At 30.6% G+C, this 144,179-nt stretch overlaps 5 protein-coding genes across 7 annotated transcripts in view; all 5 read left to right on the top strand.

Moving 5' to 3' along the window:
- LOC145306224 (uncharacterized) overlaps nucleotides 1-6,377 on the top strand; it is a 23,608-nt gene extending 17,231 nt beyond the window's left edge. The window contains exons 9-10 of the mRNA XM_080148612.1: nucleotides 4,577-4,746; nucleotides 5,709-6,377. Coding sequence (XP_080004738.1) covers nucleotides 4,577-4,746; nucleotides 5,709-5,839 — 301 coding nt within the window. The 3' untranslated portion in view covers nucleotides 5,840-6,377. The remainder of the gene's footprint in view (nucleotides 1-4,576; nucleotides 4,747-5,708) is intronic.
- A 37,857-nt stretch (nucleotides 6,378-44,234) lies between these two features.
- Nucleotides 44,235-53,761, top strand: LOC145305507 (facilitated trehalose transporter Tret1-like). Its single transcript, XM_080147517.1, has 14 exons — nucleotides 44,235-44,373; nucleotides 46,104-46,168; nucleotides 46,693-46,756; nucleotides 46,974-47,132; nucleotides 47,439-47,564; nucleotides 48,781-48,881; nucleotides 49,201-49,305; nucleotides 49,543-49,633; nucleotides 50,200-50,241; nucleotides 50,639-50,743; nucleotides 51,182-51,242; nucleotides 51,670-51,803; nucleotides 52,548-52,631; nucleotides 53,082-53,761. Exons 1-14 carry the CDS (start codon nucleotides 44,310-44,312, stop codon nucleotides 53,300-53,302), a joined length of 1,422 nt encoding a protein of 473 aa, XP_080003643.1. The 5' UTR covers nucleotides 44,235-44,309; the 3' UTR covers nucleotides 53,303-53,761.
- An 8,584-nt stretch (nucleotides 53,762-62,345) lies between these two features.
- LOC145322146 (cell adhesion molecule 3-like) lies at nucleotides 62,346-75,605 on the top strand. Its single transcript, XM_080163958.1, has 8 exons — nucleotides 62,346-62,590; nucleotides 63,546-63,624; nucleotides 64,272-64,347; nucleotides 66,633-66,687; nucleotides 67,425-67,532; nucleotides 72,663-72,797; nucleotides 73,431-73,513; nucleotides 74,007-75,605. Exons 1-8 carry the CDS (start codon nucleotides 62,479-62,481, stop codon nucleotides 74,103-74,105), a joined length of 747 nt encoding a protein of 248 aa, XP_080020084.1. The 5' UTR covers nucleotides 62,346-62,478; the 3' UTR covers nucleotides 74,106-75,605.
- Nucleotides 75,606-80,818: 5,213 nt separating this feature from the next.
- On the top strand, nucleotides 80,819-83,390 carry LOC145322142 (uncharacterized). Its single transcript, XM_080163942.1, has 3 exons — nucleotides 80,819-80,886; nucleotides 81,503-81,679; nucleotides 82,035-83,390. Exons 1-3 carry the CDS (start codon nucleotides 80,881-80,883, stop codon nucleotides 83,088-83,090), a joined length of 1,239 nt encoding a protein of 412 aa, XP_080020068.1. The 5' UTR covers nucleotides 80,819-80,880; the 3' UTR covers nucleotides 83,091-83,390.
- Nucleotides 83,391-85,282: 1,892 nt separating this feature from the next.
- On the top strand, nucleotides 85,283-131,592 carry LOC145322123 (prolyl endopeptidase FAP-like). 3 transcript variants are annotated; one of them, XM_080163923.1, is made up of 23 exons: nucleotides 85,283-85,552; nucleotides 112,024-112,093; nucleotides 112,351-112,444; nucleotides 113,041-113,081; nucleotides 113,954-114,078; nucleotides 114,498-114,687; nucleotides 116,597-116,702; nucleotides 116,911-117,049; nucleotides 117,366-117,479; nucleotides 117,805-117,980; nucleotides 118,558-118,700; nucleotides 120,161-120,284; nucleotides 120,578-120,711; nucleotides 121,120-121,222; nucleotides 122,005-122,106; nucleotides 123,542-123,684; nucleotides 124,086-124,246; nucleotides 125,416-125,607; nucleotides 126,068-126,185; nucleotides 126,966-127,068; nucleotides 127,406-127,513; nucleotides 127,871-127,997; nucleotides 130,807-131,592. In XM_080163923.1, the coding sequence occupies exons 3-23, from the start codon at nucleotides 112,380-112,382 to the stop codon at nucleotides 130,909-130,911; spliced, it is 2,619 nt and encodes an 872-aa protein (XP_080020049.1). In that variant the 5' UTR covers nucleotides 85,283-85,552; nucleotides 112,024-112,093; nucleotides 112,351-112,379; the 3' UTR covers nucleotides 130,912-131,592. The 3 variants fall into 3 exon arrangements, with proteins under 3 accessions (XP_080020049.1, XP_080020041.1, XP_080020057.1); XM_080163915.1 differs by having other exon boundaries at nucleotides 113,038-113,081; XM_080163931.1 differs by lacking the exons at nucleotides 126,966-127,068; nucleotides 127,406-127,513; nucleotides 127,871-127,997; nucleotides 130,807-131,592 and adding an exon at nucleotides 126,735-126,826 and having other exon boundaries at nucleotides 113,038-113,081.
- Nucleotides 131,593-144,179: the final 12,587 nt, after the last annotated feature.

Raw genomic sequence — 144,179 nt, 5'->3', positions numbered from 1 at the left:
TTTATGTCTACTACAAAGCATTTACTAAAAGTTCTTATAGCTGCCATACAATCACCATTACATCTACTTTGCCTGATATTTACGTCAAATTTATAAATTATTATATACTTTTCCCGATATGATGATTTTAAGATGTTTACATTACATAATATTATAAAAGTTGCTAAAAAAGTAAACAAGGATGACAACATCCTTAAGTAGCGAAGCACAAAAATATGTATAAGAATTTAAAGATTAGTTGACAAAAGCATGTATTGTATATTAGGAAATAAATCACGAAACCTTTTCAACATTTGTTTTTAATTTCATAATATTTATATTTCAGTACTACCGTACTACGACTAACAGACCGACGGTCAAAGTAAATTACATACTAGATGCTAAAACAACGGGAAATTAATTTTGATATTTTAAACTAAAAAAATTTTAAAAATCGGCCCATAAACACCAAAGATATGAGGAAAAATGTGAAAAAACTAGCCAAAAACCTACAAAAAGGCAGTATGACCACCATTGATGTTTTCTTGAAACGACAGGAAATTTAATTTTGATATCTATAACTGAAATTTTTTTTGAAATCGGACCATAAACACCAAAGATATGGAGAAAAATGTGAAAAATACAAAAATAGCCTAAAACCTGCTAGAAAGCGGTCCTATCGCCATTGATGTTATAGTTAGTTGTGCTCCTTAAAAATGGGAAGGTTGTCAAAAAATGTCAGCCTTTTATCTTTTATAGGTGCCGAGAAAATCACGTTTCCCCTAAACTAAGACATACGGACATACGGACATACGGACAGACGGACATTTCAATTTATAGAGTAGATCGCTACTAAAAACAATCAGCATGTTTTAAGTGGACGTACAGACTTTCCTGTTACGATTATAGAGTTGCTACGCTTCCTAAATTGTACCTAAATGTTTCAGGAATCATTATGCAAAGTTTGAAATTGATAGGACAATTCTAATATGTCTAAATTAACGGAAAGACGAAAGGACCAATCCTAACTATAGAAAAGTTTCGCTTCGCATTAAACTAGACAAGGATGCAATATATTTCCCAGGGATCTAAAGGGATAAGACAATGACCAATAGATTTATGCACATCCCAAATGATGATACACAAAATTACCCCTTCTGTAGATGAAAATTAGTGGTTGAAACGATTGAACACTCATTTTATTGAATCAACTATTAAAATTCAAAGTCCTCAAAGTTGTTAAGCCAACGAAAAAGGAAACGTTATTAAAAATTTTGGGGACTAGTACAATAAACAACCCATTAACCCCTCTCACTCTGATATTTCCAAATCTGTGTATATTATACCTATGTATGTACGTATGTATAAATGATGTAAAGAAGAGATGTAAGTACATCAATAACTAACCCAAGAAATCAATATATCTTTTTCTTTCCGACTTACAACATGTTTGCAAAATATCTATGTAGATAGGATACACTTTAATGATGGGTATAGATATTATCAAATAAAATGAAGAATAATTTTAAATGTTGTCATCCTTGTTTTATTGAAAAGCTACTATATAGTTTACGATCGAGTCTTAAGTATTCGTTGAATGATTTTCGAAACAAGTAGATACCACAACCCAAATAGTTTACATTTGTAAACAAAAGGAAAACAAGGATGACAACATCCATAAAAGCGAAGCACTGAAACGGTGGTACAAACGGACATTAACACCTATATAGTGTCAGAACTGAATAATCAGAAAATGTATTATAAGAATCGAAGCAAAATTGTAAGTAAATTTGTTGAAAAACTGCTTGATACAGGATAATGTTTATAGACATACTTAAATTTTTAGGACTTGATTATAAAGTTGCTTTGCTTATAACATTATACTTTGTTGTCCCAGGAATTAACATACCAAAAATCAGATCAATCGGATGATTAAATCACATAAAAAATTGTTGTTAAAAAAGTAAAAAAATCAACATGTTTAAAATGGACGTACGGACACTCTTGTTATGATTATAGAGTAGCTACGCTTTCTAAATCGTACCTAACTACTAAAGGAATCCCCATGCAAAGTTTGAAATCAATAGGACAATTCTAACATGCCTAAATTAACGAAAAAAGCTATCCGTTTGTGACGGACGGACGGACAGACGTACGGACCTACCCTAATTATAGAAAAGCTTCGCTTTTAAAATATTAAAAAGGTAAAAAATTGTGATTACTATCTATACATTAGTCAAGAAAAAAAGAAAAATAACAAGAAAAAGTGTGAATAAAATCAACACACAAAATCACGTGCATGTTTTATCCCTAGAACTGTATTATTTTGTCCTTAATCTTAAAAACAGTGCATAATGTCTTTTATATCTATTTTGCATTTGATAAAAATAAAGTGAAAGTAATACTTTTTTAAGTTACTGACTATGCTATTAAGCTATAAAGTATAGAATTAACTTTTATAAATAAAAGATAAATAGTTATTTTGTAATTCATCATGTTGCTTTAAGTACACTTTTACCCAATAAATATATTATTTTTTACATATTAAAATACAAATGCAGCTGATACTAGATCGAATTAAGAATAATGCAATTCCCTAAAAATATAAAAGTATCTTCTTTTCTTATAAAAATGATTCTAATCTTTTAATAATAACTAATGATCTTCAATAATCCTTGATTCCATTTATAACAAAGTCGACTTTTTCCAAAATTTAGCAGAGCTTAGGTATTAATTTATCTTGTCCATTAGTTTTTACAATTTAGTTAACACCATTAATGTACATTTTTAAAGTTAAATTTCTCTTTTAAACATTTTTATTGGATCGAAAATACCTAACCCACAAAATTTGGAAGATAGGGGTGGGTGGGGGATATAGAGAGATGTCAGGATGATATTAGCCTTCTTGCTTTCCCCACTTCTTCGACCCATCAGGTTTACACCACTCTGGCAAAACAATGTGCACCCCACTGATCTAAACACAACCCTCGTTTTCATGAATTATAGAGAAGCTTGGCTACCAAATGTTACATAAATTTCAAAGGTTGCTAAGATATATAAATATGATTAAAAGTATAGCTCCCTGCTCCATGTTTTCAATATCAGTTTCACTTCAATCAAGATTTACAAAGCCAGGACTAATCTTTATTTTCCACACTTCGGGTTGTTGGGAGGTCAAAGAGATTCTTCTCTTTAAAGATTTTTAGAAATTTGAAAAGAAAATTATAAAATGATATTTCATTATTTGGTTGAAGGTGGTTGGGTAGTGTAGCTCAAGGATAAAGGAATCAACATTTTTATTTGCAAAGCTACTCTTTGAGTTATTGATTCTTTCTTTCTGTTTTCTGTAAGTAAATATACAATTGCGAGATTCTTATTACTTTCTTTTCCGTTTTCTTTGCTTAAATTTTAAACAGCTTCACTACTATAGGACGTGATCAACCTTGTTTTTTTTTTCAAACAATGAAAGTCTAATGACATATATTATTTTTTTTTAAACCATAAATGTGAATAAGTTACTTATAACACTTAAAGCAGAGACAAACTTGTATATTCTGGCTACTTTTAGAGTTAAGGATCAGTAAATTTATTTTTATGAGATTTAATTAACTATATTCAAAATTTAAAAAAGGTATAGAAAATTTATATAATTTACATATTTTAAGATTGCTAGTGGATGCACCCCTAGTTTCTATGAGGGCTGTATTCAAAGGGGTATATAGTGGGCATAAAAATAGCCTAAACCCATACCAAGAAACAAATTTAAATGCAAAATATTCTGCGACCTAAGTAAAGTTACCTCAAAAAGAAGAACTCAATCAGTTTAGTAATCATTGAGATTTTAAACTTTAGACAAAAAAACCTTACTACTTTATATACTTTGAAAATTATTAAAATATCCCTTAATTCTTGACAAATGTATCTCTATATTAGAAATGATTGGTGAACAAAGCTACTAAATTTATCCTCGGCTTTCTCTTCCCAATGAAAGGATTTTAAATTGAATAGAAAACTAAAATCTTGCTGGACCTTTAACCAACCAGCTGAATAGCATTGGTGCAGCTTGCAAATTATAAATAATTAAGTGTTTTGAAGCAGTCTATAGGGCCTTATAAAAATTACATCATACATTACAAATTACCAATGGTAGGCAAACATTGTAATTGACTAATAGTAAAATGTATAGTAGCTCATCATTGGTCATTTGTATTGTATGCAGTCATTTTTTTAACATGCACTATAAGCGGCTTCATTGTTTTTAGAACATTTTTTTAAAAATTGGGAGGGGGGAGATTTTTTTTTTTGGGGGGGGGGTTAGGGTGTCCCACTTCCCAAGAAAATAGCCTAAAACTACCACAGGACCTGTTTCAGTAATAGAATATCGATTAAAATGCAACAAGAAAATACTTTGTTGAATTATTCAAAACATGTGTTATAGAGCAAATAATTAATTTAGTAATTAAACACGTTTATAAAGTCTAAAGTACAAAAATATTTTACATATAGCTTTTTCCACTGCATACTAAATTAAAGGTTTTCATCATCAATGATAAATAGATATGTTATAAATTGTTATAAACGTTTTTTTTTATTTTAGGAAAGACTTTGTAGAAGAGGACAACAGGCTGACCTTGCGGCTAAGGTGCGTAGCCTCTCTGTATGACGTCTACTACAAGGCCAAGGAGGTGGAGGTGAGCCTCAGGACCAATGAGAAGCAAGGACTGGGCAGGATTAATCACAAACCAACGGTGACTGAAAATAAAACAGGTTGATTTTCCAGATATATAGAGAGATGTCGCACATCTGTTTTTGGGTATTGTGGGTTTCGTGACATCGCCTCTTAGGGGGGGCGTTTTGTCGTATTTTCACAGTAGATTTATCATATTTCTAGCACCTGTAGGGAAGCTCTAACCCTGCGGTGCAATCATTAACATTTACCTAACCTAAAAAAAACCTGTTAATAGATACTGTGTAAATACGACGAAACGCCTTGTAAGAGGCGATGCCACGAAACGGACAATAAGCTTGTTTTTTTAAAAATGCTTATTACTTCTTTATTATTTGAGCTACTATAGTAAAAGAAAGGATTTGTCAATCTACTACTGACCGTTTTATGGGATAAAAAATCCACAAAATAAATAGGATAAAATCTACGAGGTAATACATAACAGGAACATATAGTTTGCTCTTTTCATTGAAATAAATAAGAAAACTGCTCAACATCTAGTAAAAAAAATATTCAATGATTTAACTGTCTCATTTTTTTGTTCAGTCTTTAGATGCCAAATGGTTAGATATACAAGATAAATAGATAAAAAAAATAGATAGAGTGGGAGACCTTGGCAAATAAAAGTCATAAAATGTGCCATGCTAAAACCGCCACAAATTGTACGACAATGACCTCAATGGAAACGCAATTTGTATGACAATAGTCCCTTTTATTTGCAAATTTATTCATGAAAAATGCTGTCTATTTTTTGGGGTAGCAAATCTTCTCTACATACACGTTTTATTTGTTTGTTGGTCGGATGAGGAAAAAAAATGAGGAAACATTTAGATTATAAAGGTATGAAAAAAATTATCAGGGAATAAGAAAGTTAGAAATTAGAATATATTTAAAGATTAATTCGAATTACTTACATCATATTATATCAGATTCAGCACCCCTAACTAGTTTATAAAAAAGGTGGTCTTGCTATTGATTATAATCACTCTTGTTTTTTTTTCAGAGAGCATGGATTCTAGTCTGAAATATTCAAGTTTTACAAGTGGTTCTCTCTCCATCTATTCACATTATGTACATTCTAAATATTTGTTTTCTATTTTAACCATGACCACGTTAACATACTATTTACAATAATAAGATTAAATCTGAATTTTTAAAGATGAAACTGACAGTTTTATAAATATTATAAAGGCTGTATGATTAATTTGTTACATATATGTAAATGGATATATTATTACTTGGATCTTAAACCAGATTTTAATATTCTCTAATTAAATAAAACACGCAGCAGGAAGAACTAACGATTTCCCCCTGTACCCCATCAAAACAACTGCTACTTGTTGAACGAACTGACAAATAAACGAGTTCCATGTTAGCAAGCTAAACTGACGACAATTTTCCCCACTCTTAATATCCGCGTATATTCTATATCCAGTTATATGTATTAAAAGTTAGGGCTAAGGCTTTCTATAATGGTGGGTAAAATATTGTACCTCTTTTGTTTGCAGAAATATTTATAAAATTGTAAGTCTCCTTTTTTATATTCAGATTTAACTTTTTTTTAATTAAAGAAAGCTCTATGATTGTTGTTTTTGACGTGATAAGGAAGAGAGGAATGAAATGAGATATTTCATCGAACGAATATTTTTTCATAAGGTTTTAAAGATAACACTAACTTAGCAGAGTAATTTGAAAAAAAAGATTTTTTATAATTAAAAATCGGAATTAAAATTAAAAGTAGAGCTTTCTAAAAGTAGGATATAGCAGAAATTTTTAAATATAGCTAGTCTAATTTCATATAAAAATGTTCCTGTATTTTTATTAAAAGTGTTTACAAATTTGTTTGTTCATAATAAAAATTTCAACAAAACTTTAAAAGGTAAATTTTCCTCAAATTCCTTTGAAACTTTTTAATATCCACAAAAAGCTTTTAAAGCAGAAATATGATGAATCTAGTGATTAAAAATAATTTTTAAAATTATACATTGCATTTCTGGACCAGTTTTATATACAAGAGTTATATTGTTTAAGAAAATATATTGGGAGAATTCATTATTTGAAAGTTGGCCATCCTATACTCCCCTAAACCCATTTTTCTTCATACATTTTTTTTATTCCAGAGGTAAAATGAACCAGAACCAATTCAATTTTTTTATCTATTTTTTCTGTCCTATTCCTTGCCCATTCACCACAAAAATGACTAAAAATTAATATAATTTGCAAGGGTTGAAGTTGCCCATTAATGCTTGTATTGGCGAATCCGTAAGGGCTATCATATTTTCAATAAACATGGGAATGTTTTTAATTTGCAATAGGGGCATATTTTTGACCATTTTAAAAATAATGGATTTTGGTGGCTATATATTGTTGAGCTTGTATGTATGTAAATAGCTTGACTGCTTATAAAACAGTTTTATATTCAAGCACAAGTATTATCCAAACATAAATTTTTATATATGTACCAAAACTACAATTTTTGTTCAAATAAATTATAAAACATGTTAAAATCTCATTGTTATTTTTAAATTCATAACTTTTACAGTGTGTTCTACAAAGCTTAAGTACTATAATTTTTATTTGAAGCGTAACCATAAAGTGGTTTAAATGGAAAATTTCAAAAACGTATTAATATTCAAGTGAATTTTGTTTTGTCATATTTCCTCCTTAACGTATTTTACATAGCTCTTGGTAGTTGATCGTAAGTTGCAGGTAAATCAAAGCTAGATTTCTAATTCCCCCCCTCCCCTCTTTTTTTGTGTCAAGGCAGTTTAAGTACTAAACAGGTTTTAATTGGTGGTTTGGACTTTACTGTGAAGGACTTACCTGAACTTCTTTTGTATTTTAAGTATCAAAGCTATAATTTACTTTGTCTGTCTGTCCGCCAGTAAGTACATAGCGCTATAGGAGATTATAGTTTTGTTGTGTAAGATAGGGTGCAAATTTTTTGTTGAAGACATCCCTTAACAAAGAACATCCTCTTTTTATCCACGAAAACTCTTTTTGTAATTCCATGATTTGAGAGCTTTGCTTTTATGGATGTTTTCATCCTTGTTTTTTCATATACGCGGATTAAGTTAATGAACGTAACGCTACAGTTCAACAACCAACAACTTATAATTCCGTAAGCTTTACTACAAAATTACTCCAGCTAAGTTTTTCTTTTTACAGATTATAAAGTATTTTTTTAACGTTCTTTATATTTCTTCTATAATTTTCATAAAATAATTTGAAATGCATCAAAAAAGGAAAGAAGGTGCAGTAATGTGCCAGCATACCAACCTAACTATTAACTTTTAAATCAAACATTTTCAACATTTTATGCATTAAAAAGTTTATCATTGCCTCAGTTCAAAAGATGTTAAAAAGAAAATATTTAATGTATATGAATTTAGCCAACTTTGAAGTAGAAATATATGAAAAGAGAAAACCATATTTTCTTTTGCCTAATTCTATTCTAACAATTTTTACAACGATTTTATTTAAATTTAAGATTATTAGATTTGAAAGTCATTCTGATTTTAGATTATTAAGCTTACACGTCTTGCTAGTGGGATTCGATGCGACGTACAAACAAGGGGGGGGGGGATATTGGGCTACTTATTACACTAGTCCCTAAAGTTATATAATAACGTTTACATTCATTGACCTATCAACTTTTATTGTACTTTGATGGGTTGGTTCATTAAGATGGATGTTCAAACGCTTAAACCATTAGTTGTAATCTACAGAAGGGATACAATTGTCACTGGGGATGTACATCAGTTTATCAGCCATTGCCTTATCCTTAAGATATCTGTGTTCAAACCCTAAATGAAGGAAAGAATCACTTCTAACAAGGAAAGTTCTGCTCAGAAAAGGCAGAGCAAAAAAATATATTTGTTTGAAATAAACAACAGTAAACCGTTATAAAGACCAGATTATCAATGGCGTTAACACAATCTTTTGCATTTTGCATATTATCAGCTTTTGACAGCATAAAATTGCTTTTTTATCAATAGTCGTGAAAAAAGAACAAAAATCTTATAAGAGAAAATATAATAAATTAGATATTATTATTATTTGCTTAATCCGGGAAACTTGACATCAACTTTTGTTTTGGAAAATTACCTGGGAAATTATTTTGGCACAATTCAGCATTTTTTCTTTATAAACAAAACAGTATATTTATTTTTATTTGACCCTGAAGAGAATTTTTGTTTGTATACATAAAAATCACTGTACCGACTGACGAATTTTATCAAATAGAACGGTATTTTAAACGGCAAATAAGGGTCACTTTAAAAAACTTTAATTCTTAATTTCCGTTCGCAGCTAATACATGTATGCATGTACGTATAAAAATCATAAGAAAAATTACATTGAATTGTATATTTCACTGTAAAACAAAGTTTATAAACATGATGTCTTATTTGTTGGCTTGATTTTTTTTTACTTTTATCAAATCTTAATTTGGCTATGCAAACATTCATTATCTATCCAAATTTTTCCATAAACAGGTTTTATATACAGAAGGGTAATTTTGTTCATCGTAATTATGGATTTCATCTATTTATTGTGTTGTCTAAGAATTTTTTTTCCATTTTGACATTTGAAATGGCTTAGATCTCTGTAAGATTTTTTTATTGTTTAATTTTGTTACCGTTCAACTAACCTATGAACAGTTCTTATAGAATATCTTTGCTACTATAAATGATAATCATTAAGATCAAAACAATTAATTATCGCTTTATTAACAAACACATATAAAGCTAAAAAAGAAACCAAAAAAGGTAATATTTAATCCTGTAATTACACATTAATCTACATATAATCTAGATCCATCTTTATCTATAAGAATATGAATGTGGATATATGCACAAAGGGAAGAAGGGATAGGTAGATAGGTCAAAATAACGAATGTACGAAATGTAATTAACTGGTTAGTTTTACAAAAAAAATATTTCAAAAGTTGTTTAAAATTGTTTCAAAATTGTGCTTGATAAAACAAATTTCGGTAACAAAATTTTTTGGGAATAGTCCTTTTCATGACATCGCTTCTTATGGGGCGATTTGTCGTATTTTTGAAATGGCTTTTTATAGGTTATTTTAGGTAAGGTTAGGTTATATTGGGTTAGGTGATTGCCCCACAGGGTTAGGTAATTGGCCCCGCAGGGTTAGAGCCCCCCCGCAGGGGCTAGAAATAGGATAAAATCGCCCCATAAGAAGCGATGTCACAAAAGGGACTATACCCAATTTTTTTTAGTAGAAAACATTTTCTTTTAAAATTCTTTTCAAATTTACTTTATTCGGAATTTTCTCTATTGCAATTATAAAATAGATTTGATTTCTTTTCAAAATATCCTATTATATAAAGTAGTAAACTTTTTTTTTTCTGTAGCGAAGGATATAGCTAACCACACAATAGATATTGATCTCCTTTACACGAAAGCTACTTATAGGTCCATGGAAGGTTTTAAACTTTTTTGGATAAGGTACCTCGACCACCCAAAGAGAAATTGCCCTTTGAAAAAACATTTCTTAGAAATTGAAAATGAGGGGCCGTTGTGTATCCCACTTGCCCCTTGAGTCATCAGAGGGCGTACCCGCTAGTAGATGTATGTATAATGAACAATTTTTTAGATTAAGAAAAAGTAATATATTTGTCTTTTGATTCCAATAAACACACCAAAAAACCCAAATTCCTTGGAGAGAAATGTATCTCAATACAAATATGCTTAGATTCTCCAGATACAATTATTTATCTTAATTAATTAATAAATGATCAGATAATTTGATATATATAGATTAATGATTAGAGATATTTTTCTATAAATAATAAAAGCGAAGAAAGTTGCAAAAATATTTGCATTGCATTGGTGGAGTTTAATTTATCTTTTTGTAAATACAAAAAATTATCAATAATAATAATAATGAATTAATTTAAAAGTTTTTAATTATATTTGATCACCTATTTTAGATAATAAAAAAGGTTTAATTTCGTAGCATACCTATAAAGAATGACTATTAGAATTAGGTATCTGTAACCTGTTACTGGCAATGCTGAAGTCATGATGACCTCTAGGAGCTTGGTGTTACTTAGGGTTCTAGACCTCTCCATGCACCTTGAAACATACTCTGTGTCTTATAATTGCGGTGTAAATGGTTTATTCGCCCGATGGATAATCAACCCTTGTTTGAACGACCTTTATCTCTAGTACTAGTATGACGCGATGTTGTCCAGGCTTGAAGCCGACAGCAAGCCGAAACATTACAAATTACGCTAATACCGTGGGTATGCTGAAATAATTCTCATGTCTCATATGTATAAAAATGTAGATTTCAAGTCAACCAAAGAGATTAGACATATTTTACATACAATTAAAATAAGACATAAAAAACACGTGTTAAGAAGGAAAATAAAAAGCTAGCAACTACATAGTATTGACAATGAAAATAATAAAATTTCAACAATAATTATTTTGCACCACAAACAAAACACAGAAAAAATGTTTGTTGAAGAAAATGTTGAACAACACAAGGATTGCAAAATACAAATATAAATGTTGAACATTAGTTTTGAAAGGCAATATGCATTACATATTTACACAGGGTGGGCAAGTACAGATATAAATGTAAAATAGAGAGGCTTATTTCATTTTAAAACGTTATAATAAGTGTACTAATTGACCTTTTATAATGTTTTGTTGTATTTATTTCATTTATATAAAAGGTCATACAGAAGACATAAAAATAATACATACCTGCTTTGTTAAGTATTAAAGTAGGGAGAATGCTTTGGCACTGAGACCAGGGGCGTCCAAGCTTTTTTTATTTGGGGGGGGGGGGGTAAAATTTTTTAAGAAGGGTGGGTAAAATGGCGCACGAAGCGCGCCGCAAATTTTTTTACCCCCCCCCCAAAAAAATTTTTTACCCTGGGGGTAAAATTTGCTTGGTGGGGGTAATTACCCCCCCTGAAATCTGTTGGCAGGAGGGTTATTTAGTACCTAAAAGGTAGGGGTAAATTTTAAATAAGGGGGGGGGGGGGTTTAAATAAAAAAAATTTGGGGGTCACCCCAAAATTCGTTTGGATGGGGGTAATCCTCACTTTACCTACCCCCTTGGACGTCCTTGACTGAGACATGTTCAACTTGTTAAAAAAAATACTGTTTCTCAAATATATTTACTTCATTATTACCAAGCATGAATGTCTAAAATATGTATAAGTTTGAGCAAGTTTGTGAATAAGAAAGATTAGAATGATATTTACTTAAAAATTGTGTTATTACCCACACTGTAACAGGGGAAAACATCCCACCTGAAAATATTTAAATTCGCTGTTGACATTTCATACTTGCAAATTGCAAAAATATTTCATTTCCAATTTGTATGGTGCGGGACACACATGCCTCAAACAAGCTGCAGGTAATACTAAATTTGTATGGTGCGGGACACACATGCATCAAACAAGCTGCAGGTAATAATAAATTTATATGGTGCGGGACACACATGCCTCAAACAAGCTGCAGGTAATAATAAATTTATATGGTGCGGGACACACATGCCTCAAACAAGCTGCAGGTGATAATAAATTTGTATGGTGCGGGACACACTTGCCTCAAACAAGCTGCAGGTAATGATAGATTTGTATAGTGCAGGACACACATGCCTCAAACAAGCTGCAGGTAATAATAAATTTGTATAGTGCGGGACACACATGCCTCAAACAAGCTGCAGGTAATGATAGATTTGTATAGTGCAGGACACACATGCCTCAAACAAGCTGCAGGTAATAATAAATTTGTATGGTGCGGGACACACATGCCTCTAACAAGCTGCAGGTAATAATAAATTTGTATGGTGCGGGACACACATGCCTCAAACAAGCTGCATGTAATAATAATTTGTATGGTGCGGGACACACATGCCTCAAACAAGCTGCAGGTAATAATAAACTTGTATGTTGCAGGACACACTAGCCTCTAACAAGCTTCAGGTAATAATAAATATGTATGCTGCGGGACACACATGCCTCAAACAAGCTTCAGGTAATAATAAATTTGTATGGTGCGGGACACACATGCCTCAAACAAGCTGCAGGTAATAATAAACTTGTATGTTGCAGGACACACTAGCCTCTAACAAGCTTCAGGTAATAATAAATATGTATGCTGCGGGACACACATGCCTCAAACAAGCTGCAGGTAATAATAAATTTGTATGCTGCGGGACACAATTGCCTTAAATAAACAGCAGGTAATAATAAATTTCAATGGTGAGGGACATACGTACCTCACACAAACTGCAGGTAATAATAAATCTGTATGGTACCGGACACACATGCCTCAAACAAGCTGCAGGTAATAATAAATTTGTATTGTATTCTGTCAATTATAAGTGGGTTAACTAAAGCAATACTTTTGTCCTATTCAATAAAAACACCCTGTATAAGCCTTACTGTAATATACACTAGGATACATATAATCTGTTTCCTAAATATCTAAACTATGGTTGAAGACAAATGTGTTTATTTGGCGGCTGTTCTAGAGTGAGTGTGGGGTGGGTGGCGGGAGTGGAGGTAATTCTATTTTTCACAAAATGTTGCCCACAGAATTTATATTTTACAATGACAAAATGTATCAAGATTTGAACTAAAAGTTTAGATTTTAAATTCTGAATTATAATTTTCTATTATTAGTTAGATTATAGTTACTCCAGTTTTGTAATTTTGTGTCGCAAAAATCAGCCATGTGACGTCATAAAAATGAAGGAGATAATAGGAGAAGTGAAAAAGAGAACCCATTAAAAAGAGATGTATAATCCCTCATTTTTATGACGTCCATGGCTGATTTTTTTATACACTTTGTAAAGTCACCCATTTTTCGTGGCAAAATTCTAGGTGGCAGCAGTTTACAGTATACTCATAAAGAGTGATACGCAGCTGAATATTATTAACGTACTATACAAAAGCTGAAAATGGCAGCTACAAGCCGCTGGCTGCTAATGAAATATCAGTCAAAAAGAATTATATCTGAAATAAATATTGAGAGTCTAAATTGTAAATCTCTTGATTGGACTAATAAGAGCAAATTGAAAAACAATTCGACAAAATTCTTAGTTAAGAAGTTTACATATTTTGGTACGAAAGGGCAAAAAAAATGTAATGAGTATGCTATAAATAGTATATAATAATATTTTGCTTTGTAAAATTTTATCGTCCAAAAATTAAGTTACTAATTTTATAAGATTGAATCATAAATAAACAAAATGACAAAAACATCTACGTTTGCTATAGATTCAATATAAGATAACTAATTATTTGTCTGTTAACCATCTAGTTTTATAAATCTATTATATCTAAAGAGTATTTTCAAAATCACAACATTAAAAACTTCCCCTACTCAAAAACCTTGTGTATAGATGTAAATATCAAATTTAATGGTTTGAAAGTTATTTGAAAGTGTTGGGGGGAAATAAAACGCACAAAAGAAACAAACCTCGAAAAGTACTTTAATACGCACTTTTTTACAGTTGTAATGCGTTGAAATAAACAATGTCTTGTCTTCATTTTCCAGTGTGGCTTCGAAACCGCCGAATATCTGCTGGATTAGAACCAGTTCTCAGTTATACTTAAAAATCCTGTATTGGTAATTTTTTATGCATATAACAATATAAAAAAGACCTTCGGCCCTTTAGGACTGACAAAACTGATATTTTAATTTTTTATTTTAATATCTACGGAAAGCTGTCTATTATACGATGCGATGAAAAACTATTATTTAAATTTTCTCCACAGGTACAAAACTATTCATAGATATGCAGCTTGTTACAATCTAACCTATTAAAAGCCATTTAATACGACGAATCGCCCCTTAAGGAGCGTTACCACGAAAGGGACTATTCCCCGAATTTCTTTTTTTTTTAAGTGAATGTTTGTGTATTATTAGTTCAGCAATCTATTAAGACGTATCTTATGACTAAAAATCATCATTTAAGTAAAAAAAATAAAAATTGCCAAAGAGGAAAATCTTAATATTTTGTTTAGATTGAGTGTTTGTTTTGAAAAAAATGGAGATTGTAGGAAAAGGAGAAGAAATTGGGTAGGCTAGGGTATGGGGACTGTGTTTAGAAAATATGATCAATCCAGGTTCACTCAATGCTGCTAATCCAATTACATGGTTTACAGAACACAGCCACATACAAAAACTCTGCCCACAAACAATCACACACACAAACACACACACACACACACACTCACAAGTCAACTGTGTATATTATCCACAAGAAAAACTAACATCGTCCAGTTAAATACTTTTAGAAAGAGTACCCCCTCCCAGTAATTGCTTGCAAAAAAGTAATGGCAGTTATAACACTAATAAAAGCCCTAACAAATAAAGTAGGGCTTCTAATACACCATTCCATCCAAACTTACTTATAAAACATCGTAAGCAAAAAAAAGTGGTTTAAATTTTTTGCTAGATAGTGACAGCTAAAATTGAACAAAAAATGCCAATTTTTTCTTTATAACCAGCTAAGGATTTGTTAAACAAAATAATATTAGGTAGGGGATGGTTACTTAGTCTATGGGATATTATTTATGTGGAAAATCCCCAAAAACCTTATTTGTCAGATCTAATATATATTTACTTTCACCAAAATGTTTTTAAATCAAGATCTGATTTTTAAATAAACTTATCATATTCAAATATTGTTTAAATCGGCATCAATATGTATTCCAGATGGGGGGGGGGGGGCAGTGGACATGTCATCTTATTCGTTGCCTTAAAAACTTTGGACTCTTTTGCCAAATCTGGATTGTTGTTTAAAAAAGTAGAGTTTAAACTTTTGAATAATAATTTCATTACACCAATGATTTTTTGTTTATCATCATTGGAGATGTATATCAATTTATCGTCCATTTTCTTACCCAGCTATTATTCGCAATAAATTATTTTTATAAAAAGTGAAAGTTTATCAATAAACTTTTATAGAGATAAAATTAATTCTTTTTTAGCAAAAACATTAAAATTTTCTTACTCTTTGGTGTCAGTCATAATTCTTTCTTTTTATTATTACAGGAAAATAAATTTAGCATTCTAGCTCAAATAAGAAATAAAAGTCTGGACTATACTTGCTTGTTATTTTCTTTTATTTGATATCATACAAGCATTGAGATTGAGAATAAAGCTTTTTGAAAAAAAATAAAAACCTTTAATGTGAAGTGTTTGTTAAAAATCTGATTTTACGTCTTTACTTTTGAGTAATTACATTAAGTAATAAATATTACTGATGCAATTAAGCATGCAAGTTGTAATAATATTCCCCTCTACAATGTCAGATGCTTTACAGATGATTAGACTGGTCCAACATGACACTGTTTGCTCAACATTTAAGATAATCTTAACCAACATCAGTTTTTAAGAAAATACATTCTCTTTATCTTATTTCTTCAATGCAAACTTGAAATAAGTGCAATCTTCTAAAGAATTTTTTTGCTATCATAAAGCTTTATTTTTTTCTATTTAGAACCCTCTTTTCTGTAATAATGAGTGTTTGTCTGCTGTATCTGTACCTTAAGATCTTACTAACTGTTTGACCGATTTAATATTCTTTTACTTTGAAGCTTTCTTTTTGGTCCAGGGAAGGTTTATATCTATTTTAAGAAGGATATTTTATCCCTTCCAGTAAAAATCACCCCTGTAAAAAAACAACCATCCCCTTCATTTTTTCCTTTTTCTTTTTAAAACTCAAATTAAAAGTGGAGGGCAATTTTCCTCCCCCCCTCTCCCCTCAAGTGCTCCCAGAGGCCTAGCCGCAAGTTGTATATAAAAGATATGATATTTATGTTTAAAGACTCTGGTTGAAATGTTTACCAGATCATGTTCCAAGTAAAGAGTAGTATACAATACAATACTCAAAGAACAATGGATAAGTAAATTTAATCAGAGAGAGAGAGAGGAAATTGGCTTTTTTACACTAGTCCCAAAAGTTTTATAATAACGTTTATTATGCGTTGGCTTAACGACTTTGGGGAAATTCAGTGAATTTTGAATGTTTAAACGTTTTAACCACTAATTTTAATCTACTGAAGGGGAAATTATGTATATAATCATTTGGGATATACATAAAATTATCGGCCATGGTCTTATTAGATCCCTGAAATTTGATACAAATTCTTCAATAAGATGATATTAAAATTTTATAATAATGATTAATATTCTTATGACAAAGATTTAAGTTGGGAAGGAAGTTTTAGGTCATAACTTCAACTTATAAAGTTTACATTTATTTAGTAAGCAAAATAGTATAATACTGTTGTTCGAAAGTGGGACTATTGGACGGTTCAAAAACCAACTGCAGCAATAGATTTGATAATACTTGGATCTTGCACTAGATTATCATGTAGCTTGCTATGATAAAGATTTCCCCATCCACCCCCTTTACCATATCCATGATGTCCATGTTAGCAACCTAAATAGACGACAATTTTCCCCTGTCATTTTATCCACTTATATTCTTCATCCATTACTCCTCGTCCTCCAGTCCTCTTGCATATTTGTTAACCCTAAATTTCTATCAGTTTTTTTTGTGGTTATACTTATCTTCTTTACTTAAAAAAAAAATTATGACATGGCAGTCCAATGTTTAAAAATCATAATTGATATAAAAAAAAATACAAATTGTTTGATTATTTATTCAAAGTTTTTTTTAACTAATTTATATTCCTCTTTATGACTGAAAATAATACATCCTTTTACATGAAAACTGCTTTACAACACATTTACACACTTAAATTTATATTTACACTTAATATTAAGTAGCAACATTTTTGTTGGTGAAATTTTACTCCTGTTTAAAGGTGAAAGTTACAAGACACTAAAAAGGCAATTTAGATAAAAATAATTTATTAAGTATGAATCCTCTTATTGAGGTTTTAGGTAATAAAGGAATTGACGTAAAAAGACGGTTGGATTTAAGTACGCCCAAGCCTTTTTGAACGGGGGGGGGGGGGAGTTAATTACCGAATTAATCCTTCCCCTCTCCATAAACCTAAAATACCCTTGAGGGAATTATGTTTTAGATAAATTAACGTTCTTTTGACTTTAAAAACATGTTTAATATAAATATTTATAAGCCATTATATATAAATGTCCCTTATAAAATAACTTTTAAAAATTAAATAATCAAAGTTTTAAATGTAAAGAACGGATTGTTATTATCTTTTTATAATTGTTAATTATACTGATGATCTATATGATTCTTTCCATGATACGAACAAATCTTATTAATATCAATCCATTTAAAATATATAGAAACAAAAAATAAAATACAATATCTTATTTCAGGTATAACCAGAGATCAATTAAAAATCAATTTACACACACAATGATGATAAACTACATTTCTCTCCTGTTGATTATATTCATTGGTTGAAAAGTTTGAGTATCCTCGTAGTTTACAGTCCAATGTCCCCTCCCTCCCTTCCTGGGTATACCTTACATGGTTTGACAAAATTTAAAGTTTTGTCAAATATCTTTTTCTCAGTCAAAATTCTTTTCCCGACATTTGAAAATGAAATTGAATGAAAATCCTGCCCAAACTTTCATATCTAAAGGGACACTTTGCAAAAATTAATTTTGTCATTTTTTATTATTTTCAGCTTTTACACATGCTTTTTACTTGATTCTTAAAATCATATGTTTTTTTACTCCCTAATTTTCATATACTTAAATAATTTATTCAGAACAGTCGAATAACAAACAATATACAAAATTGCTGTACAGAAAAAGTAAAACGATTATTTGTTTTAAACATACTTAGCTAATTATCAAAGGATTCAACATACAAAGTTAAAATGATTCCTTGTTGAAAATTTATTTTGAAAAATCGAAATCTTTTTTATAGACTTTGTTTAACCCTTAGAGATCGGGCCCCAATTCTCACCTTATCAGATCGGGGGAGGAGGGGGAGGTCTAAGAGCCATCACCTCTATCTCGGCTCCTGTTACAGATAAAGACTTAAAATTTTTTTCTGGTGGTTCATGTGTATTTTCAGAGAAAATTACTTTTTCTAGTCATAGCGGTCAGACCGCTCCTTAGCCGCTTTTTAGCGGCCAGCCGCTAAATTTTAAAACAGCTGTAGAGCGGACAATTTTGCAGCTTCGGCTGTTACGGCGGTAAAACGGCGGTTTGCGGCGCCAATTAATATTTTTATCTTTTTATTGTTGCTCAATGATTTACCAAAAAAAAATTATAGCTGTAATAGAAGCCATGATATTCATGATATATGTCTGTAGTAAAAGCTGGACAAGAATCGGTCATAAAGTCGGCCAGGGAGCGGTCTCAGAAGGTCATTTATATCTAAGTATTCACCAAAAAAAATTTTAGGTTTCTACCTTATTAACAAAAGTCATAATGTAGAAATTAAGATTTATTTAGAATTTTTTCAAATTTTGTTGCTACCCAACCGACTTTGACCGGACACCACGACCGACACAGACCATATATCCTAATAAAATCAACTCTTGTTGACGTATAATTACTAAACTTAACAAGTCATGAAGTCACAGCTCTCCATCTTACCTACAAAAAAATGAGATTAAAAAAAGTAGAAGGGGATGGGGCTCTTGGAGCCCCCCCCCCTCCCCGATCTGTAAGGGTTAATAATTGTCGAGTTATCCCAATAGCGTGCACAGGATATTTCCAGAGGGGTCTAAAACTGCAAAGGTTGTAAAAAGAGAAAGGAAGTTCTTTGTAATAACTTGTTTTAGGGGGTAGTAATTACACCCTACAATTATTGATTAATTTCAAAACTTTACATTTTTGTTCCAGGAATCAACATCGTAAGTTTGCAATCGACGAGACAATTCTAACTTGCATGAAATTACTATCTAAGCGTTACTCATAAACTCCAAATGTAGAAAAGCTTTACTTTTTGAAATAATAAAATAGGTATGATAATGTTAGCATAAATATGAAGCCATGTACTTTCCTTTTAAAATTAGAATTGTGTCCCAGTCCGGTTTAGATATTTTCTGGTTAGAGTCTACCACAACAATATAAGCAAATATATAATATTAAATCTTTTGCAATAAATCAAAATAATTTTTAAAATGTTTGCATTATTACTTGCATTTTATTAGTGCAAACGTCTTTCTCATTTATTTTTTTTGTAGTTCAAAGCGTTTCTGTATAATTTTTATTCAATTTAAAAAAATGCACAAAATATGAAATATAGTAGCTATTTGCTTGTACCTTTCATAAACAATCCGTATTCTTCAAAATTATCTAATTAAGCTAAAGTATTAATTGTTATCAATAATAATTTTAATGCTTTCTTATTTAGTTCGAATCAACAAAACCAAAATATTGTTCTGCTATACTAGGGGTCATTGTGAATTAAGTCAGGTAGTTGTATGTAATATTCTATCCAGGGATCTAAAGGGATAAGACAATAGTCGAAAAATGATTTACATCCCCAATGAAGATACACAAAATCAATTAAAATATGTAAAAAATTAGTAGTTGAAACGTTTGAACACTCGTGTTAAAAAACCACCCTATCAAAATTCAATAAAGTCCCTTAAGTTGTTAAGCCAACGAACAAGCAAACGGAATTATAAAACTTTGGGGACTAGTATAATAAACAGCCCATTGTCCCCTCTCTCTCTGTATTCTATCACATTTATTGTGAATATTAAAAAGAAATTCCAATTCATTGAAGAAAAATCAAATTTGAAAGTGTGTATCACAGTGAAATAACAGACATTGAGGTTATCCTAAAGTCTTTTTCGATAATTCCAATTTTAAAGGATTTCTTTCTTATTTAAGTCTAGTGAGTATAATATAGAAAATGAATAAATCAACTTCACATAAATTTCATACACTCTTTTTAGGAGCGAAGCTATTGTACAAATGTTCCTGTCTGTCTGTACTTATATAATGTTAGGGGTGTTTATTTTTAGATATTTCCCTTTCCTTTACTCCCCCATCACTTCTCTTTCCTTAACTTTCCCATTACTTAACTTTCACTCCTTTCCCTTACTTTTATATTTGTTTATCATATTTCAAATAGCTTCCCGGCTATTCGACAGAATCGTCCTTGTTTCTTTTACGAGACACTATTGCATTCTTTTTTACATTTCGTTTTTGTTACTTTGACATTACTTTAACTACGGTTAAGCTATTATAGGAGTAGGGTGGCTGCGGCTGAGATTGCTGGTTCTCCGTCCAACCCGGCAATCTTTCTAAAATCCAAGCTATTAGTTGCGGCTTTATTATAATCTGTTTCATTGCAGCTGCTAAAGATGTTAGACACAGCTGCTGGTGTTGGCTGAAATTAGGTGGATTAGGCTGAGACTTGGTTGGCGGTTAGTAATCCGCACTGTTGACTGTATGCTTATTGGATTGCACACAAAGCCGCAAAGCTTACAGTGAAGACTCTGATGGTGGCTATGTCTATTAGGCCCTGGTTTAAAGGTCTTTCGGATAATAAGAAGTTAAAATGTATATTCAAGGAGGAAAAAAAGAGTTCAATTTAATCCGTAAAAAAAATATTACTACTATCCTATTATATAAAGTAATAAGCTTTTTTTTTGTCCGAAGTTTAAGATTTCGAATATTGCTTGTCTGAATAGGTTGTACTTTTCATCGAAGCTTTAGGGGTTTTGGTGTATTTTCCTATCCTTCTTAAACCTACACCAAGTATGATATAAGGTAGCAAGTTTTTTTTTTAGGTGAGCTTATTAGTATCTTGTGTTGGTTTTTGCTATTTTCCTGAAATCTTCCAACCTCCCCTAGAGGCTAGGGATAAAACAACTAGTACATCATTAATAAAATATGTTAAGCATTATTAGAATTCAAGATGCAAAATAAGGAGGAAAAAGGAAGAAAAATAGAATAGACTTTCCTCCATTTTCTACAGTGAAATTTGATTGATTTTCTAAAAGAAACGATTACACCAAGCTTCATATTTATGTATGTCAATATTCTGTACTTTCTTAAAATTGGCAAATTTTGATCACATAAATTTATTTCCAAGTTTATATTGGTGGAGGATGATCTTATTTTCCAGAGATTAGGTAATGAATGAGAGTAAGCGCTTATTACAGGGTTTCCAAAATTTAAAAATAATTCCACTTATAATTAAATAACTTATTTCTGTTTCTTCTAAATAGTTTTAGCTACAAGAAGTATGTTATTTAGCGTCTTGATAAAATAACCTATTTTACCTAGAATTGAATTACTACTAAAAGCGATAAAACTGTGTAACCTTAATTACGAGGTACATTTATTTTTCAAGACTGAATAAAACCTTTTTTTTTACAAATGGAACCTTTAACTTTAGTTTTAAAAAGATGCTCCAAAAATACTCTTTCTTCATCTTTTTTATTTTGTTTTGTTTTGTATTATAACTTGATACTGACATAAAATCTAAAATTACTAAGCAAGGGTTGTGTGAGCCATTTCAGGAAAGAATTATCTTTTCCATGAAAATAACTTCTTCTTATCTATTTTGAATGTTATATGTTTGAAAAATTAGAATGGCAACTCTGGCAAGAATATCGCCAAGTGCAACCATTTTACACAAACCTTCCTCAAAGAAATAAACTTATATCACTAGCAAAATTATACCTGGCCCATCCAGGATTTTCTTTCTTATGGTTGTGGAAATATTAGTTGCGACGCAAATTTTTATCTTGCGCAAACTGTCCAAAAATTGTTGAAAGTATGTTTTTTTAGACATACATTTTTTTTTGTGCTTTCTCTCAAAGACCCCTTCGAGAACAGACACCTACCCCCTCCCCCATATTAAACAAATCGTAAATAAGGGAGAAGGAAAAGTATTTTTCCTATGCCTGGCCACTGTGGGTTCTATAACTCCAGTTCCCCTACACTGCGGGGTAACCAATACAACCCAAATTTAAATCAATCTGAACTTAAGTAATAAACAAACAATTGCACCCACCCTATCCTTATATAAATCAATTTCTAATAAGAGGGAGGAGGTTATGTGCTAGACAAGGCACTTTAGGGGAAACTAATAATCTTTTCATAAAAAGTCTCACATATTATGAACAGCAGTCATCTTATAAGTTTTATTTTATTTCTCCAACTTTAAGAATCTCCACCTTGGATGCAATAGAATTTTCCTAGTTTGCTGGCGGCCAATTTTATTGATAGTTTTATGAATCTATGAAAATAAATGTAGACCAGAAAAGAGACATACACTTTATATATTGTATAGTAATATCATAGAAAATAGATAAAATAAGAATATACAAAATTTTATCTCATAACTAGGATATTTACTTTTTCATATACTTTTTAAACCACAGCTTTCTCTTTAAACGGTTTTATGCTATATTACAGAAAATATAGAGTAAATAAAAATGATATTTTTCCTTTACGTATTAAGAACAATGTAGAATTCAATGATTACATTGCAATTTTTTCTCTTTTTTATATGAATATGCTAGATCTTATCATTTAAGGGTTTGCAAAAATGTTGTTGCAATTCTACTCTGCACGTCCTCTCAATAATTTTGTCGGTCAGACAATGTCATAAGCGCTCTAGAATAAATAACAGAGAAGAACAAACTATAAAGAATCCTTTTTAAATCATGACACACGAAAACACAACATAGGAATAACATAATCCAATAATTCTATGGGAAAATAGGGTCCCAGAAGGAGGGAAAAAGAAAAAAGAAATTGCGTAATCAAAGGATCCCAAAAAACGCTTCGCTACAAGAGGACGATCTCGTTTTTGGTGGTAGTAATTTTATCTTGCATTTTGTAAAACCAATTTAAGTATTCATATTAAGTATATGCACTGTTTCAATGTCAAAATTGTACTTTAAGGCAGGGACTGGCACATGTAAAAATGATGTTAAAAGCTTTAAAATATAAAAAGAAAAGTAAAATGGGGGGGGGGGGGTGGGGCTCCAGGGTCGATTGTCTTGGGAGGTTTGATATATCCTCCACCAAAATAGTTAAAAACTTTCTTGCACTATAAAAACTATAAAATTGAATCATGTCAGTCCAGCAGTTAGCATTATATGATAAAATCTGGATTTATTAGCTAACAAATCAAAAAATCTTACCTTGAATAAATATTCCAGTATGGCTTCGAAACCGATTAATATCCTCTGGATTAAAACTGGTTCTCTGGCATACTGAAAAATCATTTTTAGCATAGTATGAAAGCTTTCCAAGAATATTGAAATAAAAATCATAAATTAGTGCCAGTTTTGTTAGATTGTGCTTTCGGTCCCTAGGGGTTCACCAAAATGGTTTTAATCTTATAATTTTTTATTTTATAGTACGATGCGATAAATAATTATTAAGTTAGAAACATACTATGTACGGAATTGAAATAACTTTATCTTTTCCACCTTTACATCAAATCTTTAATAAAAGTTTGTCATGTTTTTGTTACGACACTTGTGACAGATTAGACAGATAACTTGATATAATATACATACACTTTATTCTATTACTTATATTATAAATTTTTATGGAATATTATTATTGTGTTTACAATTTACAAAACAAATATTATGTGGGCAAAATTGCGCGCAAAGTAAATCGATTTCTTTTAACATGTTTCCCTTACCAAAATGTTCCCAATGCAAGGGTCGAATGGGTAATAATTATCACCTTTAATTTTGGAGAGGAAGGGGCCAAGAACCATATGTTTGTTAGTGATGTCTAAGGTCTTCAGGCAAAGGCGCAAGACAGTAATTATTTGTAGAGTAAGATCGATAAACAATTATTATTTTTTAACTTTTATGTAGGTAGTAAGATTTTATTTGTTTATTTGTGTGTTAAAATCTCGCAAATCAGTGAAACGATTGAGTTCCCCTTTTTAGGGAATCTTCACATAGGGCCTGGAATAGCTTTAGGCTATTTTATTTCAAAGCAAAGTCCTGGGATAGTTTTTTACTCCTCAACCTCACCTAGATCCTAGTGACGCAGCCGCTAACATAAATTAAAAGTTAAGAAAGGTCGAAGAATAAGTTTTTACATTGATTTGAAACACAAAGAAGGTAGTAAAATATTTGTAAGGGAGGTTTAAAGTCAACACAGTGCCAACTTTTCTTATTTGGATATTGCTGAAAGAAATTTTCAGGTGTAAAAGAGAATGATTTGAAGAACAAAAAATATTTTGCCTGAGGAAAATTCTTAAAAATCGAAAAATTGGCAGTAGAATGAGACTAAAAGATCACCAATATGATTTATTCATAGGGTTATTTCATCAGAGCTGGATCTTTAAATCATTTAGTGGTGAGCCTGATCAAGGTGAGCCGAACCGATCTGGCTTACCCCTACGGCTCACCCCGATCTGGCTCACCACTGAAATGATTTAAAGATCCAGCTCAGGCAAAAAATTGGGTGCTTTACAAACTTTATTGAATTATTATATAATTCAAGCTTTAATTGATAGTAAGAAAAAAACAAAAAATGATTTAATTACATCCTTGATTTTTATTTTAAGATCCTCAATGTATTTAACTCTTGAAAATGTTTGATAATGGAACCACTTTGGCTTTAGACCTGCTCTAGGCTGCTGATCACAGATATCATAATATCACAAGCGCAGCTTTTTATAATTAATGTCAGTACGTCACAATTCCTAAATTCTTAAGATTAAGTCATGTTAATTCTATTACATAAATTGCCAAGGTTTTTTGTCTGATACTTCAGATTTCAATATTTTTTGCCATATATCTATCCTTTTGAATACAGAGCCATCTAGATGCTAGGGGCGCAAACGCTATTAAGTACTAACAAAAATATCCAAACAAAGTGTAAAGTTGGTAACGTTTATAAATTATGAGCTTTACCTCTATGGATATTTTCTTCCTCCTTCTGTCTAATCTTTTAAATCTCGACTAAAAAGGACACGGGCGAGATTTCTTTTCAATTTCAGAATATTCTTTTCTATCATATCAGTTTATTTTATAACAATATATTCATTAGATCTATTGATAGGATAATCATAGAATATTATAATAGTTAGTTATCGCATCGTATTTTAAACAGCTTTCCGCGGATATAAAAATGCCTTCGGCATCTCAGGACTAGCAATACTTGTTTTAATCTTATGATTGTACAATTTTGTTTTCAATAGGATACGATACATGATTTTTCAGTGTGGCTGAGAACCGATTCTTTTATACCGGATTAATCAGTATCGAAGCCATACTGGAATAGTTATTTCTCGCATCGAATTATAAACATTATATTCGTAGCATAGTTTTTTTCGTATGGATGATAACCTGTTCTAATCCACCGGATTCGAATGGATACGAGAAAAACATTTACTTTTTCTGCAAATGAAAATATGAAAGTACTTTAATAAACTATTTCCTTTGTCTGTTAGTTATAGAGTAACAATGCTTCCAAAAATATGACGCAAGGAGAAAGAGCAACATTTTTGGGCTTAACAAATAACAGACAGAAGGAGCGAATTTATAGAACATGACAAGTAGAGTAGCTACGCTTCTAAAAAATATGATGATAAAGTAAAAAAAAACAATTGTGGTAAGACTTACAACACATAGTAGTCAGTAGAAGAGGATATATGGAACATTAAATAGCTTTGTCTTTACTACAGCTTCATTATTTACGGTTAATAGCAGACACAGATTATTCAGTTGGGAGCTGGAAACATTTCATCCCCCTTCCCTGTCAAAATTTTTGTGCTCAAGTTCATGGGTTGGCATCCGCGCTGAGTAGCACTGAAATGTTCGATAAATTAATGAAAATCTCCAATCATATAAAATGAAATTACTCTTTCTGTAATCTGTACATAAAAATTTTTTACACTAATAGTTTAACCAACCACTTTTAACCCAAAATTTTTAATTAAACAAATGATAAATCGTGTGTATAACACTTTAGGTACCATTAAATGTAAAGTCCGATGGCCTTTTTGCCCCTTTTTATATGTACTAGAGGCTACGCCCCTAGAGGCCTCTAGGGGCACTTGAGGAGGGGGGAATTGAATTGGATAACCTAATTTCTTAATTTAGATTTTAGTGGTGGTACCCTCCCCCAAAATAGTTATAAACCTTCCCGGGACCTATGAGAAGCTACCCTGTTAAGGAGAACCCGATCGGTTCAGCGGTTAGCGAGATCCTTCGTTACAAACAAAAAAAAAACAGACATCGTTCTACTTTGTATTATAGATGAGCTAGTTGTCTTTCCTAATTGGTTTTGATACATATAAGAAAGTATCAATGTATTGCTATGGTAATCTTCAAATAAAAAAAAATTTCCAACCCCCCAACTGTAATAGTTTTATTTATTCGTAAGCTTCTCAAGACTTATTATTATACATAAGCATTATAATAATCTTCGGATAATGTAGATAAATAGGTAATCATTTATTATCTGTTTTGTGTTTTTTTTCACTTAGTGTGGCTGTGTTTACATTGGCAGATTATTCCTCTAAGCTGCCCAGCGGCTGCCACTGCAGATTTGTCTAAGGTGCAGGGACATTTACGGCTGCGGCCCTAGTTTATAGAAAGCTTCGTTATTGGGTGTAGCTGCGGGTAGCTAAGTTTAATTTGGATGCTTTAATAACTGTCTAATGTGTTGTATTTTTGCACGATCTTTAACTCTGTCGTTAAATATCACTAAAGTGTAACGTTACCACATCTTCATAGATTTAAATTTGCTCATAATAATTTTATCTATGTACATGAACAAAGTGTTTAAAAATCTTGGAAATAATTGTTATCAGAAATGTACTACTTAAGTGATCTATGGAATAACCATTAACTCTGACTTACAAATGCACGCTGAATACATTTATCAACGTGGACTAATAACCTAGCCTCTTCATAAATAAATGTAGAAAAATTGGTTTGTTATTCCTGTAAGGATTGGGACGATATACAATCTCATTTTCAATGGCTTTTTAGACAATATAGTCATAACTGACAGATAATTATTAGCAACTATTCTACATGCATTTTATAAGTGTACGTCGTCGACAAAAGTATATATAAAATATTTTTTTTGATGAAAAAGCTTCTCTATATATAGTTCTTTATAAAATTAGAATTTAAAGTGTGTATTTTAAGTCAGAAGGGGCGGAGCCGTTGGATTTCTAAATTACACCAGTACCCAAAATGACGGATACTATTTAAAATTTTTATATCATTATTTATAATTCCTTACCCCCCACTTTTCCTATGTTCAATTTGTTTAAAAAATAAGGGAGGGAGTTTCAGAGCTCAACATGTACTTTGAGGGAATATGCAAAGAAATGAATGGTCCCTTATGTTTATATTTTTGATTCATATCAAATAAACTTTATCTCTGGGTATTTACCCTGTATTAAAAATTTGATTTTAGCGAAAGCATACCTAATCATGTTCTTATCTGTTGTTTAAGATAGGCTAACATTGATTTGTAGAATTACCCATGCCAATGTGTATCCGGTATAAAAATCATTTGGTTACTCGTACTGCTGGTACTTCTATAGGGAGATATTAATTTATTATGGGAATAATGTGATTTAATCTTCCTCTATAAAATGATTTATTTTTATAAAACGCATCTAGTCTAAAACTTTATCATAAGTTAAAGTAATATCTAGTTAATTTTGGATATTATTGTCATTTTATAACAAATTACCTTACATTTATATTTTTTGATATTTTAAAGGAACACTAAATGTTTGCAAAAAAAAACCATATTTTTACAGGAAAAATTTTAAATGTGAAAACTTATGTATTCAAAGGTTTGGTAGAAAATGAGAGGTTTGGATCAGGGTCAATCCGCCGCCATTTCTCTGTCAACCGCAGCTTTATGAATGGAACAACACATTTACACAAATATTTCTGCGGTTGTGTAGATTTTTTTGCGGCTGAGCAACCATGAATATGAAAATGAATTTACTACCCATGCTTTACATCTTATACTTTAGGAACTAAATACAAAAACGATTTCTTTCATAAGAAAAGAAGAAAAATCAGCTAAAAACAAATTATGTTTTTGAAATTGTAAGAAATACATAACGTTACACCCATCCTTGCCCTAAATTAACTTCTAGTCCATTAAAAATTATGTACCTACCTAAAATTTATCTATATACCTAGCTTTGTCAGCGTATTGCTGCCTAATATAAATTGTCTCAGATTGGACAGCATCCAAGAATATAAAATTAAACAAGCAAATAAAATGTAGGAAGCTGACAATATCAGTTGTTACAATAGTAAAATCAACAATATCTAAATGAACCATGGATTTAAGGTTGGCTGATGTTCGCGTGCTGATTAAAAGTATTCAATATGTATGAATTTATAGAATGAAACGAAGAAACTTTCAATAATAGTAATTCGTGCAGAAACTAATCTGCAAAAAAATAAGGATGACAACATTTAGAAAAACAAAGCTTAGATCTTGCCTAATTGTTATAGGAATAATCTCTTCAATTATCAAATAAGGAGGATATGATGGCAGAAGTCAATTCAAATATAGCTAACAAACATTATGCTTCTAATGGACGTTGTTACAAATAAAAGATTTTAAAAACATTTTTCTAAATCGATAAGATGATACTATTATGTCTAAATTTAAAATCAGTACTATTGATATTCGGATATATTAAAAGTAAGGAAATCTAAACTATATTTAATTCAGTAGTATGGTATCAATACCAAGAAAGGTTGCGTGATTCATTTAAAACCAAATGTATACTGGAAATGTAAGTAATTTGAACAAATGAACTTAGATGTATCATCTAGGCCTAAGTTTGAAAATTTTAGCCAACGGTTGTCATTATTTGTTTGAATATAATGCAAATTAATACACATAAAATTTAAAGACAATCTACAGTTCTTTTTTTCTTTCGAAAATTTTTGATGATTTTTCAAACATATTTGTAACACTTTGCAGATTTATAAGATATCTTAGATTATTATACTTGATATTATGTCTGTGAAGGTAAATTATAATAATGATTTAGTTTGAAAGTTCCCCTAACCTTTCACTAGATGATTTATAATTGTAAAAAGAAAAAAAACATTGAATAAATTATAGGTAGAAGAATCAATTACATAGTAAGTCTTAACCATACAGAAACCCAGGACATATTACTATATCAACTAATATAGTAACGCCTAACAGAAAACCAACTTTTGGAGTATAGTGTTTAAATGCAAATCTTAATTAAGCCTTCCTATTTTTACCCCATTTGGGGAGGGGGATATTAAAAAAATGCACAAACAAGCTCTTGCTATTTATCAATATATTAATATAGAAGTGTTATAATAATCTTTAAAAATAATCTACCTATCAGTTCATCTATTGGAAAGGTTTCATGGAAGTTTGGAGAAAGAAAGAAAATAAAGAATTTGGGGACAAAACTACGAGGAAAGCAACCATAATTTTACAGCAAAATTGAATTTCAATTTCAGATTTGTTTGATGATTGATAGTCCTACACACAACATAGTCTTTTCTACAGGTATAAAGTGATAAGTAATAATCTATAAGGCTTGTAAATAATAACCAATCACCTAAGGCTTTCCTTATTCCTATCAAATACAGATTAAAAAATTCCCGTATTGTCCTTTTTGTATTTTTATGAGGGAAAATAAAACCAAGCAAAAATGTAAAAAAAAGTTCTTAAGTGGATTTTTTTGTCGATGGATGTTTTCTATGTTGAAAATTCTTTTTGAAATGGACAAACATAACATTAGTATCAAAATTAACGTTAAGTATGAATGGAATATTTGTTGTCCTTTTTTATTTGCTATAACTACTTTTTTTACTGTTTTCAAATATGTTGTTTAAAAAAGATTTAAATGCGGCTGCAGTCTGTCTTCCTCAAGCTAATTATTTACTTTTACCTGAATCCCTTTTAATTTGTGTGTTTTCCCCTGGAAGCATCATACACTGAAAATGACAAGAGAAATTTTGATTTATGTTTTCTAAATATGGACTCAAATGTCTGAACCCGACTTAGAAATATTTGTTTTTGTGTGTGTTGTTGTGACTTTAACAAAACAATTTACAACAATCACAATTCCATACCAACTTCAATAATTTAGTTCTAAAGAAAATAAACAGTTAAAATTTTAATGTAATATTTTGGTCTATTTATATTTTGTAAGTTTCTGCTTCTGGTGAGGGATTATGCTCCACTCCATATTTAGTTTTTTTATGAAAAATATTGGGGGATTTTTTTCAGGAAACTTCTCCTCAGGGGTCCCCATAATTATTTCTGTGTAGGTGTACCACCCCTAAAGTAAATAGCCGAAATGAACAGTAGGTAAAAACCCCAAAAAGCATTTAAGAGTTCATTTTTAACATTTATCTTTAATTTTGCATGAAAATGTTTAATACATTAAAAAATTGTCTAGTTTACTTTGTTTTGTACTAATGATTTTAAATTTACTTTTGTTTCTGAATTTTGTATTTGCAGGAGATATTTATGTTTTTAAATTAAACATATGCAGACTATTTCACAATATATTTACAACGCAAAAAGTGTTCTATAAAGCCTACCCTTCATAACACTCTATAACTAAATAACAATTTATGTAACACGGTTGCTTTGTTTAATCATTTTTATGTTAATTCATGCTTTCATTTTTGCGTTTTATTTTACCCTGCTTTTTGAACAACTACTATAAAAACTTGTGAACATTGTGACAATAACTAAACTAAGATTATTTTGGTTGTTGCTTAATCTTTTATTATGTTTAATTTTAATGCTTTTTTACCTATGTTTGTTAAATTTTTAAATAAAAAAATTAAAATTTGACTAAACCATTGTTGCGATGCCCATTTTCTATATAGTATAAGAGTTACTGCCTGTATAAACCAAAATTTTCCTATTCAACTTTAATACAGGGTCTTCAAAAAAAAATCTTTAATGTTTTTAATACAATATACACAAATCAAAGCATAGTTTTTCAAAAAGGAAAGAAAGAGTATAATATCTAAAAAACATACTGTCGACTTTAATTCGTTTTGTATAAAATTTTGCAATAGTCTTGCAAGAAATATAATTTTTCTGTTAAAAATTAAACTCCGTCAGTATAAAAAGTAATCAATCCTTATAATAAAGTAAAAGCATCTGTGTGTGTGTTTGTCTGAGTGTACCGAAGAGTCTCGCTAACCACTGAACAGGGTAGCTTGTCATAGGTCCTGAAAAAGTTTATAGCTATTTTGAGGGAGGTATCATCATCCTCCAAAGAGAAATCGCAAAAGTATAAATAACCATAGAGGCCTCTAGGGGCGTAGCCGCAAGTGATCGATAATAACACTCTGCACCCTGTATGTTGATATATGTATGGTGTACTTGAATGAATCTTATAAGGATATCTGGCTATGTTAGTGCAACCTCAAAGTTTCGCTGTAAAAGTAAAACTAATTTGCAACTGAGCCCAAGTAAAAAGATTTAACAATTTCAACAAATTACCATTTCTTCGGAGCACAGAATAAGTTTCAGTAGCCGCTATCAAGATGCAAAATTACACAAACAAAAAAATAATTTGATACATTTTATAAACTCCCTATTTATGCTATAAATTAATAATAAATCATTAAGCTTTTGCTTAAATGTTTATAAGGCGGGCCACCGCAAATCCATTTTATTTTGCTAGAGGCTGTGATAGATGGATTAATAACCAGGAATATATTATTTTTTATTAGAGTCAGAGACAAGGCCTTGCCACAATTCAATTAAACTAGTTTCTTTCTTTGGTTTTAATTTGCAATTCTATATAAAACTACACAAAATTCAGTAAAAAGGCAAAATTAATATGACTGGACTAAAAAAATCGTTCTTATTTTCCCCCAAGAATGTAATATGTTTTTGTAAGTATGATGAATAATATGAATTGTTGTAATATTGATATGTGGTAATTAATGGGATCTCATGCTTTAGTAAACAATTAGAGAAAAAATACATATAAACAATAAAACAACATATGGGCATGAACTCAGGGTTAAGGTATTATGTTGTAAAATTTAAAAGATACAACGGATTACATCTCAAAATAGAAATGCCTTAGAAATATGGTAAACTAAAAGAAAGAAATTGATTGGTCAAACATTTTTATTAAAATTATAATTTTCTTCCTTTTCAAGCAACATTTTCTGCCTTTATAGATTAACAAATTTCTTTTTTTTTATATTCAAATATTCACATATTCAACATATTTTTATATTCAACTTTAAGATCCATTTTGGATGATTATTACTTAATTATCTTTTATTTTGTGTGGAAAAGAAATCTAAATATTCCATTATTCCTGAGTAAAGGTTATAAGTCATAACAAATTATTATATTCCCCAATAAAACTGCTATCCTTCCAATATTTCAGATAAATTAATACCAAAAAAACATCTTATCTTTATTGGGAGGTGAGGGGGGGGGGGTGAGTTTTGACTTATTCAAAGCAGTTAATGTACACTTATTTTTTTCTTCCTTTTTCAACTGACAAAATTAGTTTTTAAGGCAAATAAATGTAAATGTTTGACTTCCTATTTCACATTGAAAAGCAAAAAGAATCATTATTAAACTTTTTGTTTTCAATAATTCTTGTGAAGAAAAATTGTAAGATTAATGAATTGTGGGACACATCATTATTCTTTAACCTGCTCAACATTCAATATATACCCAAAGCTTTGCCTTTTCACTGGCCCAACCCTGCAGGACTCTTTGGACAACTTAGACATTGGATACAGTAACTTAACTCAAAAAATTCATTCAATTTAAAAATAATTTTATAACTGGCTTCTTTTATTGGCCATATGGACTTTATTTTAGAAATAAGCAGGCAAAATAATAGCTTAAAAAACGTTGATAAAGAAACAGCTTTTCTGAAAAACAAACTTAATAATAATAATTGATAATTAATGATACATTATTCTTATATTCAGTCATTGATTTAACACCACTCTATATGCTAAATGGGAAGGTAAATTAATGAAAGGCTTGTGTGTTCATAAAATTATTAATATTATTTCTCTTTTCTATTATACACTGTCCTAATTTACTAGATTCTGGTATAAACTACCCCTTCTCTATTATGTCTAGACCAGAATCTCATAAATGTTGTGAGGTCATTTGCCAAAAATCATCAGCAAAAGAAGAAAAACAAATTAAATTATTATTTGTATTATTTACTTGAATTTTTCCTCTAAAATAGAAATTATGGATGGTAAGTTCTACTTTTTTTGAGAAGCTTAATAAGTTTGGAGACCTACGATTTTAAAAATAGATAGTTTGCATCATCTGTTAAAACTTAATTAAAAAATATATATAAAAAAATATCCTATTTTAAAAATTGTGGGGTGATTTTTATGGGCTATCCTATTACAAAAAGCAGTGAAGCTTCTTATAGGTCCAAGGAAAGGTTATGACTTTTTTGGGAGGAAATCTGCACCCACACTCCCAAGAAAAAAATTCCTTCCCCTCAAAATGTTTTTTTCTTAAATGGCTAAAAACTGCCTTTTTTCCTTATGATTGATAAATTTGTCCATTTCGTTATTTACATAGACAATATAAGACATTGATATGTATGATTTTTATGTTGTTAGACTGCAATAACTTGATTATAACCAATAATAGTCTTGTAATCTTATTGTCAATAACTTTATATGTAGCTTTACATTGATATGTATGTATATATACTTCAGAAAATAAAGATATAATAAACTTTCATGTCTAAGATACACCTTAATAATTGTCTATTTTTGTTATTGAATGAATAAATGAGTTACTTTAATTTTATCTTTATCAGTTGAGTTAGAATGTAACTATAGAGTTAATTATAAGAAGAAGATTTCTTTTTGAAGGTGATGTGAGCTGATTTATATTTAACCCAAAGCATTATAGTTTAAAGAAGTACTATATTGCCCAGGACCAATATTAATGTTGTTTTGATATCTTAATTCGAAAACAAATAAAATAATAATCTTAGACTATCTAATTGATTTATTAGAGAAAGGATAATATAAGGATAACATTTTTGTTCATAAAGCTTTTAATTTATGATAAAGATAATAGTTTCGCCATTTATGTATTTTCTATAGAAATGGAGACATGTTTTCAGCAATATTATTACTTTTTTGAAATATTTACATATTTTTTCTCCTTTGTTTAACTCCTGCAGAGGGCCCTTACCCTGCGGGGTTACTCTGTTTCAATTTTAACCTAACTAGGCACTTTGGGGTAAACCCCTTTAAATTTGTATTGCAATAGTATTCCAAAGAACAATATTCTAAGGTTTAACTTTAAACACAGATTTATTGTTTAGATTATTTATTATCTTTCAATGCATTGTATAAAGTTAATCAATATAAAAGAAATGTTGTATCTCTAAGTACTTTATTCTTGTATATTTCCATTACTGAGACATTTACAAATGATATTATACAGAGGGACAAGTATGTCAGAATAGATTCGGTACAGAGATCAGTTTTTAACAATAATATACAAATATTTTGATTGATAGATTCTAAAATATAAAGTATTAAGGTTTTTTTTATCTGAAGCTTAAGATTTCAATAAATACTGATTCCATTCAAATACAGAGTACAAAGAGGCTAGGGGCGCATCAATTGTTTTAAAACGTGATCATTGAAAATTACAGCTCAAGATTTATAAAAAAAATTAAAGAAATAAAACGTTTTATTATAAGATATTTCGTTTGTCTGTAAATAATTTGTTATATTCATCAAAATTAAAAAAAAACTAAGGTTAAAACTCGAACCTCTCAATAAATAAAGATAGCATAGAAACATAGAACAAAGTAAAATAATAAAACCATGAATAGAGCAAGTGAAATATACTTTGTAAAATTTATGAAAATAGTATTTTGTTTATGACTTTTTCATTCTCCTTGGTCAAAGATTTATTATAGATTTAGCTACCTTAATCTTCGTCTAAAGCATAGAAAATTACAACCATTTATGAACTATGGGCTATTTTTCGGACTTGGGTTGAATGAGGCAATGTTATTTTAGGCTGTTAGGATAAGTATTTACTTCTTAATTATCTTATCCCTATTGAATAGGTACAATCATGATTATATTACTATAATAATCTTTTTAGCTTATCCCTGTAACTTTCAATCTAGCTCTCAATAATGGTTATAGAAACTATTATTATTTATTGTAATAACCTTATTCCTTTCTCACTTTAACTTTCAATCTAGCATTCAATAATCATTATAGAAACTATTATTACTATAATATCTTATCCATTTATCCCTGTAACTTGTCTTTCAATCTAGCTTTAAATGATAATTATAGAAACTATTATTACTATAATAATCGTATTCCTTTATCTCTGTAACTTTCAATCTAGCTTTCAATAATAATTATAGAAACTATTATTACTATAATAATCTTATTCCTTTATCTCTGTAACTTTCAATCTAGCTTTCAATAATAATTATAGAACCTATTATTACTATAATAATCTTATTCCTTTATCTCTGTAACTTTCAATCTAGCTTTCAATAATAATTATAGAAACTATTATTACTATAATAATCTTATTCCTTTATCTCTGTAACTTTCAATCTAGCTTTCAATAATAATTATAGAAACTATTATTACTATAATAATCTTATTCCTTTATCTCTGTAACTTTCAATCTAGCATTCAATAATGATTATAGAAACTATTATTACTATAATAATCTTATCCCTTTATCCCTGTAACTTCCAATCTAGCTTTCAATAATGATTATAGAAACTATTATTACTATAATAATCTTATCCATTTATCCCTGTAACTTGTCTTTCAATCTAGCTTTTAATAATGATTATAGAAACTATTATTACTATAATAATCTTATCCTTTTATCTCTTTAACTTTCAATCTAGATTTCAATAATGATTATAGAAACTATTATTACTATAATAATCTTATCCATTTATCCCTGTAACTTGTCTTTCAATCTAGCTTTTAATAATGATTATAGAAACTATTATTACTATAATAATCTTATCCTTTTATCTCTTTAACTTTCAATCTAGCTTTCAATAATGATTATAGAAACTATTATTACTATAATAATCATATCCCTTTATCTCTTTAACTTCAATCTATCTTTCAATAATGATTATAGAAACTATTATTACTATAATAATCATATCCCTTTATCTCTTTAACTTCAATCTAGCTTTCAATAATTATTATAGAAACTATTATTACTATAATAATCTTATCTCTTTATCCCTGTAACTTTCAATCTAGCTTTCAATAATGATTATAGAAACGGTTGTTATCGTTACACATCAATGGGCCTCAAATCATCGTGCAGATTTGGTTTTGTTCTTTAGGGAATCTAGGTTATTGTAGCCCCCCACTCTCCCAACATCCCAAGGATCAGAACTCTTATTTTATAGGTGAATCAGGTGAATTTGGGACATTTTATGGGTCTTTTTCCCTTTCTACAATGCAAATCTTGCTCCATAACAAATTAAATCTTTAAGCAGAGGGGAGGGGGGGGGGGGGGGGGGGGCTACCTCTTTCCTAAACATACTATGCCCCTATCTAAATTTCTCCCCGTTAAAAATGAAAAGATAGAACCATCACTAAAGCTTTTACTAATAATTGATAGGATTTTTTCGCCAAAACTGAAGCAAATATGCTTTTACTGGTCTATTTTTTTTTAGCTTTTATAGCTTATGTTTTTGAAAAACCTGACAAAAGTGTTAAACGTTAATACATTTGAATAGGTTGGGGGTTTGAACATTGTTCTAAAATACAGAAAGAGGAAAGTGGCAACAATTTGTATACATTGAGAAAACTGTTTGTACAAATAAATGTGTAATATTTATTGCACAAGGAAAACATACTTGATTGTCATATGGTTTTTATAACTTCAGTAAGTGAAGCTACTCTATGAATAACAAGTTTCTGTATGTCTAAATATTGTTTTTAAGTATGAAGCAAAATCAATCTTTTTTTAAAGGTCTTATTACTTTTAGTATTATCTTTTTGCGTTGTTTAATAGTGCAACTGTCGGCTCCTGTGTCACAAGCAGTGGCGTGTACAGACATTTGTGCTTGGGAGTCTGTGTCTTGACCTAGGGGTTGTAATAGTAACCCTTTCTTCCACGCAACTAGGACTTAAAATGTAGACAAAGACCAAAGTGTGTTAAAAATCACCTATGTGACGTCATAAAAATGAGGGAGATGAGAGGAGAATTGGGAAAGAAAACCCCTAAAAAAGAGATGGGTAATCTCCCATTTTTATGACGTCACAAGGGTGGTTTTTATCACACTTAGGTCTTTGTCATTATTGGAGAAATTCAAGAAAGAAAAAACATAACTTTTTATATTTCTTTTTTTTAGCATGAATGACAGACCGATGGACGAAGTAAATTATATGCTGGATGCTTATTGGTATAGGGAATCTTCAAAAAAAAAATGTAAGCCTTTTGTCTTGAATAGCTGACGAGAAAATCACATTTTTTAAGATTGTGACATGAAATGAAAACTAAATAACTAATTTATATAAATATAAGTGTAGTTCATGATTTTTCATAATCAGAAAGAATAATTTAAACAATGCAAAAATACTTTCTTTGTTGTCAATCAACAAGGATAACATTATAAAATGGGCATAATCAAACATGTTTTTTTTTGCATATCATGATCATATCAATCAAAAACATAAATCCCATCATACAAAAGTAACAGTATATGGTTCTACTTTACATAGAAGATTCTTATTTGTCCAAGCAAAGTTTAAAACTATTTTAAGGCAGAGAATGAGGGTACAATAGGCTGTTTATTACACTAGACCCCCAAAGTCTTATAATAACGGTTTCTTGTTCATTACCTCAAAAACTGTGGAGACGGTAGTAAATTTTGATTATTTGATTCACCAAGTACTAAAGTACTAATCTACAGAAGGAGTAATTTTGTGTATCATCATTGGGGAAGTATTTGCATCAATTTATCGACGATTGTCTTATCCCTTGGATCTCATTGGAGGTCACCCCTATAAAAAGGTACCCTCCTGCCTTTTGGGGCGAAGCTGCTAGTTAAACATATATTTATCCTGAAAATATTATTTACGTAGAAGACGATTATTCCTTGAAAAAAGCACAAATTAAATTAGCCAGTCGTCAGAGAGAGGTGGGACATTGGGCTTTTTATTACCATTTCTTATTCGTTAGTTAACAACTTTGGGGACTTGATTTTGAAGTTTGATTGGTTTAATTTTAATTCACAGAAGGGGTAATTTCGTGTGTCATCATTGGGATGTAGATCAATTCATCGGCCATTGCCTTATCCCTTTCTCTTCTGTATATTTTGGATTGCACCTTACTTACAAAACAGAAAACATTCAAAGTACATTTTAAAAATTCTTAAATGCGAATCTTCTCAAAAGTTCTCACTCTTTACGCCATAAATATAAGTTCTTATAACTTATTGTTTTTACACAATGCACTGGTTATGATTTATTCGCTGTTTTAAAAAAAAAAAAGGCAATCAAGATTTAATAACAGTACCCAAAGTTCATAAAGCTTTGGGTACCATTATAATTTTCAGTCCCATTTCCCCTCCCTTACGGCTTGCTTTTAAACTTAGCCTAAAGCCATCACGAGAAATATTTGAAGCTGCCAATATAGGAAGAACCCAATTAGTTTCGTAGTTGTTGAAATCTTAAGTTTAATTTTATATAATAGGATTATAATTTAGATCAACTGCAGTTCATGGTAAAATATTCCTGGTAACTAATGTTTCAAAAAATCTATGAATTTTAAAGGCTGCTAGCTGCCAAACGGCTTAACGTACAGATCATTCCCGCACACCGTTTTAAGCGACATAAGAAGGCCTACAAATAATAATTTGGCCTTTTTGACTCTGATCCATTAGAGATAGATAGTGGAGTGCCTCAAGGTAGCATATTAGGTCCTATTTTGTTTCTTATATTTTTTAATGACTTGCCTAAGTCAACACTTTTAAAAGTCCTACTTTTCTGTGATGACACTACTATATTAGCCTCTGGTAAAAACCTAAATGAGCTTGTTGAATTTGTTAATGCAGAACTCAAAAATATTTCCCAGTGGTTTAGGGCTAATCAAATGTCTTTACATCCCAACAAAACAAAATTCACTATATTTTATCCTACTCCCTCCCTTATTCCATGGAATGAAATCAATCTATATTTTGATGATAATGATCCAAATACCCTTAACCCTAACCCTTTACTTAGACATAGAATTGACTTTGTCAACCATGAAAGTGATATTCCAGCTATAAAATTCTTGGGTATTTATTTGGATCCAGCCTTGAATTTTAAGGTTCATATAAAAAGCTCTCAAAGCTCTATATTACTCTATTTTTCATTGTCATTTAGTTTATGGAATCCTTATCTACTCATGTGCATCACCCACAAATCTTACTGGCATAATCACTAAACAAAAAATGGCTGTGAGATGTATTAAGCAAGCAACCTACTATAGCCATTCTAGTCCTTTATTTAAAAATCTCAATATTTTACCCTTTGAATCTCTAGCTCATTACTTCAAACTAAAATTTATGTATGAGTACAAAAATAATTTGTTGCCAAGGTCTTTTAATAATATGTGGCCTAGACGAGGTGAATTAAATGGTAACTTCGTTTTGAGAAACAATAATAATTTAACTGTCCCCTTTTCTCGAATTAACTTAGTAGAGAGGCTTCCTATTTGTTCATTTCCAAAGATATGGAACAGTTTTGACGACCGTGATAATATAAAAAATGCCTTAAACCTAAATCAATTTAAGAGTAAGCTAAAAAAATGCCTTCTAGCAAAAATAGACATAACATGTTATAGACTTCTTTGCCGTTCTTGCCACCTAAGAATGTAAAACATTTATTCTGTCTGTTCTACAAGTCTTCACTGATTTACCCCTCATAGTAATTATAAATGTTTATAGTCAATATTACAAACACACACCATGTTACTTTCCCCTCCAATTCCCTTCCTTACAATTCCACATTATAATCCCCATCATATATAATGCGTAAGTTCTTATTTTAAATAATTAAGCTTCATGTTATCTATTATATTTTTTTTTATCATTTTTTTCTTATCTGCAAAGGCTACTTAATATTACCTCGAGAGAGATTAATTAGTCCTTTGACACGAATTTTGAATGTGAATACTATTATCTTTATTATTAAACTATAAGTAATCATGATCAATTTTATTGTTTGTTTGTGATTATACCATGTAATGTATATATATTTTTTTGTATGTGTCATAAAATAAATATTTCATTTCATTTCATTTCATTTCATTTCATTTCATTTCATTTCATAATCTGGAATAGCCATAAATCAATAATGCACAATTATCTCGCAGTGCAAAGAAATGCGCGAAAATACCTGTTTACGCGTTTTTTTTTTCAGTGGAGCTTTCCCTGTGCATCATTGAATCTTAGCTATTCCAGATTATTTGTAGGCCTTTTTATGCCGCTTAAAACGGTGTGCGGGCATGATCTGTACGTTCAGCCGTTTGGCAGCTAGAAGCCTTTAAAATCATAGATTTTTGGAAATATTCGTTACCAGGAATATTTTATTATGAACTGCAGTTGATCCAACTTATGATCCTAGGAATATTTTACCATCAACTGCAGTTGATCCTATAATTTTATAATTAGTGTATGTGTTTGTCATTAAATTACGCGACTAGTAGGATCAAATGTAATTACAAAAAGGCTTATAACCATTTAATTGTCTTTCTGCTATAAATTTTCACTTATTGTGAATCTTATTCTTGTTAACTAATTATATCAATTAATTTTGCAAAGTAAGCGTATACTGTTCAAGTTTTTAAAGTCCCTTTGAAATGTAGAAATTTATAGATGAAGAAATTTTATTTATAGCTGAGTGCGTCTTTATTCATATATGTATATAAATCTATCTAATCATTCTATACTAGCAATTAATTGACTTTGAATTAATTTATAAGATCCTCTATTTTAAAAGTGAAGCTATTCTATAATGCTATTATTAGTATACAAATTCGATCATAGTGAAGATTCTCCGGACTGAAGAGAAACTCTTCTCCATTTGTTATTGTCTATGTGTGAATTGGCAATGGATTTATTATTAATTGGATCTTACACCAGATTAGCATGTACCCTAATAAAGTGCAACTTGTAGCTGACTTAAATAACGATCCTCCCCCATTCATACCCTTTAACCTTTTCTCTTCCCTCTTACTGGACGAACAAACTGACCAAGAACTGATGTCCATGTTAGCAACCCAAATTGACGGCAGTTTTAACCTGTAATAATATCCACGTATATTCTATATCCATAGAATTAGATGATAATTAAATTAGAATTTGAATGCTCTGTGTGTGTGATTGTGATTGTGTATGTGTGTGTGTGGGGGGGGGGTACTGTGGAAGTAACCGGCAGACATAAAGTCGAACCTGCATTACAGTAGGGCTAAAAAGTTTGTAATTAAAGCTAATTCACAACTTCAGACGTATATTAGAGCAAAGAAAATGGAGAACGGCTCCGCTCCCATTTTATCCATAGCTCACTGCTCAACTTCAGTGAAATACGATTTTGTTTTGTAGCGATTTCACAATTAACTTTGTATATTTGTCCCTCTCTCTGTCAGTTAGTACCTTTATCTTGGCCATACATAAGATAGATTTTTGTTAAGATCTCCCTTTTCAAAGAGAATCCAGTATACAACTCACTTTGTCCGTCGGTTTGTCGTCATAATACAAGAGACAGGTTTAATAATTTTCTTCTAAGCATTATCCTTTTTTATGGTCACTGTACATCTGCTCTTTAACTTACTTCGTCAGTTTGTCCCTCCATGATATTATCATCCTTGTTTTATAAGACATGTACAATAAAAAGAATGTTTATTAAGACATTTTACTTTAGCTACTAATACTTTTCAATAAATATTTTTAAGAATCTTCTTGTATTAAATCTGTGTAGTGTGGGGAGTTAATCCCCCACCCCCTTCCCACTCAAACAAAAAATATTTTAAATGCCTCTGTGTTGTACTTACTTTCTTAAGAAAGCCCTCATTCAACAATTAATTTACTAATCCGCCTACATTTAAAGTTATGTTTGTTTGCTAGACAAACTGCTTGTAAATCAAGCCCCTTTTATCAACAAGAATGAAAACATTTAAAAGTAGCATAGCAATGGGCTAGTGAGTATTGACGAGTGTTTATTTATACTTTTTGGGGTGATTTTTAAAAAAGAATCTAGTAGTTGGAGAGTTCTTCAGCGTTTATTAAAATTATTCTGAAGAATTTAATAATGAAAAAACAATCTAAAACTATCCCCGGACTTTTAAGAAGCTTTCCTGAAATGTAGAACTTAATCGGATCAGTAATTACCGAAATCTTAAGCTACAGACAAAAAATCTAACTTCTTTATATAAAAGGATTAAAAGCTTTTTTTTCTGCCATTAAATACGGTTTTAATTTTCAGTTTCAGATTTGCTTAAGAGCCATCAAACAAACATCCAAATACTTTGAAGACAATTATAGATAAATTATAAAGTGGTAACTCTCCTAAAAAGACATACGTATTTGGTCAAGTTATAAAACATCCGAGTTGAATTGATTAATGAAGGCGATAAAAAACATCACCCCGTCCGTCTCTCAGTAGCAACTTGTATAGTTAAGAAGCCGGTTATAAAAATGGATTGTTTTATGAACTTTCTTCTCGAAAGAAATTGTCTTTGTACACTTTTAGAGTCGTCGTTAATATTATTAATTAATTCTTACATAAAAGTAATAGGATGTCTATCTGTCTGTCTGTTTATACCGAAGTATCTCGTTAACTGCTGAGCCAATATGGTTCTCCTTTTCAAGGAAGCTTTTCATAGGTCCAAGGATTGTTTCTAACCGTTTTGGAGGAGCATACCACCAGTATCTCAAGATAAATTTCCGAGAAAAAAATACCCCTCCTCTTCATTTTTAAACAAGGATGACAACATCCATAAAAGCGAAGCACTGAAACGGTAGGACAAACGGACATTAACACTTGTATAGTATCTGAACTGAATAATCAGAATTTAAAAGTATAAGAGTCGAAGCAAAATTGTAAATAAATTTGTTGAAAAACTGCTTGAAGCAGGATAATGTATATGGGCATACTTACATTTTTGGACTTGATTATAGAGTTGCTTCGCTTATAATATTGTTCTTTGTTGTCCCAGGAATCAATATACCAAAAATCAGATCAAACGGATAATTAGAACACTTTAGAAAATTTGTTGTTGAAAAAGTAAAAAAATCAACATGTTAAAATGGACGTACGGACATTCTGGTAATGATTATAGAGTTGCTACGCTTTTTAAATCGTACCCAACTACTGCAGGAATCATCATGCAAAGTTTAAAATCGATAGGACAATTCTAACATGCCTAAATTAACGAATAAAAGCTATCTATCTCGGACGGACGGACGTACGGACCGACCCTAATTATAGAAAAGCTTCGCTTTTAAAAACTAAAATCGAAAATGAGGAGTCGACTTCCCAATTTAATTAAACTAATGTCATCACCAAAAATATAGTTACAGATATAAAGATGGAATAATTAACAATAATTAAACATAACAAACCATTTTCCCCATTACATTATAATTGTAAAATATGATTTCTGTTGAAACGCAAGCATTATGTCGAGAAATTCAGGCTATTATGAGTATTTATGCAGGTATAACTATTAAATATGTCACATAATTATAATTCAACACTGGATAATATGTTCAGTATATGTATAATATGTGTTTATAACTAAAACAAGGATGTATTCAAAAGTAGCGAAGTATAAAATCAAGAAGGAAAGTTAAGCAAATTAAATGTACATAAAATATCCATCAGAGCATTACCGACAGACAGACGGATGCAGTAAATTAGATACTGGATGCTCATTAGTAAAGTTAATCTTCACAAAAATCGGATAGCGGTGGAAAAATTCACGTTTCCCCATATCGGTTTTAGCAGGCAGAAGGACAGACGAAAGTATAGATGATAGAGCAGCTTAGATACATTAGTAATAAAGACTTTTAACTGGTTAGGTTGAAAATGATAATGGTGCTTTAATTAAGTATAATCCCAATATCCTTTATAAAATTGTTAAAAGGCAGAACATAAAACAATTAACTATTTTTTGGAGCCTGTATAATTTTTCTATAACCATATTTAATCGAACCCGAAATCTACTTAGGGACAGACTAACAGAAAGATCTATCATCTTTGCTTCAAACGAAAGTACAACTCCAAATATTTAATGCAAATGGATTTTAATATCTTCTTTCTTTGTTTTGGAATAGGTTAACTTAAACATTCTGATTCAAACATTTTAAAACTATTTTGTAATAGTTATTTTTTGCATCGTATTTTTAACAGCTTTCCGCGGATATAGAATGTACAATTATAAGATTAAAACTAGTTTTTTTTAGCCCCGAGGTTTTTTTTCGTATGGATGAGAACCGGTTCCTATCCACCGGATTCGAATGAATACGAGAAATAATTTAATTTTTCACCGAAGAAGATTATAAAAGTCCCTCAACAGATTATGACGTCATACGATGGAATAGCCAATGAGAGGCCAGTAAACACTGTAATTGACCAATGGTAAAATTTATGCTGGCCTCTCATTGGTTATTCTAACGTATGACGTCATAATCTGTGGAGGGACTTTAATCATCTTCTTCACTGAAAAATATTTTTATTAGTTTTTCCTCAAAATTTATTTTTATACTTTTATAGATAAATAAAATAAGTAGAATATAAGAATACATTCTATTAATATAATTGTTATTATAAAAAAGTTCAAATATGTTAAAATCTCTGTAAAAAGTCTTGATCTATAATTAACTTAATTCATTCAACAAATCCTAAATAAACAAGGATGACAACATCCATAAAAGCGAAGCACTGAAACGGTAGGACAAACGGACATTATCACGTGTATAGTGTCAGAACTGAATAATCAGAATATAAATGTATAAGAGTCAAAGCAAAACTGTAAGTAAATTTGTTGAAAAACTGCTTGATACAGGATAATGTTTATGGACATACTTACATTTTAAGGACTTGATTATAGAGTTGCTTCGCTTATTACATTATACTTTGTTGTCCCAGGAATCAATATACCAAAAATCAGATCAATCGGATCAATGGGATCAATTTGTTGTTGAAAAAGTAAAAAAAATCAACATGTTTAAGATGGACGTACGGACAATTTGGTAATGATTATAGAGTTGCTACGCTTTCTAAATCGTACCTAACTACTAAAGGAATCACCATGCAAAATTTGAAATCGATAGAACAATTCTAACATGCCTAAATTGAAAAAAGCTATCCGTTACGGACGTACGGACGGACCGACCCTAATTATAGAAAAGCTTCGCTTTTAAAAACACAATTATTTATTATTAGGAGTAGTTGTAGGCGGAATGGGCATGGGTTATTCAGCTATAGCAGTACCTGATATTCAATCCGAGGTTACAATTAGTTTTAGAAACAAGGATGACAACATCCATGAAAACGAAATCAAAAGGTAGAACAAACGAACTTGAAGAATTAATAAGAAGAATATTAATTTAAAATATGAAGAAATTGGTATGTAAATTTGCTGCTAAATTACGTAAATACAGAATTCTGTTTAATGACATTTTTGGACTTGCATCGCTCAAAATATCTTGTATCTTGTTGTGTCACAGGAATCAGATGAATAGGATAATAATGTCATACAAAATTAGCATATTTTAATGGACATACGGACTTTATTTACGATTTTAGAGTTGCTATGCTCTCTAAATAGTACCTAACTGTTACAGGAGTTAGCATCTAAAGTTTGAAATCGATAGGACAATACTAACAATAATTATTAATGAGTTAACTATGACGTACGGACGTACTTATAAAGGGTGTCATTCTCATAATCTACAATTTTTAAAAAGTATTTATGTATTTGTAATCATATGTTAAGTTGTATTTGAATCATGTAATAGTTTTGATAATTTAGGTGTACAGTAATACTAGCCTATTTTCACCAATACAAACAAATGACGAAGAGCTTTCTTGGTTTGGTAAGACTGTTTTGTAATTCTACTCTACAATTCTTTATGGTTTGGCAGAAGAACACTTCATATTTTGGTACAGCCTCCAAATAAATTATTAGAAATAAAAAATATTTTTTTAAAATAAAAACTAAAAGTGGGGGATTGACTGACAATTCCTCAAGTGCCCTTTAAATCCTCTAAGGTAGTATCTGCTAGTTTATTATAAACAATGAATTACATTTAGCCAGTTCAATCAACCTGGGACAGATAGGTGGTGCCCTGATAGGCGGAGTTAGTGGGACCAAGTATGGACCAAAGTTAACCATCATCCTGGCATCCATACCCATCATACTTGGCTGGGTTTTAGTCAGTGTGTCCACAAATATTTACTTGTTAATTGCAGGTAACCATTATTTTTTTACTGGATTTTGTAACTTGTCTTCAATGTACTAACTGGATATTTTAAAATTATTTCAGCAAAACACAATTTGAGCCAACATTTAATGCTGATTTTGAATTAAAAGAAAGCTATTTTAATAATGATTTTTACTGGTTAACAAATACTAGTCTAGATCCCATTCCAAAAGTTTTAAGTGACCAATCAACTGAACAATTAAATATAAATTTATAAAATGTATTTTGAAGAAAAAGATTTTTATTGAATTTCGACTAAAGGGTACAACTTTGTAACAAATTTATTTGATAAAAGGTCGAGTGCTGAAAGGTATAGGTGGGTCTACAGTGACCGCCAACTGTACACTTCTGGTGGCTCAATACAGCTCACAATCACGGAGGGGACCTTTTCTCTCACTGTTTCCTCTCATGATTGGGTTAGGTAAAGTTAATTTTATCTATAATAAGAAGTCCGTCCGTCTGAAGTTTGAGATCTTAGTAACTTTCTAAGGGTAAGGATTGTACTCTGTAGGGAATAATACCTGAATAATAACCTGGTGGTTCAAAATATTTTCATAGAGAATGGCACAACTTCCACACACAAAAAATCTTCCCCTACACCCCTGTAATATAATTATTTTAATCTAATTTAACAATTTATAAGAAAATTAAAAAAGGGGACCTTCCCCGCTTTCACCTGAAAAAGAAGAGAGTCTGCGCCTCTAGAATTTTTGGAGTATATTTAAAGAAGTAAGAAGGGGGCAAAAAATTTTAAAAATAGTATAACCTTAAACCATCCTAAGACCTCAGAAAAGCTTCCTAGATATTCAGATTTCTAAAGGATCTATGGTTAGCGATATCTTAAAGGACAAACAAAAAACCTGATTTCTTGAAATGATATGATTAACTCTTTACTTTTTATGATTATTCTATATTCAAGTATTTTTAGATCATGTTTAAAGGACAGTTTGAATGTCAGAAAATTTACATTAAATCCTAGCAATAGTTAATCTACGTAAAGTAGATTTTTAACTAGACTTACACTAAGTGTTGTATTTCTGAAATAGACACAAATCAAAATTATTAATTAATATATTTCCTGTATAAAATTAACTCATTCAACTTCAAATTTTTAAAACGTTGCATTTCATTAGAATTAAAATAAAGTACTATCATGTCCTGAAATACAAGCCTGAAAAGTTGATAGAATTTAAAATAAAAAAATATGAATATGTTTTGCTAAACCTTAAATTCCATAAAAGTTGGGTGAGATGCGCCCCCCGCCCCCCCCCCCCCACATTTCTGTGTGTAAAGTAGAAGATGACCATAAATGAAGTGACATAATAAAGTAGAAATTTAATATTTTTATATCACCATCCTCTGGCAGACACAGGATGCCAGCAATCCTTGCTAAAACTGAAAAAGACTATGATAGTAAATAATGAGTGAAATATAAGTGTCAAAGACAAATTTAGGTTCCAGGTATAATCCTGCAGGTCATAATCCTTCAGGCCTCCAGGTAACCTTGAACGGCTTCTGTTCCTATGACCAGCAGCGAGGGATAAGGAAATAAAATTGGGCAGTTTGAGGGTATGAACAATGGAATGAAATGAAATATTCAATAACTCAGTTGTGCAATGACTTGTTTATCTTGGTAGGAATATTAGCAAGTTACATAGCTGGATTGCTGCTTACCTGGCGCTTAGTACCTGTCATACCTGTGTGTTTTATGTTGATGTGTGCCCTAGCTCTTTCTCAGGTTTAGTTTTGCTTTAAATTTCAGAATTTTAAATTCTATGCACTTCTCCTATCACAAATAACAAACAACAATTAATTGCCACTGTGCCAGTTTCCCTAAAAGTGCCTAGTTGAACACAAAAATCGAAAATTTTTTCATAACATTAATTATGTTTTCTTTGTTTAATACTTTGGGCGATGTTAGGTTATGGACTTGAATGAGAAAGGGAAAAAACTACCCACTGTGATTACATATTTTTACATTGTTTTTAATATAAGGTTGGGGGGTTCTGTGCTCGACAAGGCACTCCAAACGAAACCCCTCACTTTATTTTAATCAGGTTCCAGAATCTCCTATATGGCTGCTGGGTCACAAGGGTGAACATGAGACTGAGGTTGCATTGAAATGGTTAAGGGGTAAACCTGATGTTAGTAAAGAGATTCAGGTTGCAGTTTTAAAATCAAAACAATTTTGTTTTACATTAGTAGAGCAATATGTTAAGGAACAATAAACTGTAATACAATAACAATTGTAAAATTTTGTAATACGTTTATTCATTTTATGAAAAAAAGTATTTTATGTACCCTGTATCAAAGCTACATATGTATTAATGTAATTATGTTCTTCAATAGATTTTAATCTTTTAGATTATTAATTTTTAAAAATCATTCTTTATTTGTAGGAACTAAAATTAACCCAAGAAAATCAAAATGAGAAGTTAACTCTAGTTCAAGCTATCAAGAATTTGAAGAAACCTGGAGTTTACAAGCCAGGCATAATCAAATATTCTTATAACAAAATAAATCTTCGTTTAATAGCCTAACTTCAATTAGTGCAATCAAAAGGTTTCGTGATTATTACTTTATGAATAGTGGCGCTACTATACATCTTTCTTGATTTTTCTTTTGGTGAGCTAACTTGATTTATATCTCAATCTCTATAATTTATAATTATCAGGGCATCAGAGGACAATTGATTGTAAACTACGCTGGTTTTATAACAACGTTATCTTTTTATTTGGCTCAAAAAATTTTGGCTCTTGGGTACTTAAATTATGATTAGTTTCCACACCTTTTTGACGATAATTTAATACTGAGAAAGAATAATTTTGATTATCACTATTAAGGATGTATAACAATATATAGTCCATTGTTTTATCACTTTGATCCCTGATAATAATTACCTGCCGACTTGGTAATTTGTAAAAAAAAAAGTATCACTTTACACTTATAAATAAAACTTCTGTAAACAACAAGCTTTTAGAAATTGACGCGAAAACGTTTTTCGAATAATGAACACATCGAAACCAATATTATATGAATATTTGGTTTTAATTTAGTGTTACTGGTGATGGTGAACATGATACTGGTCATGAGCATGGGCATGTTTTTATCTATGAGATTTGAAATTTGTCATAAACCCTAACTAAGTTTTCTGTTTTCGCTGAACATTAAATACTTTCTTATTAGTACTGAACCTTCTCTTTAATTCACATTTTTTGTCTGTCCGAGGGACAATATATTTTAAAAGATGTCCTATACCATTGAGCAGTGTATAGTTTACTTGGTTCGTAGGTTTGTCAGTCATACTTCAAGTATATGAATATTAAAACATACCAAGAACGTATGTCAAAGATTTTGTGAATCAACAAAAGACTTTTGATGGCATCCGCTGTCAAACAGCAGAAATTTTAAAGATTTCTTTTTATGGAAGATTTTTTCAATTTAAACACTAATAAAGTTTAATAAAAATCTTATTAAAAACATAATCGTCATCAGGACCATTTTCTGTTGTGTTTTATGCAGTTACGATTTTTCAATCTTCTGGTATTAGCATTGATAACTATCTTGCAGCTATAATCATTGCTGTAGTTAGGCTTATAGGTAATCTTTTACTTATTAAACAGCTACTCTATCACTTTGATTTGTATGTATGTATGTTAATAGCTTTAGAATAAAGTGTACCTGACTAATCAAGTACATCAACAATTTAGTGTCATTGCCATTACATAAGCACGAACTGAATCCATTTTTATGATATTCGAAACTATAAAGCTTAGAACTGAAAAAAAACTGTAAGGCATTTCATAACCACCAACGTTATTAGTAGCAAAGCTTCATTAAAATTCGAAATGACCGTCCGTCGGTAAGGGGGAAACTGGAATTTTGCTGCTGCTATATAAGACAGACTGTTGAAACTTGACATATACATATTTTAAATAAAAGGTTTGGAGAGTTACTTCTTTTTTATGAGACTGAACAGTAAACATATATTTTTATGCTAACCTTCTTTTGGATGTTGTAATCCTTATTAAATTTTAGGTGGAGTACTGGCCATTTTTCTTATCAAGAACTTTGCCCGAGTTAAAGTTGGAATAGTAACGTAAGTCACAAAAAGCGTTTTTATTACAAAATGTCTGTGAAGAAAAGTTATTATTAACCATAAAAATATGCAAGCCATCACTGCGCTTTCACACAAATTACCTTGTTAAGCACTCACACAGTACCTCCACTTAGTTTTAAAATAAACTTACTTTAAAATAAACTGAAAATAAAAAGGGGTATTTTTTCTTCTTTTTGTTTATTACTCGATGTTAGGTTAGGTTATATTGGTTACTGGGTAGACATGCAGGGTTATGGCACAGCATTGTATAGCCCCCTTAGATTTATGGACCCCACAGGGGATTGTGGATAGGGTAAAAAAACTGTGCTGAATCACCACTAACAAAAAAAAACAACCTTACAGATTTGCTTAACATACTGAAAAGGAGTGCTAATGTTGAATTTGGATATTTATATTTTTTTTTCAGAATGACTTTGATGATTATCTCCATGGTTGGGTTAGGAGCCTGTTTCTACTGTAAAGAACAGAATATTGACTTCCCTGGTCTATCTATTATTCCTCTTATTTGTTTACTTTTATACATGCTGGCTTTTGGAGCAGGTAATATTCTGTTTGTGCCATAAAAGAGTAGCATGCGGAAATATTGAGAAGCATTACTTAAAAGAATACACATTTCTCTAAATAATAATCCTTATAATAAAGTAACAGGATGGGTTCTCCTTTACAGGGTAGCTTCTCATAGATCCTGGGAAGGTTTATAACTATTTGGGGGGAGGGTACCACCACCTTCCAAAGAGAAATCACAAAAAAAATCGAAAAATGTTTTTCGCCAACAGACTTCTACGCAAGATAAAGAGGTATCGTAAAGACTTGATCGCAAAATAGATAGGTATTGTAGAGACTTGAACCAAAAAAAACGGCGTTATCCTCTGCGGCTAGGCAGGCAAGGGGGCCGAGCGCTGCGGCTAGGCAGGCAAGGGGGCCGAGCGCTGCGGCTAGGCAGGCTAGGGAGCCGAGAGCGCTGCGGCCAGAGTTCATAGTTCGCTGTCGGGGGGGGGGGGGGGGGGGGGTTTACAAAATTGAAAAAAATTGAAAAAAAATTTTCTAAGAGGATAATACCAAAAAACCAAACATTTAAAGGGACACTAGAGGGGCGTAGCCGCTAGTAAAAGAAAAACTAATGGGGTTTTCCTCAAATTGCATGGTAACAAAGAACCCTCTAACTTTGAAATAAATTGAACAGAAAGGGATAGGGCAACGCATTTCCATTCGTTTCTACAAAATTGGAGGGAGGGTTGAAGGGCTGGCTAGGACCTTTGAGGGAATTCAACAAAACTATTTTAGGTGTTGGACCACTTCAGTGGGTATGGTCAGGTGAACTTATGCCTCCAGAATATAAAGTTCTTAATGGCGGCATTGTTTCTGTAGGTAAGCTATAGAATAGACATTAGACCTTGTTATTATTAGCATTCCTTTTTTAACCCTCAAGATTGGTTCCTCCGGTAAAAGCCTGTGCACGCCACTGTTGGAATATTTACTGTCCTACATTACATAAACTTTACCGTTGCTAAATTAAGCAGTTTTCAAACAAATGCGATATCTAACAATAATATTGGCTGGTTAGAATGTTACTTTTTCGTTGCTAACAAATTAAGCCAGCCATTTGCAGTTGATTAAAAGGTACTAACATCTACATTATTGCTGACAAAAAAACATTTTGATTGCGCAAACTTTCTCTGGATGTCCTATCTGTCCATTGTTATTAGTCTTTAACGTCTTTAGTTAAGACGCGGTTATTTGACACATCAAATTACCGATTATGAGATTATGAGGCGCTAAAGTTGGTTATTATTGAACATAAAACTAATTATTTCTTAGTGACATTCACTTTGTTCCTGAACACGAAGCTCTTCCCTAACCTATTGGTGTGGATCCAGCCCTATGGAACCTATTGGCTGTTTGCTGCTTCTGGTCTAGTCGCCTTGATTATGTATTGCACAGTTTTTCCCGAGTCAAAAGGAAAATCAATGGTTGAAATAAAACAGATGTTTGCCGCGAAGGATAAGAAAATACCAAAGTCGGATTCGATCGAATGTTAGATATGTTGTTTTTCAGCATGGCTCCGAATTAGATTATTTTCTGCTGAAATAAAATTGGTTTTGAGCTATACTGAAAATATCTAATGCATCATGTTATAAACAATAGTCCACAAAAATATTTACATTTTGTTTACCCATCCACGGACAACTGTCTATAATACGTTGCGATAAATATGTATTTTTAGTTAAATAAATCTAAAAATTATAGAGTTTTGTTGAATTTTGTCTAGTAAATTCTTTTATGATGTAACCATTTTTACGAGTTTCAAAGCTAACATATTTTTATATTCCATAAAATCAAACAGAAATGTGTCATAAAGGAAAGTCATAAATGATATGACAATGGCACAGCTTTCAAATTTTATTGAGCTTTGTGAGGTGATTTTCAATGAACATTTTAAATTTTGGTGATAAATACTGTTAAAATGACCCGAGTCAAATAAATGTTTTCATTCTAAAGTTAGTTGTTTTTTTGGTACTCACTATTTAGACTATATGACACTTTATTTAGCGGCTACAACAAAACCAATAATAAGTTTTAACTTTCTGGATCTTTAAGAAGCTTCACTGTAGACGAGAACCATATTAGTTTTTGACTACATACATCCTATGACTTGTAAATAAGAATGATATGGTGGCTATATAACTGTTGGGCGTATAAATACTCTAATTATAGAGTAGCTGTGCTGAGTTATGTTATATCATATCAAAAAGATAAAATAAAATGTTCTTTTTAATTAAAATATAAAAGAAATTCAATGTTAGTCTAAAATTGGTGTTTGGTTTTGTTTTAATGGAAAGTCTCACAGATAGGGATATCTCGCCTGGAAAAAAACTTGTTTACTAAATTTTATTTCTATTCCCTTTTATCCTTATACTAAAGTAACAGGATGTCTATGTGTGTGTTTGTGTGTCTGTACCGAAGGATCTCGCTTACCGCTGAACCGATCGGGTTCTCCTTAACAGGGTAGCTTCTCATAAGTCCCGGGAAGGTTTATAACTATTTTCTTGGGGGTTGGGACACCCCCAACCCCCCAAAAAAATAAAATCCCCCCCCCCGAAATTTTTTATTTTATTTTTGTAACCAAAATTAAAAATGAGGAGGGGCCTACGCCCCCCCCCCAAAAAAAAATTTCTCCTCCTCAAGTGCCCCTAGTGGCCTCTAGGGGGCGTAGCCGCTAGTTACAATTAAAGTACTGTTGTGGATCTTTCCTGTTCTAGTTAAACATTGATAGGATATGTCTCTAAAATACTTCTTAAAGTAACATGATTTAAGTCTGTTTCTGTGTATGTAGCTAAAAATCTCGCTAACCGTCGTTTTCACTACTTTGAAGCTGTTAATAGTTCAAGGGAAGTTTTATAACTAATTTTGAGACAGTACCATCAAAACATCAATACTATATCAAAAGAATCCAATCTTGACCCCCTTTCCTTAAGATTAATTAAAACTAAAATTATGTGCCTCTAGAGGCCTCTAGGAGTTGTGGCCGATAGTCAGAAATAAAAAACAATTTACTTTTTCTCCATACTTATATGGGTTTCAAGACAAACGCAGGAGTGACAAACGTCGGAGTAAACATACACAGGAGTGTCTAAAATCTTAAATTAATCAATTATTTCTATACAAGTAAACTTGTAATAGGACCCTAATTTGGAGAGGATACCATATCCCTGTCTGCGTCCATTGTACACAGCTATGTGGGCCAGAAATTCTCTCTAAGGTTTATGAATATGAACTAAGTGGTGTAAAATTTTCCAGCGTTCATAAATTTATAAAAATTTTATACAACTAAAGAATACAACTTGATATTTTAAAACTGTGTGTTGCTCTGGTATGTGGAATTCAGTTGAGAAGTAGAAAATAAGTCTCATATCTTAAAAAGATTTTAAAAATCATTTCGAACCCAGTAAAAATGTCGGACTGATTATGACGTAAAAAAATAATTAGCCAATGAGAGGCCACTATAAATTTTACCATTGGTCAATAATGGCCTCTCATTGGCTAATTTTTTTTTACGTCATAATCAGTCCGACACTATTACTGGGTTCATCATTTCCTTTTTTATCATAATTGCAAAAGAAGTTTCAAGTAAAAATATAAAAAAAAAATTAGGGTGAGGGGAGGGCAGGTTTTTTCCCCATGGCCTTTAGGAGAATCATTTCGTTTAAGCAGCTTGCGAGATCCTTCTCTATTTAAACATAGCTCTTTTCTCCTAATAAGTATATAGACCCAATATGTCAGAAAGGGTGTCAAAAACCCGTAAAAAATAGGCCCTAGTTTAGCTTTGTAAAATCAGACATTTTTTTACTTGTATTGATTGTACTCAGAAACCATCATATTCAAAAACGCCATCGTATAATAACATCATGAAAAAGCCACAGGAACTATTTCCTAAATTTCAGAAATAAAAGTATTTTTAGCGTTTTCTACGATGGCGTTATAAGGTCAACAAAGTGTTCGAAAACGTGAGCCGTGTGACGTCAATACATCCATCTCTTTTTTGGAGTTTCCTTTCCTAATTCTCCACTCTTCTCGTCCCTTTAATGACGTCACACGTCTAATTTCTTCGGACACTTTTCGAGCTTCTGTAAATAAACCACAGAAAATTATCATTTAAGAAATATACTGAAAGAAATTCTTTTCTACCTCCTAGTTATTCCCAGGGAAGGAGGGGATATTGGAATGTTTAGTACAGCAGTCGTCAAAGTGTTATAATAACGTTTTCTTATTCTTTGGCTTAACAACTTTAGGGACTTTTAATAAATATTGATTAGTTGATTCATTAAGTTAATCGTCCAAACGTTTCAACCATCAAATGTAATCTACAGAAGGAGTTAGTTTGAGTCCTTTCCGTGGTTGTACATCAATTTATTGGCCATTGTCTTATCCCTTTAGATCCCTGAATATTCTAGAGAATGTATGAGGGGGAATTTATGATGTAATATTATGATAAAACATGAATTGATTAAATTTTGATGTCATTTATTTCATTTAGAATAAATGACATACTGGCCATGTAAACCTGGTGATAAACCATATCAGATCAAGAATCAAATTCAGGTGGCGATGCCACACTATAGATCATTTTGTCCCCCGTCCTATAGTTATTCTGTATATCATAAAAACAATTCTAAATAGCTTTAATATAAAAGTATATTATACAGGGCTTAACTATCCTACTGTAGTAAGGTTGTATTATCTGAACCTTAATCTTTCAATAACTACTAATTGATTGAGTTCTCCTTTTTAGGAAAGCTTAACATAAGTTCCTGAATGGTTTTAGGCTATTCTATATTTAGGTAAAATCCTTGAGATTTTTCATGCTTTTTCTGCTTCCTTATTACCCATTTGAATACAGACAAGGAAAAACGTCAACATTGAAATAGCTTTAATTTAAAAATTTATAGGGTTTAAATAATGTGTTTAAAGTAAATATTTTAATTGAATAAGATAAGGCACATAATGTTAATCCATGTTTTACTTCTTAATGGCCCTAAACCACAATTAATGTAATTAGTATATCTTGTATAATTAGTTTAGCCTTATCTTTCCTTCAGAGAATAATTTCATTTTATTTACCAAAACGGAATTGTATGAAGTATAATATTATTTTTTAAAACCAAAAAGTATCTTTAATTACATATTATTTTTTATCTTTATAAAAAGTTAAAAGAAGAGCTAGATTACTCAATTAACCCTTCTATCGGAATTCCAATACTTTTAGCCTTTAGTTTAGAAGAAATTAAAAGTTTTAATCTGATTAAACTATTTGATTTACAACTTACAATATCTTCTCAGAATGCTAAATGAATTTAGACTTTACAGATTACAAAGCAAGCAAATAATAGATTTATTTGTGAATGTTTAAAATACAAAGAAACGTAAAAATAAGACAAAAGATTAAACAAGAACGAAAACATTCATGAGCCATAAAATTTTAATCAAATATATGAGTCACAAGAGAATCAAGAGTGAATGAAACAAATATAAATTTTGTAAAAATTAATATTGTAATTTTAACAGAGTTGCTAAACTTCCAAGATTATGATTATTACTCAAAATTAAATGAAAAAAGGAATTTTGTTTATATTATATAAAAGTTCTAGTTCAAATTTTTATCTAATATAGATTGGATACAATTTTTTATATGCATACTATGCTATATAAACTACTTACACTATAGCATGTATATTTATTTATTATTGTGAATTAGAGCTTGTTCTATACAAGAATAGAGAATACATATTTTTGGACAATTTTCAAGTGCATGGCATTTCAGCCCAAAATTTTTCATTCTTTGCACTATTCTAATAAATAGAAATGTACATTATTCTATAAATTAAATTTTTACAAAAATCTATTTAATTTGTATTACATACACAGATTGAGAAACACAATTAAGAAAACTTATGTAAGCGATTAGCCTATTGAATCTTAAGTTCAGAATTAGTCTGATATCTATTCTACGTCGACATGCATAACTTCAAGAAAATTATATGAATAATATTAAAATATTGAGAAATGTAAGTGAAATGCAGTTTTTGCTTCATTTATTGTTTCTTTGAAATAACAATAAACTATTTAGTCGTTACAAAGCAGGATGTGTCTTTTTGTTGTTTTGACCTTATCAATACATTGAACGCTAAAATATAAAATTTAAAAAGTTTTTGTGCTTGGTGTTGGGTAGTTACACCCTGGGGATACTGGACACGGAAATACAACCAATAAACTCACAAAATACACTGAATACACACAGCCACACACTTACACACACACATACAAACACACATACACTGTTATACAAACAATTTTAAATTTAAAGCCCTTACAAAATATTACACCAAGTCTTTGTGTAAAGAATATTCATTATTATGCTTATGATTTCATGTAATTTTATCAAAAATGAAATAACATTAAAAGTTAAAATTGTTATCGTTAAAGGTTGTATTGTATATTTGAAAAATAATGAACAGTTGTCGTGTGCCTAGTATTTCCAAATAATTTGGTGATTTTCTCAACGTGCATAGCGAGCACAGCATGACTCCTCCTCCTAATAATAAGAAATGAACAGCTACCCTGTACCTTAGATTTATTATAAATAAAGAATGGAGTGGGTTTTCTCTGCTCGACTAGGCATTATAATTGAAACCGCCAAAAGTTCAATATGATAATAGGATAAAGGTTCTTAGAAAATTTTTTTATGCCCTAAAATTGATGATTTATAATATTCAAGAAATAGATTAAAATTTAAGTTTTGACTGGGCAGTATAAAGTGTGACTTCACTGTAAATAAAGTCTTTACAATCAGTTTCTATAATGATTAATCTTTAATATCACAGTTATTATAGAAGGTTGTATCAGCCATAATAGATGCTGTGATTCTAATGTATTAGGCATGTAAAGAAACCGCCATGAGACTAGATGATATTCTTATCTGGGCTCATATATTACAACTCTCTTGTTATACACATCATACATTTTACATACTTTAGGGATTACTATCAAAAAAATTAAAAGAACGAAAAAATATAAACAGTGTTAAGAATAAATCTAGTCTCAGTATAAAAAAATGTCAGCAATTTAAAGTTTTCTGGAGACCTGGAAGATCAGAACCTACAGTATCAAACCTGTAACCAGGAATTGGGTAAAAAAAATTATATAAATATTATGGGATATTTACTTAACTTTTAATGATTCTTAAAAGAAATCAAATCTTATTTTTAAGCTGTTGACTTAGCAAGTTTTCTGGAGACCTGGAAGCTCAGAACTTACAGTATCAAACCTGTAACAAGAAATTGGTTAAAAAAACTTATATAAATAAAATGGGATATTTACTTAGTTTGTTAATTTTTTATGATTTTTAAAAGATATCAAACCTTATTTTTTAAGCTGTTGACTTAGCCAGTTTTCTGGAGACCTGGAAGATCAGAACCTACAGTATCAAACCTGTAACCAAGAACGAAAAAAAATATAAACAGTGTTAAGAATAAATCTAGTCTCAGTATAAAACAAATGTCGGCAATTTAAAGTTTTTTTGAGACCTGGAAGTTCAGAACCTACAGTAACAAACCTGTAACCAGGAATTGAGTAAAAAAAATTATATAAATATTATGGGATATTTACTTAGTTTGTTAACTTTTAACGATTCTTAAAAGAAATCAAGACTTATTTTTTAAGCTGTTGACATAGAAAATTTTCTGGAGACCTGGAAGATTAGAACCTACAGTATCAAACCTGTAACCAGGTATTGGTTAAAAAACTTAAGGAATATTTACTTAGTATGTTAACTTTTAATGATTTTAAAAAAATCAAACCTTATTTTCCTTTTAAGCTGTTGACTTAGCAAGGTTTGGATACCAGAAAATTGAAATCCTTCCTTAATAGAAAGCGTGCAATCTTAACCATATAAATTACTTTTAAATCTAAGAAAATAATTATTTAAATGTTTATTTAATTTAAACATATTTTTGTTGGCCACCCTGAATATGTTTGCATTATATTTATATATTTGATAAATATGAAATTGTATGAATTTTCTAGTTTATATTTCTGAATTATATCATAACCATAATTTTGGTTTGTCTTTCTAAGACTTTAGAAAACAAAGGAGTTTATTGTCTTTTGTAGAAGACAAAATTTTAGCTTTTTTTGATTCATTTCTTTGTTTAAATTCATATTTAGTTAAAGTCAAAATAAATATAATATTTAACTGTTTTTTGTCTGTCCAGAAGGATCTCGCTAACCGCTGAACCGATATTGTTCTCCTTTACAGTGAAGCGCTTCTTATAGGTCCTGGGAAGGTTTTAAACTATTTTTGGAGAAGGTGTCTTCACCCCCCTCCCCCCCCAAAATAAAAAAAATATTTTCAACTCTTTTGAAACTCAAATTTAAAATGGGATGATGTGACTTTCCTCCTCCTACCAGTGCCCCTAGAGACTTTTAGGGGGCGTAGCCGCTAGTGTTTCTATTTCTTATTAGATAATGTTTTTTTGAGATAAAGTTTAGCCTGTGGAGCCCTAGCATCTAGGGACTCTGAGTCTATATTAGAAAAAGTAGGTAAGAACAATGACCTAAAACCACACCGGGATCTAAGTGAAGCGGCCCTAAAAAAGAGAACTCAATTGGTTCAGTAGTAATCGCAATCATAAGCAACATACGTACAAAAAAACTTACTACTTTATATAATAGGATACAATTATCTTAGCAATATCTGATATTGAAGTTACAAATATAATTATCCCTTTAAGCAAGCATACTTAGTCATTTAACCCCTTTTAGCTATTCTTTTCTCCCTGATAAAAACAAAATATAATTAATCGGCGCCCATTACTAAGCTCTCCTCTCAGAGACAGACCTCAAAATAACCTCTTCAAAGCACTTTTTCAAATATGTCATCAGGGGGCTTATTCACACAAAAATATATTTGGTCTAGAAATAATCATTGAATTTTATGTAAAGATATTTGGTTAAATTGTATTTAATAAATTACAGCTAAAATAGGTTACCGATCCTTAAAAGCTAGTATTAAGAAGTCCATCATTTAAATTTTTCAAATAATGATTCTAACTTTCTCAGGATTAATATTTGCAATATTAAAAGCATTACATCTTACAATGAAAAATGAAGAATTATACATACATGAAATGTTCGTTTACCCTTTTATTTTCTGCTTTGTTATGCTTGCTGATGTGTAAGTTATCATCTTTGATTATTTTTTTTATCTTTAGTATTAATCTGGGATCTGAAAGGATAAGACAATGAGCAATAAATTGAGTACATTACCAATGATGGCAAACAAAATCAAAATTCAATAAAAGATTCACAAAGAGCCATTATAAAAATATGAATATGACCATTATATACAAGTCTTGTCATTTTGTTTGTTTACAACCAAACTAAATATGACTTGACCTACAAATGCTAAAAAATCTTATATAATATTTAGAAACAATGCAGAGTACGATAAAAATCTGAATGAAATATTGAAATAAAATGAACTCAATTATTGATAAATGTTGGTTTTGGGTAGGTTGCGTGATAAACTTTTGTGTGTCTAGCAATTGAAAAAAATTAAACTTCTATACTAAGGCAGCAAGATTTATGTTTGTGTGTCCAGTAAAATATTGTGAACGGCTCGAAAAATTTCTTCACAATTCCTGATCTTGGGTAGGTTTTGTGCTATTTTAAACGAGGGAAGTTTCCTTTGGGTCAACCACGAAAAGAGATTCAAGTTGTTCACAATTAGTTTATTATGTCCGATTTTATGTTTTAATATATGATAATTGATTTTCTCGTATTCATTCGAATCCGGAGGATAGGAACCGGTTCTCATCCATACGAAAAAACTATGTCTAGCATCGTTTTATATCCAGCTTTCTACGAACATAGAAATGTACAATCATAAGATTAAAACTAGTTTTTTAGCCGGTGACTTCGTCACCTCGGGGCTAAAAAAACTAGTTTTAATCTCATAATTGTACATTCTATATCCGCGGAAAGCCGTTTATAATACGATGCGAGAAATAACTAATAACTCACAGTTACATTTTTGACAAAAAATTATCCCTTTTCCTTATTCGAAAACTGATATATCTATTTCAAATAAAATAAGATATTTAAATGAAATTCTATATCTTAATGATTTAACATTATAAACGCTTTTACACCGTAATAATTTCCTCTATTTTATACATCCATTTAAGTACATGGTGCATTAAAATTTATGAGAAGCTTCGCTCCAAAAATGAGTATGTTGGAACAGGCCCAATCTAAAGTGAAATAGAGTGGGCTTTAGGGAGTTAGAGAGGGAAAGAATGGGTGAAGATTGGCCTATCTTTAGGCATGGATGGTAACAAGAGAGAGTGCAATTGATGCCAGATATATATATGCCGGCTTACAAAAGGAATTATTTACAGAAATGGGAATACCAATGGGGAACTAAATTTTATCCCAAAGAGAGGGATATTTCTAATGGAATATGGGCTTGGGGGGAAAGGAAGGGGGTGGGGGGACAATGCAGCCTCCGTGAAGCCTCAATATTTTAGTTGACCTTAACATGGAGTTATAAAGGAAGGGCAAAATTTTGCAAACTTTTTTTCAAGAAAAAATCCTCGAAATTGTTAAATCAAATTGTGATTTTGAAGGCTTTCATTGTTGTGCCATTCTGTGTCTGAGTATGAGGAAGGGTGTGTGTCCTGTTGTGTTGGTCCTGGTGGCCTCTTTGGTCTGTCCCATTATTGGGTCCTTGGTCCTTAAATCTGTTGAGGTGCCTACGCTAAATATTGCAGGTGACTAACATCTTCTTTATTTGAATCGAATATTTATTTTATTTATTGTTTTGTATCTACCAATAGAAAATTGGCGGATGCCGATATAAAAACGGGGCATATGAAATTAAAGAATAAAATTTACCTTGTCTGCTTCTAAATGAAAATAAGAAATAAGCAAAATGAGTGTTCGATCACATCAGCTTAGTTATTAAATCTGCCTAGAGTTTTACATTAAAAAAATACCATATATAAAAATAAAAAATAGAGGGATTACTTTTTGGAAAGTGGGTAGCTACGAATTATTCATTTGGTAGTTTATAAATGAAATGTTGTATTTTAAATTTATATGGAATTGATTGAAACACCTCAACGTACTATTATATGCTAAATAGTACAAAAAACATTAGTCTATTAACATGGAACAAGAAGAATTGATAGAATGTTACCCAAGTGCTTATTTACTTGTACAAAATTTATTTATTTATTTAGAATTTTAATAAGTAATGATAAAATAATATTTTCAAATAAAATTTTTACTCTTTAATAAAAACATCCTAAAATCTGTCTGAGGCAAACCCAATGATAGCTTTTTGAAAAATTCAAATTTCTAGAGTAAAAGATAAAAAAATTTGGGAGACAAAAAAACATCATAGCGTGATTTTAACAAAAGCCATTAATATATTTGTTTATAAAAAAGTTCTATTTTATTATCGTTGATATCGAACTAACCATCCCATAACTGGTTTTTTAGGCCTAGGCTTGAAATAGGCCTGAAATAATATTTTCCTACGTTTCCCAAACCTTTGACATATTTTATAAAACTTGAAAATAAGGGGGGGGGGGGTTATTCATGCAGACTACACAAGAAAAAGCACCCGTAATCACTATTCTTTCTTAAAAACTGCAAATAGTATAAGCACCAATTTTGTCTCTGTCGCCAACCAATGAAGGTACATTGCTTATTCTTGTAAAGGTGGAAACGCTGTACTGCTGTGTGACTTTGAAGCTATTGATGAACAAATATATTCTGTTAAGTGGTACAAGGGCGGCAGGTAAAATAAATGTCAAGCACGCAAATTGTGTTCTTGGAGGCTTTAATATATCATCTTGATGTCTACCTAGCTGAAAGTTTTAGTTTACCTGTGTTTAATTGTTAGGAGGTGACCATGAGTGGGCTGAGTTTTAACCAAATGTTACGCAAATCTGACCCTTCAAATTTTTTGAAAAAAGTTTTTTTGTAGGGATTTTTAATTTCAAAAAACTTACAGATACCCCCTTTGAATATTAACTATAAAAAACTTACAGATATCCCCTTTGAATATTAACTATAAAAAGTTATGAGTTGTTCATTTAGAAAAAAAATATTTTATTTCAAGTAATGATTTGAGCTCGTTAGGGCGTGATTTTTCGATTTTAAGTGATTATCTAAAGTGTCCAGAGCATCATGTAATGGGATGCAAAACTCTAACAACCAGGGTTAACATCCTACACACAACCAACCCTTTGATTGCATGACCTTTGTCTTGAAGTCCTAAATGTGCATGGTAATTACTAGCGTCTGTTTATCGGCCGAAGTATGTCTTCTCAAAGAAAAAAATATCTTCATTTAACATATACTATTTACAATTTCACACTACAAGATTCTGAATTTTAGATGAATTCAAATGCAGCAAATTCCTAAATCCAATTTTAATTTCAGAGAAATCTATCGCTATCTGCCATCACGAAGAAAACCTTTGACTGTTTATCCCAGACCCGGAGTTCATATAGATAAGGTATAACTTTTCAGTGATTATTATTATTACCAATGGGCAGTCACAATCTACAACGAAAGTGTCCGTCTGTGCCTTAATATCAATAGGTTAAATATTTCCTTATTTTTCGAAATGCTTTACTATTTGAAATTCAAGAACTATAATACTAAAATGGGATAAAAAGTTTTTCATTAATATTCTGTTCTTTCTCAAAATATAAAGAATACTCAATAAAGATTTGAAAGAGATTATCATAAAAATCTAAGGTTATGTAATTCCTACCTGATATGTTAAAATAGTATGTATATTGTCATATATAAAACTAAAGTTTAAAAAATTAAAATATTTGGAAGTTTACAATTTCCGCATAAAACTAACACAAAATTACTCAAATTTGAAAGCTGAAATCAAAGACTAGTTTTGCGTATCAATCCTATTATAACTATAAGTGAGATTTTTTTCTGATGCATGAAATGCATAAACTAAACTTAGTTGATGAGGAGGGTTTTAGTCTATTTTATTTCTAGATTTTAATTAATTTGTCTGCCCTATTCTTACTTACAATTAAAAGCTTTTCGATGATAGGGATACAGCCACTAGTCTCTTAAAATGATCCATTTTATGAAATGTATTTCTTTATACAGCAACTACAATATGGAGGTTAAAATTTATATTTTATGTGTGGCATACGTGTAATGTGTATTGAATCCTAAAATATTTAGAATTGACAAGGCAGGGACTAGCTGACTTTAAATATGATGATAAGAAAGGATTAGTTTAGATCCTGTCATTCCTATCCAGGAATCTAGGAACCTGCATATTTTATCTAATATTCTTTACTTACCTCGTAAGGGCGTTATTTTCTTTCGATTTTAAGTGATCATCTAGAGAATGTAGAGCATCATGGGGTGCGATAATCTAACCCCCAAGGATATTAGTTGAAGTAACAAACAACAGACTAGCAACTCTTTGATAAAAACGACCTTTGCCTGGAGGTATCAACTGTGCATGTTTTGGGTCAAGTCTTTTCCCCTACTCTAATTATTAATGCCGCTCACCTGAAATAACAGTAACAGGAACCACTTATTACGTGTTTAGTTGTGACGCAGTGTTAAGCCGAGATTCGAAACTATCACCTCCTGGACGACTAGCAGATGCGTTACATCCTAAGCCACGGTCGTGGGTTTATTATTATTTAACCTGTTTTTCAACAAAATATGATTTTATTCCGCTGCTGTGAAAATCGAGGCTTGTTTCTTATTAAGATGTTTCGTAATGTACATGTTTTGTTATTACACATTCTTGGCTCATGGGTTGCTCTTTTTTTTGACTGCTTTGACTTTTTACCTTTTTTAAAAAGCGAAGCTTTTTTATAATGAGGGTCGGTCCGTCCGTTAGTAGCTCTTTTCGTTAATTTAGACATGTTAGAATTATTATATCGATTTCAAACTTTGCATGGTAATTCCTGTAGTAGTTAGGTACTATTTAGAAAGCGTAGTAACTTTATAGTTACACTTTTGTTTATACTTATGCAATAATAATCTACTTATTCAGTTCTGACACTCTACAAGTGTTTATGTTCGTTTGTCCTTTAATTGCAGAGCTTCGCTTTATGGATGTTGTCATCATTATTTTATCTTTTTTTTATTGGAATTCCCTCTTAATTTAGCTTCTTATAAATGTGTTAGAATTTGTTTAGTTGCAAGCCTTGACAAACTTAACTTGATTTTCATGTTATTTTATTTTGTCTATTTGCCTATGCATCGAATTCCAGAATTTATCAAAATCTACTTTGTCTTTGTCAGGGAGGTAGGGTAGTGGATAATTGACAGATAAATATTTTAATGGTTGAAAAGTAATGTAAAAATGTGTTCTTATTCGTTGGGTTGTTCAAATCAGCAGTGTCTTAACTTTTTAACAAATAAATGTAATCAACAGAAGGGTTTATTTGTTTATTGCAATCGGGGGTGTACATCATTATTAACATCAATTGTCTTATCCCCTATAAATCCTGGTCTTTGTATAAGTTTATGTCAAATGTTAGGAATGGGGTAGAGATGAACAGGTTGCATTATTCTTTATTTCAAAAATGTATTCACACTAAATTTGAAGTATGATACAGGAAATTTTATATAATATTTTATTCGTATTCAAGTGTTTTTTTTTGTCGGTAGGTTGTCATTGCTTTGAGCATCAAGAAGTCAGAAAGTCAATTTAAAACAAAAAAATGGCCTTCCCAATAAATATGAGAATACCTACAGACATCATGCTACTTTTATGAAAGAATAACGAAAACTTAATTTTAGTCAGCAAGCAATATCAGTACTGTTACTTTGGCAAACCTTACTTTGAAATCAACAGGTAATAATACAGCAATTAGTTTCTATTAATATTTTATTTTCTTATAATAACGAGGGTTACAACATTCATAATTAGCAAAAAACAACAAATCATTGAAGGAAATACGGTCAAAGTGATTTAAGGAGCAGAAGTTCAGTTGTCACTAGACATCAAATATCACGAAACCTTTCACATGTGGGTAATATGCAATTTTTTTAACATTTTATAGCGTGACTGCCATACTGATGAACCAAATATATAATATACTGCATGCTCATTGATACTGGACAACTTCTTAAAACAATTCAGTCGAATATCTTGAATAGCAGCGCTACGTAGCGTTACAGACTGACGAACTGGAAAACGAACAGAGAGACACAGTTATATACAAAGTAGCTTTGTTACTAAAAATAAAAAAGCTTAGCCGAAATCACTCTATTATATGTATTGTCCTCTGTCTGTCTAAGTCATTTTGGGTTGAGAATTTTTTTGTAGTAATGATTTTTTTTTGAGGGTGGAGGTTCTTTCAATCAACCCATCCCATTAAGATAAAAATATCCTAGAACCCAAAAAATCTTCAGTGCAAATGAAACCCATCAGTCAGTGAGAACTTTCGGAACAGACACATAGACAAATAGACATCCTGTTACTTTAAAAAAAGGATTGAATCAATTCTAATTTGTATTTTTGTTTGATCTGTTTTATTTTAATTTCCCTATGCGTGTTGTTACTGTATCTGTATCTATTTCTTCATACAGGGAGGTATAGATGTGAAGTAAGTTCAGAGGCACCCAAATTTTCAACAAAATCTGGGTTTGGTGATTTGATTGTTCTTGTTCTACCATCTTCACCTCCAATAATCAAAGGTATACAAACAATGTAATAGGGTTGGGCCGGATATCCGGTGTGGCCGGATATCCGGCCGGATAGTTTCAATATCCGGTATCCGGATATCCGGTGTGGCCGGATATCCGGCCGGATAGTTTCAATATCCGGTATCCGGCCACACCGGATATCCGGCCCAACCCTACAATACATTGCAAAAGCTTTTAATTATTCAAAGATTTGAATAACAGTTTGTAAAAATGGGCTCACCTAATCCTATTTTATAAAGTATTAAGGTTCTTTGTTTGTCCTTTAAGGTCTCATTGGACACTAAACCGATACTCATAGTTCCTGGGGTGGATTTAAGCTATTTAATTTTTTTTATTTGAGTTTGAGGATGGTTTTTAGGCTATTTTTGTGCCCCTCCCTACCCTTCTAAAATAAAAACCCCTGGTACGGGTACAGCTGCTATTAGATCATATAATATTTATGATTTACTTTTTTGAAATCAAAATTTTCTTCATTTAGGATAGTAAGCATAACCATAGTGTGTAATACAGTGTGTTTTTTTTATGAGCACTTTTTTGAAAGCAATTTTACCCCACTTTTAGTTATCAGAATTTAATGATTAATGGCTTATTTTCTTCGTTTTTTAAGGGAAATTATGAAACAACGAAAAAAAATTACAGTTTTTGTTAAAAAAGTACAGTAAAGTTGAAAATTAAAAACTTAGGTGTCAACATCTAAAAATGGTTTTAGCGCATTTTTCTTATGTTCAAATATTCTACCTTTTGCAAGAATTGCTGCAAAACGCTTCAAAGTTGAGATATAGAGCTATAAATTTATACAGATACTATTGGGGACATGTACTAGAATAGGTCAAAGTTTGAAGGCCATATCTCAATCAGGGAGAAAGTACTGGCCCCCCAAAGTCGACTACTGAAAATCCAATTTTGAGCATAAGAAAAATGCGCTAAAACCATTTTTAGATGTTGTCACATAAGTTTTTAATTTTCAACTTTACTGTACTTTTTCAACAAAATCGAACAATGAAAAATCTTAATATTGTTTTTAAAATAATATTTTTTGGTGGGGTAAATTTTTTATTTGTCCTATAAATAAATACTTATTTGTCTAACCTTCCTTTTCCACTAAAAGTACAAAATTATCATCGGTCCATTCGTTTTTCCGACGTTGACGTACTAACACACAACTTTACAGTTTAGGCATACACCACCAACCAAAACAATTTTATATATTTTTACACAAATTTTACATCCCCATTGTTTAAAGTATTCAACTTAACTGGACACTTTATGAAAGTATGATTATTAGATATTTTCATGAAAATACACTTTTTCGAATTTTAGTCTTCTGCTAACCTAAAAAGTTACTTTAGGAGCCTAGAAATACATGTACAAAATTTCAGCTCTCTATCTCTACTGGCGACCTAGCGCCAGGCATGTAAAATATCAACAGATAACGGTAGCACGGCGGTTTTAACAATATCTCAGCAATGTGCAGGTTTTAAGCTTATCTGCATATTTCAATTTTAACACATAAGGACAAAGGTATATTATCCCAAAAATCTTTTGTCAAAGTCTACTCTACACCTAGCGCCAGTCAGTTTTCTAAAATCATGCATTTTATACCTGTAAAAATAGAAATCGCCAGCGCTAGGTGTAGAGTAGACTTTGACAAAAGATTTTTGGGATATTATATCTTTGGCCTTATGTGTTTAAATTGAAATATGCAGAACACCTAAATTCATCTTCCAAGCCATTCTCTAAGCATTTTAATTTTTTTTTATGAAATAACGGGATTTCAAAACTGCCCTTTGAAAAAGCCTAAAAAATATCTTTTTTTGTCACTTTTTTCACTGCTTTTAGTTACAACTTATTAAGATATTATGCTCAGTTAAAAAAAATCGGCGCCTCCAGCACCAAAACCGGCAAAAACTGGCAGTTAAACTTCTGTGCCCCTACATGCCCCCCTCTTCGGCCAACAGTAGTTATCTCAAGAAGTAAAAGAGATATCACACAGAAAGAAAACTTTTTAAATAAAAGTGAACTAAGTAACTATTACAGATTTCATTTTGGGACTTTCCTTCTAGGGGCTTGTGGAGCAAAAGACCCCCCCAAAACACTAAGAATATGTGTTCTGAGCTTATTTTTAAAGATATCAACCTGATTTTTTTTTGAAAACTTTGTTAACATAATGGAACTCAGTAACATTTACAGATTTCATTTTGGGACTTTCCTTCTAGGGGCTTGTTTGGCAAAAGACCCCCAAAAACTAAAATATGAGTTCTGGACTTATTTTTAAAGATATCAACCTAATTTTTTTGAGAAAACTTTTTTCACATAACTAAACTCAGCAACCTATACAGATTTCATTTTGGGACTTTCCTTCTAGTTGCTAGTGGAGCAAAAGACCCCAAAACACAAAAAAATTTGAGTTCTGAGCTTATTTTTAAAGATATCAACCTGATTTTTTTATTGAAAACTTTTTTAACATAACCAACCTCAGTAACATTTACAGATTTCATTTTGGGACTTTCCTTCCAGGAGCTAGTGGGACAAAAGACCCCCAAAACAATAAAAATATAAGTTCTGATCTTATTTTTAGAGATATTGAGCTGATTTTTTAATGAAAACTTTTTGAACATAACTGAACTCAGTAACCATTACAAATTTAATTTTGGGACTTTCCTTCTGGGGGCTTGTGGAGCCAAAGACCCCCCCCCCCCAACACTTTTATTCCTTCTAGGGGCAGGTGGGACAAAAGACCCCCAAAACATTAAAAATATGAGTTCTGGGCTTATTTTTAGAGATATTGAGCTGATTTTTTATAAAAACTTTTGAACATTAATGTACTAAGTACCCATTACATATTTAATTTTTGGGACTTTCCCTCTAGGTGCTTGTGGAGCAAAAGACCCTCTAAAACACTAAAATATGGGGGGGTCTTTTGCTCCACAACGATCTGTGAACATTACTGAGTTTGGTTATGTTAAAAAAAGTTTTCTTTAAAATAATCAGGTTGATATCTTTAAAAAAAAGCTCAGAACTCATATTTTTTTGTGTTGGGGGGTCTTTAGCTCCACTAGCCCCTAGAAGGAAAATCCCAAAAAGAAATCTGTAAAGCTTACTGAGTTCGGTTATGTGAAAAAAGTTTTCTCAAAAAAATTAGGTTGGTATTTTGAAAGAAAAGTCCAGAACTCATATTTTTAGTTTTTGGGGGTCTTTTGCCCAACTAGCCCCTAGAAGGGAAGTCATAAAATGAAATCTGTAAACATTAATGAGTTTGGTTATGTTAAAAAAGTTTTCTTTAAAAAATCAGGTTGATATCTTTAAATATCAGCTCAGAACTCATATTTTTTGTGTTTTTGGGGGTCTTTTGTTTCACAAGCCCCTCAAAGCAAAGTCCCAAAATTAAATGTGTAAACATTACTGAGTTCAGTTTTATTTAAAAAGTTTTCTTTAAAAAATCAGGTTGATATCTTTAAAAATAAGCTCAGAACTCATATTTTTTTGTGTTTTGGGGGGTCTTTTGTTCCACTAACTCCTGGAAGAAAAGTCTCAAAATCTGTATAGGTTGCTGAGTTTGGTTATGTGAAAAAAGTTTTTTCAAAAAAATTAGGTTGATATCTTTAAAAATAAGTCCAGAACTCATATTTTTAGTTTTTGGGGGTCTTTTGCCCCTAGAAGGAAAGTCCCAAAATGAAATCTATAAATGTTACTGAGTTCCATTATGTTAACAAAGTTTTCAAAAAAAAATCAGGTTGATATCTTTAAAAATAAGCTCAGAACTCATATTCTTAGTGTTTTGGGGGGGTCTTTTGCTCCACAAGCCCCTAGAAGGAAAGTCCCAAAATGAAATCTGTAATAGTTACTTAGTTCACTTTTATTCAAAAAGTTTTCTTTCTGTGTGATATCTCTTTTACTTCTTGAGATAACTACTGTTAACCGAAGAGGGGGGCAAGTAGGGGCACAGAAGTTTAACTGCCAGTTTTTGCCGGTTTTGGTGTTGGAGGCGCCGATTTTTTTAACGGAGCATAATATCTTAATAAGTTGTAACTATAAGCAGTGAAAAAAGTGACAAAAAATAAGATTTTTTAGGCCTTTTCAAAGGGCAGTTTTGAAATCCCGTTATTTCATAAAAAAAATTAAAATGCTAAGAGAATGGCTTGGAAGATGAATTTAGGTGTTCTGCATATTTCAATTTAAACACATAAGGCCAAAGATATAATATCCCAAAAATCTTTTGTCAAAGTCTACTCTACACCTAGCGCTGGCGATTTCTATTTTCACAGGTATAAAATGCATGATTTTAGAAAACTGACTGGCGCTAGGTGTAGAGTAGACTTTGACAAAAGATTTTTGGGATAATATACTTTTGTCCTTATGTGTTAAAATTGAAATATGCAGAAGAGCTTAAAACCTGCACATTGCTGAGATATTGTTAAAACCGCCGTGCTACCGTTATCTGTTGATATTTTACATGCCTGGCGCTAGGTCGCCAGTAGAGATAGAGAGCTGAAATTTTGTACATGTATTTCTAGGCTCCTAAAGTAACTTTTTAGGTTAGCAGAAGACTAAAATTCGAAAAAGTGTATTTTCATGAAAATATCTAATGATTATATAAAGATTATATGACTTTAAAAAAACAACTTGCGTATATTTAGTATTTTGACCAGCATCTTTTAAAATTCATAGTATCTCTATAAGTGCTTGAATTACTTAGGAGATGTATTAATATAATTAATTATTAACTCCTAATAGTTCTATTCTTATTCTTTGCATGTTCTCATTTACATTTTATCAAGTTTTTTCGCGCACATACCTTACCATACCCCTTTATCTTTATAATAATAGGATATCTGCCTGTCTGTACCAAAAGATCTCGCTAACCACTGAACCGATATTTCTTTACAGGGTAAATTCCCAAAAGCCCTTGGAAAATTTATAACTATTCTGGGGGAGAGTACCACCACCCTCCCAGGAGAAATAAAATAAATTACCAAAAAAACATAACCAATCCCATTTGTAGGCGAAATCCGCTACATGCCTTTTTAAGTTTTTAGAATAAATTAATAAATAAAGTTTTTTTTCATACCTAATCCTATTTTTGATATACCCGCCGTTTTTTATATTGTTTTCCCATTGTAGGAGGTAAAGAGGATTATTCACCCGGCGAAACTGTTCACCTTAACTGCAGCTCCTTTAATTCTAAGCCTGCTGCGGATATAAACTGGTTCATCAATAATAAGCCTGCTAATTCCACCAATGTTGTGGAGCATCCAGGTATGATTTTAAATTTCACAGGGATGTTATAGTCATTATAGCACTTACACAATGGATATATTACTACTTAAATGTTATACCAGATTTTTATGTTATCTAATAAAGTAAAACTGGCAGCGGGCTAAAATAATCCCATCACCTTCAATTATACTGAATGAACAAACTGACCAATAATTAAGCTTCATCTTAATAACCCTGTCATAATATCCACGTATATTCAATATCTATTAGGCATTGAAAGAAAAGTTAGCTTAGTTATCCCATTTAGTTGATTAACAGAAGTTTATTTGGGCTCAATTCTATCCTTTCTCCCTGGTTACCTATCCATGTAACCATTGCTTTTCTTTGCATCCTGTATATCCATTGCAGTTGTAATCACATGACTAAAACTTTTTAGAGAAAAGCAGTTCTATAATACTTTCTAGCGGTTGTGTCAGTTATTAATTTAGTTTAGTCGTTCTACTATCCCCTCGTTATCTACATGATTTTAAAGAACAAGGATGACGACATCCATAGCGAAGCTTAACATATTATACGGTCAAACAAACTGATAAATAATATTTGTTTTGGAATTAATCTTAAATATTTCTTTACTATTTTTCATTTACATTAATATTTTGTTTTTGTTTTTAGTGGTTGCATCTCGTAAGCCTGGACTTTATACTTCGTCATCTTCTCTATTCCTTACTCTAAGTGAACAACACTTTGATACAAAGGTTTGTACAGTTATTCTATTTTTGTATAAGTGTAGGTCACCCATAGATATTGTAAAGTATACTTTTTATAACTCTTGATTTAAGATATTTGCACTTTTATTCAAGGGCATGTCAAATTGCTTGCAAAGTTAGGATTTCTTAAAAAGGTCGTGTAATCAAAGGATTGGTTGTCTTCAGATGAATTAATTTACACCCCAATTGAATATAAACAAAATGGATATTTTATGTAGATAAAAATTATTGGTTGAAAATATTGACGCTTTTGAACAAACAACTTTTTTTCATGAGTACACAAAGTTTAGAAGCCATCCAATGAGAGAGAGAGAGAGTGATTATAAAACTATGAGTACCAGTCTAGTTTACAGTCCAATTTACCGTCCTTCTTTTTGAAATAAAAGAAGAAAAACACTATTCCTATACATTTAAGATATTATATTTATAAACTTCCTAATTAAGAGCGAAGTAACTCTACAGACCTTTCATGTATTTTCAGGGAAAGTTGACAATATCGTGCGAGGCGACTATCCGTCTGGCTGACTGGACCAACCATACCTTGGCTTTCACTAGTACTAATGAAAATCCTTCCGTCTAGATTATTTCAAGCAATTGATGTTCATATCAGTAAACATTATTCTAAAGATTAGTAACACTTTTTATAATGATTTGGGAAGGAATTATCGACTGATTTGTTGGTAAAAAGAGAATTTAAAAAAACGGCCAATTTATTTATATTTATTTGCTGTCATAAAAAGATGTTGTTTATTATATGAACACCGATTTTAAAGTGCCAAAATGAAATTTTTGATTTCTTTGAACATATCAATTTAAAACATATTTATTATATTGTATTTCATTACAAGTATTAAGTAACTGTACATTTTATTCGATCGTATATCAGCTTTTAAACATGTTAATTCCAACTACTATATTACACAAATATTTAACTTTGTTGTTCATTGAATTTGGGCATAAGAGTTTTTTAATGAATTGCAAAACTGTAATTAGAATATTTTATTATCTAAGAATACATTTTAAGCATAAAGAAAGATAGTTCGGGAAAAGAACAAGCATTTAGTAATCTTATTTGACTGTAATCATGTATTGTTTGTGGGAATTTGGGTTCTAAAGGTTTTTTTTCTGTAAATATTCACTTAAAATTAGGATTTGATTAAAATTACTGTATATCTTTCACTGTTTGTATTAACAAGGGCCATTAAATGTTTAAATGGAACATGGTCTAAATTATCAGTGTAAAGCATATGCTAGAAACATTATCATACTCAACTTTTATGCTTTATGTCCATAAAACTAGTCAAGATGATATTAACCTAGTCACAAGTTCAGTAAAAACCAAACCTTTTATACTAATCTGGTACAGTTCACAATATAGCTGGAATCGAACCTATCCTAAATACTAAGAATTTTACAAACAGCTATCAGCTAAACTTAAATGGTATTTCTACACTGGCATTAGAAGTTCTGTAATAATCTGGAAATGCAATGCCTAATTGTTTCGCAGCGCACATAAATGCGCGAAAAAGTCAACTTGTACTCATGATTTCTCTAGCCAGGAGCTCATTGTACAGTTTTTACTTTTTTTAGAACCTTCAACTATAAGTAACATCTTGTCGTTAAACTGCTAATAGTCATTAAAGTTCTAAGTCATTAGGAAAGTTTTGTTTTCAGTAACGTTAATCAGAACTGTCGAATAATGAAAAACGTAGCTCTTTTAAGTGCCTATAAAAATGACTCCATACATTAAAAATGACCTATGATGGGCTAATACACAGACTAAATTACCAATGACAGGCCAGTATACATTTAAATTGACCAATGATAGGCTAGTATGACGTCATTTTTTATAGGCACTATAAAAAGCTTCATGAAAAACTTATCTAACCTATCCTATAATATTAAGTTTGAATTGTGAATTGTGTTATTATTCTGTTATTCCAAATGCATATCTTAAGATATTATAATATTGTGATAATTCAACTGTTTGGTCGAACTTTAAATACTCATATCTTTTATATTTATATTATCTAAATAAGTTAAACAACCAATTTGTAATTGAAAATTATCATTTTATACAGCATGACCCTCGAAAAAGTATTTTTAAGCATCTGCAGCCTATATTTCTCAATAAAATATTAAAAGATTCATATGTACTTGTTCTCTATAACTTTCTACATCAAAGGATATCAAAATATTTTTTTTACATCAATTAACAGCCGAGATTTTTAAAGCCAAAGTTTGGAAAAAGTGCTTGAGAAACTTGATATTGCTAAATATTTCATAGTTTTTTATTAGTATATTACTTTTTATCAACCAGTTAAAAAACAAATAAGAAAGAAGAGCAAGTTTACAATTCATACATTTTTTATTGCATTAAAAAACGTTACTTTTACATATAAAAATCTACTTTTCAAATTTTACTGAATGCATTTTGCTTATATAACCATTTTCCCTCAAATCTTATAATATCTCCCACTTATTAATATGACCTTAAATAAACCCCTCCCCAATTAATGCTTACGACCGGAAAGATTAGTGCCTAAATTCCCGCCCACTCATACAAATTACTTAAACACACATAAAAATCATTTAAATTGTTAAATGTTTAATAAAAGTTTGTAGCTGTAACTTTTTTGTTTTTTAACTTATTTTGATAAAATAAAAAGTGTTTGATTTCTGTTTATGTAAACTTTCAATTTGCTACTATTTTTTATAGGATTTCTCTCTGTAAGGGTGTTTTTGCAATTTACACTAATCTAAAAATGCCTTTTAGAGCAAGTGAAAAAAGTGCTTTCAGCATAAAATAAATTTCTTGGAAACATATTTATATAAGTTTTATAAAGAGTATTGAAATTATGAGGAAAACACGTCATTTCACTTTAAAAAAACATTTTTCTTGAAAAGTTACTTTTTCCTCAGCCACTTTTTCAAAACTTTGGCTCTAAAAATCTCAGCTGTTAATTGATGTAAAAAAAATATTTTTATATTTACTTATGTGGAAATCTACAGAGAACAAGGACATATACATTTTTTGATAATTCATTGAGAAATATGGGCTGCAGATGCTTAAAAATACTTTTTCGAGGGTCATGCTGTATAATTTGAAGAAATTAATTCTTTCAGTCTTTTATTTTAAACTGTAAGTAATTTTATCCACGACGAATAATTAAAATTGAAAGAAACAAATGTGATCTTTAGTTGTTTTAGATTTCTAATATAAATTTGCTTTGTTTTCTAAGGAGCTAAGTCATGATTATATGCATTCAGATAAGCAGGCAATAGGTAAAATGGAAATTAATTAATTTTCTAAAGTCAATTATTAGGCCTAAGGTGACGTGAAAACGATATCTCTGATCCATAAAAAATTAAGTAGAACAATCTATATGATTTAAGAAACATTTTGATGATTTTCAAAGTTATGTTAACATCGGCCCATCCCTCTATCCCTGAGTGCAATGTGCATTCTGCCTTTATGTCACTGTTAAGCAAAATCTAAACTTTTTCAGCATACAAAGGAAACAAAAAGGATAAGAAATTTGCAAAGTGCCAATGCTGAATTGCATATACAAAATTGAGGCGAATTTTTTTCCTCAAAAAGAGGGATGATTATAATTTTCTTATTTCCTTTTAACAGTGATTTTTGCATCTTATTAAAGACTGTTTAACGCGTATTATCAAAGAAAAATTGCAGGAAATAGTTCTATCCTTTTTGTTTTTTTATTTAATTGGAATATTATCTATAATACGATACATGAATTTTCAGTAAGGCTCATCATATAGCGGAAATAATTTGGAGAATAGAAAGTACATGCGGTCAAACTAACCCATTTTCCCATCTCTATATCTCTGAAAAATAACTGTTAATTTTTCAAAGGCATTTAATATATAAACAGGGGTTAATGAGATTAGTAACTGGTGAAGAAAGTCAAAGTTTTCCAACTATAAATGTATTTCTAAAAACTTTACTATAATTGGATTATTAATTATTGTTATTACTGTTAAGTTTGTACATATCTGTTTTATATTGCTCAATTATATCATTATATCTTCCAGAAAATATATCATTTTCCTGTTATTATGACATTTAGAAAAATATATTATTTTTTTCCATTTATGCATTTTTAATCCCTAGAGGTGAACCAAATAACTTTAAGTTGTTTATAACTAACCTTTTTTACATTTTTCGTAAACAATCCTTCAGACCTTCCCCCCCCCCCTTCTCACTAGAAAATGGGATACCCAAACTTGGAAAGTACAAAGTGCATGATTTTGCGGACAAATGTCCTACAGACAACCAACCCTTTTGATTGCATAATTTTTGTCTGAAAGTCTATACTGTGTTTAAGTTGTGCCTTTTTAGGGCCAAGGCCTTTTACCAATTCCAACAACTTAATGACATGACAGCAGAAAATCTTTTAACGTCTTTGTTTATGACGTTGTGTTAGGCAAGGATTTCAACCCAACAGCTACCAGTCAACTATCGGTTGCGCTACATGTTGCAACACAGTTGAGAATTACATTAGATCTGCATTGTCTGATTTATAAAACTTATACTTAATATTTCTCTATAAAAATTAGGAAAAACACAAGGATCTAAAGGGATAGGACAATGGCCGATAAATTGATGTACATCCCAAATGATGATACACAAAATTTCCTCTTCTGTAAATTGAATTTATTGATTAAAACGTTTGAACACTCAACTTTATAATTCAACCCAAGTCCCAAAAGTTAATAAAACGTTATTGCAAAACTTTGGGGACTAGTGTTATAAACAGCCCATTGTCCCCCTCCCTCTCACTGGGAAAATATCTTTAGAAGACGATATTTAACGACTAAATCTTATAGTATTGTTTGAAATATTCAGGCAAAACTTCATAAAGAGAAACAAATTAAAATATAGATTTTATTAATTTGGCCACTGGCTGGCTGTGGTTGAAAAAAAGTTGTTGAGAATAGTCAGTACAATTTTATATAAATTGCATTAAAAACAATGCAAATATGATTACACTTTTTAATAACTAAAAGAAAAACCGTTACCCAACCCTTTAATCGCAATGTCCAAGCCCTTTTTTTGTCCCGGATTAATGGTTTCTGTGTTTTGAGAAGAAGAAAAAATTATGTTATATATGTGGCTTATTTGGGCCATTCTTGGTCGCGAAAGTGTTGATACAAAAGCAACAATATAAATAAATACAGCCTTGCAAAAAACAAGAGTTGATTGGATGAAAATAAGAGGCCAAAAGAAATATGTATAAGATTTGATAACCCTACCTACTGATGTAAATAACTACTGGAATTTTGTAACCCTACCTATTAATGTGGACAACTACTGTAATTTTGTAACCCTACCTACTAATGTGGACAACTACTGTAATTTTGTAACCCTACCTACTAATGTGGACAACTATTGTAATTTTGTAACCCTACCTACTAATGTGGACAACTACTGGAATGTGAGAGTAACAAATTATACCTTACTGTCTATCCACACAAAGATTAGGCCAGTTGGGAAAAGCTAATCTACTTTACAAGTATTATAAGATTGTCAGTACGTCTTTACAATACAATTAGAGCAACGGGTTATGATTTACACATCCATTACAAAAAAGTAGAAAGTTTTTAAATGCATTACATGCTACGTGCAAGTAAATAAATATGGATATTAAAATCCAATTATATAAAGTATTTTTTTTTTATAAATTCCAAGAACCCAATAACGAATTAACTGTTTGGGTTCTCTATTTTGGATAATGTTCACATAGGTCTCGAGATGGTTTTAGCCTATCTTCTCTCTTGGGAAGATTCTGAGCTATTTTCATGCCTCTATCTGCCCCTTTGAAAACAGAGTCCCTAGATTCTAAGGGTGTATAAGCTAGTATGTATAAAAATTAAAACTCAATAGTATTGAGAAAAAAATAAAATTACAGTCCAATGAAAGTTTAAAATGATATTTGAGTTTAAAAAAACTATGGATTTAATAATTCTTGTTTTTTAAAGTACGGATAATACTTGCATTTGCATTTTTGAACATTGAATGATTTAATCTAATCAATTTAGATATTATTAATTTGCTAACAAATTTTTTTGTTTAAATCTTAAGTAATTACCATTTCTCCATGCTTTGCTTATCATTCTTATTATTTTTTTTATGGTTTTAATAATATCATACATATTAAAAGGTCTATTAAATCTTATTTTTTGTTAATTGTATATAATACACGTTGCTTTTATATTAATCTTAATGTAATTCTATATTTAGATGATCTGTGGTAGTTTGCTCATCTTGCAAAATATTTGGATCTTTACTCATGGCTGAGGGTAAAAGAAAAAGTATGTAACCCGAGAAAAAAAGATAGATGATTAAAAAAAATAAAATTTACATGGAGCTTAAATATAAGACAATGAACGATAAATTGTTGATTTGTCCCTGTAAAATTTGGTAGTGTTGATTTATAGTGGAAAAGTTTAAACATTATTTTTTGTACAATCTAACATTTAACATAAACCCCAAAAGTATAATGTACTCGTCTTTTAGTGCATTAAAATAAACTTGCAATTATTTCAATGTTTTAATGAGTAAAATAATTCCCATAATCCTATTATTTAAAGTAGAAAGTTTTTTTTCTACAGCTTAAGATTTTGATTACTGCTGAACAGAAAGAGTTCTCCATTTTAGGAGTGCTATTTATTAATTTACTTGTGGATTTTGGTTTTGGGATGTTTTTTAGGTCATTTCATTGTTTATCTATACTCCAAAGAATAAAGAGCACCTAGATGCTAAGGACGCAATCACTAGATATATATAGACAGCCAAACGTTTTTTCAAAGCAAAGCATATTTTTCTCGTTTTTTCTCAATAAAATGGTCATATTTCTATTGTCCCTCTAAATGATTAATTTCCCATTAAAGTGGTAATCTATAATACAAAGTAGTCCTATTATATAAAGTAGTAAGCGTTTTTTGTCTGTCCCGAAGGATCTTGCTAACCGCTTAACCGATATTGTTCTCCTTTACAGAGAAGCTTCTTATAGGTCCTGGGAAGGTTTTAAACTATTTTTCGAGAGGGTGTCTTAACCCCCCTCTCCCCAAAAAAAATAATTTTTATAACTCTTTGGAAACTTAAATTTAAAATAGGATGAGGTCGACTTTTCCTTCTCCTACCAGTGCAGTGCCCCTAGAGGCTTCTAGGGGGCGTAGCCGCTAGTATTTATAAAAGTATAAATAAAGATGTTAAACTTAATTTTTAATTGATTTTCCTATTCCTTTATCTAAGACACATGGCCGTATAAATTTGCCTATAAAGATTTGTTAAGGTTCATTCTCTGGGAGCTAGTTGATCAAGCAACACTATGAAGGTAAAACATTATTTTTATTTTATATACAAAACAAGCAATTTGATAATATCAGCTTGATATAGGACCAAGATTACTTGTTATAATTTAAAATAGATTTAATTTATTTATAAACTTTCATTTGATGAAATAATCTTTATCTAACATGAATATTATCTTGCTAAAATTAAGATTGGAAATTAATCTAGGATTTGAAATGTCTTCTTCGTAAGATTTTCATTTCAAGTGTGTCGAGTTTTTTTTTAATTGGCCATAATTATTTCATCACACCACTTTCTTTTTACACATTTTACACATTTACACAGCCAAGAAATATAAACTGCCCAATCCATGTAAAATTTTTGCCTGAAAATATGAATTATTTGGTCAAAACACTTGCAAACGTCTTGTCATATAGAGTGACAATACCCATAAAAGCGAAGATTAACAAATCAGAATGTTTATGATTATAGAAATGCCTTGCTTATTACATTGTTCTTAATCATTCTAATAATCAATACTCCAAATTTAAGTATGTATATAATAAGACTCTCTAGTAACAATTGGAGAGTTGCTCCACATACTTAATTGTACCTTACTGTTGTAGGAATCAATATTATACATATAAAAACATTTTCAGTTGTTGAGTTGTATTATCTTGTTATCTCCCTTGAGTGTGCTAGGTGCGCCCCAAGCACAACAGCTGACCACCAGCAATGGATTTGGTAATGCATCCCCTGATGAGATTGCACAGATCAGAGCTGGCACATTTGGAGATATGTTTGATGATAACCCACAATATAACTACAACTACAAGGTAAAGTTTCATAATTGTAAGTGGAAACCTTTGGTGTGTTAATCTGTAAAGCTCTATTGTTAATGAACATTGAGTATTCTTTAATTCATTCCCTAATAATTTTATTTTATCTTATTCTAACTCTTTGTATAATATTTTAATAATCTTGGATTTATGTTTTGCCGTTTTTACTTATTTTGTTTATTACTAATTTTTATTTTATCTTTGCTATTATAAGAAATTTGTGCCCTAATTAAAACAACTACTGAAAATTTACAATTTTTCATCTAACATGGCTTGGAAATTGTCAATTGTTTTAAATCTAAATAATTTTAATTGATTATATTTATAAAAAAAATTATGTTATTGCTAACAGGTTGCTGACACTATTGGCCAAAACTACATTGCCATGAATGAGAACAGAGATGGAGAACAGGTGACTGGCAGCTACCAGTACATTGACCCAACAGGAGCACTCATCATTGTCAACTATGTAGCAGGGCCCATGGGGTACTCGGAAACAAGAGAAGTCAAGAAAGGTGTTATCGAGGTAACTCCAAGGCCTTTAACTGCCCAGTCTGGATCTTTGAGTGGATTGCCAACTGGAGGAACTTCATTTGCTGGATTAAGTGGAACAAACTTTGGATCATCTGAAAGTGGATCTTCACTTGGCTCCAGTGAAACATCTTTTGGCTCATCTACTGAATCTGCAAGTGGCTCCAACAGTGCCTCAAGCTTAGGAATATTCACAGGAGGAAGTAGTGGATCATTTACAGGTTCAAGCTTTGAATCTGGCTCATCATCATCTCTAGGAGCATCTCAATCATCAACTTCCACCTCCTCCCTTAACTCAGGATCATCTTTGAGTGGATTTTCTGTGCAGTCAACAGCAGAACAGCTAGGTCTATCCAACACTGATGCTCTAGTTTCATCAATTGCCTCACAGCTGCAGCCTTTGATTCCTGGTGTTGTTTCCGGTGCTCTGGCCTCAAAACCTGAAATTCCAATTACTCAAGTTGTCATTCCCAATGGACTCCAACCCATTGTTAGCCCTCCTCCTCGCCGTACTTTTAACTCTAACAACATTGCCACTCAGGTATTGGCTCAGATTTCTCCTCTTGTGTCAAGAACAGTTTCCTCAGCTTTTGCAAACAATGCTGCATCAGCATCAACAAACAAACAATCATCGGGAACACAAAGTAATAGATTTGCTAATAGAAATAATTCTGGATTTAGAAGCAATGCCCCCAATCTTGTGGCTGTCCCTGCTGTTCCTCAAGCAAGCAGAGGCAGGTCATCTGGAGCTGATTTAATAGCTGAAGGTTCTACCAATGGTGCTGCTGGTCCCAGAAGAAGCCTGGAGGATATATTTGGCAAGCCAGATCAGGCAAATGTTAGAGTCAACACTCCTTTTTTCAAGATTCAATATTAAATCTCCAATAATTTCCTTTTCCTTTCTTCAACCAATATCTAACCTATTCCAAACCTTATAAATGTTACCAATATAAAGTATTAGTGTCATGTATTTTTAATTTTAAGATTTAATTATCCCTATTCAATACATATATAATATTATCAATATACCTTAAATCCCATAGCCTTGTTAAAATTCTCTTTTGGTCAATTTCTATTTGCATTTTTGTTTCACTTAGATGATTATATACACTGTTTTTATTTAATCATAATATGAACCTATAATTTAAATTGCTTTGAAAATAAATGTTTAAACGAATATTCTGTTGATGATAATTATGTTCAAGCACGCACAAGGTGTTTTTTAACGGGGTGTGGTACAAATCTTGATAAACGCGGAATTTCAACAACGGGGGAAGGTTGAAGGATTCGCAACTGTTTTGCCTATCTCTCTAAGTGTGTAAATTTATATTTGGGGAACTAATAACACCAAACAACGATATTTTCGAGGAAAGAGTTGGGGGGGGGGGGGGGGGGTAATTTGGTCCACAAAATGTTTAAATTTACCTGATTATGGCATTCTAATGTGAAATGGTAGCCAGGGATCTAAAGGGATAAGATAATTGCCAATAAATTGATGTACATCTCCAATAATGATGCATCAAATTACACCTTAATGCATCAATTTCAATTAATGGTTAAAACTTTTGGACACTCAACTAAATGAACCAACCAATCAAAATTTAATCAAAGGTGGTATGCCAATAAGAAAACGTTACTATAGAACTTTTGAGACCAGTTTAATAAACAGCCAAATAACCATTACCTCTTTGGAAATGGTAGCGCTGTTCATAATCATAGTGCACAATTATAAATCGTTATCTTCAATAACAATAACTTTTGATAACCTTATAATGAGTCTGCCAGTTTTTCTACATTAGAACAAAGGCAGAATTTTTTTATGTTTTCCTCGCTTCTGTATATTATAGAATTTGTATTTTCATTTTTATCGCCAGTTCAACGCAGAAAATCAAAAGTCTAAACCAATTTGTACATAAATTTTATACAAAATTGACCAAATACAGGATACGTAAAAGGACATACTTTCATTTTTATCATTTGATTTTCAAGATGCCTAAATAATAATTTGTACTTTGTTGTTCTAGGTTTTATTATTCCAAGAATCGGATAAATAGCCTAATTATATCATACAAAAAAATATAAAAAAAAACATTTTTAAAATTGACGTAACGATTGTAGAGTTTCAACGCTTACTAAATCGTACCTAAATGTTATCGGAAACATTATGCAAATTTCTTTCAATCGAGCCAGTTTTTCATTGCTAATAATATAATTTTCATTATTACCTAGGAAAAAATTATCAGCTTATTTTTTGCTGTAACTTAGGATGCAAGTAACTGATAACATTTTTACAATAAAAACACTTTTCTTTATAGTCAAAATCATTAGAAAAAGTTCAGTTTAATTTGCATTGTATTGAGATTACCTTGAAATGCCTTGAAATGAAAATCTTTCAAATTTTCATTGTACCAAAAAAAATAATTTTGAAATGTCTGTAACTCTTTTTTTATTGAAGCTGGAGGCTTCAAATTTTGGGTTTTGGGTCTACTCATGGCAGGCTTTAAGCAGTTAAAGCGGGGTATTTCTTGCAGGGTTCCTTTAACCAGAAAAAAATATGCGGTTCAAATGCATTTCGTGAAACTACCCCTTTGAAAGTTCAAAGCAATATGATTTTCTGCAGTAAAAGCGTATGTTTTGACTTCTAAGTAATGTTAGAAACATAAATATTTACAAAAAAAAAGAAAAATTTCATGCTGAGTTTTCAATAACAGTAAAAATTGCTTGTATTTATGCAAAACTATTGAAACAAACATACCCACATATACATATTCACTTAGGCAATATTGATTTCCTATATTCTGTAAAATAATATTCATTATACCACGAGAAACTTTCTGCAAGTATTTGTATCTATCTATCTATCTGTTTGCGTGCGTGCGTGCACAGGTGATCACAATTAAGTGAAACCATCCATTGTACGTGTTAGGTAGGATACGTGTGTGTGTGTGTGTGCGTTTGTCTGTCTGTGCGTTTGTGCGCTTGCTTGTCGGTGCGGTAGTGTGCGAGTGTGTGTGTGTGCGCGAGATTAGACCATTGTTATTCTATGATACTCTGTAACTCTACTCTACTAAGTCATATTCTCAGTCATAGTCTGCTTGTGTTAGACTAAGTAGTAACAGCAACTCACAGTGTTGCGTGTTCGTGTGAGAGCCTGTATACGATACAAGTGATTTAACAACAAGTACATATAAACATATAGGCAGGAAACACTTAGTTACGTATATAGAGTGGCAAATTAAAACAACACTTTACAGTTTAGTTTCACTAGTAAATAGTTGGAGTTATAACAAGTGACATTTTATCTGATTTGTGTCTCAACGTGTCCTGTATATTTAAGAGGTAAATTTACATGATTTTTGAAATTAATTTTATATAATGTTATATTTTATGTGATATAAAAAAACATGATATTGATATAATACCGTAGCATAAGATATCAATTTATTATTTAATAGTTATATACATAATAAAATGAAAATTTCAGGAATTTCAAGAATTTTTTGGGTAAATTACAAAGATAGAAAGGAGGCCTTTTACATTCAAAATGTGCGGGTTTTTTTATACAAATGGGCTTCAGTGGTCACAAGAATGAGTTACTTTTATTACTTTGGTGACCATTTTTGTTTTAACATAAACTAAGCATCCTTTGTTGGTTGAATTCAAAATTTAAATCGACCTTACCAAATATAGGTAGTGAAATGACAACTTCAAAAAAATAGTTATTTCTCGTATCGTATTATAAACGGCTTTCCGCGGATATAGAATGTACAATTATAAGATTAAAACTAGTTTTTTTAGCCCCGAGATGCCGAAGGCACGGGCTAAAAAAACTAGTTTTAATCTTATGATTGTACATTTCTATATTCGTAGAAAACTGGATATAATACGATGCTAGACATAGTTTTTTCGTATGGATGAGAACCGGTTCCTATCCGACGGATTCGAATGAATACGAGAAAATATTTTACGAGAGAATTGCTTCATTTTTTAGTAGCTACTCTATAATTCTAAATGTCCTTCCGTCATTAGAAACGGAGAGGGGATAATGTTAATTTATCTGCTGCTATTCAATATAGATAATTGAGATTATTGGTTTATTGATGTTAAAAAAGAGCATCCAGTATATAATTTACTATATTAGTTGGATTGTCTATCATACTATTCATGACATTTTTGCTTAATAAGCCAGACAGTATAGTTATCTAATAATTGCCCTCCAAGATTAATTAAACCAAAATTGTGTAATATATTTTTATGTCCTAATTTGCTTTATTAGTTAAGAGTTTAATAAATTGCATTTTAGCTTCCTTATTTTATTTTATCCCTAGAGCATTTTTACATCCATCATAAAATAAAATTAGTTAATTATGAATGCTTTGTCTTGATAGAGTCCTTTGCGTTCATAAGTATTTTATAATAGTTGCATTCTTCAGAATGCGTTTTAAATTAGAGAGAGATGGGACAATGGGCTGTTTATTACACTACTACCCAAAATTTTATAATAAGGTTTTCTCGTATTCATTCGAATCCGGTAAATAGGAACCAGTTTTCATCCATACGAAAAAAATATGTCTAACATCGTATTTTATTAAGCTTTCTACGAATATAAAAATGTACATTCATAAGATTAAAACCATTTTTTTTAGTCCGTGCCTTCGGCACCTCGGGGCTAAAAAAACTGGTTTTAATCTTATAATTGTACATTCTATATCCGCGGAAAGCTGTTTATAATACGATGCGAGAAATAACTATTCTTATTCTTTGGCTTAACAACTTTAGGGACTTTAGTGAATTTTGATTGGTTGATTAAGTTTGGTGTTCAAACGTTTCAACAACTAATTTTAATCTACAGAAGGGGTAATTTTGTGTATCACCATTGGGGATGTACGTCAATTTTTCGACCATTGTCATGTCTTTTAAGATCCATGGTTTTAAATAGTAAAGCCTTCTATTTATTTTTTTTTACAACTTAGATAAACTTGACAAGGAAAAGGGTACAAAATGCTATCTTGTCAATAGGTGCTTTAAAGATTTTTTTTTGTATAAAAAGCGATGAATCAAAATCCTTTTGGGATTTCTACGTCTTTGAAGACACAACTTAATAATTCTCCCTTTTGGTTAAAACTAATTTAACTCTTAAATTCGACAAATCAAAAAAAGGTTTGTCCATGAGAAAGGGAGACAAATTATCTGAAGAAAAAATTTAAAGTTTCTAGTTAAGCACAGAACCTCCCCCCTCCCCCCCCCCCCAAATAATTATGTCGCAATAAATTTTAGGAATAAAGAACAGTTTTTCTTTAGCTTGTTTTAAATTATTTCAGATTAGGTTAGGTTATATTAGGTACAGGTTGGTCTGATTCTATGATGTTAGAGCACCGCAGGTACATAGCCCCCGCTGAGGTTATGAATAGGAAAAAAATACCCCCCCCCCCCTCTCATTTATTTTATATTTATCCAAAATAAGGATAGGGATGGGGAGGGTGTAATCTAAGTGAAAACACAATAGACATTAGCTCTACACCTATTTTTATTTTTAGAATACCTCTGAATGTCCCCGAGCATATGGTCAAAAAAATATAAATGGTCCGGAGGTGGGCAATGGGCATTATTAGTCTTAAATAGACTAGACTTTAAGTTCATATAAAACTGCTATGTGTATGTGCATAAGCAACTTAAGATCCCAAAATATATGGTTCATTTGGACCTTCCATTTTTGCCCTAATTATATATTTACTTTAAATCGTTATTTATTGACCTTTTTTCAATATTTTATTTTTGTATTTTTATAACAAGCAATTTTTCATTCCTAAAAGTTTTAGACGTTTTTAATGAATACCAATTATGCCCCGTCTAAAAAATATTAATGAAAATATAAATTAATATTCAGGCAATTAAACAAGTTTTAATTAGATTTTAATATTTTCACAATCGTCCGTTTGTTATTCGTCTTCAACATTACTTAGGTTATAGTTCTAAAACCACCTTAAAAACAAATATGAAATCAATTTTAAGTTGATTATTGACACTAAATGGCGAAAATTACATTTATATTAATTTTAGAACATTAAAACCAAAGCTGTAGGGTTAATATTTAAAAAAGTTAAGTGATTGGTTTTTAAAATCTTAATTTTTACTTGTCTAAAAATTACTACAAACATGACCTATACTTTTTAAAATTATTATTTAATGTGCCTGTAACCTAAATACTAAAGCCCCAAATTGCCCTTTATGTATTGTTATTTTTAGTTTTAAGTAAATGCCAGTTTATCAAATACAAAGGAGAAAAGTTTAGAATGTATCTATCTAAATGTTAATTATGTAAATTGTATATGTTTCCTACTAATGGGCCCTTTTTATAATTTGGCTTAGAATAATACTTGTCTATCTTCCCCTTTAGGGTGTTCAAGTAATATGATAAGAATGAATTAATAGCTATAAGCAGTAGTATTTCATTCAAGATTTTTTGAAGATTTAATATGGAGTTTTTTGTCTAATGACCATATTTTTGTTCGCGACATTTAAATCGAAGCTGCTCTTCAAAATATTGAATAAATCTTAATTTAATAATATATTTTTGCTATAATAGAATAAACTAACAAAGCATTAAATTTGGAGTATACGATACTTTTTAGACTGTGCTTTTATGATGTTGTCATCCTTGTTTAAATAGTAAATTAAGTTAAACATTGGCCAAAAGCAACGGAAATTTGATTTAAGCAATTCATGATATACTCTATTTTATTAGAATAGCAAAATATAAAAATAGCTTAAAAGCAAAAACGCCTTAAGGCCTTCCAAATTAAAATTGTAGTTAGTGCCAAGCAGTTATAAATGTATGTATATAAAATGAGTATGTATTTGTACATGTAAATAATTCTTATGCAGACAACATTTGCATTAAACTGGCTTCTGCTATAGGTTCAAGGTGCAAGAAAAGGTTTAGCTTTTTCAATCGTTAGAATAGCATTATAACTAATGTTATAATATCGCATCGTATTATATACAACTTTTCGTAGATATTAACATTTAAAGATTTAAATATGTTTTTTAGCCACGAGGGGCCGAAGGCCCAGGCTAACAAAACTGGTATTAATTTAAGATTTTTATAGTAATTTTCGTAGAAAATTATCTCTAATACGATGCTATACATATTTTTTTCAGTATGGCCAAAAACCGGTTTTAAACCAGAAGATATTAATTGGTTTCGAAGCCATACTGGAAAGTCAACTTTACTTTTTCTGTGTACTTAAAATATCTATACAGTAAAGTTTTTTAAATGTCCATATTCCAGAAGTCCTTTCCATTCCGTGTAGCAGTGTGCATATTTTCAAATTTTTAATTCTATATTTCACAAAATGCTTCATCTTTATTTGTCTTTTTGTTTTATCTTTTTTTTTCTTTTTGTGTCTGTCTATTGCTATGCTTATTTGTATACTATCTTTTTTCTCCTTAGCTTTTTCCTTTTTTCTCAATTTTATTATTTTTTGTTCTTTCTCGCTATATTTTTTCCCGTACTGCAAGATGACTTACAATCAAGATACAATATAAATCAAAAAAGTTCTCATAATTATGTTTTAATCCATAAATAAATAAATCTAATTGATTTGATTACTGAGAGTTTTATACACATGCATTGTTAATAAGGCAAGACCGAAACATGACAGTTCGAACAGAAAAACAAGAATGACTTTGTACTAGGGATCTAAAGGGATAAGATAATGGCCGATAAATTAATTACATTTTGTTTTTATTTTCCGTCGCTATTAGCTGATTTCATATACCATTATTATCTATTATTTTACTATAATGTTTTATATCCAGGACAAGAAGTTTCTTAGTGTTGTTAAAGTATAAGACAATTGACGATAATTGATGTACATCCCCCAAATTACCAGTAATGTAGATTAAAATATATAGTATACAAATTTTGACACTGCTAATTTAAACCAACTAATCATGATTGAATAAAGTAACCAAAATTTTGAAGCCTGCGAACGAGCTGGTATGTTAATATATTTTGAGTTTAATTTATAATGTAATGTCCACTTGGACTTTTCATAGGGGTGCATCCTAAGGACAAACCCTACATGAGAAGAATATTCGCTATCCAGTTTGAAGGTCTTGATTTTAATTGCATTAAAGTTAAAGTTGGATGAGAACCTGATTTTAAAATGTGCACATTCACATCGCATACACAAATATAAAGACAATAGAGTAAATAGAGTGGCGCTAGTAACATTTTAGTTTTTCTTTACTCCGGTGATAGTTTAAATTAAAGCTACTGTATTGCACCGCCATAACCGCCGTAAATATGCATTGAAAATTATTATATAATAATAATATATAAATATTACCTAAAACTGACATCCTCTAAAAACAAATAGTAATCTATTAAAAAACATTTAGTAGTTCTAAGTTGCTAAATAAAAAGATAAACAAGCAAAAATGTTTATTATAAAACGAAACAACAGGCTATTTTTTTTACTTTTGCTTACAGTTATGATTTAAATAATAAATTTACCAATTTTACATCAGTCTATTCTTACTTTCTTCAACTAGCTGAAAGGCGTTTGCTTATGACTCAGGAAATAATCCATTTATGTGTAAAGCTTATTTATTCATTTATTGTCATGCGCGTTAAATCTCTATAGTACTGTATTCCGTTCAGTGGCGTGCAGAAGGGGAGTGTGTTCTACCCCTTAGTTTTGCCAGCTATGGTGTTTAACAATCCTACATCTTTTTACACCCCCTGCTACACCCTTCCATCAAAGAATGTTAAATCTTCCATTTCTTTAAACCTTTGCTTTAGATATCTTAAGGAATGAGAAAATGAGCAATACAATATAAAAGACACCTTTATTTACAATGTAAAACACAATTCCACCTTCTGTAGATTTATCTTATTTGTAGAAAAGTTTGAGCACTTCTGGTTTTTATAGCCCAGATATAATTTGATAAATTGAAACAGCTTTTAGGCCAACGAAAAAGTATGATACACCTCCTGCCTTCTGCCTCCATGAAAAACCTAAATTGAGTCAGTTTCATATAGAATTTCTGTAAAAATCTAATCATTAGACAACTGCTTATTTCAAATTTTAAAAAGGCATCCATATTTTTAAGATATTGCCTAGGTATTTCATACCTATATCTTTTTTAACTCGCCATGAAATTAAACATTCACCCTCAATCATTGCCACTGTGTAGCACAAATTAACGTTTATGCAATACAGAAAAAAACTAAATATCTCTTTGGCAATACTTTCTTTCTTGTTTTTTCAAAATATACGAGCACTTTATGTGTGTTTTAATCCAATGGGGTTTCAAAGGTTTTGGGGGTAATGTAATGTACATCCAAATATTTAAGAGAGCACCCCAAAATTAGTTTTATAAGGTGTTTACACCACCCCCCTCCCCACTATGACTTTCCTGTTGTAATCTAAATCATTTTACTTGCAAACAAAATTCAATAACCTTATCACAATAATACTAAAATAGCCATAGTTGTTTTGAAATTGCGCAGTATTGCATGAAAACATGGACTTAAAATTTTGTAATATCATTTGACTGCGTAAACTCTTTATGGTTCTGTATATGGGCACAATATATTGAATACAATATTGCAAAGTGGTAATCATTATACTGGGGCATAACAGGAGTAAGCCCCCAGGGAGGGAGTGGACATTAAACTGTTTATTTCACTAGTCCCCAAAGTTTTACATAAACGTTTTGTTTTCTTATTGGTTACTGAACAACTTTGGAGGTTTTTACTGAATTTTGATTGGTTGGTTTATAAGGTTGAGTGTCCAAGCGTTTCGACCACTAATTGTAATCTAAAGATTGAGTTATTTTGTGTTTTAACATTGAGGATATACATCAATTTATCGGCTGTTATCTTATCCCTTTAGATCAAAAGTAAAACCCCTTCCCCATCCATTGTGCCATTTAAACCAAGAATTAAATAAATATCTAAAGATTTGTTAATTTTTTAATGGATAAATTTTGTATAACCCTAATGACAATGAATAAAATTCCCATTTTGTTGATCAAAATTATTGAGTACCCAAAGCCCTTAGCCAAAGAATGGGAGAGCGTGATTAAAAAATTTTGGGTACCATACTAATTTAATATATCTTTAGACTAATGTCTACAATTACTGATCAAAGAATTGGTTAGAGGATGACACACGAGTGGCAGATAAGATTTTACAAACAGGCTTCTCATTCAATGATATTGCCTACTGTAGAAATAATCTTTGTATATAAACAAGAAAAAACATTCCTATATATGTATAAGTACCTACTTAAATGGAAATTTATATTCTTATGTGTCAAAATTATGAATGAAATATTTTGTTTTTATACCGCCTTCCACTATATGTATATGTATGTAACCTCCCAATTTGAAAAAGTGTTATTGCAGTTAAGTAAATTTTGCAAACAGCTCTATAACAAATATAGTTGAACTAAGCAATAGACAGAATTTTAGAGTTACAACCTGTATTACCTTTTGTATTATAGATTTTATATGGTCTTTGATCAAATATTTTTAAAATAATAAAAAGAAAATGGATACTTGATGGTTTACAAATGATGTCTGTGATTTGATCTCTTTAGAAATGTTTTATGATTTTATCGCAAAAGTATGTGGAACGGGTGTACGCCCCCTGACAAAATTTGCTGCATGCCACTGCATACTAAATTCCGGTCTGTGCTATTGTAAAACATAAATTAACAGTTTTGTAGGGGCACATCGTTGATTACATATTTCTGAAAGCACGGTATGTATTGCCCAAATATGAATTTACAAAAGCATGCGAATTCAATTATTTTGTCTACGATATACTCATGAATTATCCAAAGGATGATTTACAAAAAGTCAGGAAATCGGGATAAAAACAAGTATAAATAAAAACACAAATAAAAACAAAAATACACAATTTACAGTTGTGTGCTAAAATTGAATATACCAGTGGGTTCTACCATAAACCTTTTTATATTTGTGACAAATAATTCGTTTTTAAAGAAGGGTGTTCCACAATCAAAAGCTATAGCTTTCATTTTTTCCAGTACAATTGGATATATATTATGTATTTGAGAAAAAGAAAATCTCAATCATTTTAGCTGTTACCGAGATCTTAGGCTTCAGACAGTCAAACGTCACGGTGCTATAAATTAATTTTCTAATCATTTAGTAAAATAGTTCCTGAAATAAATCCGACGTTTTTCCTGAAACAAGGGTTCATTTACATTTTTATAATCAACATCTTACACCATAAATAGACAACAGGAATAATAGGTATTTGGAATTTCACCTTTACAAAGAAACCTAATTTTGATAAAAGTCATGGCTTGTTGTTCGAGTTAAGCCGCAATTTACTTATCAGAACGTAGCTGCACCCGCTCGTCAAATTAGCAGCTGCACACGCCAGAAACTTTTCTAAGTCACAGTAAAATTTTTGAATTGAAGGTGATCTTGGCCAAATGACGAAATGTTTTGTACATGGCAATTACTTACGAATTTACGTCTGCCATATCCAATTTAGTCATATTTTAATAGACTTTATCACTTCATATCATATTACAATCATTGCTACTTCCCACAATAATTAATTAGTTGTTTCGTGGATTTTCTATTTTATGTAACTTATTTTTTTTTTTATAAAAATACAAAAAGATTTTATACTTTTCGGTTATAAATTATTCCCGTCTCTTTCTCCTCGTGTCTTCCTAAATGATAATAACATGCTAACTTTATACACAATAAATCATCATTTATTCAACATTTATGTATTTATTTTCCTTATGCTAAACAGATAGAGTCATAATATGTATGAAAAATGGATCTTTTTGTACAAATTTAAAAAAATATATCATAGCATGATATTACTATTTATTAGCACAATTATAATGTGAAATTTTTATCTTATTGAACACGATTTTCTCTTTTTAATAAAAAAAGGCATTTTCGGGGAGATACGGAAAGTCTCATGTTTGACATCATGAAAATACGTCTAAAAGAGAAGGATGAAGGGAAAATTGGAAAAAGGAAACCCCTAAAAATAGAATTAGATGGATATAGACGTATTTTAATGACGTCACACATGCCACTTTCCGTAATTTAGTTTCGGTGTCGGCTATTAGCAGCAGTCAGTTGTCATGTTCTCTATGCTTGTGGCTGCAGAAACTACTGTTGTCGAGCCCTAATTTAACAAAAATGTAAAGTAAAGTATGAACTAAAGAAAGTATTGATCTCACATTTTTCATATTATCATTGCAAAAATTTCCCTTTTTATTTTGTATGATAAATAACGTGTGGTTGTGGTTCATATTTGCACATTATTAAATATTTTCACCAGCCTTTTCTACACACTAGAAAAAATCCACCAAAAAAAGAAAAGAACTTTGCAAAAATTGAATTGGTCAAGCAAATTTCGCGCATTTTATTGTTTAATAACTTATAATTGTTATTGCATACTAAAACCATTAAAGAATTCGCAGCTTCAAGACTTGCAAAAAATACATATTGCAAAATTTCGTGACCTTTTCAATATTCTAATTTTAAAGGAATTTTAAGTGTTGGCAATCAAATTAATATAGATATACATCCAGATAACTACATAAATTCAGCGTTGGGGACCTTTTACGTCTGGTGTTTTCTGCTCTTTTGTAGTGACTTGGCTGTGTTAATATTTCCGCCACTATTGGCTGATATTCAAACCCAATTGAAAGACAGCACAGGGTCCACTGGGTTGGGACATACAGTTATTTAACCACTTCCCCCTCTTTTCTTTTACTCTAAAGAAATCATGAGTTTAATTAAATAATCACTAGAAACTATAGGTGCAGCCTTTATTTCTTTTTTACTAACTACTTTGTATTTTTCATTAATTACTATGAAAAAATAGTAATATACCCTTTATGAAACTATTCTTGTAATTATATCTAAGCAGTTGCATTTATGTAGAAACAAAAGAAACATAAAAAGGAAACATTTTATCTTCTAATTGCCAATTAGATCCTACATATGAAATGCCTTGTTAGACGAATATAGGATAGAAATATGTAATCTAAAAAATAATCATAGAACTTAGTAGACAAACAAATTTTTCTATCAAACTTATAATTGTATATATAATCGTCCCACAAAATATGTAAAATTATGTAACTATTTATTATATTCATGTTTATCTTTTGTTAAAAATCTTTTAAATTTGTTTGGTGATTTCCTTTATAGTTCCTTGTCGAGCAAAGAAACCACCCTCGCTCTTATTATAAATCAATTGGAAATAAGTGAGAAGGGGTTGTTTTGGTGTGTTTAATTTTTACTTTAAATCAGGTTAGGTTTTTGTTATATAGCTTTATTCTCATTTTTCTGTATACTTCTTACTTTTTGTTTGTTAGACAAGATAATTGACATCATGTGCTTCGTTTGTTTGCAAGCTGAGGAAATATACTATAAGCCATTTTGATGGATAATTCACGATGTTATATGCTCATAACTTCTAAAGCAGTGGCGTGTAATAGAGTGTTTTAGATGGGTGTCGATAAAAATTGGGCAAGTCTGCCTTCCCCTTTTATCCACCTTTTTCTTACACACACCTCTGGTGATTAATTGTTAATACTACTTTGAAGAGGTTTAGGTATTCACAGGTTTAATCAAAATGTCAAAACATAAATTTAAATTATACATTATACCTGCATTAAAAATAAGTTTGACCAATAAAATCTTACAAGCCATAATATTTAAGATGCTTATACTTTAAAATTGATATAATCTTTACATATTATAGAATTATAAGCTGTTAAAAATTTATATAATTTTTACTTATTTAATTTTGAAAACATAGCTGTATTTTGTGTATTAATGTCTTGTCGGCAATTCCTTCATAGTAACTTGTCTAGCACATAAAATTCACCCAAACCCTTTTTTGAGATTCAAAATAAGAGGCGGGGGGGGGGGGGTATACTTTTTCATTTTGTTAGGTTAGATAATATTGGGTACTGGGTAACACCGTTGTGTTAGGGTATTACAGGAATAGGTCCCGCAGGGTTAGGCATAATAAAAAAAACATATCTCCCTTATTTCAAATTTACTTAAAAATCATAGGGAATGGTTCAGTGATCTAAAGGCATTTTGAGGGAAAGAGCCCTCATATCTTTTCATCTTAAATATGCATTGAAATTTGAGTAAAAGATTACTTTTGATGAAATATTTATATAGATGAATCATTTGTCAAGATCCTAGTTCCGTGTATGTATTGCGTCATATAAAGTCCCTGAAGATGCTTATAAATACACACATGTACGCACTCTTGACAGCTTTGACTTTTTTACACCTTTACAGTATTTTTACAGATCAACAAAAATTATTATTTATAGTTTATTTTTTAACTTTATTATTTTAATAATTATAACAATCTTCAGGAATAATACTGGACTGATTGAGTTTCCTTTTTAGGGATGCTTCAATTGGGTTCAAAAATTGTTCTAGCTTAAAATTTTAGTAGATTTAAGTCTTAGGATCGTTTAGGGCTATTTTTTGCACCAAATATTTACTTAACCCTTTAAATACAAAACCCTTAGATGCCAAGTGCGCATTAGCTAGTTATATTATGGAAAGCGTTCCTAGCAGAAAATCCGAAAGTCAATTTTTAGCATTGAATTTTATTTACTTCCTTTTATGGTGATTTTCGGTTCTCTAGTCTGTCTTACTAGTCATAAATATTGTATTTAGATTATGTGCTGTATTTTGGAATACACCTTTTCTATGTTATTCTTCTCATGTTTCTCTGAGTTAAAATTAACAAACATTTACGCGAAAAACTTGATTTGCAACTTTTACTTATATAGCGGATTTGCGGTACAGGAACTCTTTAAATTATTCAATTATTTGTACTTCACAATAGAACATTGTAAAAATGATAAATGAATAATAAGACAGGCTTGTACTGTCGGATAAAAACCTATATATAATTTTAAACGAAAATTTGCTTGTGTGTTGTACAGAACACGAAGATAAATCTTTACAGCCAAAAGCGGTGACAGCAAGACTTAAGTCTTTTTACGTGTCATCTTATAATGTTATCTGTTTTAGCTTCATAAAATATGTTTGTTTATACTATTAGATTCTTCTATTAGATTATAAAAATTATCTTTTTTTTACATTTTTAAATGCAAAAATTAGTGTTTTAATTTTTTACACTTTAGCTTTATTAAATATGCTTATATTATTTTATTAATTTTCAAATCATAAAAATGCTCCTATTCAATATTTTTTTTACAATTTTTAAAAAGCAAAGCATGATGTTTTTTTACCTTTTCCACCAAATATATTCATATATATGGTCAGAGGGGTCTCTAAAATAGTGGTTCCCAAACACTTTTCCTGTGTTTCCGTTTGTATCAGAGTCGTTTATTTTTATGTTAGCTTTTGTCATCTGAATTCCATAGTTTTCTTCCACTCTGTACGGTTTAAATATCTCATCAGTGTTTCGGAGCCGGAAGCCGTGGAGCCGCAATATTTTGCTGGAGCCGGAGCCGTAATTTTTGTTAAAAAACCCTCCGGCTCCGGACTAGATGAATAAAGATATTTTTTATAAATTATAATTTGATAACTCTGTTTTGTGATGTGCAAATGCCCTTTTTAAGTTTTTCACCATTTTCATCAAAAATTGAACTTTTAAGACCAAACTAGTTCTCAAAGTTTTATGAAAACGTAAGATTTAATAATTATAACATAACTACTTGATCTATATTCCTCTGCTATAAAGGTATGGATATTAAATGGTGTTTGACTCTGATATAATTATTAATTAAATTAATATAGCATGACGTATGTATTGAATAGTTAACAAATAATATATGATATAAATCCCTCAAATTGCCTGTCAAGAAAAGAAACTCCTCCCCCATTTATTTGAAAAATATTGATTCAAAGAAATAGGGTAGGTTCTGACCTAATAAAACTTTTCCTACTCTAACCTAAAGTAAAACACTAACACACAACCCAATCATCCTTCCCCCCTTCTCGCCTCTTTTTATTTCATTTATTTTAAAAGTTGGGTAGGGTCTCTGTGATCGACTAGACATTTTGAGGAAAACCAACGAAATAATTAAGGAGGAATTTATAGAAATTAGTTTTCACAACAATCTCTATCAAAAATAAGAATAAAAGGATTTACTGAACAGAAAACAAGTAACTTTTGATTGTCACAAGGACTAAAGAATTTCTAAGCCTAGAGCAAAAAGATATGATTCTGAATTGACAAATTAAGGCTAAAATGACAATTATCTACCTTAAGTTAAGAAAGCGTAAGATGAACATGTAAACCACTTCAAGAATTAAAGGACATTTAAGTTTTCCACATTTTTGTTTGAATAAAAAATCAGTAGTTGAATATGTCTTGAAACGACTTTAAAAAAACCCAGGATTTTTATTGAAGAAAGATATTAAGTCTTCACAAGTTATAATTTTTCAAAATATTTTATTTGGATAATGTTTTACTTCTTTAAAATGTGATACAAAATTATTAATTTCTTATCGTTCCCTTTCTGTCTGGTAAACCTTACACAATGATAATCAAGAGAGAAATTTGCTTCTAGTATTGTTAAACAATTTTTGCTGATTTCACATTTTTATTCTTCTGATCTTTTTAAAGATTAATCAATTTTATTTCAAAATTATGGCGCTTTAAGGATATAGGTGCTCTTATCTAAAGAAAAGAAAGGGGGCAGAAATTGTCATAACCACTCCAAGACTTGAATAATAAAATGCAATAGCCTAAACCTACCCGGAATTCATTTAAAGATTCTCAATTATGAAAAACTCAATCGCCTTATATATCAAAGGACAGAAAAAAATTTGTCTAATTAATATGGAAAGTAATTCTGATTACATTAAGAAGCACAAGAAAAACTCAAAATTAAAAAAACAGTGATATTAAGGGATAAGACAATGTACAATAAATTTGAGGATAAAAAGATTACTCCTTTCTAAAAATTAAATTTATTGGTTGAAACGTTTGAACACATAATAACTTTGAACATTCAAAATAAAAAAGTACCCCAAGTTTTGAGTCAAAAAATAAAACCATGAGATTATAAAACTTTGGGTACCAATATTATTAACAGCCTAATGTACCCTTCCTTTCTGAACAAACCAAAGTTTTTTAATCTTTATTTAAAGACTGTTTTCAAAGCCAATAGAATTTGGCCTATTTATTTTGCAAATAATAGCAATAGAAAACTATGGCAAATTGTATGAGTGTCTTTTCATTTCAAAAGATTTCCTAATTTTGCGTCCAATCCCTTTACTGAGTTTTAGTTTGTCAGATATATATGCTGCGCTCCTAGCATCTTAGAGCTATATTCAAATGAGTAAAGTAGGAAAATAGATATAAGAATTAAATAGCCTAAAACCATCCAGAAACCCAAAAGAAGCTTCCATAAAATGGATAACTCAATTGGTTTAGAAGTCATCGAAATCTTTAGCAGCAGACAAAAAAAACCTTACTACTTTATATAATAGGATATAAAGCCTATAGGTAAATTTACTTAACATAGATTCGTAGTATTGTTTTGACACCCTAAACTGTCTAGACATATGGTGTTTACACTACCACACAATCATATCAATATTAACAGTGGTAATTCTAGTGGTATTACACAGTGGGGTAGATGGATAATTTCTCTATTTCTAAAAACAATCATATCAATATTAACAGTGGTAATTCTAGTGGTATTACACAGTGGGGTAAATGAATAATTTCTCTATTTATAAAAACAATCATATCAATATTAACAGTGGTAATTCTAGTGGTATTACACAGTGGGGTAGATGAATAATTTCTCTATCTATAAGAACAATCATATCAATATTAACAAAGGTAATTCTAGTGGTATTACACAGTGGGGTAAATGAATAATTTCTCTATTTATAAAAACAATCATATCAATATTAACACTGGTAATTCTAGTGGTATTACACAGTGGGGTAGATGAATAATTAACCTTGCTGCTTTATTTGAAAACTAGTGGATATGCCCCCAAGAAGCCTCTAGGGGCAATTAATATGGGAGATACCCTTTCCCGAAATAGTTAAAAACTTTCCATAGAACTTTAAGAAGCTTCATTGAAAAGGAGAACCACATCGGTCCAGCGGTTATTGAGATACTTCGCTACATACAAAAAAAGCTTACTACTTTATATATTAGAATAGCAGGAAAGAACTGTTTACTATCTGCCTTAAAGATACAGGGGAGAAAAGAAAATATAGTCAGATGCCAGACTACAATGTTAACAAGTATTCAGACAAAATTTTAAATATTTAGGTTTTTATCAAAATTGTTTCTTTCGATTTACTTTTTAAAAACATTTTTTCATAATTATATTTTCACACGTTCGTGCTTATTTTAGTTATACATACAATATATTATTTAGTAGCGAGGCTTCTCTATGATTTACTTTGTCTGTCTGTAACGCTATTGAGTAAATTTGATTTTTCTCGGCTCCTATATAAGATAGACAACTGTCTTTTATTGTGAAGATTTTGTTATCCTTGTATTTAATATTGTACTTTTAAAATAATAAATCCTGTGTTTAATATTATGATTTTTGTTTTAGGTATGTTGAACCAAAATATCTTGGCAATAAGAGATAGAAACAAGAAGATTTAGAAATGTATTGGCTTGTTTTTATCCTTTTACTCATATGTGGTATAAAGCTGTTTTATCTTGGGGAGGGGGGGGGGGGGTTGACTTATCTTCCTTGATTCTCCTTATAACCAAAACCACCCCAAATTAATAAAAAGCCACTTTACTAAAATCAATGCAGGTTTCTACAGATATTTATGTCAAAAAGTAATAATTTGGATAATATATCCTATTTGTTTGAAAAGGCGTAATCGTCTATATTTCATATATTTGATCAGTAAATTTTTGACAAAAATTTGAAAATTTCGAGTAATTCGGCATCAAATTATTCAAATGTTTGAAATTATAAATTTTCTGGTAGCTTTGCGTGATAATTGATATGCATATACTATCAGGGGGGAAGGGACATTTGACTGTTTATTACACTAGTCAGTCACCAAAGTTCATACGTTTTCTTATTAGATAGGATTTTAATGAATTTTGATTGGTTGGCTCATTAAGTTGAGTGACCAAAAGTTTCAACCACTAATTGTAATCTACAGAAGAGTTAATTTTGTGCATATTCATTAAGTATGTACAAAAAAATTTCGGCCATTGTCTTATTCCTTTAGTTCCATGATATACAATAGACATATGCATTATTTGATGAGATGTTATCATGCATTCAACAATTTCTTCCAAAACTTCATGTTGATTATTTTAAGTTTTGGAATTCTATTGATACCCAAAAGAATTTGCCATTTAGTTACAGGCAAATCTGTCAATCATCTTAAGAGAAAAAAATTCTTAAAAGCCAGTTATTAACATGAAAAGTTTATTTGTTCTAAAAGCGCAACTTCCGTTTAACTATAGTGTGTTCGCATGTCTCCTGTTATAGTAACTTAACAATTTTAGCTTTACTGAAAATTATATGAAAAGGTTTTTTTTTCTCAACAGATAAATAATTATTCTACAACTTACCCTATTTGTCTGAATTTTTATTTTATATAATGCTTAGAAATATGTTAGTTCTCAGTTTCTATTTAAGATAAATGTCTGGAATTTTGTGTACCAATTTACATGAACAATGAACAGAGCATCTACTAGTTCGCTCAATTTTCATTCCATTTGCTTAGCTGTGTCCTCATCTAGAGGCTCTTTATTTGAAGGGGCAGGGGCTTTAAAAATAGCTTTAAACCATCCTAGGACCCAATAGTTATTGAGATCTCAAGACAAAAAAAACCTTCCTACTCTAAGTAATGGGATATATGTATATGTTTACTAATGTGCATGTCTTATTATTGAGAGCAGGACATTTTGATATTTAAGGTCATGTCACGAGAAAAAAAGTAATAAATGTTTGAACAGGGAAGATATGAAAGCAATATATTATTCATGGGTTGGAAAGGTCATGTTTAATCTTATAGGATAAAGAAATAGCTAAATTTTCAAAGTGTTAAACATAAAATTTGACAAGACTAATTTATGATTATGGATTTTTACTTTAGTCTAATTGGGTCTTAATTCATAGAATGGTGGTTATACTCAAAGGGCTTTTTAATCCATAACTCGAACTTAAACTTTATAGATTGCTATCGACAATCATAAATATCATTTTTAACAATTATTTACAAATCAGCTTATGCCTAAAATTTACGAGTACACACACATACACCACAAATTCATATGAATATATAGAATCGTGCCTGTGCATAAACAAATAAAAATTGTGAAGCATAAAAATGCCTCCATTCACATCAACCTCAAATATACCCTCTACAGGAGTAAGGGATGTGAAACCAGTGATTAAATTATCAAACTTTCATGTCTCTCAACACTCTATCCTATTTTATGAGGTAGTAAGGTTTTTTTGCTTGTTGCTTTAGATTTTAATAACTACTGAACTGATTTAATTATTCTTTTAAAGGTAGCTTAGGTCCTGGAATAGATTTTCCTATTCATTTTTAGATTTAAAACTAGGTATGGTTTCGGGCTATTTTTTGTGACCCCTACTTCTTGAATATAGAGCTCCTAGATACTAGGCACCGATGATGTTTTTGTCTCCTTTATCCTTGCCTTTAAATTTATTTGGATGCTAATATTATGGAATATGACAGGTAATTTAAAATATAAAACAATGGAAACACTAAAAAAATTTCAAACTTAGAACAATGTAAAAGTGCAGCAGTTTTAACGATTGATCGGCTATAAAATGTAAGCAATTACATTTGATACTAAAAATATTTAAAATTTTGTTTTACATAGTCAGCACAATTTTAATTACAAATAAAAGACATTAATGTATAAATAAAACACTATCTTTAACATGCAATTTGATACAATTGCATTTTATATGTAATTGCCGTTTTCAATATTTAACAAATATCTAATTTGATGATCTGGTGAATTTTAAAGTGTTTATAGACTAAACAAGAAAGCAAATCTTGAATATCAAACGGTAGGACAAACAAACATTAACACTTGTAGAATGTTAATAACTTAATTATCAGAATATAGATTTAAAGTCTAAACGAAATTACATAGGACTTATTTATATTTTAGGCCTTGATTTTAGAGATGATTCCCATATGATACTATACCTAGTTCTTAAAATTATTATTCAAAACATAAGATAAATAGGCAAGAACAATTTAAAAGTTATTGTAAAAAAGTATGTTTAAAATTAACGTACGGCCTTCCTGATAGCGATTATAAGGTTGGTACGTTTTCTAAATTCTACTTAACTATTACAGGAATTATAATTTAAAATCGATAGGACAATTATAATTAAAGTATAGCTCCCCTTTAAAAATATAGAAAAAATCAAAAAGAAGTCTTTTTTACATACCAAATGTTAATGAACATTTAAATAAATCGGCTGTGTTTAGACATTTCAGTGAGCCTTTAAATAAATGACCCTTGAAAAAAGAACACTTAAATGGAAATAAAAAAAGTAAAACTATTTGTAAAAGAAAGTTGTAGAAACTAGTGAGTGTGGATTAGTGAACTGTGGAAGATTTTACGGTCCACAGAACAATTAAAAATCTACAAGAATGCTCACGTCCATGGCCTGGAATTAGAGTATTCTATCATTATATCTATAAGATACAGCCCCCCCCCCCCTCGCGCCTCTTTAGGATTTAGTAGAGATAGGAAAGAGAAAGAGGGGGGGGGGAGGTAACTCTAAGTGAGATATTTCTTGTAAAAAGGTTTAAATATTCCCCCAACCATTATGAAGCTTTTCTAAGAACACTAAGACTTTCAAAAACTGTAGTAAATTTATAGGACTATGTGCAGGAGCATCCAAGCTTTTTTATTTAAGGGGGTACCCCCAAACCCATTTTGGGGGAAGGGTAATCTTTATATCATAGAGGCATTTTTTTATTTGGGGGGGGGGGGGGGAGGGGGGGTTAAAATTGAAAATCCAATTTTTTTTTTTTGGGGGGGGGTGTAATCACCTCTTTACCCCCCGCCCCCCCCCCCCTTGGACGTCTATGACTATGTGTTTTTAAAACCCAACACAATCCTAAAGACATATATTTCAGTAAATGATATAGAAATTAAGCATTATAGAACACACCATTTAAAATTGATATATGGTGACTTAAGCTAAAGGTTTTCTAAAGGATAGGATATGTTTGTTTTTAACCACAAAGTATTTTTACAGTTATCTTAAATATATACGATTTTAAAAGTTATAAATCCTATAAATAAAAACAATTTAAGCTAAACGGAGGGAGTTTTAAAAATAAGTACATGTGAACCTCTAAGGGTACTTTTAGGAGTAGGTGGTACCCTTCACCTAAAATTGTCATTAGGAATTAATTTTGAGGGGGAAGTTGCATCCCCCCCCACTCCTCCTTACGCTAAATAGCAATACAATGTGTTAGTTTTCGTACAAAGTCACGTTATTATTAAAATTCTTGAAAAGCTTAAATTTTCAGAAAAATCCATTAAAACTTTCAACCTTCTATATTAGGGGTTGAATTGAGCATAATAGGCGCATAATTACGGTACTTAACATTCAATAAATAAATCGCCGAGAGGTAAATCATTTAGCAACTTCCATTAAATTAAATATCTTCTTAAATTGATTGAAATGATGTTCATTTATGTATACAGTATACATAGATAGGGCATTTTAAGATAAAATAAACTTTTTCCAATATATTTTTAATTTATTTATTTTTTCTCTTAACTATACTATACTTAACTTAGTTAACGCATTAAAAAAAGAGGCCACAGCTGATATGATATTATCGACATGTCGTTTTTAAAGCAGGCATCATTGAAATATGTAGACTATTAGGCAAAAAAATATATATAACAAATATTTTTCTTTTTGTGTATTGCTAAAATTCTGCAAGATTTTTAATTAATCCTGGGTCAAGAACTATTTTATTACAAAATTCAAGATTAAATTGTTTTGTAAAATGAATATAACAACAAGCATCGAAACATTTGAAACATGGATATATCATCAAAAATTATCCATCTAAAATTAAAATAAATGTATAAGTATAATTGCTTTCTGTTCTTTAAAAGTTACTTGGCCGTGTACATTTCTGACGCTATTGGCTGATATTTAAAGACACCCAATTGAAAGTCTGCACCCCGTTGGTAGAGTTACATAAAGCTAGTACCATCTATATTCTTTTATTTTAATCCTATAACTTTAGGGATATAATAAGGAAAAATGTAATGACAGAACTTTTTCACAAAAACATAAATAAGTCAAGCTTTTATAAAATTAGGTCGTAACCTAGACATTGTATATGTAGTATATTATATCTCAAATTTCGGAAATATGTCCTAAAATCTTTACAATGGCTGAATGCTCTAGTTAAAATTTTTCTTTGAATGAAAATATAATTGCGTTCTAATGAAATGCATATTATTTACAAGATTAAAAGAGATGCGTAATCTAGAATTAAGTTATACAATTTGATGACTCCATTATTACGCCTTTATTGAATTGTACAAACTTTCTATAATTTTAATCCATTTGAAAATTATTTTTTTACCGTTATTTATATATGAATTTATCGTCCATTATCTTATCTTAATATTCCTGATAGTAATCTGACCCTTGAATCAATTCTATACATTGGATTTATTATTACTTGGATCTATACACAAGATTATCATGTATTCTAATAAACTTGTATCTGGCTACAATCCTATAAAATAATATCAATCTAATCCACAATCCACAACATTACCCCATCACTGGACGAACAAACTGTCTATGTTGGCAACACAAATTGACGTAAATTTTTCTCCTGTCATAATCTCCACGTAAATTATATATTCATTTTCTGCATATGCCTTAATATTGTTTATACATTAAAGTAAAACCAGGGACAAAGGGACATAACAATTAACCATTAATAGATATCTCTTGCCAATAATGATAAGCAAAACTTTTAAGAATGTTCCTTTGTTCAATCCAAACCTACTTTTATTTTCATAAATACAGGGTGTTTTTTTTTAATGGAACAAAAGTATTGCTTAATATAACCCACTTGCCATTGACAGAAATTAATAATCTATATCTCAATTTCTTCATTGGGTTGGGGAGTTTTGTATACGAAAAAAAAAATTGCCGATTTTCAACAAATTATGCCTTATAACCGGTTTTTCCAAAGTACCTATTTTTGGAAGATTTTTGGATCATGACCAATTTAAAGAGTGTGCAAAAATGCGTACATTTTTAAAATTCAAATTGACCAGCTTGTGTTAATAGTAGAAAAATGGTATGCATATCGTTAGAATCGTCATAAACTCTAGTTTTTGGATGTTTAAGAACTATTCCTGTGCTATGTATAGTTTAGGAGCTACGTGGTAAAATGTCCCAACTTACTTAAAACTTTTCAACCTTTCTCACATTTTCCAACGTAGTTTCTATACTACAAACAGCATGAATATGATACATATATTTCCAAAAACTAGAGTTTATGACAATTCTAACGATATGCGTAACATTTTTCTACTATTAACACAAGCCGCACAATTTGATTTTCAAAAATGTATGCATTTTTTCACACTCTTTAAATTGGTCATGATCCAAAAATCTTCCAAAAATAGGTACTTTGGAAAAACCGGTTTTTAAGGCATAATTTGTTGAAAATCGACAATTATTTTTTTCGTATACAAAACTCCCCAACCCAATGAAGAAATTAAGATATAGATTATTAATTTCTGTCAATGGCAAGTGGGTTATATTAAGCAATACTTTTGTTCCATTAAAAAAAAAACACCCTGTATAAGGCTAACTAATGGCAGATCGATTTTTAAAGAATTTGGTGGATTGAACATTTTACATTGTTTCCTCTCTTTCTATTTCCTCTCTCTGCATAGCACATGTGTTGATTAAAAACAAATCTAAAATAAGTATTACACCTTTAACTGTATGTAATGCAAAAAATAATTTGTAAATTGAAGGAATGGTTGATATTCCAGGAAAGCTGCATATATGTCTCTATATAGTTTTTGGGTTATAATTCTATGCCATCAATACCCTCTCCAATGAATTAAAAAAGCTGCGTTGCTTAAATAAAGTATAAAAATCCAAGTCATTTATATATTTGCTCTTCATTGCCAAATAATTTGTGTAGTTCGCAAATTTGAAATTATGCAATTACTATTTTTTGTCCGTTTATTTAAGTATCTTTAGAAATACACAATGTGTATCGTAGGTTAAAAATATAAAACATAATTATGAAAACAAAAATTGTGTCTTGTAGGCGCTTATTATAGTTATTTACGTCCTCTACTTGATTTAAAAACTTTGATGACTTTTTTAAAATCCTGATTTGCACTAAATATTATTACAGAAAGAGTAATCTTGTTTTCCATAATTGGGATGTACAACAATTTATCGTCCAATATATTAATCATTATGATCCCTTTTTTAGAGGGAAAGCAATACTTTCATTGCATTGGATAAAGTTATTCTTGTTGTATTTTCTGAGAGTCTATTTGTATATTTGAATTAAATTTGATTGCAGACAAGTGTTTTGTTCCTTTTGTTACATCAGTTGCCGGATTTTAATCCAGCTTACGTATATAAGTAAAATATTATTATCAAAGCTAACAAGACAACATCCATAAAAGCGAAGCTCTGAAGCGGTAGGACAAATAAACTCTTGAAGAGTGTCAGATCACTTTAAAAAATGTGTTAGTAGTTAAATAGTTCAATATCCACAGGATTTAAATAACCATACTTACATTCTCATAATGATATAACAATTCTAACATGCCTACATTAACGAAAAGAGCTAACTCACTAGATATTTATTCCAGCTTTTTTTAAAAACAGAAAATGCGAATAAGTAATCAAATGAAAAAAACACTCTTAGAAAGTCTAAGGAAGATGGTATTTTTTAGCATTAGTTTGCCCCCCCCCCCTTCCCTCTCCAACCCTTGATATTTTACCGGTTAGGTTATAGTAAATAAAAATATAATAGGAAAACTTACATTAATCGTGATTCATGCAAAATTTAACTGTGTCATTTTTCAGAAATTCCAGTTTTTTTTCTACATGCATTTTTCTTTCTAAATGAGATTATTGTAGAATTATTTTAGAATTGAACTTTGCCATGAATTTCTTATTACAAGCATTAAAACAATAATTGTAGATATGTAGATATACATATAATACAGACACATAACTGCTAATTGGTGGAGACCCTTTTCGTCTGCTAGCAAATTTCATTCTGTTCTTTGTAGAGACTCGGCTATGTTTTATTTCCGACGCTATATCTGATTTCTAAGACCCAATACATATGGCTAGTGTCTCCTCTATTCTTTTACCTTAATGTTTCATATTCAGGAGAAGTTTCCTAGTAAAGATAAAGACATTGGGCAATAATATATGTACTTCACCAAATTAAAACGTTGTGTATATTTTAGTATCTTGCCAATTTATTTTTTGAAAAAAATATAGCATTATTTTATAGTCTGATTGATTTTAAAAAAAATAAATGCAATTATTTTTTCTTAAATATGAACTATTTCATACAAAATATGATTATATAAGGATTAATTAAATATTCTAGAATTTTCTATCTAAATAAAATATGATATTGTGTGATTAAATATTATATTTGAATATTTAATTATTATGCTTTGCAATAAATTTCAAATGTTGGATAACTTTTGTACTTAAAATATCTTTTTATTATAGTAAAGTATAACATTATTTTGGCTTCAAACAAAAATAGTAAGGAAAATATCATTACAAATATTACTTTAATGGCAGTTTTGACTAAAGGTGGCTGCAGATGGATTTTTGTCATTCATTCCCAATCTGCCGTCATATTTTTTATGAGACTAAAAAAGCATTTAAAGAGCTTGTAGTAGGGTCCATTATAGAAAATACAGGCATCTTAAGATATAAGATAAGCACTAGAGTAGAACACTAGAGGAAGAAGGGTTAAATAACAGTATCTCTACATCGCAGTGTTCTTGTGCCGACTCTCAATTTGTTCATTTAAAATCAAACAATGGTGTCGGTTATATAAACACAGCCAATTAACAAAGAAACAATTTGCTAGCAGACGAAAAAGGTCATTGATAACGGGAGGGAAGTAGTTATCTGTATATATATCTATACTATAGATCTGTTAGATAAACTACGATAGATTGTCCAAATTATAATCAAAATATCTAAATTATAGGTAGAAAATTTTGAATCTTAACCTTTGTACTACGACCCAATAATATTCGATAAAAGTCCATATTGTTTCAGCCAACTAATAACTGATCGTGTTTTTTGAGTTACAGTCCAAAGTTCCCTCGCACTGTAATAATTCTAATTGCTTTTATTCTAATTCTTAATCATTTGAAAAACATACTACAAGTAATTTTGAAAATGATATATAATTTTTCAATATATAATACCTGCTTGTTATGCTGTGATTTAACAAATTATCGCTCTCTCTCTCTCTCCCTTTTAATTTAGAGTAGATTTATCCAATTCAGTGTTCCTTCATTTAAGTAAGTTTTATAGTGCAAGAAAAAGTTAATTTATAGAGCACCATTTCTAAATGATCACTGGATTGATGAAAATAGAAAAAGGGAACAAGCAACAAAGGTTTAATTTTTGACTGATTTTTTAATAAAATGTTATTCTGTCCCTAGCTTCAATCCAAAAAAGTTTTTGATTAACTCCATTATTTTATATTTTAAATTGAGAAACATTATATTTATAGGGAATTGATTTTTCCGGTAGGGTGATGTTAAACCCCGAAACCTATGCTTTACCAGATGGAATATTTCCTGAAAACATAGCCTAATTGAAAAATCGGTTACCAGGATCTTTTGCCTCAGAGAGACATACGGACAGAAAGAAATTTTTTTATCGTATTTCATTATTAAAACAGCTTTCCGCGGATATGAAAATGTACAATTATAAGATTAAAATTGTTTTTTTAGCTCCGAGGTGGCGAAGCCGAAGGCATTGGCTAACAAATCTGGTTTTATCTTATTATTCGTGGAAAATTTCTTTTCTAATCTAGCGGATGTTAATAGTTTTCTTAAGCCATACAAAATCTATAGGACTATTAGTTTTGTATGGACACTTATCGAAAGTGCCAACAGTTGGTGCTTGGTGCGACAAAAACAGGAAATGTTGGTGGATATCTGCCAAATAAATTCTCCATGTGTCCATTAACTTATTGCTCTAGTAAATTAAAAGGACTGTATGGTTTTTTATTTTTAGTAAATTAAAAGGACTGCATGGTTTTTATTTTATGCCTTGTTTATAAAATGAATAGACTATTAAATATTTTAGTTTCATCTAAATTATTATTATTAGCTTAACTGCTTTTTACTAAAAGAATTGTTCATTTTGAAAATAGTTTGTAAAATTTTGAAGTACAGTCCTTTTAAGGAAACCATGGTGAAACTATTTAATCGTGAGAATTTGAAAGCAAATTAGATCTGATTTTATATTTTCATCACACACTCTGCATACGATGATAGGATAATTCACCGTTCAATTTTGTACTATAAATTTTGTACTTTGAAAGTTTGTACATTTTTTTTATTTTATCGAATTTTATATATATAATTAGAGCGTTTTACTCACTAATTGTACTGAGATTTTAAAGCCAAATGTTGAGTCCAACTTCTTGGGTTTATTTGTTCTTTTACTTGCGTACAATATTGGTGTACTGGGTCTTCTGTAATCCTACATACATATTAGATTCTTGATAATAAAACACAAAACATGCATATCAAAAATATTTATTAAAGGATTATATTTAGAACTGGTTTTAAACTATCTTATAGGTTGTCATTATAACTATAAATATCAAGATTACTTAAAAAGATATAGCCTAAAACAATGTTTTGATATACTTATAATGACAATATATTAAGATATCTTAAGGCACTTATTTCAGTGTAATATGGAAACTTTCCAAATCAAAATTTGTATATCCTCACGGACAAGTAAAAATTCACACACAATTAATGTATCAGCTTTTGAAACACCAAGGGAGGGAAAGGTACATTAAACTTAAGATTATACTGGTCCTCAAGGTTTTATAAACACGTTCACTCTAATTCATTGTCTTAAAAGCTTTGGGACTTTTATCAAATCATGATTGGCTGCACAAACTACCTAAGACCAAACTTTTCACCAATGGTTTTTTTTATCTACAAAAGGGATTATCTTACTTATTGTAATTGAGGGTGAAGATAAATATATCTTCCATTGGCTTGTCCCTTAAGATCTCTGGAAAATACTACAAAAGAGAGGGGAAGAAATCGTCAGAGCATAATGAAAGCAAATAATCTTTGACATGAAATTATATGAATTACAACAATTGTTCACATGACAAAAAAGATCTTAGTTTTTAAGGGGGAAATTACGCAACCTTTGTTATTTCACTTTGGTATTTTTCTACAAAGGATTTTGTAAAACTGTATGGATGTTACATCAGATTTTCATGTTCTCTAATACAGTGAAACTCGCTAAAATAACAATACCTCCCATTCACCTTCTTTACCCTACCGTCCACTCCCCTTCTTCTAGATAAACGAAATGACCAACAAATGAGTTCCATGATAGCAAACTAAATGGAAGACAATTTAATATTCTCTATTTAAAGCCTCCTAAACATTAAATGATTAAACCACGTATACTTGATATTTAACACATTCATTTTTTCAGGTAGTTGACAAGTGAATGAAGAAATCTAACCAACAACAATGTAAAATTGGACGAAAAACTTTTATAAAAGGTACACTTTAAGGTCAATTTGACACCTTACTTTCAATTTTAATTCTGAATATGCAAAAATACAAAAACATCAATTTATTGAAAGATATCAAAGCCTTTCTGGGACCTATAACAAGCTTCATTGTAAAAAAAAGACATATTGGTCCTGCAGTTAGCTAAATCTTTCGCAACTAACAAACAGATAGACAGACAGATCAACAAGCAAACGTCCTGCTACTTTTATATATAGATGTAAGTAATATGTATTAATATTTTTAGGATAAGGTTTTAAAGTTGAACCAAGAAAGATGGATTTTATTGTGAGTAGAGCGAAGGGTTTATTCCAATATGGAGACCTCTCTGAAGATACAAGGAATAAGATCAAATTATTCATAATACTCCTGCATTTTATCAGCGATTTTTTTTGAGTTTTGGCTGGTCACTCTGTCTTGGTACCACTTACTCTTATTTTCATGCCATGACTGTATTTAGAAAGGTATGGGAGAGGGGACTATAAATTTTGCTGGTCCTCACAATATTTTTTGGATTCATTTGTGGATGGGCCCCTAGCATCAGGGGGTATAAAGGATAATTAAAATTAGTCTAAACCGATCCAAGACCAAAATCTGAAAATGAAATAGCTTTAAACCTGCATAGAACCTTCTTTTTCTGCGGGAATTCGCCCTATTGTGTGGTGGAGGTTCCCCAACCCCCTTATTTCTTTATGTTTACAAAAATAATATATATATATATTTTTTTTTTTTTGGGGGGGGGGGCTTGGTGATTCTATTTCCCTCAGGAAATAACTTAAAACCACCACAGGAATATTAGCTATATTCGCTGAAGAGTAGAGTCCAATCGGTTTAGCGCTTACCGAGATCTTAAGCTTCAGACAGACAAAAAGACAGACAGCCATCTTTATACTTTGAATTATAGATGATATTCAATTTGATTTCAAACTATTAGTAGAACAACATCTGGTCAGAATAATATAGATGTAGAACAAACAGGTAAAATTGTATTCATTTAGTTACAGGAATAGGTCAAAAAAAGATTTTAAATAATACTCTAAAATTTAAAAGTTCTATTTTTGCAAACGTAGGCTATTTGGGTTTCGTATTTGAAAATATTCCTACAGTCGTACAATATTATTTTTAATTGCAATGGACAGATAGTATTGCCCTAAAGTTTTCATTGGGCTATCACTTTATTCCTGACTTCAATATTATTAACTTATATAATTCAAAGATAAAAATATTTCTCTTTTTTCATTCTTACCTAAGCTATTTTTACTTATTTTCAAATTGGATAATGCTTCTATTTTATAAGAGAAATTTAAACTTTTGCAAATTAATGTCATAACTTTCTAAATACTTTAAGTACCATACTAGTTACATACATGTATTTTAATTATTTCTCTTAAATTCATTATTAAATAAAATTCCCGTTAATATCAAATATTTACGGATATATAAACGTGCTTGAACATTTCAAATGATTTTTAAAACAAATTTTTAGATAATTTAAAAATTTTCCAAATTTTTTAATAGAAAGAATCACAAAAATAGCTATGTCTATCTCCTATGATTTACCTTAGTAACACATAGGCATACATATAAAAGAAAAATAGTGTTATACTCTTCATTTTGGAGATTTTACCAAATTTATTTTTATTTATTACAGAGGCAAACCCATAGCATCTAGGATAAGAAAAATAGCTTATAATCATCCAAAGGTTGAAAATATAATAGCTTAAAACTATCATAGGACCCATGTGTAGCTTATTTAAGATAGAGAACCCGATTGGTTCATTACTTATTAAGATCTTAAGCTTCATACAAAAAAAAAACATTATACTTTCTGTACTAGTATTATTTTTCAGGCATATTATCCGCTAATGCAAAGGTGCGAAGATCACGACGGTGTTTATGGTTTGGCTCCCTGACTTGCGGTATCCTTGCCATTATTATCATTGCAACAGCTGTTAAAAATAAACACCATCTAAAGGTAAACTTGATTTTTAATAATTTTGTGAAACACAGGTAGGTAGGGAGGGGATACTAGGCTGTAACTTATTATGGTAACCAAGTTTTTAAGAACACGCTTTTTCGGTCTTTTTCTCTTAATGATTAAAATTTGATTTGGTGGTTAAAACTAGTGTTTAATTTTTTTAACCAATTATTTGAATCTACAGAACGGGAAATTTATTTTATCAACATTTAGGATTTACATTATTTTATGGTATTTGTCTTATCTCTGAAGATTCCTGAGCTGGATCTTTTAAATCATTTAGTGGTGAGCCAGATTGAGGTGAGCAGAACCAATATGGCTCACCCCGATCTGTCTCACCACTAAAATGATTTAAAGATCCAGCTGTGATAAAATATCTTATTTGAGTTTCAAAAATCAAATTATTGATGTTCTAGGCTGCCGCCGATGCATTAATGGATAGTATACACAAATCTGGTGCGACGCTAGATGGTGAACCTATCAGCAGCCTCCAGAAAACTTCTGGCAGCTATAAGTTCAAAGATTTCCTCAGATATACGTATGCTCCCAGGAGCTTTAATGGCACCTGGATTTCAGATACTGAGATCCTTTACAAAGATAGCCAAGGTAATTTTATTTATCAAGCAAGGATGTCTACTATAATAAACTAAATCAGAGGCGTGCAGAGGGGGTTGTAGTGGCGTGTATTTGGTTGGTCTATAATACGTACATCCACTCGATTTGGTTTTAAAGTTATATTTAAAATCGTATGGTAGATGTTAAAATTTCGAGTGCGTACCCCTTGGCAAAATCCTCTTTACGCCTCTAAACTAAATCATACTTTAGTGTATTATCATGATCTATAAACTGCTTTTTTTTCAAGCAGAAAAGAAGAAAACTAATAAGTTTTTGACAAAACATTTTTTTTAAACCTAACTTTACTTCCCTATAAGTTTTACCATGCTCTTAGAGAATTCAAATTTCTTTTTCTTTGCTTATTGACCCTTGCTTTGTGCTTTAGTAAATAACAAGGCAAGTATCCTTTTCGTGTGGTAAGTGCATTACCGATACACCAACCATCTTATAAAATTTTATTTGTGATAAGGGGTTGGGAGGTGGGCCCTACTATGATTGGATATTGGCAGATTGAAAAATAATTGAAATGCCTTGAATGAAGATGTATTATGTAACAAAAATATGTATAGGCCTGTTTCAAAGTTTTGAAAAAAAATTGCAAGGATTCAGAGATAGGTCAATCCTTACATAAAATTAACAGGATCTGTGTGTGCCGAAGTAAATAATAGAAAAAAAGTAACAAGATGTCTGTTTGTCTGTACCGAAGGATAACCCTTACTGCTGGTCCGATATCGTTCTCCTTTACAATATAGCTTCTAATAGGTCCCGAAAAGGTTTATAAAAATATTTTGGAGGAGGGTTCCTTAATGTAGTATGAAGAAAAACTCGATTTTATTTTTATTTACATATCCACGACCCCAAATTCTCTGACTAAATTGAGTTAGAATTGATTTATAATTTGAACAATCATTTATCAAATGATAGATAATTTTTCATACAAGAAAATTGCATATTGTGATGAATTAAGCAAGTTTATTTAATTCCTTGCTGACTATTAAGACATTATAGAATACGGTTTTTTGTAGTGTCGCAAAATTAGAATTATTTATCATGGAATATATTTTTTTAACTTGTAATATTACTACTAATTTTTACAACTATTATTGCTACGCTTTTTGTGTATGTGTGTGTTTGTAAAGGATTTATTATTACTTGAATCTTACACCAGATTTTCATGTTCTATAAAGTGAACTGTGTAGTGGGCTAAAATAACGATCTCCCCCATTCCCTCTCCTCCTACTGGATAAACGGACCGACCAGTAAATCCGAAGGATATTGCAACCTAAATTGACGACAATTTTTCTTTTGTCATAATATCAACACGTATATTATACATCCGTTGTGCTTGTATATGTGTGTTAGTTTGGCAAAAGTTAATTTACTTATTAAAAGGTGCATTTTTGTTGCAAATCTTAATAAAGAACGATTACTTTTATTTTAAGAAATAATTATATGATAATGTGTAACAGTAAATTTTAACTGTCAACTCAAAGGTCGCAGTATATATATAGTATATGTACTTATGTATAATTTAAATTTGACTTAATTCTAGTATGTTTTCTTATTTTTTATCAACTTTTTGTACTTCGTATATATGTTTTTTTTCGTCCAAGCTTTTTTTTAACTTCCAATGCTGCACTACATATGGACTTTTCTTGTTTAAACGTTAATAAAAGGCGGTTGGATTATTTTAGCTTGAAGCTTGAAGATATTGAACAAATGGATATTTAATTTTTTTTTGCAACACTTGGCTATAAAAAAAGTATTTGATTTTAATTCTTTTATTGATTTTTTATTTGATTGTTTTTTACTTTCCTCCATTTCCCTATCAAAATTTCGTTTTGATTCTATGTTAAATTGCTTTAGTCAGTCTTAAGATATAACTTAACATATTTTTTAGGTGGCCTTTCAATATCAAATGTGGACACTCTTGTAACCAAAACTGTGTTGTCACCAAACCAAGCTCAGCTTATCAATCCTGTAGAATATAAATTTTCAGCAGACAGGTTTATTTACATTTTACAATTATCATATCGTTATTTATAAGTAACAGGATGTCTGTCTGCGTCTAGCGAAGGATCTTGTTAGCCGCTGAACCGATATGGTTACTGGAGCTACTGTTTAACTGTTTTAAGCGAAGTTTAGTATTTTCCTTGGACAGGTTTTAGGCTAGAATATATTTTTTTTCAAAGGTGAATTCTAAATCTTTTATAGAGAATATCTGCTGTTGAAAACTTTGAGCCTACCAAAATGGAGAAGGTCAAGCTACGGCGCGTACGAGCTTATCAAGATGGAGAATGACCGACCATCCATGCACAGTGCCTCACTAGTCCCTTCCGGAACTGAAATAGGAATGTTATGACTTTATTATTTTCTCTAATTAAAATAAATGGCAACATTTACCATATTAAAGGAGGCACGAGTTATATATAACTCTAACCACGGGGTGGGAACCCTGTGCCGACTTTCAATTTGGTATTTGAATAGTAGCCAAGAGTAAAAATTTGCTAGCAGACGAAAAGTACCCACCACTTGGGCCAGGTAGTTGTTTGGTTTATAAATCTATACATATACATTTTTTTACGAGGGAGGTTCAAAAGCGGAAGGGGGATGCTAAAGGATTGAATCCGATAAATGATAAATAAAGGCATGACCAATTAAAATTAGGAGGTACAAACCTGAACCAGTTTATTCGCTACGTGGCCTGGGCTCCTGTTGGTAATGCTTTAGTGTATGTTGATTATGAAAATAATCTCTACTACAGACACTCTGCCGAAGCACAGGTATTGTTCTTGTTAATTTTAGCTTAACTATTGCATATTTATCACCCAACCTTTCATTTTCTACATGTTAATACGTCATGCCATTGATATTGCTTGACTATTTAGGAGAATAATACTAGAACGTAAAATAAAATTTTTAAAACTTTTTCACTTATAGCTATAATCTAGTAAAAGACTATTGCACTTATAATATTTTGAGGGAAGTTTATTTTTCTGTTTATTTTATTATTTTTTAAGTCAATGTAATTATGAGCAGCATTCGATTAATTTAAAAAATTAACTTTCAATTAATATCTTACTAAAATTAATCTAAATGTTCTTTCAGGATGTAAAATTGACGACATCCGGGCAGGAGGACGTCATCTTCAACGGCATCCCTGACTGGGTGACGGAGGAGGAGGTGTTTGAGGACAACAAGGCCATCTTCTGGTCCCCGGATGGTACCAAGGTCCTGTACGGCGTGTATAATGATACAAACGTAGATGTTGTTCAACTACCAAGGTTGGTATTGTTAGTAGAGAAGCTACTCTTTTGACAGTGAATCTATGGCGGTACGTATAAACGCCAGTAAGTAGGAAAAGAATTTTGCAGATTTGCCTGATAGTTTAAAAAATTTAAAAATTGTTTATTTTGCATTTTTCTTTATAGCAAAGCTTTTATATTAACAAGATTTGTTCATTAAAAGTCATGTACTTTTTGTATAACTGTTTGAGATTGATTGGTAAACTTTTTATATTACTCCTTTTAAAGCACATCTACACCACTTATATCCTTTCTATGGATGTATGCATCCTTTTTTTAATTTAATCTGTAAAAATAAACATCTTGCACAAAAAAAAAATCATTTCCAAAGGAGGAGGACGGGTGTGACAATTTTTGAAACCAAAACTAAAAGTCATAGTAACTCAAATCCAGATGATACCTTTATATAGGTTATTTAGTTGAGTTCCTTTGATTTTCTATTTCTTTGACCCCCCACCCAATTCCCCATTTAAATATTTGTGTAACATAAAAATGTTGTTGATTTAAAATAACTTTTATTTCCCTATCAGATGATTATTTACAATATATTTTTCAGGTATGGAAACTGGAAAACAGATGGAACAAACTTCCAGGGCTATGGATTCCTTAAATATTTCCATTTTGATGATTTCCGGTATCCGAAAGTGAGCTCAACAAATCCTACTGTCGCCCTGTGGCTCGCGGATGTCGGCAAACCAGGTAATTTTTTTTCAGTGCTCGGCAGTTGTGCATAAGCCACTAATAACAATAAGCTTGCATATAATAAATTTTTAACAGTAAGGATTCAAAGTACTAAAAGTCTTTCTGTATGTAGATTAAGATCTCGCTAACCGTTGAATCAATGTAATTCTCCTTTACATAAAAACTTCTTGTAGGTTTAAGGAAGAATTATAACTATTTTGTTGGAGGGTAGCTCAGCCTTCCTAATGAAATCGCCTCCTTACAAAAAAATCTTGATTAACTAGTAATGTAACAGTTTTGTACTGGCTAGCCTCAGCAAATTTTAGAATATATATTTACAAAGAACTAAATTTCAAGTAAACATAAAAATGATACATTTGACCAAATACAATATTTTATAAAAATCATAAATAAACTTATTAAAATATATATTTGTAAACAAAATATTCCCAATGTATATTTTTTTTATATTTTCAATAAACAAAAGCAAATTTTAATATTTACTTAGTTCTTTGCAATTCCTCTTATTTGTTTATGGATATTTGATATATGCAAATATCTTAAATATGTATTATGGAATATTCTTTTTAACTGCAATTGGGAAAAGTACCCCAATCCCCCATAACCCCCTTTTCATTTGAAGAAAACTAAACTTGTAGATTTTGGGTTTTTTCTTCCCCCAAATATTTTAAAAATAGCCTCAACTGAAGGTAAAGGAGAAACTTATTGGTTGTGCGGTTAACGAGATTCTTTGTTACACACACCCAAACAGACAAACACCTGTTACATATATATATTTTTCCAAGTGTCTCAAAGATACTAGGTGCACATAATGAGGTTTGTTATGTTTGTTCTTTTAATAAAATATGGTATTTTACATCTAATGTGGTCTGATAAGTTGAATATACAGACAGAGAATTGGAATCCAATTCAGGTGTTTAAGTTCAGTGTGAAAGATCTCTTCATTCAGAATATTCATTAGTATCGTATCATAGACAGTTTTCCAAGGATAGAAAGATAAAAAAGAGAAAACACCCCCCTCTACCTTTTTCCTTTAATTCATTGCAAAAGTAAAGAGGGAAAAGACACTTTGGGGGAAAGCATCCAGTGTCATGCCATGTAATTGTAAATACTTTTTTTCTGTCGCCAAAATAAAAAATATTACCGAGCCTAAAAAATGCAACTAACGGGTACTGATAAAATCTTTTACACAGATATATACCGAATTAAATTTTTTCAAATATTAGGTAGTAAGTAAAGTTTTAAAATAAGTTTAGGTATATCTTAAACAATGATAGGGTGACAAATTTTTAACGGACGTACTGTTACAGAGTTGCTACGATACTGAAAATATTCCTAACCTGTAAAGAAATCCTAATAACGATCAGACCTATTTTGGAAAGGCAAACCGAACCTAGAGTTATGAGGAAAAAAACTTTCCTTTAAAACATTTGAATCTAAAATAAGCCTTTGTCTAGGCGTGGCTGGACCCATAAAGCAACAGAATGTGCCTCCACCGGTCAACCTCATGGCAGAAGAACATCATTTTACATTTGCTCGCTGGGCCAGTGATAACACATTTGCGGTCAACTGGATGAATAGGTTAGTACATTTAGAGGTAATGGTAGGGATCTAGGTGATTAAACAACGGACGATAAATTGATTAACCCTTCCAATTATAATTTACAAAATCACACCTCCTGCATATTAAACATATAAGTGTAAAAAAGTTTGAAATGAATGAGAGATTTTGGACTTTTTTACAAATTTTAAAAAATGGCTACGCTTTTTTAGATAGTACCTTATCTTTACAATAACCATCAGAGCTTGAAGGACTCTGAATATAAAGCTTCAAATTCTGAATTCGTTAGGTAATGATTTAAGACTAATTTTAGAATCCAGAACAAGACAGCCATCAACATGTGTGAGGTTGGAGCAGATCTGTCCTGTCAGGATGTTTTTGTTTTCCCACAGTCCAATGGATGGGTCAACTACAAGATGGACATCATGTTTAACAAATACAAAATAGGTAGACTTTTATAAAATTAAGCAGAATTTTTCTATCATTGCATTGTTTTGGTCTGTCTATATATAAGTATGCATTATACTGAATAATTATGATTCCAGTATATTTATTTTTATTTGGATCTTACACCAGATTATAATATTCTCAAATAAAGTGAAGCTGGAAACTGGCTAAAATAGCAATCCCTTCCACACCCTTCACCTAATCCTCTCAATTCCTACCGGATGAACAAACTGACCAAAAAATGATGCCCATGTAATTAACTACAATTTTCCTTGGCACTATCATAATATCCACGTATATTCTATAATAATTGCTTCGATCCATTCATTGTATATTCAAAGAGAACACAAACATTCCATATTTAACTACTTATTAATGTTAATTTCAGAAAATTTTCAAACATTTCAGGAAAGAAATTCTTGACAATTCTACCAGCCATGTCAATGATGCACAAACCCAGACAACTGTTTCTAATTGATCCGGAATCTAATAGCAGAACTCTTATGACAAGGTACAACAAGGAACATTAAAACATCCCACCCTTTTTCGATTATTTCCCATATAAATCCTCACACAAACTGTCTTCTTTGGGCTTTTATATTTACCTATATGAATATTTACCACAACTTTACAAAAAGGTGATTAGGGGCTAAAATTTCTAGTGCTTTTCTTCCAAGTGTCTATCGAGCGCTGAAACCTTCACTTTTTTAAATTAATCATTTGAAACAAAGAGGGGAGTGGGTAGTACTTTCCTATCAATTTCGGGGCAACTTATTACCTAATAAACCTAACAAATCCTTGCCTAAAATAATAAACAAACGAACAAAAAACTACCCACTTCCTCATTTTCAATTAATCTATAATACAAAGAAGCTTGATATCTGTCCGTCTATCCGTCTAAAGCTTAAGATCTCGGTAACCACTAAACCGATCTGATTCTACTCTTCAGGGTATATACCTATTGGTCCTGTGGTGGTTTAAGCTATTTTTTGGGGGGTTGGACAGTGACACTCCCAACCTCCCAAAAAATGAAATTTCCCCCCCCCCCTCAAAAAAGAAAATTGGGGGGGGGGGAGTATGGTTCGGGGCACCCGAAATTTTTTTTATTTTTTTAAAAACTACCTCATGGGGCAAAGCCCTTAGAGGCTAGGGGCGAAGCCGCTAGTTTTAATATAAAGTGGGGAGGTACTTTGCTTGACATGGCACTTAGAGGAGGATTTCCAACTTTTCTCTAAGAATTGAATAGAGCTTTTCAACTAGCTTAATTTTTTACTAACTTTTTTTTCTTCCCAGGGGAAGATCTGAGGTTACTGAGATTCTTGAATGGACTAAAGAGGATCATGTCTATTATATTGGCACAGAGGAAGATAAACCTGGTACTAGACAATTATACAGGTACAAACATAACTTTATACTAAAGAGGATCATGTCTATTATATTGGTACAGAGGAAGATAAACCTGACACTAGACAATTATACAGATACAAACATAACTTTATACTATAGAGATCATGTATACTATATTGGCACAGAGGAAGATAAACCTGGTACTAGACAATTATACAGGTACAAACATAACTTTATACTAAAGAGATCATGTATACTATATTGGTACAGAGGAAGATAAACCTGACACTAGACAATTATACAGATACAAACATAACTTTATACTAAAGAGATCATGTATACTATATTGGCACAGAGGAAGATAAACCTGGTACTAGACAATTATACAGATACAAACATAACTTTATACCAAAGAGGATCATGTTTACTATATTGGTACAGAGGAAGATAAACCTGGTACTAGACAATTATACAAGTACAAACATAACTTTATACTAAAGAGGATCATGTATACTATATTGGTACAGAGGAAGATAAACCTGGTACTAGACAATTATACAGATACAAACATAACTTTATACTAAAGAGGATTATTTCTACTATATTGGCACAGAGGAAGATAAACCTGGTACTAGACAATTATACAGGTACAAACATAACTTTATACTAAAGAGGACCATGTCTACTATATTGGTACAGAGGAAGATAAACCTGGTACTAGACAATTATACAGGTACAAACATAACTTTATACTAAAGAGGACCATGTCTACTATATTGGCACAGAGGAAGATAAACCTGGTACTAGACAATTATACAGGTACAAACATAACTTTATACTAAAGAGGATCATGTCTACTATATTGGCACAGAGGAAGATAAACCTGGTACTAGACAATTATACAGGTACAAACATAACTTTATACTAAAGAGGATCATGTCTACTACATATATTGGCACAGAAGAAGATAAACGTACCTGGTACCAGACAATTATGCAGGTGCAAACTTAATCTGTTACTATAGGAAGCTCTTTATAGTGCCTATAAAAAAGTGGATAGATTTAAATTCTTTTGGCCAAAGTGTCCCAAATAACGTCATATTTGAAAAATTCATTACATTATTAGCCCCTCAAAATAATCCAGTAAGTTAACCATTTATGTCCGTTAATGTTTTGTGTTTTTTAAGGAATGGTCTCAAAAAAGATTTTTGTAAATCGTCTTATTATCTTTTTCTATGATTTTTTTTTCAATGGCTATCATGATTGAACAAAATTATCAGTCATTCTATAATAATTTAGTAGAATGTTTATGTATCAATGTAATAAGGTGTAAGTTTGTCCAGTATGCAATTTAGCGTATCTTAGCAGTTTTCACTTCTAAAACTTTTCAACATACTGGATTTTTATATCTGTTAACACAACACATAGAAGTTTATATTCTTAAATTAAAACAAAATTTATAAATAAGAACTAATCTTGTATAGACTTGAACTTGGGCAACCAGAGCCCGACTGCCTGACCTGTCACCACAAGAAGATGATGCAGGAGCTGAAGCACAGGCCTGACTGCGAGTATGTTGATGTTAAGATGAGCAAGAAGGGCAGCTACTACATCATGGATTGCAAAGGTACAAAAACAATATGCATGTTTATGAAATAGTTTTATATATATTTGTCCGCGAAAAGTTAAAAGAAAATGATTAAACCTAAATTTTATTTTGGACAAATTCCATGAAACCTATTATGTCATCTTCCATCCACCCCATTTTCCCCATCTACTCCCCTTCTACTGGATGAACGAACTGACCAATAAATAAGGTCAATATTAGCAAGCTAAAATGGCGACAAATTTTCCCCTGTCAATATCCTATATCCATTTCTACATTTGTCTTTGCCAATGTTAAAACCATTTTTGTCCATAGAAACTATTCCTGTTTGGATTGTAATAAAAAGTTATACTACCTTTGATGTATGAAAAACTTTAATGATATATACAAGAATACATAATTGCTATTTGTTTATATTTTAGGTCCTGGTATCCCATATGGCTGTCTACAGCACACCCCCACCAACAGAGTAATGTCTCTGTGGTATGATAATATGAGACTGGAGAATAGATACAGCTTGATTAATAGTCCCAGGAAGGAATTCCTGGAGGTTCCTGTTCCTAACTCAGACCAAACAGCCAAGGTTTGTATGCAATAAAAAAGTAAAATAAATTAGATCGGGCAATTTTTTCTAGGGTCGATTTTACTTGGGAGGGTGGAGACATCCTTCCACAAAATAGTTGAAAACCTGTCAGGGACCTATAGGAAGTTTTAAATAAGGATACTACACATTTCGGGAGGTTAGCGAGAAGTTTCAGTGCAACTACGAAAAGATAAACAAACAAGAAGTCTCTTTTTAAAAGGATGATGAAATGTGATAAAAAATTCAAATTTCCTTTTTAAAGATAAATTAAATTTATAACACTAAATATAAATATATATTCTTTTAATGCACTTCTGTCAAGTGTATCATAAGCCAGGGAAAAAGGGACGGACAAGGGGAAGATTAACAAAACATACGTTCAATATTCTAAACTTATAATTAGTGTTATCCTTACATTTATCAAAGGAAAGATTTTTTTTACCTCCTATTGACTTTTCTTGTATCCATGATCATAAAAGATGCATTCCTCAAAAGAATTATTTTTAAAAGAAATGCTCGTTTATTTAAAAGTTGAAAAATAAGAGTGTTATACCATGCATACACTTGCATATTGCCTATTAATTTTTTTAAAATCTAGTTTTCAGTTTAAAAATCAATTTAGCTGTAATTTAAAGAACTAAGTTATTCTTGTTATATTTTATACATTTTAGAATTAAGACATATATTACTCTATATCTAATTTCTAACCTTATTCAAAATACTCCATTTGAAAATGCAATATAAATTTTATTTCGCCCTTTCTATCCTAATTCTATTAAACTTGAACTTGATGCATTATATAAGAGTAACACTGTTCTAACAAATACAGAAATAGTAATCATTTTCTTTAGAGTAACATAAATGTGTGGTTCTGTTTTCCGTTTCTTGCCGTCTTTCCTCGAAGTGTTTAACTGAGCATAACACACCAACCCCTCTCCATTATTTGGAGAGAAAAAAAAGGTTTATTTTTCATTTATGAGTAAACACTTCGTGGCTTACCTGAACACAAAGGTAAAATAATATAACACGAAAACTACACCCCATCCCTTAACTTCATTTTATTTCAAAATAGAAAGAGGAGATTCTAATCATTTTGAGGAAAACTTTCCCTTTTTATGTAATATTCAGAAAATTTGTTTTAAAATTTATAAAAAAAAAACATTTTTTAGGTATTCCTATATCTGCCAGCCTCTTTGTCTGTGTCCTCTGGACGCAAGTACCCGCTCATAGTTGACATGTACGGGGGACCAGGATTCCAGGCTGTCGACAAACAGTGGGCAGGCTACGAGTTTGGTGCATACATGGCCTCTGCATACGATGTTGTTTATGCTAAGATTGACCCTAGAGGCTCAGGATTTCAGGTATGAATAAACAAGACATTCTGTTATATAAAGTAGTAAGTTATTTTATGTAGCATAGAATTTAGATAACTTCTCAACGGATGGCCTTTTTGTTCGTTAAAAAACTTCACATAGGTCCTGGGATTGTTTAGGGCAATTTTTTAGATTCCATTCTTAGGATGGTTTCACGCTTTTTTTTAGGCCTTTCTTTCCTTTTCCTTTACAGAGCCCTTAGTTGTGCAGCTGCTAGTGAATAAGGACAATTCAAGAAAAAAAAATAAAACACCTTTATTTCTAAATTTAAAACCACAAATAATATAAACCAGATATTTCAACAAATATAAACAGTTAAAATTTTAAAGTTTTAAAGCTATGAAACCCATATTTACTTAATATTATTATATCAACGAAAATACAAAATTTTAAATGACTCGTACATATTTAAATTTACAAAAACGCTAATTACCCTTGATTTATTCAGGGAGATGATTGGAGACACGCCATCTATCGTAAACTTGGATCCCTGGAAGTTACAGATACTATTCATGTCACTAAATATATGCAAGATAATCTTTCTTATATTGATAGAAATAAAACAGGTAATAAACATTCGTTTAGTCTTTTACAACTAAAATGTAAAACTAAGTCTAAATCTTTAAAAATGACAGCATACAATACAAATGACCAATGATAGACCGGTATTCATTGTAATTGACCAATGGGAAAATGTACATTGGCCTATTTGTATTGTATGACGTCATTTTTTATTAGGCAGTATAAGCTGCTTCTTATCTAGCATTTTTAATACTGTTTCCTGAATAAAGTATTTATGAAGATTTCAATTTTTAGACGCTTTTGACCAGAAATAGGCAGCCTCGTGTGCGGCTCTTCTAAATTGTCACTTTATAATTTTAAAATTCAGCTGGATGTCTAAACCTGTTCCTAGACAGACAATCCATCTATTTTTTTTCTTCACACTAACAGGTTCAAATTTTAGGTAAATGCGCGGCTGAGGTGCGGCTGCCGAGCCCTGCTCATGACAAAAATAATCTGTTTTGCCTACATAGGTATCTGGGGCAGGTCATATGGAGGCTTCCTATCCTTTTCTGGTCTTACCAAGGATATTAATAATATATACAAATAATTAGGTATCTGGGGCTGGTCATATGGAGGCTTCCTATCCTTGTCTGCTCTGACCCAGGATGTTAATAATATTTATAATTAGGTATCTGGGGCTGGTCATATGGAGGTTTCCTGTCCTTGTCTGGTCTGACCCAGGATATTAATAATATATATAATTAGGTATCTGGGGCTGGTCATATGGAGGCTTCCTATCCTTGTCTGGTCTGACAAAGGATATTAATAATATTTATAATTAGGTATCTGGGGCTGGTCATATGGAGGCTTCCTGTCCTTGTCTGCTCTTACTCAGGATGTGAACAATGTGTTCAAGTGTGGCACCAGTGTTGCGCCGGTCGTCAGGTAAATTCTTTTTGTTATATTTTGGATCTGACATGCCTATGGAATCACTTTCTGTTGTCCGTTTTTTCATTGTCTTGGGGTGAAAGAAATGTAATACACATCCAAATGTCTTTATTAAGATTATTATTTTGAAACATTATAATTCATAGTAGTAGCTTAAACTCTTTAAAAATACCGGTCTGTTTTGGTTGCACTTTTCAGGGAAGCATAATAAAAGTCTTTAGGTTGTTCTATGCTATTTTTATGACCTTAACTGCGCTTCCCTAGATGCTAGAGACAAAGCAACAAGTATAAGTAAAAAGTTTTTTTTCTTCTCTGTTTGATTCATATTTTTCAGGTGGGAGTTGTATGATACCTACTATACAGAAAGATACATGTCAACATTAGAAGATAACAAGGAAGGATATGAACAAAGCTCACCTTTAAGTAGAATTGAAAATTTAAGGTAATTTAGCATCTTAGGTAAAAATCTACAAACGACATTGGACTGTAAATTACCAAAAGTCAGGAAACAAAAATTGTATACAATAACGCCCTATCAATAATTGGTTTAAAACTTCATTAAATCTCGAGTGGCTTTGTTCATTGTTAAAACTATCCTTTTTTTACAGAAGCAGTAATTTTTTTTTCTTTGGTTAGGGGCGTACAATCTATTTAAAGTCCTTGTCCATTTCCCATAAGTTTCTCGGCAAAGGAGTAGGAGTTAAATGAGTGTTTTAAAACAAAAGATTATGATCTATTATAAAAAATATATAATTTGTTTCAGTACATTACAAGACTTACATAAAATATAAATTTTCAGGGGTAAGCAGTACATGGTAATGCATGGTACTCACGACGATAATGTCCACTACCAGCAAAGTATGATGCTAGCTGCCGCGCTGGAGGAAAGGGATATCATTTTTAGACAACAGTCTTATCCTGATCAGGTAAAGTTATTTATTGCATCGTATCATAAACAGCTTTCCGCGAATATAAAAATGTACAATTATAAGATTAAAACCAGTTTTGTTAGGACCGAGATGCCGAAGAACAAAACAGGTTTTAATATTGCGATTGTACATTTTCATTTTCATAGAAAACTGGATATAAAACAGTATGATACATAATTTTTCAGTATGACTTAGAACCGGTTCCTTCCAAGGGGATATTAATTGGTTTCGAAGCCATACTAGAATAGTTATTTCTCGTATCGTATTATAAACGGCTTTCCGCGGATATAGAATGTACAATCATAAGATTAAAACTAGTTTTTTTAGCCCCATGGTGCCGAAGGCACCGGCTAAAAAAACTAGTTTTAATCTTATGATTGTACATTTCTATATTCGTAGAAAACTGGATATAATACGATGCTAGACATAGTTTTTTCGTATTCATGAGAACCGGTTCCTATCCACCGGATTCAAATGAATACGAGAAAATACATTATATCAAAATAATCTTTTTTGAAATGTATTTAAATCGGCGGTTTCCCTAGTATTCCATATGGACAACAGACCAACTTTAATGAAATGAAATTTACCTTTGATACTTTTAAAGGGCATCTTATGGATAAAAAGAGTTGCGCAATAAAAAGAAACCCTTAGGGATAGGGCACCGCAGTGTCAGAGCCCCCTGCCGAAGCTTGATGTATGTTATTTTCGAAACGGAATATAAAAAGGGGTCGGTTTACTGGTGCATTTAAAAAGTTTAAACAAAAACACCTAACAATGTTTTCCCAGGTGAGTTCTTGAAATACACTGTTTGTCTATTGTTATAATGATAATAAAAAAGATCAATATTATCTATAAGAAGCGCAGCAACATTATTAAACTGAAAAACCTTTATAAGTATTAATTTGAATGGGGGGGGGGGGGGTTACGCGGGATAAAAACTCAAGCTTTGGGTATGATATGCAAAAAAAAAATTACCCGATTTGTAAAAACAAAGGGCTTTGAAATTTATATAGAGATTTGCAAAGGATTCTTACATGTACGTGTTACCGTTCTCAGGCATCAAATTTAGACATTAAAAATTGTTCATCAAAATTATTTGAAATAGAATCAGGGAGTAAGGGAGGGGACAATGGATCGAATATTCAATTTTTAGGAGTCTCAGACTTTGGGGACTGGCTTAAAGGGAACATGCAAGAATTTAGCAGTTTCTAACCAATCTTGGGGACCAATTATGAATGACGTCACGCAAAATCATGCATAATCTCGCGGCAAACTAGCGCGTCAACAAAAAGATAAACAATAACAAGCAGACAGAATATTTTGATTTTGTAAATTATTTTGTAAATTGAATCATTACATTTTTTATATCTAATTCTTGTTTAATGTTAATTCATTCCGATTAGTGCGTTGTAGAAAGAAATTATAATAAGATTATTAGTTATTATGAGCAAAGCCTTCCTATAATTAGGTCCCGCACATTTGTACGTCCGTAACGGTTAGCTCTTTTCGTTACTTTAGACATGTTAGATGTTTCTTATTGATTTAATGTAAAGGCAAAACTTTTTTGTCTTTAGCTTAATATTTCTGTAATTAATGATCCGATTAATTTCAAAATTTTAGGAAAAATTCACGAAGTCCTGAGTTGTTTAAGGTTTGTTTATCATTAAAATCTAAAGATGGTGTTATTTTATTTTTCTGTCCTGGATGCTAGGAGCGCAGCTACCAGTTATCCTAAGATATGTTACTTAAACCTTAAGATCTTTAAAATTAAGATGTACTTATGTTCTCAACTATTTTATTTATGTAGTATGAAATTTTGACGCAAGGTATCTCATTTTTATTTCGTTAAATGAAATAACTTGAGTTAAAAGTTCTGTAGGAAGGTAATTGTTTTAGTAAGTTTTGTAATATAATTATTTAAAGGCTTTTCATGTCTAAGCTTTTTAATAAATACAATAAAAAAATTTGGGTAAAAGATGTTGTAAAAGTAAAATGGTATCTTACCTTAATTTTCCGAAGGTCAAATAATAACAATTATGGAAATGAATTGTAAACAAGGGTTTTGATCTCCAAGAATCAAAGGCTTGTAGTAAAGCATCAGTTTAAGGATGGTGCATTTGAATAAAAAACAATTCTAAAAGTCAAAAATTTCCACTAAAGGTTGCTATATTGCAAATACTTGTTTTATCTGGAAATATCTGGGTTTTCAACCTTGAAGGGTCACAACTATAAAATTGAATTAACTGCCCATTGTCCCCTCCCTTACTCCCTGAATAGAATACATCACGTCAATTTTGCTAAAATCTGATATCATCCTTTTATAATGGATATTTAAATAATTATTTTTAGATTTTTATAGAAATGCAAATATAAATTTTATTTGGTGAAGTCAGAAATACTTGGATTTTCTTATCTAACACTCACTGTTACCAAAAAAATCTTAAAAGATTGAAATTAAAAGAATGATTTCAGTTTTGAGTTATATTCGTTCAAAATAAATAAGCCGTTAACAAAACAAAAAGCAGTGAGGTAAAATGATAGTAGCTTTAGCAAGCTCCAGTCAAATGCGCTTATTAAGTCTAACTGTTCTTAATGTTGACCAAACGCATAGTATAATTAAGTGCATATTTAAAAACAGTTCGACCTAATAAGCACATTTGACTGAAATCTTACTCACAACTTTATGCAATATTGAAGAAAAAAATACTATTCCCTTTATATCATGCAGGGACAAACAACTTATAATTATAACAGTATCAAAAGGGGATAATTTTTCATGAAAACTAATATTTTTTTTTTTTAGGACCATGGTATCAGTCACTATCGCAAGCATTTACACCACAACCTCATCGATTTTTTCATCAACCAATGCTTCGGTATGCAAGTCGGAGATATCTATTCAAGATGATCCAGTATGACAATACTCCAGTGATTTTGTCACAAAATAACAATCAAGTCTTTACCAGTGGAAGCTAAACTATTTTTGATATGCAGTAACTTCTTACTCTTAGTCAATTATCAAACAAAATATTTTTAGAAAATATATGATAGCATTTGCTAGCTAAATTTTCAAGTATTATAATGCAAAAGAAAACCTTTTACAAGATTGTTTTATTATATAATCTTAAATAAAAAATAAAAACTTAAGTAAGTTATTTAGAACGAGATTTGCCTTTCGCTACAATTTTATCTTTTATAATATTGGTATTTTATAGAAATCTTGATAATTAGTGTACTTTAGACTAAAGTAAAGCATTTGACAACATACAATTTGAAACCTTACAATATCTAAATAAGTTTACAATAACCTCTCGTTCATAATTATTAATATCCATTTTTGGTTCATATTGCTCTTGAGCTTATTATCTCTCTAGTAATAAAAGTTTATTTTTATGTAATCTAATTTATATTTATGCATTTTATGCCTAAGCTTGTAGATACTTGAATTTGCTCTTACCCTTTGAATTAAAGTGTTAAGTGCACTAAACTACTCAACAACTACCTGTTCTATCAAGGATTGGGTTGGGTATTTAAAGTCAGAAAATAAATAAAAGGACAATCATGTTCAATTGTAGTGAATAAAAGATTTTTAAAAATATTGGATCCAAACAAATTATAGAAAAATTATGGGGGGAAATTGCTTAACACTAGCGCCGCAGTTTAAAAAATTAGTTTACCCAGCCTTGTCGTTTCCGTTCTTTTAATACACAATCCTATGTTTTAATCATCCATTCTATTTGTGTAGAAAATTACATGACTTTGATGTAAATAGAATTGTATTAGTTTGATGCTAAGCTAAAGAGGATTGTAATTTACTAAGAGAGATTCTTCCCAAAAGTAGAGTTCAAATAAGGTTAAGACTTTCAATGTCATCTTGTTTTCTTCTGCAAGGTAAAAGCATTCCGCGTGGAGTAAAAATTATCTTATTAAAAATAAAGAAGGGTGGATGTTTTGGGGGTTAATTAATGAATAAAAGTACCAAAAGTTGAAAGAATAATATTCAACAATAGATCTTTTATAATCTCAACTCTAAACCATTCAATAATGGAACATTTCCTTTTATATCTTGAAAATCTTCAAACAGATGGAAACAACCAACAAAAATATAAATATCAAAATTTAAATTTAAAACTCATGTAAGTTACTGACTTAAAGAAACTACTGAGTGAATCAGACAAAAGGAAATTTACAGATATTCATAGGTTTTAATCATGCAATGTTAATGTGTGCCTAAACCTTTGTTTTAAAAAATAATTTAAAAAACCATCTACAAACAAACAAAATACATGTTTAATTTCAATTTAATAATTAATTATCTATTTCTCTTTATGTAAAGAAGATGCATTATTTCCAAATTACACAGCACGGAAATGATAATGACATAATTTTTTATGGTTTGCGTAGTTTTTCAACCAATTAATTTTGCTGTCAAGTAAAGAAAAATATTGCAATTACTACGTTCAAGAAGGAAAATAAAGATTTGCTTAATCTTCAAACTTTTTTTGAAAATTCTTTTCCTGTTGTAACGAAAAGGGATTGGCAGTTGCACATTTTTATTACGGCCAGGCTGCGAATTGTTAGATCTTTAAAGTGGTGGCTCGTTGATTCAGCAACATAATTTTCAATATTTTGGCGATTTCGACCGGAGGATAAGTATTAAGAAGCTTAGATATTAATTGTCATATAAGCTTATTTATTAAAAAAGAGCTATATTTTTAGTATTATAATCTATGTATTAGTATACATATGATATCATTATTAATAAATTATGAATTTTATTCTTTAAGTTTAAAATGAAATTTTTTAATCATTGTTTTTAATCTTAAATATTTAAAGTTGTTACAGTAATAATATTTTGTAAATATGTAAGCTGTGATATAGGTTGATATATAAATAAACTGTATGTATGTATTAAATATATTTAAATATATTTTCTTATACATTGTTTCTCACTGTTTTTATTTATCACCAAACCTAGTAGTTTAAAATAACAAGAACGATAACATCCATTCAAGTAAACCTGCAAACTCAGATGGTCCGACAAACCAACAAAACGAGTAACAAAGCATTTGATATTTAAGACTACTTCAAAAAAGAAAAAAATACAAAGGGAGAGGTCATTTTCTAGTAAATCCCGTAAAGGTGTGTGTTATAAGGCCTAAAAATAGTAGTAGAACGATAAGGTGCTCTATATATTTGTATTTCCTATTGAATAGAACAATAGGGAAGAAATTTTTTTTTTTTTTTTGATAACCGTACCTGGAATATCTGAAATTTCTATCAAACGCTTTGTTTGGCTCAAACTGACACAAATAAAAAAAAAATATAATTATAACAAATCAACCTGTAAAGAATGACTTCTTCCTTTGTTTAATGGTATTGATTGTTCTTAACTTTTACCTTGTACCTATAGAAAACATTATTATTATAATTATATATTTTTTTAATTTTTGTCAGTTTGAGCCAAACAAAGCGTTTGATAGAAATTTCGTATTTTTTTTAGATAATCCAGGTACGGTTATCAAAAAAAAAAAAAAATTTCCCTATTGTTCTATTCAATAGGGAATACATATATCTAGAGCACCTTATCGTTCTACTACTATTTTTAGGCCTTATAACACACACCTTTACGGGATTTACTAGAAAATGACCTCTCCCTTTGTCCTAAAATTACTTTTCAAAATGATGCGCATTATGAACATTCATTAACATTTTTAGACTCGATTTTAGAGAAGCTTCGCTCAAAATCGTCCTGAAATCATTACTTCAAGCAAATGAACAGAATAATTATATCATATACAAATTGTTGTCAAAAAGTCAAAATGTTTTAAATAGACTGTCGATCTTTCTGGTAACGATTAAAGAGTGCAGCTTTTAAAAAAAAAACCTAATGCTCTTATAAACTTTCAGACTATCCTTTATGGACGTACGAAAGGACCGATCTAATTTAAAGTAAAGTTTCCTTTCATGAAATATATTTCCAATAAACAATAGTTACCATTAATATGATGCATATAGATTCTTTGTGTGTATGAGTCATATTTTAACAGAAAGCTAATATTCTAAATATGATTTTAGTATTAGGCTTCTTTTTTTTTATAAAAATTCCACAGTAATTTTAATTAGGGAAGCTACTCTATAATTTTATATGTCCGACATTTCTGCCTGAAACATTTTTTGGTAAAGATTCTCTGTCGGTTATATTGCATGTTTATATATTTATAAAGGTTTCGTGATTTTAAAAATTTTCATCCTTACTCTTTCTTTTTTATTTATTACCTTTTTATGACCAATTAACTAAAAGAAATATTTAATGTAACTTTAGGAATTTCAACGCTCTTTTAATTTATGATTTATTAATTTGAGTGTCACAATGCATTGTTATGCTATACAGAAATATAGTAAGAATGGTTGTACAAAGTAGGACGTGCAGAGCGCGACTGCTTGTATGTGCCTAGATAAGTTAGCAAGGTCTTACATTGCCATTAAGGCAGGCAGCTTGGCAAGATTAAGTACAAATGTAACAAGAGTAGAACTATGCAAAGGCCATCAATCTTAATGTTGTATGTATAATTTGCAACAAGTACCCCCCCTCAAAGAAGGGCATTACCAACAGCCAGTCACAGGAGTGACTGTTAAGTTTCTTGCTTACAGCCTCAATTAGCGACTGTTTTATTTTCAAATTACTAATTAAGTAATTTGTTACACTTCAATTAGAAGTATACATCTTTTTGCAAGTATTCGAGTGGGGTATATAACAAAAATAAAAAAAATTGTTGGCCTTGATTGATACAATTCTAATTTTCTGAATTTTAAACAGGGTAGTTGTTGTACAAAAAGGTTGCAGTTAATTGAAAAGTTATTTTACAAATTCGCGATGCACAATCAAACAAAATGACAAATACTAGTCTTCTTGAATTCTTCATAGCTTCTTGTTATTGGTTGATGGTTGCAGGTTGGGTGTTCAATTTGGTTTTGAAGGCAATCTTAATTAAATAATCACATAACATAGGTTACACAAAAACAAATTATATCATGGTAATTATTGTTACATATATTATTCATAATTTACTAGGTAAAAATGTTTTCTCAAAAGTATATTTAGGAAAATAAGAGCTAGTAGAAAATTTCCTGAAAAAAAAAGATATTTGAGTAATTTATAGATGTAAGAATAAAATGCACAATATTATGAAATCTGCTTAATATAAAATTGTAATATTATAAGTTGCAATAAAGGAGAAATAAAAAATAAGTAGTTTGTGCATTTGTAAGGTTTTTCTTTTTTGAAAATGGTACCTAGTGATCAATAACTAATTCTATCATTAACAAATCTATTACTGTAGCCAAGAATTTACAAATAAGATGAATAGTTTTTTTTATACATTTCATTTAACTGTATCAAATACTTGAATAATTTATTTTAATACAAAGGTAAAAATTTTGCATAGAAGTAAAAATTTGCATGTAATTTAAAAAAAAAATTTTGAAAGATTGTTGTCAAAATATAAGTAATAAAGAATTTGAATTTTGAAAGCAATGTGTTTAAATATCTTTAATTGAGGCAAAATTGTAGTTTAAAAACTATTTGTAATATTTGTAGTATAGTCCACTTTGTTTACATTGCTTATTAATATTTAGTTTTATCAATAAAATACAAATTAAAAAAAGTTTTACTTCTAAAAGAGAATGCACTTTTAGTGTTGAAATGGATTTGATTATATCTATAATCAAATCCATTTCTTGGAATTTTCATCTGTTGATTGATCTTTATAAGAGAAGCATCACTACTGAAGTCTGAAATGTAATTATCTCCGCATCAAATATCCTGTGTTTAAATACTTTGGGATGGATTCATTCTGAATTGTTGTTCAAAATTACAAAAAAAATATCAATGCCCTGTTACTCTATATTTGTAAATGTTCGTTTGTTTGACCTTCTGATTTGTCTTACTTCGCTACTTCAGGATATTGACATCCTTGTCAGTGGCGTGCGAAGCACTTTGTCTAGGGGGGCATTTTGAAGATTTTGTAAAATTTTGCCCCCCCTAAAGCAAATAAGGGCGTTTTAAGGGGTGGGATTATTTGATTATGGGCCTTCTAGTCCTTATCCCTTCTTCCCCATTCCTTCCCCCATCCCTATTCCCCCCCCCCATCTCTTCTCCCCCATCCCCTCTCCCCACCCTGCAATGATCGAAGGGAAGGGAGCTAGAAAGCATCTTCGAAAAAAAAGTACAGAAGATAATTTAACCTTACCCCCCCCCCCCCCACCACAAAACATTTTTTATGGGTGGAAGGGGATGTTATAAAAAATTCAGCAGGAAGGATGAATACCCCATTAAAAAATTTTTTGGGGGGGGAGATAAAAACACTCATTTTGGCAATAATTTACCAAAAATTAACCTAATATGTAAAACTGATTTTAAATTTTTCTTTATTGTATGACAAGGATGACAACATCTTTAAGTAGCAAAGCACAAAAATCATTAATAAGAATACAGACATGAAAAGTAGATTTAAAGAGCATCTGTTGAAATAAATATATATTTTAGGTAGAAAAAGTCACAAATCCTTTTTCCTGTATGTTGTGTGATGACAGTCAAAGTAAATTACATACTGGATGCTCGAAACAGCGAGAAATTTTATTTTTTTTAAATATTATAATCCACAAAAATTTATTTTACCATAAAAACCAAAGATATAAAGAACTATGTAAAAAATAAAAAAAAATACTTTATTCATTTACATTATTTTTCATCTACAGATATAAAAATCTCTTAGAAATATGGAAAACTTTGGGGCGTTTTGGTCACTAGGGGGGGGGGGGCGATTGCCCCAAATGCCCCCTTCGGTTCGCACGCCACTGATCCTTGTTTTTAATATAAATTTCTATCTTTCTTTCCTTATCCTGCTCATCTGTGAGCAGAGCAATATATTCTGTCTGGGTAATCTATATTTATAAACATGCGAGAATAAAAAGTCAAGGCAACCAATATGTTCAACTACACGCCTTTACACACATACTTACACACACACACACAATATACACAGACACACATATTCTTACACAAAATGGCAAGGATGGGTAAGTGGCATAGAACCGCTATGCTTTCTATTTCCACCTTTCCACTTGAAACAATATTCTACCTCTCTCTCTCTCTCTCTCTCTCTCTCTCTCTCTCTCTCCTTCCGAAACACTTTACTCCGTTGTTCAACCATCTCCTACAAGTTATTTTTTGACTCTGGGAGTCGAGTTTTCACCTCTGTTTCTCTAACTTTACGCTCTCTTCAATATGCTTCACTCTCTATTACTCTCTATTTATCTATCTCTTACATAGACCCCCCCCCCTCCCTTTATTACCCCTCTTAAACTCCGTTCTCTAAAATGTTCAGTATGCCTTTTCCTTTCTTTAGACTACGGAATTTCGTATGGTCTGGTTTAAACCATTCCCTGCGACTCTACTCCTAAACCTATCTCTTTCTCATTCCCCCTCTCTCTCTCTGTCATTCTTTCTCTCTATGTCCTGCTATAGCGTTATGACTTACTTCCTCTCTCTCTCCTTCTCTCTTATTCTCTTTCCTTTCTCTATCTCTTCCTATCCATACATTCCAAAATAAATTAAAGTGAGTGTATATCTATCTGTCTCCCTAGTTACAGAATAGTCCAGTCAGCTCAAGTGTCAAAATTATCCACAGTTATATCTTCTACCTGAATTTTAATTATCCATATTATTATTAGTGTTTTTTTAGTAATCTAAATATTTTTTTAAAATTTATGAAAATTACATTTCTTTGGTGTTTTTTTTAATTATTTGTCCGCTAAACATTTTAAAATATTTAAAATTAAATTAAAGAATTATGTATTACAACAACCGATTAAGACATTAGATGTAACCAATTATAAAAATTACAATATTATGTATTTTCTCTTATATAAGATGTTTATTCTTGTATTTGAGATTGGAGATAATCAGCTTGTTAACTGGGTCAATTTAATTATCAAATGATATTATGTAATCAAACAAAATTTATTCCAACTCGTTGGTTTGTCTGTCTGTCGTTCTGTCGGTAATGTCGGTAACAACAAAATTTCAAGTGCCTCTTCAAGTGTTGGTAATGTCTCTATCTGTTGCTACATTCAATGATTTTTTAAGATTAAATTAAAATAACACACCTTGTTGCATTGTTATCAAATTTTTATTTTAAACTTAATAAATTTTATTTGCAGGGGGGAAGGTCATCTTTTATTTACCCTCTCCCAAAATCGTTAAAAACCTTCCTATAAGAAGCTTCAATTCAGCGGTTAGTGAAATCCTTCGCTACAGACAAAAAAAGATAAAGATTAATATTTTTTAGATCGTTCTGATAATTATGAAGCATCTTAGTTTTTTTAAATTTTAAATCCATCAAAGAATAAGTATTCTTTATTTAATTACAAGTTCAAACAACCATGCATAATGCATATATGAGTCATAAAATGCTATTGTAGAAAGAATACCTTGAGGTGATTGTCTATTAATTAATTATAAAAACATGCTTAAGTGTCATGAGAAATATTAATAAATAATCTATGTAAATATATTTATGTATCATATAATTTATGCCTTGTAATTTATTATACTCGTATTTTGTATAATGCTGTACAGTTAGGAAAAAAACTATTTTTTTTAATAGTTCTATATAATTCTTAACCTTAAATTTTGTTTTAATGTTACAAAATATTTTATCACAACATTCAATTCTATTTTAGTGTCATTTGATTATGATTACTTTTTTTTCATGTAATAGCAGCTACGCCCCGAGAGGCCTCTTGGGGTCCTTTCAATTTTTGTTTTTTGTAAGGGTTATATTTTCTAGGAGTGACTTCTTTTGGAAGGGTGGTGGTACCCTACCCAAAAATAGCTATAAACCTTTTGAGGAACTATTAGAAGCTACACTGGAAAGGACAACAATATCGGTTCAGTGGTTAGAGAGATACTTTATTATACACAATCATACAGACGGACACAGATCATGTTACTCCATTTAGGATTTATCATAGTTTCATATAGTTTGCGATATAGCCGGAGGAGGTGGAGGGGGACAATTTAACCCTCTTCCCCCCTACCCAATGAATAAAGATTGTTTAAAGTCCCACAAAACTAGAGTTAAGACATTAGTTGCAAGTTAAAGCTCGCAACTGTTAAAATAAGTTTGTTAAGAGACATTATGTAGCAGGGAAAATAAAGATTAGTACCACCTGAGATATTACATATTATGTAACAAAAATAGTATATACATTACCAGGGAGGGAGGGGACATTGGACTGTTTATTACACAAGTCCCCAAACTTTTATAATATCGTTTTCTTATTCGTTGTCATAATAACTTTGGGAACTTCTTTTATATTTGATTGGTTGCATCCTTAAGTTAAATTTTCAAACTTTTAACCATTGATTGTAATCCACAGAAGGGGTAATTTTGTCGATCATCATTGGGGATACACATAAATCTATCGGCCATCTCTTATACCTTTATATCCCTGATATATTTCATCTCAATAGTTTTGAAGGACTGGATGGTATGTCAAATCATAACCCAGAGTAGCAAAAGTGATGAGATTTGAAATTAAAGGCTGGAGACAACAATGAGTCGGGAAAAATGAGATTTAAAGCAATTGGTTTTGGGATTACATGGCAATAATCCTATGAGTTAAAGTAGTAGGTAAGTTTTTTTTGTCAAAAAATTAAGATTTCGATAAATACCAACCGATTGAGTTTTCCTTATAAACTTCATTGTATTCTAAGCCAAACTTAGTTAAATATGAGGTTGCAATATTGGGAAGAAATAATAGGAGCAAAAACGGAAGAATGCATTACATATACATGCCTTTGAAAGACGCAGGGTTTAGTAGCTTTTTTGCACGGTTTAGCCAAATTAACATAAAAAGATATCTATCTTTAAAATCAACCAGGAACAGTTACAAGATTTCAAATAAGAATGCTAAGTCTTTTATGTATATGCACATGACTGTGTAAAATAAAAGTATAATTAGACTTATTGTGCTGTAAAAGTGTATTATTGTCAAATAAATTCCATAAGGACTCAAAAGTTAGGACTACGAAAGACTAATTAGGTAAAAGAGGAGGATTATGGACTGTGTTTACTTTAAATTTATTAACCCTTTGAGGAAACAGAGTTTATATTCTTAGCAATCAACTCGGTAAAATACAACAATTAAATTAAAGATATTATGTTTATTTTCTTTCTTTACTTATGGCCATGTTTTTAATTTCTCACAGTATTTCTAGACTCTGCTGGGGACTTAAACCTGCGGGGCCAATTGCCTAACCCAGGACAATCATTAACATTTACCTAACCTAACAATAAATAACCTCTAAAAGGTACTTTGAAAATTCGACGAAACGCCCCTTAAGAGGCGATGTAACGAAATCGACAATACCCTAACTTTTTATGTTTTCGACAAGCCAAATATCTATTTTTTGCAATTGTCCATTCAAATTCCTGACTCTTTTCAACTCTGGCTTTCACTTTATTGTGAAGCAAATGTGGAAAATTTTGCAATTTGTCAAATTTTATTTTTCCTGTTGTTAGCTTTAACATTTAGTTCAAGGTTTTGCTTTAGTGAAATTTTTACCTAATACCATAGTTTTAATATATAGCATATTTATTTTGTAATATAAGTCCCTGAAATATTGAAATTATTTTGATTGCATAGCTTCTCTATTATTATGTATTAGTTTATCTGTTAGTTTCCACATATGTCTTGAAAGAATAGCTTTAAAATTATGCATATTAAAGGTTTTGCTGCCTCTGAATATATATGCTTCTTATGTTCAATTTGTAAAATGAAATCATATCATTTTTAATGAATCAAACGCTTTGTTAAGTTCAAGGTGTACGTACACTAACATGTAAGCAAGTACAATATACTACAAATTCTTAATCTTCAAATAATTGGAGTTTTATTTCAGTACTTTTATATGTTAAGGTCTAGGTCTGTCTTGTTTTAACAAGATTGCATTAAGTATTTTTAGACAGCTTAAAATATTATTTGTGTATTAAAAAATATAATTATTACATCTTTTCATTTATCATATTTTAAAATATCGAAGAAAAGAGGAATAATATTTACGCCCTGGATTTTTAAAGAATGGTTTTCTTTTTAAAATTTATTTCAATGAAACAAATTAAACACAATTAATATTTGGTATATTAACTTTCAAGATTAGTACAATATATTTCTTGATACATAAATATGAAAATAAAAAGATTAATTACTTTTAAAATAGAAAAATGTACATTGTACATAATAACTTTTGCCTTACTTAAAAAAATACTTTTTAAGCTGTAGAATTTTTTAAAAAATGTGGCAGTTAATGTTATATTTGAAGGTGTCATCGTTTGCTTTGAGAGGAATGCACATCCGGAATTTTATATAAATCCTACGCATCAAGGATAAAGGAATTTTCTCTCTTTATGCAAAAAAATCTACAAATTTACCAGAGCTGGATCTTTAAACCATTTTAGTGGTGAGCCAGATCGGGGTGAGCCGAATTTCAGCCAATCACAGTGCGGTATTTCATAAAATGCTGTGCTCTCATTGGTGGGAAGTTGGCTCACCCCGATCTGGTTCACCACTAGAATGATTTAAAGATCCAGCTCAGTTCACAAGTTATTTTGTTATTCCATTATCTATCCCCTAACGTTACTTAACCAATTTTAGAATGCTGAAAGGTTTTCAAATCATTATCATATGGTGTTTTTATTATTTCAGAATAAAGAGTGAACGGATTTCTATCTTTCCCTCCATCCCAGCACGTTTACACTATTATACACATTTGTAAACACACACACACACATAAAAAAAAAAATTTGCAAGGTTTTGAAAATTGTAAAAGTTTTGATAAAAAGCATCTTGTTATAGAAGTGACAGAAAGGCAGCTATGATGAAAAGACAAACATAAATTTTCTTTTTTTAAATAAGTTAAGTGCTCTAACATTTCAGACACTAATTGTAATCAACAGAAGGGGAAATTTTGTTTATCATCATTAGGGATGTACATCCATTTATCGGTCATTGTCTTATCCCTTTAGATCCATGAATTGAAATAACTGCTTATTATTACAGCTAATTATATGAAGTATGAATTTAATATTAAAATCATTTTATCTGCTCAACTTCTATATAGAAAAGAGGAGATTAAATTGATGAAGCGAACACACACACACGCAAAAACACACACTCACACACACACACACATGCAATACAGGGATTATGAGATTAGAATTAGTTTCATCAAACTTTTATTTTTTATGTAAGGATCAAGTTGTCAAAAAAATAATAGATATTATTATAAAATCAATTTTAATTCTTGTTTAATTATTTGTTAGTTTTTTTTTAATTAATAAAACACAATATTAACTTTTTTGGTTGATTAGGGCCAAAAAAACTTAATCCTCTAATAACAATAATATGACCTAAAATTAGATAGTAAGAAATCTTTTCTTAATCACAGAAGCATATTTCAATAAAAACTGATGATTTTTTTAAATAAAGTGTTTTTATTTGTTTAAAAACAAGACACCCTGTATAACCAAATTTTGTCTCGCTTTGTCCATCATCTGTATAGTTCCACTTTGTTAGTGTTAGCACAACTTTCTACACAATGCCTACATTTTAGGCCTTTTCTTTCCAAGGAATAAAAGAGATAATAAATCAAGAAAAAATATTTTACATGTTTTTGTATTGATTTTAAATTGACTTTCTGGTGACCAGTATAGAGTTTCTAAATCGTACCGATTGTTATAGGAATTATCATGCAAAGTTTAAAATCTATATGACAATTACAACATGTTGATATCAACGAAAAGACCTAACCGTAACGGACGGACGGACGCATGGACGTACTCACCCTAAATAAAGAAAAGCTTCACTTTTTAAAAGCTCTAGTTATTGACCTTCAAGTAGAAGTAAGTTCTAAGCTTCAAGAAAAAATATATATTCTTGATTGATGTAGATCCTTTGAGGTCCATATCATGTTGAAATAAACCCACTTCAAATAATGTTTCATAAGTATTGCAGCATAGAACGACAAAATTAATTGTTAAGTTTTGTACAGTTGAATTAGTGTGCTGTTGAAAAAAAACAACAAGATCGCAAAATGGTTTTGTAGTCTAAAACTTTAAAAGAGGGTACACGGGTCTAGGATTCTAAGTGAAACTTTCCCTACAACCCATTTCCTTCTTTCCCCAGTTCCTATCCACTTCTCTTTTGTTATAGCACAAATAAAGATTAAAGTCACTTAAGTATACAAACTTTGATAATTTGATAACCAAATCATGAAGATTTCTTCATTTTTGTCAACAGAAACAAATGTTTTACAAGGTCTTTCGTATTAATCTAAATCAGTACTCAAAAAGTTTGAATTTATTAGTACAGAAAACAAACTGTAGAAATCCTGTAACTTTTCTAATATCAAAAGAATATATATGCTAAGGCCAGAACTGAAATTACAAAATTGAGTTAAATAATATAAAAGAAAGAGAATCAAAAGAATAAATTAATTAGTGTATTAAAGTTAGAAGATCTAGAAAACAAGAAAATGTTGTAATTTTAAAGAAGATGAATTAAACACAAAGGCACTAAGCAAATTAGACTCAATCGAAACATTTTTAAAAATTATGCTAAACATCATATTCAATGGTTCTCATAGAACAATGAAGAGCATAGATACACATTGTTTTTAGTAGCAAAGCTACTCTATTATTTGATATGTCCGTCTGTCCGTAAGAGACACATTGGGGGAAACTTGATTTTCTCGGCTCCTTTTCAAGATAGACAACTGCAATTTTTAGTGAAGATTCCTATGAAATATTCCCATCTAATCTATACTTTGTTTTGTCCATCTGTCCGTTATTTGGGTTGCTTGATCGATTCCTAGTTTTTGTGATTTTAAAAGTTGCGTGATTTTATAGGTTTCGTTATTTCCTTATTTATTTTAACAAGTTTAATGTTTATTGTATGACACTAATCTATAGTAATTTTCTTCCCCGATATCCATTCATAATTGTTAAGCTTTGCTACTTATGAATGTTGTCATCCTTGTTTTCTCAAGTTGACTTAAAAAGAAAAAGAACCATAATATTAAAATCTAAATTAGCAAAAAGCTTTTTTTTT

Source organism: Acartia tonsa, chromosome 1, assembly GCF_053477335.1.
Source record: "Acartia tonsa isolate MP-2025a chromosome 1, ASM5347733v1, whole genome shotgun sequence".
Classification (NCBI taxonomy): Eukaryota; Metazoa; Arthropoda; class Copepoda; order Calanoida; family Acartiidae; genus Acartia; species Acartia tonsa.
Note: the sequence above shows the minus strand (reverse complement) of the source record. Positions and strands in the feature narration are given on the sequence as shown.

Coding starts and splice junctions, on each gene's coding strand:
- LOC145322123 (XM_080163915.1), top strand. CDS start 112,380: ATGGATTTTATTGTGAGTAGAGCGAAGGGTTTATTCCAATATGGAGAC. Junction 124,247..125,415: donor ACTCAGACCAAACAGCCAAG/GTTTGTATGCAA, acceptor AACATTTTTTAG/GTATTCCTATATCTGCCAGC. Junction 127,998..130,806: donor AACAGTCTTATCCTGATCAG/GTAAAGTTATTT, acceptor TTTTTTTTTTAG/GACCATGGTATCAGTCACTA.
- LOC145322146 (XM_080163958.1), top strand. CDS start 62,479: ATGAGGAAGGGTGTGTGTCCTGTTGTGTTGGTCCTGGTGGCCTCTTTG. Junction 62,591..63,545: donor GCCTACGCTAAATATTGCAG/GTGACTAACATC, acceptor ATTCTTGTAAAG/GTGGAAACGCTGTACTGCTG. Junction 73,514..74,006: donor AACAACACTTTGATACAAAG/GTTTGTACAGTT, acceptor ATGTATTTTCAG/GGAAAGTTGACAATATCGTG.
- LOC145322142 (XM_080163942.1), top strand. Junction 81,680..82,034: donor AATATAACTACAACTACAAG/GTAAAGTTTCAT, acceptor TATTGCTAACAG/GTTGCTGACACTATTGGCCA.
- LOC145305507 (XM_080147517.1), top strand. CDS start 44,310: ATGATTTCTGTTGAAACGCAAGCATTATGTCGAGAAATTCAGGCTATT. Junction 49,634..50,199: donor ACCTGGAGTTTACAAGCCAG/GCATAATCAAAT, acceptor GTTTTAATTTAG/TGTTACTGGTGATGGTGAAC. Junction 50,744..51,181: donor TGCTGTAGTTAGGCTTATAG/GTAATCTTTTAC, acceptor ATTAAATTTTAG/GTGGAGTACTGGCCATTTTT.